Below are 144,179 nucleotides of genomic sequence, written 5' to 3'. Positions count from 1 at the left end.
AACGGAAACGTGTGTGCCGCTCTTTTAGAGAAATATACTCTTTTATTTCTGCCGAAGTGCCCAGGGGCGTTCTCTGCAGTGCACCAGTGCAGAGGGGGGAGAAGTCGCTGAAATGTGCCATCAGATCCAGCAGAGGTGAATGAACAGCCGTGGGAATTCAGCTCAGTGAGCGTCGACCGTTCGGCTCCGAAGAGAAAATCTGAATGAGTGGTTGCATACCAGCTCCTTTTATACCCGTGTGTCTGGGGGAGTGGTGTGCAAATACCACTTGCCAATTTTCATTGGCCTTTTATCAAAGACCAGAGGTCTTCCCAAGAGTGACCCCTAGTGTCACCACATCGACACAACTTTGAGTGAGTGACAGATAGGGAACGTTGTTATTCCTTTTTATCTATATTCACATTTTTGAGGTTGTTGGCATGCTTGAATTTTCATGATATTTTGCATATACATCAGAGTTGTCAGCCATTAGACCTGAGCAAAAGTTAACATATGGGCATGGCTGGGGAGATCTGTAGCACCACCTTTTGACAAAAATGGTGGGGTCAGTTTCCTCTATGGTCACCAAACTTGCTACATATATTGGACTCATCAAGCCGCACAACTTTGAAAATTACAGTCATTAGCTCCACCCCACAGGAAGTCTGCTATTTTGGATTGAATGTGCATTTTTTGAAAATCTCAGGCCCTGAATTTTGAATACTCCTCTTAGGAGATTCATGTGACTGGCACCAAACTTAGGCAATATTATGCCAAAACATTGAAGATGCTGAATTACGCATGGATTTTTTATATTTTGAACAGGGTTTCCATTGTGAGGCAATAAATTAATGGCAAAAATGTGAAACAGGAAGTTCCTTATAACTTCTGTGTGCATTGTAGGATTTTGATGAAAATTCAGCTGTATGTTTTGTAATGGGGGCTGATCACATTTATGCGGCTATTATGGGTCACGGGCATAGTGCCACCAACTGACAGCAGGAAGTAAGGCAATTTTAACAGACTTTGAAATAGCCCTCTTGTGTTTACGTGAATTGCTTCAAAATTCTTTAGAATAATGTCAAGACACTGCTGATGCAAAATTGTAAAGGGATATTTTGATATCTTAAATACTGTTTCCATTGCAATTTATTGTGCAAGTGAAAAGTTTTTAAAGTGAAATAAAAAGCTATAGAAGTCTAAATTTATTGTAATGAAAATGTACTGCACAAACTTTTTATTTTTTATATAAATAAAATATAATAGAAATGTAAATATACTAGAAAATCAATGCCATATGCCCAACCCAGTTATGAGTGGCAATTAACTTTAATCAAATGCAGTACCATAAATTTGAAATAGAGGGCAGCCAAGCTCCATTGTTGTATGATTCCCAAAATACCACATCTCAGTCCCCAAGGGATCCCTCTTTTGTACATTATCAGAATCAGAATCAGCTTTATTGCCAAGTATGCTTACACATACAAGGAATTTGTCTTTGTGACATGAGCTTCCAGTGTACAATACAAAAACAATAGATAATAATAATTAAAAAATTATACACATACATACACAGACACACACACATACATACATACACACACATACATACATACACACATACACATACGTTTTGCAAATCTAATACAAATCTGTTATCTGTTATGTACAGTGCAAATACAATCTGTTATGTACATTGCAAATGTTTTGTTTTTTCTCAGAGGAATGAAATGGCTGAAAAGGCTGAATGTGTTGGATAAATATAAATAAAACTAAACTGTGTATTGCACATAGTTATTGCTCAATGGGGCAATTTAACTGTTCATGAGATGGACAGCCTGAGGGAAAAAACTGTTCCTGTGCCTGACGGTTCTGGTGCTCAGAGCTCTGAAGCATCGGCCAGAAGGCAACAGTTCAAAAAGGTAATGGGCAGGGTGAGTGGGGTCCAGAGTGAGTGGGGTCCACTCTGGAAGTGTATAGTTCTTGAAGGGGGGGCAGGGGGCAACCAATAATCCTCTCAGCAGTCCAAACTGTCCATTGTAGTCTTCTGATATCCGATTTCATAGCTGAACCAAACCAGACAGATATTGAAGTGCAGAGGACAGACTCGATGACTGCTGAATAGAACTGTAACAGCAGCGCCTGTGGCAGGTTGAACCTCCTTAGCTGGTGAAGGAAGTACAACCTCTGCTGGGCCTTTTTCACAATGGAGTCAATGTGTGTCTCCCACTTCAGGTCCTGTGAGATGGTAGTGCCCAGGAACCTGAATGACTCCACTGCTGCCACAGCACTGTTTAGAATGGTGAGGGGGGTCAGTGTTGGGGTGTTCCTCCTAAAGTCCACAATCATCTCCACCATTTTGAGTGTGTTCAGCTCAAGGTTGTTTTGACTGCACCAGACAGCCAGCTGTTCAACCTCCCTTCTGTATGCAGACTCATCGTCATCTCGGATGAGGCCGATGACAGTGGTGTCGTCTGCAAACTTCAGGAGCTTGACAGAGGGGTCCTTGGTGATGCAGTCATTGGTGTAGAGGGAGAAGAGTAGTGGGGAGAGAACACATCCCTGGGGGGCACCAGTGCTGATTGTACAGGTGCTGGAAGTGAGTTTCACCTGTCTCACAAGCTACTGCCTGTCCATCAGAAAGCTGGTAATCCACTGACAGATAGACATGGGAAAAGAGAGTTGGTGTAATTTATTCTGGAGTATAGCTGGGATGATGGTGTTGAAAGCTGAACTGAAGTCCACAAAAATGATCCTTGCATATGTCCCTGGTCTGTCCAGATGTTGCAGGATATGATGCAATCCCATGTTGACTGCATCATCCACAGACCTGTTTGCTCGATAAGCAAATTGAAGGGGATATAGAAAGGGTCCAGTGATGTTCTTCAGGTGGGCCAACATCAGTCTCTCAAATGATTTCATGTCCACGGACATCAGGGCGACAGGTCTGTAGTCATTAAGTCCTGTGATGTTTGGTTTCTTTGGGACAGGAATAATGATTGAGTGTTTGAAGCAGCATGGGACTTCACAATGCTCCAGTGATCTATTGAAGATCTGTGTGAAGATGGTGGCCAGCTGGTTAGCACAGGATCGAAGACACACTGGTGAGACACCATCTGGGCCTGAAGCCCAGATGGCATCTCACCATCTGAGTATGTAGTTACACATACTCCATATGTATATGAAGTATGTGTAACTACGTTCTTCAGTTAACTATATTTATCATTTCATGTGTTAAACATCTCCAGTTCTTGAGTTGGAGTTTCTGTTCATCTGATCTGTGTATGTTTTGATTGCTGATCCGGCGTTGGAATGTGTTATTTAGAATTTTATGATAAATGTTTATTGTGGCTGTTATCAGTGTCGTTTAGTGTCAGCTGTTTTTTCTGTAGCTCACGCTCTTTTCTAGGTAATAGAAAAGCTAAATATGTCCCCCACTGTGATTGCCTTCAAGGCCATATTGTTTGTGTGTATGTAGAGCGTGTGTTTTGTCTTTATCTCTCTCTCTTTCTCTCTTAATCGCTCTCAGGTGTGGGGTAACCAGCTGAGCTGATTGTTAATGTGCAGCGCCGGCACACAGTGCGTTTCCTTCCTATATAAACTGAGTGTTTCATGGCTAGGTTGTGCAATGGGCATTCGTGAGCTGTGCCATCTTAGTCACTGATGCTCTTGTGCAGATTCCTGCTGCTGGAGCGGAGAGTTTGTGTTCGTTGCTGTCTGAACTTCGGAGGTCGCTGGGTTTTTTCCGCTACTCTCGTCTCCCCGCATCTTTTATTGCATTTTATTTTTAAAGTGTAACACCCATCCACTGACAAACAGATGCAATCTTGGTTTATTACAATAACACTTTATGTTTGGGTGAATTAGAAACCAGAACCTCTAAAAACTAGATGCAAAAAGTAACCACTAGACCAATCAGTCATGTTCTTGATTAAATTGCTAATATATGTGTTCATCTACTGACTAGCAAAATCCCAAAACTGATAGTGGCAGACGTAGAGAATAAATTACAATATAATGTGAATTATCTATATGAGTGATTGAATAGGTCATTAAGAATATCTGTTTATCAAAATAGGTAATTTAAAATAATCTCTTTTTGTGCATAAAATATTTAATATTCATGAGTTTTGCAGCACTGCCACCCAAAGTACAGTTTTCAGTACAGTTTATTTTTATTTAGAACTAAGTTTGTGTTAATGTTCTCTTTCAAATTGCTTATTCAAGCTGTTACAAAGTTGATAGGCCTACAGGATTTTATTAGCAGAATAACATTGGATGTGCATGCACTCCCCATCCATGTGTACACTTAAAAAAACAAAAAAACATTTGTCCTGCATAATATGAAGTTTATTCCAGATAGCCAGTTTTATGTCAAGCTAAGGAACATTTAGAATTTGTTGATGTGTTTAATAGACAATGTATTGGTACTCTGGAGATGTTTTTTATTTTTTATTTTTGTATGTTGGCAAATCAGTAGCAAAATTTTTACTATGTGGTTCCTGTGGAAATGCAGTTGTATTGGATATTTATAATTTGATTGTAACTCATAGTATATAGTACATAGTACAAATATATGAACTCTAATTGTATTTGTTTGTATATGGCCATACACCAGATTTAAATATCAGAAAATGTAAATATTGCAACAGTCATAATTATTATCTATTTTAACCTTAGATACGTTTTCTTGCATTACCTAACTGCACCATAATTTGATGACCAAACTTTCGTTGTGGCAATGTATTTGATTATGTTGTGACAACTGGAGAAGTGAATTTCCTATATTCATAGACACAACGTAACTTTGGACAGTCCATCATTACGACATTGTGGCAACATCGACGAACAATAGTTCAAAGTATGTATATGTAGGGCTTTACTGGTTGTTTAGATCAGTGTTACTATCAGAAATAATTAATAATTATTTCTTTAGTTATTAATTAATATTTAAATTAATTAATTGAATCTAACTCATTAAAACCTCATATGGGGCTCCAGTAAATGTAGTGCGCTATGTTTAGGAGCGGGTTTGGTTATTAGCAATAATTAATAATTATCAAAGATAATTATTAATTATTAAAATCAATAGAACATTGATGAGAATCAATGTTAGCTTTTTTAATCCTTTAAATCAACAATTATCAAAGATAATTGTTAATGGTTAACATCGATGAAATATTAATTAAAATCAACAATAGCTTATTGATTATTCAAATTCAACAATCATCAAAGATAATTATCAATTATCAAAAATCAAGAGAATATTAATAAGGATTAACACTGACGGGGCACCACCCTGGAATTAGGGACTAATAACCAGATAGTATAACAGTCTCAATATTAGATTGTTTTCTTAGGAAAATCGACATCCGAAGAATATCGATTTTCGGGAAAAAAAACAATGAATGAAGGCTTGAATCCGAGCACTGACATCCCGTCAGCATGACACAGGCGTATGCAAAACAAACCAAAACACATCTCTTTGTAATATAAACAAAGTTTATTTATGCAGTAATATCAATTTATAATTAATACAATGCTGTCAATAAACTTCCAACTTACAACTACAAACTAAACAGTGATATGATTAGATATGGAAATCAAAATAATCCTATAACACATGAGGATGTGTGTGTGAGAGCGTGTGTGTGTGTGTGTGTGTGTGGTTAGTACGAGAGAGAGAGAAAGAGAATAAAGTGATGGCCCTAAAGCCGATTTCGCGATCATGGGAGAGAAAGCAGCTGTTAGTTTATCGCTCAGAGACGCGGTGGACGGCTCGTAAAAGTCCCGTGTTCTTTGATTCTTTAATGGATAAACTCAGTTTGCCGGTCTCACCCGCGATGGCGAAAATGCACAACAGTCCAATGTGGTTGGACCACAATACAACAAATCTCATTCATGATAATTAATACCCTGAGTATTTATAATGAGCAGACATGGCAGTCCGTAAACTGTACAAGCAAAAAAAAACCTTGAAACACAAGAATAACACACTATAATATTCTATCTCTGCCCAGACGTGAACCTCTTACTTGAATCGTATGAGGATGCAGAATGTGTGTTCATCCGTCCTTGAACTCTGACCCGGTTCCTTGAGACTCGGGTGATGATGAGAGGCCGTTTCCTTGCTCTGTCGGCGGGCGTACGGCTGACTGCTTCTTGGTGGGCTGGCGGAGAAATCAGAAATATCGACTTGATTGAAGATGGAAGAGAAATCTTTAATCTCTTCACTTCTGCAGGCAAACGGATGAAGATGCGGATTGCTCAGCAGTCTCCTTCGGATCCGTTAGAGTGTTCGGTTGAACACAGAGTAATCTCAACTCGTCCAGCGAGATGGAGATTGTATGGCCATAGTTTCAAGTTGGATGTTACTTCCTTGTGCCACGAGGTTGCACCTGAGAGCAGCAATGAGCTGCGTCTATACACTGTGAACAAAGTTGCTGGAAGCAAATCCCGGAAGCATTTCAGAGGTATTTCTACTCCTGATGATGTCATGGTTTGAGGGACATTCTGTTGTGTGCCTCATCCAATAGGAGTTGAGAGTTTGATCCTTTAGTGAGCAAGGCTTCATGGGATTTGTAGTCTGTTTTGGACTCCCTTTGTTTGATTTTGGCACGATTTATTTCAGTAAGATTTATGACTTGGTATGTGGGGGCTTGAGTTAGGTTTTTACGACTGTGTTAGGCCTGCCTTTGTCTTCTTTCTGAATACATGAGCCCCAACATATAACTACGTTCTTCAGATAACTATGTTTTTCAAAAGAACGCCAAAGTTAAAGTTAAAGATCCTTTTAAGATGGCTAGCAAAATAACAATGTCTCTATCTTAGAAATATCAGCTTGTATTTGAAAGTAATGACGTCACTCTCCACCCCATGTGGTCCAAATCGCTCCGAAACGGTGTGCCGTTCGTTTGTGCTGATTTGTGCCGTCAAAAGAAACAATGTAACTATTTATCTTCCTTAGAAATAGCATGAAACTTTTCAGGAGCAGTGACGTCACGCCAAATCACTCCTAACCGGTGTCATTCATTTGTGCTGATTTGTGTTGTTAAAAGAAACATCATAACATATTCTTTCTTTGTATTTAACAAGATTGAAATTATTCCAAGTTTTTTCGCAAGTGAACAGCCACAGTATTCAACTCTGAATACGTTTATTAGTTTTAATTCTGCTAGAAGATTGTGCGACTTGTGTTGATGGTGTTTGTGTAATTACATAGTTTATATATTCACTAATATTTAAAAAAATTATAATTTTATAACACAGTTTTGATTTATTTTGGATTTTGTTTAGTCACAACATAATTCCCTAAGTTCCATTTATGTTATTTCATAGTTTTTTTTGTTGCAATAAAAATGGTTTTATTGATTCAACCATTAAATATAAATAGCAGAACACATATATACAGAATCAATATCCAACCCCCACTATCCCCCCCCCCCCCCACCCAATCCCCCACCCGACCCCCAACAACACCCCAGTGGTCACACAATCATAGACACAACAAAAATTTATTATTTCATTAATTAAAAAATAAAATAAATAAAACAATCACACACATAAAACCCCTACACCTCTCTCTCCACTGTCCCTCCCCGAGAGCCCTCTAAAAAACACAGATATCTGCCCCACTTCTTCACAAACATGTCTAGACTCCCAAGTCTTCTGGATACCCCCTCCTCAAGAGATGCCACTCTGGCCATCTCTGAACACCACTCCTGAATCAGGGGCGCTCCAGCCGACTTCCAACTCCTCAAAATGATCTGTCTGGCGATCATAATACTAGTTAGGACCCAGTTTTTCATGTGCTTACTCTCCAAATTAATGACTGCCCCATCTCCACAGAGTCTGGGGAAAATAAAATTTGAGAGGCCAAAACCTCGCACATAAAACTCTGAATCCTCATCCAAAATTCTTGCATCTTAACACATCCCCAAAAGACATGGGTTGTGTCTCCATCTTCTCATTGACATCGCCAGCAGGTGGGTGTGTCTTTAAGACCAAGCCTATACAATCTAGAGCGGGTCCAATAGACTCTATGTAAAATCTTAAATTGCATGAGGCGAACCCTTGCGTCTCTAGATGCAGATTTGAAGTTTTTTAGAATCCCAGCCCACTCTCCCTCCTCCAATACCAAATTTAGATCTTTCTCCCATAACCTCTTAAGAGAAGTCGAAGTTCCATCCCCCAGACTCTGAATTAGCAGGGAGTAATACACAGATGCCTCATGACCTTTTCCAAAAGCAGTAATCACCATTCCTAGAGTATCTGCTGCTTTAGGAGGGTGTAAACCACTCCCAAAAACAGTACAGAGCAGGTGGCACAGCTGTAAATACTTACAGAACTGAGATCTAGGAATACCAAAAGTTGAACCAAATTTTGAAAGGATCTCAACACTCCATTCTCATATAGATCACCGAGTGTAGTAACCCCCCTCCCAATCCACTCTGACCAGCAAAAAGGGGACTTGTTGATGCATAATTTGGGGTTCAGCCATATGCTCGAGGCAACATTTAAAAAAATGTCCAAATTAAACAGTCTGGACACTTTTGTGCATACCGAGTTCAAGTGCGAGATAACGGGATGTAACTAGCTTCTCCGATTAATTTGATAGAAAGGCTCTGCAGTGGCGAAATAGGGGCAAGAACTTCCTGTTCTATACAGAACCAGGGAGGGGCTCTCTCAGGTGGAAGCGACCAATGAGCCAAATGTCTGAGACCGAATGCATAATAATAAAATAAAATCTTGGGTAGGCCTAGCCTACCTTTGTCAATCGGCCTATGTAACTTATTGAAATGTAATTTGGGATGCTTACCATTCCAAATGAAGGACTATGCTATCAAATTGCTTGAAATATGAGAGGGGAACATCTACAGGGAGAGACTGCAGTAAGTAATTGAATTTTGGAATACAATTCATTTTAATAACATTAACCTTCCCAATCATAGATAAATGTAATGAAGCCCACCTGCACACATTGCTCGAAAACCATTTTATTAAGGGGTCAAAATTAACTCTAACTAAATCACCCAAATTTGCTGGAAATAAAATACCCAAATACTTAATGCCCTGTTTGGGCCACTGGAAAGCACCCGGCTGGAAAGCCATTTCTGGGCAGTACGCTGTTAGAGACAAATCTTCAGATTTAGACCAATTGACTCTATATCCTGAAAATTTAGAAAAGGAATTAATAATTCTGTGGAGGCAAGGCAAAGATCTACTGGGGTCAGAGACAAATAATAAAATATAATCTGTGTAAAGCAAGAGTTTTTGCACCAGACCTCCCGCCACCACCCCTGGAAAATCATCCTCCTTTCTTATCGTGGTTGCTAACGGTTCCAGGGCAAGACAGAACAATAATGGGGAAAGAGGGCAACCCTGCCGGGTGCCCCTATCCAGAGTAAAATAATCTGAAATTAATCCATTTGTTTGTACCGCTGCTACTGGGTGTCTATAAAGTAACTTAATCCATCCAATAAACGTACTCCCGAACCCATATATTTCCAAAACCTTAAAAAGATAATCCCATTCTACCATATCAAATGCATTTTCGGCGTCAAGTGAGATGGCAGCGACCGGAGATTGTTCATTCGCTATTGACCACATGATATTGATGAGATGCCTAATGTTATCAGAAGAGCTACGGCCTCTAATAAACCCCACCTGATCTATAAGTATAAGAGATGTCAGATTAGCCAGAATCTTTGACACAATTTTTACATCTAACTGGATCAGGGAAATTGGACGGTAACTTTTACACTTGCTTGGATCTTTGTCCTTTTTAAGAATCAGACTGATCCGGGCTTGTGTCATGGTTGGTGGAAGCTTTTCATTCTTTAATGACTCAGTATAAACTTCTATCAAAAGTGGAGGCAGTTCTGTAGCATAAGATTTGAAAAACTCAGCAGCAAAGCCATCAGGCCCCGGAGCCCTGCCGAAGGACTTAATTACCTCGTCAAGTTCCTCCAAGGTTATCTAAGAATCAAGATAATTTTTTTTGCTCAGTCGTCAGTTTAGGGAGATCTAATGGTTCCACAAAGTTTCTAATATCTTCATCAGTAGACGAAGACGTGGAACTATAGAGATCAAAGTAGAATTCTTTAAAAGCATTATTAATATCAATGGCCAAGGTAAATATTTCACCACCAGCAGATGTCACTGAGGGAATGGTAGAAAAAGACTCTCTCTGCTTTATATATCTAGCCAAAAGTTTTCCTGCTTTGTCCCCCAACTCAAAGTATGACTGTCTTGCCCTGAATAGCCAAAACTCCACTTTCCGCGACAAAATAGTATTATATCTGTATTTCAATCGAGTCAATTCTCTGAGGCCATTGGATGACAAACGGCGCTTCAGCTCTGCTTCGGCATTTTTAATATTTCCTTCCAACTCCACAAGTTCTCGTGCTTTGGATTTTTTGGTGAATGAGGCATCATGTATGATCCAGCCTCTAAGAACCACCTTAAGTGCCTCCCAAGCCACGCCCACAGTGAATACTGAGGACCAGTTGGTATCCATATAAACACTGATTTCAGTCTTTAAGATTTATTGGAATTTAGGATTTTGCAAAAGGGACACATTAAGGCGTCAACTATATGATTTCTTTTTCTCCGTATGTGGCACCACCTCTAAACTCACTAGGGCGTGATCTGAGACTAAAATGTTTCCAATTGAGCAATCCACAACAGATGAAATGAGGGACTTGGATATAAAAAAAAATCTATTCTACAATAAATCTTATGGACTGATGAAAAAAATGTATAGTCCCTACCAGATGGGTTCAAAAGTCTCCAAATATCTGTAAGACCAAGATATTTACACATTCTGTGAAGCGTCAGTGTTGCTCTATGGGGCTTACACACTTTTGCTTCACTATGATCAAGGACTGAATCCATCAAAAGATTAAAGTCTCCTCCCAATATTATATCATGAGGGGTACCAGCGGCTTGCAACATCCCTTCAAGATCTATAAAAAAGCCCTGATCATCAGCATTAGGTGCGTAAATATTAGCCAAAATCAACCGTTTCCCCTGAATTTCAGCTAAAACAATAATTACTCTTCCTAATTTATCTTTAATCTGTTTGAGACATTTGAATTGTAGATGTTTATTTACCAATATAATGACTCCCTTGCTCTTACTTGAGCCAGCACTAAAGAAAACATGTCCACTCCATATCTTCCCAAATTTGGGAAGGTGTGTTTCTTGAAGAAACACTATATCATATTTCTTACGTTTAAGAAAAGTAATAACCTTCCTTCTTTTTATGGGGTGCCCCAACCCATTTACATTCCATGTGGAGAGAGATAGTACCCTCATATTAACAACTGACTTATTGATATAATAAAAAATATAAACTGTGTGTCAAAAACAAAATTATACAGACCACATTCCCCATTAGTGAAACAATCAAACCCCGAACTTCCCCCCGAACAAAACAAACAGAAAAAAGAAAAACGTGTGCTGTAACCCCGCGCACGAGAGCGCCAACCGGCGACAATCCCTCTAAACTCGAAAGGTCCATGAACGCCCACGAGCCCCCACGACAACTTTGCCATCAGATTGCACAATTTTGCCTCACAAATTTGTGAAGCAAAATTACATAACAGAAAATACTTTGTAAAATAAACCCCAGCCAAAAGGAAGAATTAACACAAAGAACATGTAGATTAATTCACAGAACTGTTTTAAAGGTGTGATCCTCCACAAAACAAATTTCAGCTGATATAAAACCATTCAGTTTCACAGATAGACAAACAAATGTTCAGTGAGCCAGCCGTTATGAGTTCAGCGGATGACGTAATCATTCCAGTGTCCTGTAAACGGAACAAGCTCCAGCCGCTAGGCGGAGCCAACACAAAATGAAACAAAACCGTCATCCCAGTTCCCCGGATGGTCAAGTCAATTCACTCGGAGGCCGCATAAAAGTATATACCATGACTTACTCAATCCGTCAGCTTTATAGAAGACATCCTTTGTGTGAGCATGTAGATATTTTGCAGTCATCCATAGTGTCCACTCTCAAACTGGCCGGGAACTTCCATGCAAAAGTAATATTTCGTCAATGCAAAAGCTTCTTTAAGGAAAGTGTTATTCACAACGCAAAAAGAAACCAAAATGACGCCCAGCTTCTTCAAAAGCCAGAGTAAGTACAGTGAGTCGACCCACTCACATGAGAAACATGCAATGGTTTACTCACCCATTGATTCTATAAAAGACATTGCCTGATTGGGACATGTAAATACTTTGCAACCGTCCTTCGTTTCTATTCTCAGTTTGGCTGGGAATATCAATGCAAAAGTGATCTAACGCTGATGCAAGAGTTTCTTGCATTCCCTGAACAGATCACGTTTCTCTCGTCGAACTCGCAAAGTCCAGGAACAAGAAAATATTATGATTCCTCGAAGAAGGCTTTCCTTTGCACCTTGCCTGGTGCAACACGAGATCTTTATCGGATGACCTCAGAAATTTGGCCAGGATCGATCAGGGCCTGTCTCCCTCAGCAGATCTCCGAGTAGGGACTCTGTGAGCTCGCACGATTTCCAGCTTGTGGCCTGTTATGTCAAGCAGACTCGGGAAGAGCTCATCTTGGAATTTCACCATATCTCTGCCCTCTTCATGTTCAGGAATTCCAACAATTCTGACGTTATTCCTGCGGCTTCTATTCTGAAGATCTTCAAGCTTTTCAAGAATACGTTCCAGATCAACTTTGGTCACGGGCGGATTAGCGGTTAATTCCCTCTCTGAAGACTTCAAATAATCGATTCATTTCTCAGCATCTGACACTCTTGTAACTAACTCAGAGAATTTTATTTCCATCGCTGTAATCGATCGACGTATTACAGTGAGATCCTCCAAGTCAGCAAGAACCTTTGTCATCATCACCGATATCTCTTCTCCTGCCTCGCCTTCCAAATCGAGTCTCGAGTCTGTAGGCTTGTCCGGGGCTTTCATCCTGAACACGTAAGTGTCTTTTAATGTCTCCAGAGCCTGATGATTTTGACTTCTTTGCCATGTTTTACCTCAAAGAGCAAATGTGTAACTGGGTGTATCGAATTTCACCAGATTATAACATGAGAATAATTAAACATTTAGCAAAGTGCACAGAGCTCGTCGTTCACACGTCTGCTTCTTGCATGGCATCACATGACCTCCTCAAAATATTTCTTTGAAATTTCAGAGCAGTGTTTGAAATCATGTTCACATGCTTGAATGCATTTGTTTTTGCACTAAAATTATACGCAGCGCCACAAAAGAGCAAAACGTATGTGTCTCAACTCGAGACGTTTAATAGTTTAAATTCTTTTTAACTTGACATGGCATCTAAAAACACAAACAAGCCGTCAAAGACGTCTATCTAGCGCACGTTTACATTGAAATCATTTATAAAACAGCGCAGATGGACACATAAATGCGCTCAATGTGAACGGCCCCTCAGTGTTAAGACTAGAACTCTGTAGAAAAGTTTGATCACACTTGCCTATTCTTTATTATTTGTTACTGCATATCTTCACCCTGTGTGCTGAGAATGAGACACAAAACCCGCATTTATACAAAGAATCCCTAACATTCACTTAAAATCCCCATTAGTTGTGTAATAAAATGTGATTAGAATTTGAAATGCAATTAATATGCTGAACACTTGGATGCTGAAAGTAAGTGTTCATAAATGTTTTTACTGCTATAAAAATGTCAGTTATATACAGTAGATATATGCAATATACACAATATGACAATATGACAAAAATGACAATTTTCATATATGTAACATGTTTTTTAAACACTTGTGGAATTTAAATGTGTATATAAATACTCAAATATATTAACTCTAATTGTATTTGTTCGAAATCGCCAGTGGTGATTTCTCAGGGCCAGCAAAGCCTTCTCTACTGGCATAACATGCCTAATAAATAAAACAAATTTCATCCTTTCATTCTCATTGACCTTTTTGCCTATGTATTTTCAATCGTTTTCCACTCCAAATTAACCTACAATGAATAGCAAAAAAAAATAAATAAAAAGTTTATGCAATTCCTCGATGCTAACAAGCAAAGTGTGACAACTGTTTCACAAATCACATGCTCATTAGCCGAAGCAGCATGTGAGTTTGAGCTCCACCCCATCAAGCCTTCAGAATTTCTACAGAATCCCTCAAAACTGCAGTGAATAGTCATCTAAAGTCAGATTGTCAGATTCATCAGCCAATCAGATTGATTTATTTGTTCTTGTGGGTGTGGTCTTTAGGATATGTCCCAGTCCAGGCCTACTAGCTGGCGTTGAGTGACGCGATCACACTTTAAGTGATGTAATTTGTAACAGAGATGACGGTTCAATAGTTTTATTAACAAAGTTCTCAATGTCAAGATAAGGCGCACCTGGCACCGACTGCAGAAGGCTGAAATCCAGCGAGCCGCAATGGGCTAGTGAATAGTGTGTTCGTATAATAAGTGTGTGCTTTGTGGAAGTCAGGAACAATCTGAAGAAAGTCAGTTGAAGCCGGTGTGTTGTGAAGCAAAGCCCAGATGATACTGTCCCCGAGACGCGGGCAGAGACCAAGGAATCCTCCTCCACGTGAACTGGGCACAGAAATGGCGAGGGTGATGGCAAGCAGGAAGATGCAACCTCTACAGAGGGGCAACCAACAGACACACGAGCATGCTCCAACTACACAAGAGAGCACAGTAAGCATGACAGTGAACAATAAATGGGCAAATAATGAGGTAACACACAAAGAATAAGTAGGGAGCGCAATCAGAGTGAAGCAGATGGTAACGGGTGAGTAAATCATTGCTGTGATCAGCATCTCCCCAAGATCGTCCACCTGTGAGACACGAGGGAGAGAGAAAAACAAACAACAGTATGAGCTGGCACAAATGCCGGAACCATGACAAATAGTTGTTTGTTGGTAACCAGTTGGTAATTTATGCTTTGAATAATTATTCTATGGACAAACATGCAGTATTCGAACCTAATTTATTACATTAATTTAGAGGCTATTTAAACAGTTGTGTGTATGAATAACGTATTACAAGCCTAAATGACTTCTGTGCTTATATTAAAATCTGCTTAGAATATCTTAAAACCTAATGCCATGAATTACATTTGTTAATTTAAAGCCGGTTTATGGATAAATACAAATGGTAAATAACTTTATTACAATATAATCATTAGATCTAAAAAAAAATTCAATAAAAAATTATATTAAATTATAGCAAAAATGTCCAATTATTCAGTTAGCAAAAAATTTACAATTACAGTTAAAAATGTCTATAGATAGATAGATAGATAGATAGATAGATAGATAGATCCTCTGAATGGTGATTCATGAAACTGTCACCACATTTAGACAACATTATGCTAAGACATCGAAGATGCTAAATTGCGAATAGATTTTTAAATATCGAACGGTGTTGCCATGGCGATTCACTAAATTAATGGCAAAAATAGGCAAACAGGAAGTGTCTCGTATCTTTTGCGTGCATTGTGTGATTTAGATTAAAATTGAGTTGTATGTTTTTTCTGGGGGACTAATCACATGGATGTGGCTATTGTGGGTCACGGTCACAGCACCACCAGCTGGCAGCAGGAAGTGTGGCACTTACAACAGACTTTGAAAAAGTTCTCTTACATTTACCCAAATTGCTTAAATTGTTTACAATTTAACACTGCTGATGGAAAATTTTGTGAAGTTGTAGTCAAACTGGAATGGTGGCATATAGCTATTACTCATTGTATGATTAGGGTCCAATTTTACATTAATGCTGAGTTGCTGCTGTGTCCATCATGCATTGTTTTCCGAAAGCCACCGAGTGGAAATTGACCCATGGTGCATGGGCCCGTCATTGCTGCTCGCAGCTATATTTATTGTTATTATTACTATTCTTTTCAAGGTTTTCGATAGTTTTGGGGTACTCAACATGCGTGAAAACTCTTGAAAGTTTAAACACACATCAGAGTCATCGGCCATTAGGACTGGGCAAAGTTGCAGGGGGGCATGTAGGGGGGCACGTGTGGGGCTCTGGAGCGCCACCTAGAAGAGAGGCATGTTCGGAGGGCTCTGTAGCACATCCCTTTAGAGCTACCATCACCACACTTTGTACACCTATAGATCTCATCAAGCTGGACAACTTTAACACTGACAGTCATAAGCTTTGCCCAACAGGAAGTCAGCCATTTTGGATTATTTGAAAAATGCATGTTCTGGAATTTGAAATACTCCTCCTAGGGATTTCATGTTACAGGTACCAAATGTGGGTGACATCATGCCAAGACGTTCACAATTCTAAATTGCTGACAGATTTTTGATATATTGAACGGTGTTGCCATGGTGACGCAATAAAATAACGTCAAAAATTTTTTGGGGAAGTGTCTCATATCTTCTGCGTGCGTCTTGTGATTTACATCAAAATTTAGCTATATGTTTGGCCTTGTGGGCTGATCACATTGATGTGGCTATTGAGGGTCACGGTCGTACAGCAACCAACTGGTGGAAGGAAGTGTGGCACTTTTCACAGACTTTGAAATATCCCTCTTATGTTTACCTGAATTGCTTAAAAAAATGAATAATTTCAAGACAGTGCAGATTTAAAATTCTGAAGGGATTCTTGATATCTTAAATAGTGTTGCCATAGCAATGCATTATAATGTCATTTTACATAAAAAAACATATTCACGTTTTTGAGGAACTTGGCATGCTTGAATTTTCATGATATTTTGCACACACATCAGAGTTGTCGGCCATTAGGTCTGGGAAAAAGTTAACATATGGGCGTGGCTGGGGAGCTCTGTTGCGGCAACTTTTGACAAAAGTGCCCACCAGTTCCTGTAAGTGCCTGTCAGTTTCTTCTACGGTCACCAGTCTTGCTACATATATTGTTCTCATCAAGCTGAACAACTTTAAAATTAGTCTTTAACTCCACCCAACAGGAAGTCGGCCATATTGGATTGAATGTGCATTTTTGAAAATTGCAGGCCCTGAACTTTTGAATACTCCTCCTAGGGGAATCATGTGACTGTCACCAAATTTAGGCAACATTACGCCAGTATTGAAGATGCTAAATTGTGAACAGATTTTTTTTGCCATGGCGACATAATAAATTAAGGGCAAAAATGTGAAACAGGAAGTTCCTTATATCTGCTGTGAGCATTGTAGGATTTTGATGAAAATTCAGCTGTATGTTTGGTAATGGGGGCTTATCACATTTATGTGGCTATTACGGGTCACGGTCATAGCACCACCAACTGGCAGCAGGAAGTATGGCACTTTTAACAGAGTTTGAAATAGCCCTCTTGTGTTTACGTGAATTGCTTCAATATTCTTTAGAATAATGTCAAGACACTGCTGATGTAAAATTGTCAAGGGATATTTTATATCTTAAACAGTGTTGCCATGGCAACACATTAATTGTTATTATTCATTTCTTCCTATATTTGGGTGTTTTTGAGGCACTTGGCATGCTTAAAATTACAGTCATTGGCCATTAGTGCTGGGAAAAAGTTCACGCATGGGGCGTTTAAGTTAACAAACTCATGAATGCTGGGGAGTAAAAACCTAAGCCTGGTCTCTTTTTAAAGAAGACACTTGGCAGTTTATTGTGCAAGTGAAAGCAGGTTTTATAGTGAAATAAAAAAGTTATAGAAGTTTGTAATGAAAATGTACTGCACAAACTTTTTATTTTTTATACAAATATAATATACTAAAAATATTAACTGAAATGTAAAAATACCAGAAAATCAAAGCCATATGTCTAACCCAGTTCTGTTCCAAATGTTAGGTTGATCTATCAAACAAAATCCTTTTGTGGCATTTTGTTCAGACGCAGTACCAGAAATGTCCAATAGAGGAGAGCCAAGCTCCATTGGTGAATGATTTCCAAAAGACCTCATCTGCACAATTATCTGAGTAAACTTGGCAGGAATTGGCATAAAAACACAAAGGAACCAAAGCCACTTGTCTAACCATGTCCTGATATGAATTTGAGAACAATAATACAAAAAGATCAGTTATATGAAAGCTTTTTCTAAGGACAGGACTAGGCTTTTTTTTTTTCACAAAAATCCATAAAGGTGGGACAGTAAGATATAAAGTAGGGGTGGACGATATACAACGATATACGATATACAAATATACACGGTAGACATGATAAACCGGTAGAAATTTGCCAACCCGTGTACATTTTGGATTATTGTCTCTATCGCGGTAACACAAAATTTCCACACAAGAAATGTATACAGCACATAACATGTACACACTCTGTCGGATAAATGGACTGAGTTGGTGCGATTTCTCATTTCTCAAATTCATTTGAATGAGAAGATTTTTTGTGTGAGTGTTGCACGAATGCGCAATCTGAAACACACAAGTGTGTGTGTGAGTGTTGAAGGCATCCTAGTCCTGTCAGTTGTGCTCCAGTGACAGAAAAAGAGCAGATCACATTCTGCTACTCATTCTGGTTTCTCTCAATGTCGTGTGTTTTTAAAAAACACATCAAAACCCTTTCTAAAATTCAGTTTGAATGATGTTTGATATCAGGAAACAAACCATTTTCCTTCAGATATTTTATATTTTATATTTTCTTTATATAGATTACTAAAAACACTAAGAGCTTAATTAAGTGATTATTTATGGATAATATTTTATTTATATGTTATTTTCTTTGTTGCATTGCTTTGAGAAGATGTTAAGTTTCTTGAGGAAATGTAATAATAATAATAATAAATATAGATCCAAGCAGCAATGACGGGCCCAAGCACCATGGGTCCATTTCCACTCGGTCGCTTTCGGAAAACAATGCATGATGGATACAGCAACAACCAACATTAATGTAAACTTGGACCCTAATCATACAGTGTGCCACCATTATATGCCACCATTCCAGTTTGACTACAATTTCATATAATTTAATCCGTTGTCATGACAACACTATTAAAGCTATTAAGAATCCCTTCAAAAGTTTCCATCAGCAGTGTCTAAACAATTTTGAAGCAATTTGGATAAATGTAAAGAGGGCTATTTCAAAGTCTATTGTAAGTGCCACACTTCCTGCTGCCAGTTGGTGGTGCTATGACCATGACCCACAATAGCCACATCCATGTGATTAGCCCCAAAGAAAAAACATACAACTCAATTTTGATCTAAATCACACAATGCACACAGAAGATATGAGACACTTCCTGTTTCCCTATTTTTGCCATTAATTTAGTGAATCACCATGGCATCACCGTTCGATATTTAAAAATCTGTTCGCAATTTAGCATCTATCTATCTATCTATCTATCTATCTATCTATCTATCTATCTATCTATCTATCAATTTTTAATTGTAATGTAAAACATTTTTGCTAACTGATTAATTTTACATTTTTGCTATAATTTAATCTAATTATTTATTTAAAAAATATGTAGATCTAAAGATTATATTGTAATGAATTAATTTACCATTTTTCTTTATTCTTAAAATGGCTTTAAATTAACAAATGTAATTCAAGGCATTAGGTGTTAAGATATTCTAAGTAAATTTTAATATGAGCACAGAAGTCATTCAGGCTTGTAATTTCGTTGCAATTCTGTGGCAAGAGGTTTCATTTTCTTTTATTGTTGCATTTTTTCTCTGTTCACTGTCAAAATAAATGAAGTACATTAACTTTGAGTCTGCATTCGTTATTCATATGCACAACTGTTTAAATAGCCTCAATTAATATTGGGCAAATGAGGACATAAATTAGGTTAGTCAGTAGATGAACACATAGATCAGCAATTTAATCAACTTTAATAATTAACTGTAAATTTAATAATAAACATGACTGATTGGTCTAGTGGTTACTTTTTAGAGGTTCTGATTTCTAATTCACCAAAATATAAAGTGTTATTGTAATAAACCAAGATTGCATCTGTATGTCAGTGGATGGGTGTAACACTTTAAAAATGAAATGCAATAAAAGATGCAGGGAGACAAGAGTAGCAGAAACATAGACACATTTATTGACCATTCTATATTTGAAAAAAAAAAAAAAAAACACAAAATAAACACAAACTCTCTGCTCCAGCAGCGGGAATTTGCGCGAGAGCATCGGTGACCAAGATGGCACAGCTCACGAACACCCATCTCACAACCCAGCCGTGAAACACTCTGTTTAAATAGGAAGGAAACACACTGTGTGCTGGTGCTCCCCATTAACAGTCAGCTCACCTGGTTACCCCACACCTGAGAGCGATTAAGAGAGAGAGAGATAAAGACAAAACACACAGGTGACGCCATGCGAGGAGCAGATGTGTGAGCGACTAGCTCCACGCACTTTGCTAGATTTTTAAGTATTTTCATGTTATAATCCGGTGAGATTCGATACACCCCGTTACATATTTATTCTTTGAGGTAAACATGGCAAAGAAGTCAAAATCCTCAGACTCTGGAGACATTAAAAGACACTTACATGTTCAAACTGAGGCCTCTGATGGAACTGCGAGCTGGAGACTCGATTTGGACGGCACATCGGGAGATGAAATCCAGCGTCAACTGTCCAACATCTCGGTGATGCTGACAAAGGTTGTTGCTGACTTGGAGGATCTTGCTGTAATATGTCGATTGATTACGGCGATGGACACAAAATTCTCTGAATTGGTCACAAGAGTGACAGAAGTTGAAAAACTAATCGATTATCTGGAATCTTCAGAAAGGAAATTATATGCTAATCTGCCCGCGTCCAAAACAGTCTTGGAACACATTTTGGAAAAACGTGAATATGAACTAAAATATGAACGAAGGAATAACATACGAATTGTTGGAATTCCTGAGCATGAAGAGGGCAGAGATATGGTGAAATTCCTTGATGAGCTCTTCCCGAGTCTGCTCGACATAACAGGCCATAAACTGGAAATTGAGCGAGCTCACAGAGTCCCGGCTCGGAGATATGCTGAGGGAGACAGGCCCCGATCAATCCTGGCCAAATTCATCCGAATAGATAAATTCATCTGATAAAGATCTCATGTTGCGCCAGGCAAGGAGCAAAGGAAAGCTTTCTTGGAAGAATCACAATATTTTCTTGTTCCCGGACTTTGCGAATTCGACAAGAGAGAAACGTTGATTCAAGGAATGTAAGAAACTCTTACATCAACGGAAGATCGCTTTTGCACTGATGTTTCCGGCCAAACTGAGAATAGACACCAAGGACGGCAGCAAAGTATTTCTATGCTCCAAAAAGGCACTGGCCTTCATACAAACTATGGGTGAGTAAACCATTGGGCATTTCTTATGTGAGTGGACTGACTCGCTGTTCAGTGTCTCGACTGTCCGAGGAAGCTGGGCACCATTTTTGTTTCTTTTTGCATTGCTCCGCCTAGCGGCTGTAGTTTGTTTTTTGGCATGACACTCCAAGAAACTTTTGCATTGATGGAAGGATAATTTTACACTGAAGTTCTCTGCCAGATTGAGAATGGACACTATGGATGACCGCAAAATATCTACATGCTCACATAAAGGACGTCTTTTATAAATTTGTCAGTCTGATTATGTCATGATGTATTTTTTTTATGCGGCCTCTGAGTGAATATGACTCTTGATCATCCGAGGAACCGGGATGCCTATTTTGTTTCTTTATGTGCTGGCTCCACCTAGCGGCTGGAGTTTGTTTTGTTGAATAATACTCCTTTGGGTCAGTTGTGGATGAATCTGATTGTTCTTTGTGCTTGCGCCTCCTGTTGGTGGGCATTTGTTTTGTGGAGTATTTTTAAGGGACATTGGAATGATTACGTCATCTGCTGAATTCATAACAGCCGGCTCACTGAACACTTGTCTGTCTGTCCGAGGAAACTGAATGGCTTTATATCAGCTGGAGTTTGTTTTGTGGAGGAACACACCTTTGAGACAGTTTTGTGAATGAATCTACATGATCTTTGTGTTTATTCTGCCTATTGGCTGGAGTTTGTTTTACAAAGTATTTTCTGTTATGTAATTTTGCCTCACAAAACCTGTGCAGAAGCACCGGACTTGAGCAATCCGATGGCAAAGTTGTCACGGGGGCTCTCGCATGCGTACATGGACCTTCTGAGTGTAGAGGTGTTGATGCCGGTTGGCGCTGTCGTGTGCGGGGTTAATGCGCACGTTTTTCTTTTTTCTGTTTGTTTTGTTCGGGGGGAAGTTCGGGATTTGATTGTTGCATTAATGGGAAATGTGGTCTGTATAATCTTGCTTTTGACAAACAATTTTTTATTATATCAATATGTCAATTGTTGTGTGGATTGTCTCTCTCCACATGGAATGTCAATGGATAGGGGCACCCCATAAAAAGAAGGAAGGTTATTTCTTTTCTTAAGCGTAAGAAATATGATATAGTCTTTCTTCAAGAAACACATCTGTCCCCACAGGAAGCTGAAAAAATTGGGAAGATATGGGGTGGACATTTTTTCTTTAGTGCTGGCTTAAGTAAGAGCAGGGGGGTCATTATATTGATAAATAAACATCTACAATCCAAATTTCTCAAACAGATTAAAGATAAAATAGGAAGAGTCATTATTGTTTTAGCAGACATTCAGGGGCAAAGGTTGATTTTAGCTAATATTTACGCACCTAACGCTGATGATCAGGGCTTTTTTATAGATCTTGAAGGGATGTTGAAAACCGCTAGCACCCCTCATGATATAATATTGGGAGGAGACTTTAATTTATTGATGGACTCAATTCTTGATCATAGTGAAGCAAAAGTGTGTAAGCCCCCTAGAGCAACACACTGACGCTTCACAGGATATGTAAAAATCTTGGACTTGCAGATATCTGGTGACTTTTGAACTCATCTGGTAGGGATTATACATTTATTTTTAGATTTTTTTTATATCTAAATCCCTCATTCCATCTGTTGTTGACTGCTCAATTGGAAACATCTTAGTCTCAGATCACGGCCTGATGAGTTTAGAGATGCTGCCACATACAGAGAAAAAGAAATCATTTAGTTGGCGTTTTAATGTATCCCTTTTGCAAAATCCTGATTTCCAACAAATGTTAAAGACTGAAATCAGTGTTTATATGGAGACCAACTGGTCCTCAGTATCCTCTGTGGGCGTGGCTTGGGAGGCACTTAAGGTGGTTCTTAGGGATCGGAGGGGCCTCTGCCCAAGGAATACGCAGTTTACCGACAGGGAAATGATTTAGCGGAAGATATCACATGGGGTCACCTATGGGGAACCAGCACATGTGGAGCACCTAGCCCAGTACAGGGCCTAATTTGCACATGTACTGGGCTGGCAGCGAATTTCTTCCCAATCTTGTCATCCAGGGATCACAGCTTGTGAACACAACTGGGAGTCAAAAGCACACGTCTTCACCTCAAGGGAGGGGAAGGGCGCTATTCGCAAGTGGTACACCCGGCCAGCTGTCCCGGAACTTACCTGCTCGTACCTGACAATATACATGACAAAACAGGCTCAACACGGAGATTGTAGAACCTCGCAAAGGTGTTGGGTGTTGCCCAGCCCATTGCTCTGCAGATGTCTGCCAAAGAGGCACCACTGGTCAGGGCCCAGGAGGCCACTACACTCCTAGTAGAGTAGGCTCATAACCCCATGGGGGGAGGCACGTCCTGAGCGTGATATGCCATCACGATGGCGTCAACGACCCAGTGGGCGATCCTCTGTTTGGAGACAGCGCTTCCTTTCCGCTGTACACCAAAGCAGACAAAGAGCTGCTCGGAGCTTCTAAAGCTCTGCGTGCGATCCAAATAGATGCATAAAGCACGCACCGGACACAGAAAGAAGGTCCTTCCACAGGAGAATTCGCCGGGGGGGGGGGTGGGGGGTCTGTCGCCAGGAGCGTGAGGTCCGAGAACCATGTCTGGGTGGGTCAGTAGGGTGCTACTAGGACGACCTGCTCCTCGTCCTCCTTGACCTTGCACAGGGTCTGTGCAAATAGGCTCACTGGGGGAAATGCATATTTGCGTAATCACAGGGGCCAGCTGTGTCCCAGCACGTCTATACCGAGGGGTGCCTCGGTCAGGGCGTACCAAAGCGGGCAGTTGGAGGATTCCCGGGAAGCAAACAGGTCTACCTGTGCTCGACCAAATCAACTCCAAATCAGCTGGACCACTTGGGGGTGGAGTCTCCACTCTCCCCTGAGCATAGTCTGTCGTGACAGCTCGTCCACCGCAGTGTTGAGGTCACCCGGGATGTGAGTGGCTTGCAACAACTTGAGGCCCTGCTGACTCCAGAGGAGGAGACGGCAGGCGAGTTGTGACATGCAACGGGAGCGTATACCGCCTTGACGGTTGATGTATGCTACCGTTGCCATGTTGTTCTTCCGGACCAACACGTGCTTGCCCTGGATCAACAGCCGGAACCTCCGCAGGGTGAGCAATACTGCCAACAACTCGAGGCAGTTGATGTGCCAACGCAGCCGCGTGCCATTCCAGGAGCTGGCGGCTGTGTGCCCGTTGCATACGGTGCCCCAGCCCGTCTTGGAGGCGTCCGTCGTAATCACGACGAGCCTGGAGACCTGTTCTAGCGGAACCCCTGCCCGTAGAAATGCAAGGTCGGTCCAAGGACTGAAGAGGTGGTGACAGATCGGCATGACGACCACGCGATGTGTCCCGTGGCGCCATGCCCATCTCGGGACTCGAGTCTGAAGCCAGTGCTGAAGCGGTCTCATATGCATCAGCCCGAGCAGTGTGGCCACCGCTGAGGATGCCATATGCCCCAGGAGCCTCTGAAAATGTTTCAGGTGAGGGGGACTAAGGGAATAATCACGTCAGATGTACCGGCAGGTGGGGCCTCACAGCGGGGCGGAGCCTGAGGCACCACGTCGATGGGGCTCGAACCCCGTGGCCATGCTGAGTCCAGAGACATCAAAGCACTTACCTGGCTCCTGATGCCCACCATAAGGTTGGTCGTGGAGGGGGGAGGAGGAACATCGTCCCCGCAGTCCATCGGAACCAACCCGGTATGGGCATGTTTGTGCCACAGCTGGACGCGCAGGGGCAGGGGGTCCGCCGCTGGAGTGCCAAATCTGACAAAATCGGATGGTGAACGGCGGTCGTGACGACGGCCGTGCACACCTGACATGTGACCAGAGAAAAAGGAAACCACTCTTTTGTTGAAGTTTTGGGTACCACAGCCTCTTGGGCATGTGGCAAAAAATGAAACAAAAGATTCTCCTCCCGGCCCTCCACCGGGGGATGGAGTGGTCTGTCTACCAGCCGTAGAAGTGGGTCTCCTCATCCCTGGGTCACCCGTCTCAGGGGCGCTTCAAAGCCTTCCTAGTGTTCTTGGCGGCCGTCCGTGAGACAGGTGCCGTTTGCTTCCTGAGGTGGGCTCCACGCCGGGGCCGGGCCACGGGGGCGGGCTGTGGCGGAGCCGGTGCTGTTGCTGCAGGAGGATGCCCTTGGCAACGAGCAGACGGGGTGTGGGGTCTTGAGCCGCACCGGGGCAGGATGTGTTGAATGGCCTCCGTCTGCTGCTTCACCACCGAGAACTGCTGGGCAAAGTCCTCGACGGTGTCGCCAAACAGGCCAGCCTGGGAGATGGGGGCGTCAAGGAACTGTGCCTTGTCAGCCTCTCTCATGTCGACCAGGTTGAGCCAAAGGTGGCATTCCTGGATCACCAGGGTGGACATCGCCTGCCGAGAGACCGCGCTGTGACCTTCGTTGCCCAGAGAGCGAGGTCGGTCGCAGTTCCTGTACTTGGGTACCACGTCGGTACTGAAATAAAAGTCACGATACCAGTGTTTCTACAGTACCGGTAGTACTGAGCACGGACTCAGTCCGATACCCACAGGATGTCTGACTGGCACATGGCTGCTTTTATATGCTCACACACTTATTTGATCAATCAATGATTGATTGATCATGTGTACAAGAAAATGACATCTAAATATACTACCATTGCACAAGTTATGCCAGTGTATTTCAGTACACATGAAGCAATTAATTGTACATTTTCACAAACATAACCGTGTTTCTATAACATATAAAATTGTGTAACTGAATACAGCATCTGCCTCATAATTGCCATGTTAGTGTAATCAGGAATGGCCCATTGGTAACCATGCACAATTTGAAGCTGATCAGACCAAACATGACCAAGTTATACCCACTTCCTGGCCAACTTCCTGTTGGGCAGAGCTTAAGACTGTCAGCGTGAAGTTGTCCGGCTTGATGAGATCTATATATGTACCGAGTTTAGAGACTGTAGCTGAAAAAAGGTGTGCTACAGAGCATCCCAAAAATTCATATTTTAAAGGGGGCAAAACAAAGCCCCCCCCATGTGAACTTTTGCCCAGCCATAATGGTTAACAACTGTGATGTGTGTGCCAAATATCATGTAAATTTAAGCATTCCAAGTGCCTCAAAACACACCTAATATATAAAGAAAGGAATAAAAACATTCAATGTGTTGCAACATTATAAAAGATATCAATAAATCCTTAACAATTTCACATCAGCATTGTCCTGACATTATTTTAAACAAGTTTGAAGCAATTCAGGTAAAAATGAGAGTGCAATTCCAAAGTCTGTAAAAAGTGACACACTTCTTGCTACCAGTTGGTGGCACTATGACCGTGCCCCACAACAGTCACATCCATGTGAACAGCCCCCAGTAACAAATATAAATCTCAATTTTGATCTAAATCACACAATGCACTTCCTCTTTCTTATTTTTCACCATACATTTATCTCCTCGCCATGGCAACACCATTCGATATATCAAAAATCTATTCGCAATTTAGCATCTTCAGTGTCTTGGCATGATGTTGGCCACGTTTGGTGCCTGTCACATAAATCTCTTAGGAAGAGTATTTCAAATTCCAGAGCATACATTTTTTCAAACAAACCAAAAAGCCAATGGGAAATATGTCTGTCATGGTGAGAACAATGTCCTTACCAAAACTTGTGAATATCAGACAAACTGTTGCAACCACAGCAATAAACTCATTTGAAATGTTAGGGGGTGCTATGGAGTCCGCTGGCCACACAAAAGACAAATGACAAAAGAATTACAAAATCTTGCCAAACTTTGACGAGTGTGCCAATTTTCAAGAGTTTAGAAACATGAAATATGTATTTACAAACTAGGGGGCGCAGTGGAACCATTGAGTCACGTCTATGCTGAATTGTAATATCAAATCAAAAGATGTACTAAGACAAATGCATGTGTAAACTTTCACAAGTTTTCAGCCATCGTAACCCCTCAAAACACAGCGGGAAAATGTGAAAATCCCACATTCCAACCAACATGGCTGACTTCCTGTTAGGCCGAGTCAAATACAACCAACTGAACTCTGTCTAACATGATGAGAACAGTAACCATACCAAATATTGTGCACATCTGAGCAACTTCATCCCAAACATTGCCTGCATTTGGAGGTGCTGTAGAGCTCCTCGACCACACCCAATCCTAAACACTACATCACTTTTTGATTTTACGCAGGTCTGATGTGATGAAGTTTCTTGAGTTTTCAAGCATGATGAATGCCTTATAAACGGGTGAATACGTTAAAAATAAAAATAATAATAATAATAATTGTGAAAAAACATTCAAAAAACAATAGGGCTTTAGCACCTCTGTAGATCTATCTATCTATCAATCTATCTATGTATCTTTAATTGTAATTTTACATTTTTTGCTAACTGATTCATTTGAAATCTTTGCTATAATTTGTTATAGTTATTTATTGAAAAAAATATCTAGATCTAAAGATTATATTGTAATGATGTTAATTACCATTTTTATTTATCTTTAAAACGGCTTTAAATTAAATTAATAAATGTAATTCTTGGCATTAGGTGTAAAGATAGTCTAAGTATATTTTAATATGAGCACAGAAGTCATTTAGGCTTGTAATTTCTTTGCAGTTTTGTTGTTGGATTTTTTTCTCTGCACTGTCAAAATAAACGAAGTACATTAACTTTGATTCTGCATTCGTTATTCATACACACAACTGTTTAAATAGCCTCTAAATTAATGTTAGGTTAGAATACTGCATGTTCGCCCAAAGAATAATTATTCAAAGCATAAATTACCAATTGGTTACCAACAAACAATTATTAGTCATGGTTCCGACATTTGTGCCTGCTCATACTGTTGTTTGTTTTTCTCTCTTCCTCGTGTCTCACAGGTGGAGCTGGCACGTGATCAGCGTTTCCATGGGAACGGTCTGTTCCACACTGATTGCACTTCCTAAATATTCCTTGTGTGTCACCTCAATATTTGCCCGTTTATTGTTCACTGACATATTAACTGTGCTCTCTTGTGTAGTTGGAGCTTGCTCATGTGTCTGTTGGTTGCCTCTCTGTAGAGGTGTGGTTACCTTCCTGTTTGCCGTCGCCCTCGCCAGTTCTGTGCCCAGTTCATGTGGAGGAGGATTCCTCGGTCTCTGCCCGCGTCTTGGGGACAATATCATCTGGGTTTTTCTTCGCAACACAAAAGCTTCAACGGACTCTCTTCGGATTGTTCCTGACTTCCACAAAGTACACACTACAAACACTCCCTTCACTATTCCATTGCGGCTCGCTAGATTTCAGCCTTCTGCAGCTGGCGCCAGGTGCACCTTATCTTGACATTGAGAACTTTGTTAATAAAACCATTGAACCGTCATCTCTGCTTTTGGGTCCTTTGCCCCCCGCCCCCACCGTGACACTATTGATCCACGACCTTGCCACAATGTTGTCATGATGGACTGGCACCGTTCCAAAGTTACGTTGTGGTAACAAATACAGGAATTTCACTTTTCTGGTTATCACAACATAATCAGTTACATTGCCACAACTAAAGTTTGGTCATCAAATTACGGTGTAGTTAAGAAATGGCCACATAATTTGGCTAGCTGGAATTACAAAATGGCTGAATTTGCTGCTGCTTTTCTCAAATTTATAATAACTGAATATGCAGTTATCAACAACAACAAAAATGCACACATAAATATACATTTAGGTGAAAGCTGTGGGTATTCAAAGACCCTTAATTATTTTTGTATTATAATTTTCTGCCTCAGAGAATGCAATAAAATTTATCTAATTTTAAAATAGACATACAATAAATCTGTAAGCTAAAAACACAAAAAAGGATTCAATAATTAGGCCTGTTGCCATTATTACATTGTCTGATATTTAAATCTGGTATATGGCCTTGTACAGCGGCGGCCCGTGCATTTTAAGTCTAGGCCTTCAGTGCGATCCATGCCATTAAAAAAACACAGTTTCACAATGAATAAGACGGCGTATGCCCATCATACATTACGTGGCAGTCAACTAATAATACCAGTTGACATTTTACAAACACATCCATGCATGAAAGCCAGAACCAAGGAGGTCTAACACCAAGAAAAATCTCTCTGATAATATTTGCGATTTAAATTTTGCTTGCAATAAATTTTGTTTCGTCAGGGTACACGGTTACTTCTCAAAACTTGATCTGACACTGAATGCTCAAGCAGCCTAATTTATGCTTAGAAAACTCCTGATGTTGCTATAACAATGCAAAAAGCACTTACCAATTTGCTTGAAGTGAAAATTAGCTCTCCTTTCCTGTTTAATTAATCAATCGCATGATCATGCATAACATCTCAGGTTCGTAAATCCATAAGGATCTCTTTCTCAACGGCAATACCAGCAGTGACAGCCAACTCATCAGAAAGATCTCACGCTCTTCGCTTTCAAATTACGTAAAGCGTGATTGAGTCACTCAAGGCCTGGACTGGGACATATCCTAAAGACCACACCCACAAGAACAAATAAATCAATCTGACTTGCTGATGAATCTGACAGTCTGACTTTAGATGCCTAATTACTGCACTGTTGAGGGATTCTGTGGAAATTCTGAAGGCCTGATGGGGTGGAGCTCAAACTCACGTGCTGCTTCGGCTAGGGAGCATGGCTTCAGGAATGCGATTTGTGAAACAGTTGTCACACTTTGCTTGTAAGAATCAAGGAATAAATTCTGATTGGATAAATGTTTTTGTTTTTTGCTCTTCGTTTGTAGATTAATTAGGAGTGGAAAGCAATTGAAAATACATAGGCAAAAAGGTAAATGAGAATGAAATGATGAACAAATATTTATTTATTAGGCATGTTATGCCAGCAGAGAAGGCTTTGCTGGCCTTGAGAAATTGCCACTGGCCATATACGAACAAATGCAATTAGAGTTCATATATCTGAGCATTTATGTACACATTTAAATTCCACAAGTGTTTAAAAAACATGTTACATGTATGAAAATTGTCATTTTTGTCATATTCTGTATATTGCATTTATCTACTGTATATAATTTACATTTTTATATCAGTAAAAACATTTATGAACACTTATTTTCAGCATCCAAGTGTTCAGCATATATTGCCATTTTCAGATTCATAGCCTACTGTATTAATAGCACTTCAAATTCTAATCACATTTTATTACACAAATATAGGGATTTTAAGTGAATGTTAGGGATTTTTTGGATAAATGCGGGTTTTGTGTCTCATTCTCAGCACACAGGGTGAAGATTAACTGCTAGCTGTGATGTATGTGTGCTGTCTGCGGCCCCGCGAATGTTTAGAAGGATTTTGATAGTGAACACACAACGTGGAAGAGATGCTAAACTGTTACTATGGAGATGATACAAACATCATAACATATTCCTTTCTTTGTATTTAGCAAGTATTTAAATCCCATGTAAATCACTCTCACCTGTCTTCATCATTTGTGCTTGCTTCTGGTTTGTGCCGTGTTTGGTATCGTTGAAGCATTAATTTTTGGCAAAATTTTTCATCTTTCACCACATCAAACTCAAACACATCTCTACCTGAAGTTGACTGAGAAAATGAACTGTGTGCAGAGCAAGAATAGACAAAAGGCTACACTGAAGCAGTTCAAATAGAAGATGGTTCATATTTAATTTGTTTTGGTCACTGCATAAATTCCATGCTTTTGTGTTACTTCTTAGTTTTGATGATGTTATACTCTAAAATCTAAAATGTGCAGTCAAGTGTGAACAAACTTTTCTACAGAGTTCTAGTCTTACACTGAGGGGCCGTTCACATTGAGTGCGTTTTATTTTTGTCTGTCCACGCTGTTTTATAAATGATTTCAATGTAAACTTGTGCTAGATAGACATCTTGAAGTCTTGTTTGTGTTTTTAGATGCCATATCAAGGTAAAAAGCACTTAAACTGTTAAACGTCTCGAGTCGAGACACATAAGTTTTGCTCTTTTGTGGTGCTGTGTAGAATTTTAGTGCAAAAACAAACACATTCAAGCATGTGAATGGCACGTAACATGATTTCAGACATTGCGCTGAAATTTCAAAGAAACATTTTGAAAATTAGCTAACATATAGGACTATGCAATTACACAAACACCGTCAACACAAGTCGCGCCAGCTTCTAGCAGAATTAAAACTAATAAACGTATTCAAAGCTGAATACTGTGGCTGTTAACTTGCGAAAAAACGTGGAATAATTTCACGGCTCCCAAAAGCTATCTTGTTAAATACAAAGAAAGGAATATGTTATGATGATTCTTTTAACAGCACAAATCAGCACAAACGAACAACACCAGTTCGGAGTGATTTGGAGTGATGTCACTGCTCCCGAAAAGTTTCATGCAATTTCTAAGGAAGATAAATAGTTACAGTGTTTCTTTTAACTTCACAAATCAGCACAAATGAACGACACACCAGTTCGGAGCGATTTGGACCACATGGGGTGGAGAGTGACCTCATTGCTCCCGAATACAAGCTGTTATTTCTAAGATACAGACGTTGTTATTTTCCTAGCCATCTTAAACAGATATTTAAATGTATCTTTTTGTTCTTTTGATAAACATAGTTATCTGAAGAATGTAGTTACACATACTTAGACATACATACCAGACTGCAAATGTGCGAGAAGTTGAGGGAGCCCTTCTAGAGAGCCAAAAGGGACTTTGAGTTGGGAATCATTCAACAATGGAGGTTGGCTGCCCTCTATTGGACATTTCTTGTAATTACCACTCAGAACTGGGTTAGACATATGGCATGATTTTCTGTATTTTTACATTTCAGTTGATATTTTTATTATATTTTTATATAAAAATAATAAATATGTTTATTAACAATAAACTTGAAAATTCAAGCATGCCAAATACCTCAAAACATGTGAATATACACAAAAAGGAATGATGACATTTAATGCATTGCCATGGCAACAGTATTTAAGATATCAAGAATCCCCTCAGAATTTTAAATCTGCACTGTCTTGACATTATTCTAAAATTTTATAAACTAATTCAGGTGAGCATAATAGGGATATTTCAAAGTCTGTTAAAAGTGACACACTTCCTTCCGCCAGTTGGTGGCGCTACGGCCGTTACCCAAAATAGCCACATCAATGTGATCAGCCTGCAAGGACAAACATTTGGCTCAATATTGATGTAAATCTCACCATGCATGCAGAAGATATGAGACATTTCCTTATTCCAATTTTTTTGCGTCGCCATGGCAACACCATTCGATATATCAAAAATCCTTTGCAATTTAGCATCGTCAATGTCTTGGCATGATGTCGCCACATTTGGTACCTGTAACATGAAATCCCTGGGAGGAGTATTTTAAATTCCAGAGCATGCATTTTTCAAACAGTCCAAAACTTCCTTTTGGGCAGAGCTTATGACTGTCAGTGCGAAAGTTGTCCGGCTTGATGAGATCTATATGTGTACAAAGTTTGGTGACTGTAGCTCAAAAGGGATGTGCTACAGAGCCCCCTGAACATGCCCATGTTCTAGCCTGTGCTATGGAACCCTCCCTGCATGCCCAAACCACCCCCTCCCCCACCCCACAACTTTGCCAAGCCCTAATGGTCAACAACTGATGTGTGTGCAAACTTTTTTCTTGTGTGTGAAAAAGAGTTTTCACGCATGTTATGTACACCAAAAGTAACGAAAACCTTGAAAAGAAGAATAATAAGAAAAATAATAATAACTAGATTGAAAAGTTTGTGGACAAACTTTGATGTTGGCTTGAAAAAGCCTAGTCTGAAAGTTTGAAGTAGTTACAAGTTTAAGTAGTAGTTTTAAAAGTTAAAAGTTTAATGATTATAAGACCATTGTAAAAACAGTCATTCAAATAAAGTTTGATTGAATTTGATCGAAATAAAGATTCGACAGAGTCGCCCTAAGCATATTAAGAGGCAGACAGAAATAGAGTTTTGATAGAAGAGCAGCCTAAAGCATGTTAATGCCTTCTGTTGGTGGCTCATCTGAACATTCCTTCAATGTAAGTGAATGGTATTTCCCCAATTTTTGATCATGCACTGCGGGAAAACCATAAGTCCAATCAGTTAGAAAAGATATAACACACTATTCGAGATCAGTCTGAAAGTTTGGTGCATGTAGCTTAAAAGCTCTTGGAGGAGTTAGAGTCAGAAATTTAGTCTCGGAATAATAATAATAAATAATAATAATAATAATAATAATAATACATTTAAATTGTATATCAGTATGTTGAATAATCTTTAGAAGAACAATAGGGCCTTCACACTTTCAGTGTTTGGGCCCTAATAATATAATAAGCCTTAGAAGAACAATAGGGTCTTCGTACTTTCAGTGCTTGGGCCCTAATAATAATCCTTAGAAGAACAATAGGGCCTTCACACTTCAGTGCTTGGGCCCTAATATTAAAAATAAAATGAAGATTAGTGCACATCATCAGACTAAAACGTGCCATTTTTTTTTTTTAACTATGTGTGTCAACTTGAAAATAAACAGAAAATTATATAATATGAAGTAGTTTTCATTTATAAAGTATTAAATTTACTGACTGGAATACTTAAAATTACACATTGCAACATAATATCTAATTACGGCTTAATATCTAATACAATTTTATTGATTTTTCAGAAAACAAATGGAGACGTTATGCCTCTGGGCAGCTTGGATGTCAGAGCCCCTCCTCTGGATCGCTCCAAATGGTCACGTGGTTGATGCCTCCTTCTAAACTGAGAAAGGCTATAGTATATTTTTATATGTTATAGTATATTTTTATATTTCAAACACATATATATATAAAAAGTACTCACATAGAATAGTTTGGGCATTATATAATCCAGGAAAAAGGTTATAAAGATGTAAGGCCTATGTGATTATGCTGTGAGGAGTACAAGTGCACTGTGTGAGGAGTACAGGTGCACTCAGCCATAACAAGCACAATGGTACTAGGTGGAGAAGACATTCCTCAGACACTGGATGGCACAGCCAATACCCATGTTATTTTATTATGCTTAGACTGCTATATTCTATTTACTTAAAATGAATGCATTCGTAATAAATGAATTTAAACTTGTTTTTTTTTTTTTTTTTAAGAAGCTAATTGTTAAGATTCCACCATTAAAGAGAAGCCAAAGAAATTGAGAAATAATTCTGGAAAGTGAGAAAATAAAAGCAATACAGCCATTGGCTAAAATAGCAAGAGAGGTGTGCTTATGAGGTCATGTGTGATAACAGAAGTGTATAAAGATGTAAGCTTTGAATGTGAGAATCAGATGAACAGCTGGCATCTCAGGTTTTGTTGTTTTGCTCAATAAAGCCTAACCTTTGACATCTGGAGCTCCTGACTTCGAGAGTTTTCTTGCTGAGAGGGAAAGAGACTTCAATATTCCACAACATAAATCATTGGCGACCACGAAGGGACTGGAAAGGGACCAAGAGAGCAAGAGGGCCACGGCAGGCTTGCTGGCACAGACTACACAAAATCACTTGCGCCAAAAACTGAGGTAAGCAATTTTACTTAATGGTGTTTTGTGTAGTTTGCTTTAAGTTTGGCCTGGGTAGTGGTAACTCTAAGATCCTCACCAGTCCCGAACTCAATTGAATGATTAATTGAATAAAATAGAAAACTGGGTTCCAGATCTCAAAACTGTGCATGCAAATGTAAATAAGTGTTGTAAATAAGTTGAAGCGTGCAAAATCCTGTGGATACCGCACTTCTAGGAAGAAGTGGGCTGAATTGGCAGGTCACGCAAGAAGTGTGTTCACCCATGAGGGAAGCATTGAAATCCTGCGGATACCGCTTTCTGTAGTGACACCAGTAGCGGTAAGGAGTCCGTTTTGAGTGGTGGCCTTTGAACTGGCTGAGAGCAATGAGCCCACAATTTGATGGTTGCAGTTGTTTCTCAAAATAGCACTGATTAAGGGCTGAATTGGCAGGTTTTGCCCAAGAGGGGTATTGAGATAGTTAAAGTATTTCATATTATTTATAAGCCTGGGCTGAATAGTGTAAATATCTGTTGAATAGTTTGTATATATATATATTGGATGTGTTGAGTTGTATAAAAAATTGACTGCATTATTTTTGTATATTGGCTGAGTTGGCTGTGCTGTGTTTATTTTGGCTCTGTTGTGTTCATATTAACCATGCTGTGCTTATGCTGACTGCACTGTGCTATGCTGTATGTGTGTGAAAATGTGAGGTAGTGGAAGACTGGCCTGCAGAAGTTCCAAATCCACATACGCTGTTGACTAATGTTCCACCTGCTGCCAATTATTTTACTGTTATTGACCTGTGCTCTGCTTTTTTCAGCATCCATTTAGCAGAGGAAAGCAGACACTTTTTTTCATTCACCTATCAAGGTAAACAGTATACATACGCCAGAATGCCCCAGGGATTCAAACATTCACCACATGTGTTCAATCAAGTTTTGAAAACTGATTTGGAAGATCTTAGATTGGATAGCATGTTGATACAATATGTAGATGATCTGTTGATTTGTTCAACAACATTAGAACAATGTCACCTAGATTCTATCAAAGTACCTTCTAAATTGGCTGAAGGAGGCCACAAGGGCTCTAAAGAAAAACTGCAATACTGCCTACCACAGGTAGAATATTTAGGACGAATCATTGCACATAAAACTAAAGCTATATCACCCAGTCAATTGAAAGACATAAGTACCTCAACCACAAACAGTGGGACAAATTATGACCTTTTTAGGTATGACAGGTTTTGGTGCTGATTGGATAGAAGATTATGCTATCAAAACAGCCCCCTTGAGGGCACTGATGAAACAGACAGAGCATCAGAATCTCCGAGCTCAACTAACATGGGATACTGATGCATTGATAGCCTTTGAATCATTGAAAAAAAAGCTTCAGACAGCTCCAGCTCTAGCAAACCCAGACTATGCCAAACCATTTCATTTGTATGTAGCAGATAGAAGAGATGGATATGCATCAGCAGTCTTAATGCAGGAAACTTGTAGTGGAAGTAAAAAGCAATCAATAGCTTATTATAGCACCAAATTGGTTAATGTAGCACAGGGCTACCCACCATGTTATCAAGGACTTGCAGCAGTGTATTTTGCTTATGACAAAGCTTCCACTGTGACAATGGGTTACCCAGTAATAATTTACACTGTAAGTGGCCACCCATTGGCCCAAGGACGGTATCCAATGGCATGGCTGAAGGTCTCCTGTGCGTTCTGTCTTATTGTGCACATTCAGTTTAAGTTATTTTTTTCCAATTAAATAACTATATTATTTGTTTTTCTGATCCCCATTTCTTTTATCTGACTCCAATTATAAAAGTTTCCAAGGATATATTAATGTTCCAATCTTAATTATTATTATTAAATTTGGTTTAACATTTGATCATCGTATTTAACTCTATTTTATATTGTACTTGTTCATTCGGATTCCTGTCACTTAAAGAGTCTTGTGCCGGCCGTGTACGTGGATCTCGCGGTCACAAGTATGCCAGTATTGGTCATTAAAACAGTAATTTACTAAATACTAATTAGATGGCTGCTCATGCTTGCCCTTTTATCTAAAAGTATTTTGTTTAGTCCCCTTAGATAGTAAACACTTAATTAGAGGAACATTATCTCTACCCAGAGGTCATGACCACTAAATTTAGAAAGGTAGACCAACAATAACAAAGTTAAAATAGCTTTATATGATCATGCCATAGTTTCCTATGTACACTTAGCTAGAAAATATTACAATAACCAGAGGTTTAGACTTCACCCTATTTAGGCTTGGCCGACAACTTCATGTTGTCCTAAACGGAAATTCCATAACGAGCCTGTACACTCTAAGTACACTAGAAGTAATGCAAATTTGTTAGTCGGAGCTCTAAAGTCTCAGTCTGAGTGCCCCATGCTCCACTCAGAACTGAGCTTTAGTCCGCTACTAACCTGGTCATAGATTTGTGGAAACATGGACTTAACATAATCTACTAAAGACAATAGTTTCAGAGTAAATCAGAATAAACTCAAATGTAACAATTTATTTACCAGGTAAAATAATACATTAATCAATTCCAATTAGACAATAATAAGTCAAATTCAGACATTTTATCAGTGAACCAAGCATAATAATATAATTAAAGTTGCATTCCATTCAAACATTTATCAAACATAAGAAATTCAAATTGCAATTACCTGGTAGAGAAAAACTACACACAATGTTTTCTGTGTTGGTCATCTGGCTACAGAGGCCCTGATTCCTTTGTCATCTCTCCTTAAATACCAAACAATTCTATTGTTATTTCAGATGTGTACGTTTGATGTTATTCAGGATTTGATTTACAATTTAGGGGTTTGAAGGTAGACCTTTGAAACTTGTGATCAAGTAGGTTGTTTGATGTTTACAAAGAATGCACCTATTCTACAAACAGCATCTGGTCCCTGTGAGAGACTTGGGAGGGGCTTGTCCCGGATAGAATACAGTATTTTACTAAGTTCTTAAATCTTACTTGTGATTGACTTTGCTGAAAAGGAATGAGACCGTTTTACCAGTTGCACTGAGACCTCTTGAATGATACCAAACCTTGATGTATGATCAGAAAACCTTTTTACATTACAGAACAGGATAAGTCATAACTTAGTTTTTGGTGACTCTAAAATGACCTGAGGTGATATATGTAAGAGAGGGGGGCTTATGTGAGTGAGATTTGCATTTTATGGTCCTTAATCGGTAGAGTGTGTTGTCTCAGGTGGAGATGCTCTTCTGTGTGAGAGTTTTATGACGTTGGTTCTCGCAGAGTTCTATGACTTTTACCAGAAATAGCGCCTTTTGGGCATAGACATTCTGGTGCCAGCCTTACAATACTCATCACAAAGTAACAGAGCTATTAGAGCAAGGTAGATTTGTTTTAACCCAAGCCAGGTGTTTGACATATTCAACAATGCTAACTTACCCAGACATCACCATAAAGCAATGCACAACAATAAACCCAGCCAATTTAATTCCTCTAGAAGGGAACACCTCATGAATGTATAATAGACTCCCTAGCTTTCACTCGTTTAAGACCAGATCTAGAGTCAACACCAATCATTGATTAAAAGGCAGATTATTTTGTAGTGTCATGCTTCAGAGACCATCTGTGAAATCATGCTGGGTATGCTGTTGTCAAGAGAGAAGACAAAAATTCTGAACCAAATGTGTTGCAGCATTGTGAGCAGCCATGCACAGCACAATTGGCTGAATTAAAGACACTGACTGAAGCTTGTTTATTGGCTAAAAATCAAACTGTTAATATTTATACAGATTCTGCATATGCACATGGAGTGTGCCATCTGTTTGGAGCAGTTTGGAAGCAAAGAGGGTTCAACACGTGTGATAGGACACCAATTCAGCACGGTGACCAAGTAATCAAGCTTATTTCAGCCATGATGCATCCAAAGAGATTGGCTATCATCAAATGTCAAGCACATAAGAAAGGCAATGATTTTGTCATTCAAGGTAATAATGCTGCAGACTTATATGCCAAAAGGGCCTCAGGATGCCAATTAGCAGTAATGGCACCTTTAATTTAGCTTCAACCTCAACACCAATTGGATGATATAGCACGTATGCAGCAACAAGCTGGCATTTACGAACACAGGGTATGGCAACAGAGAGGTGCAAGCAGGGATGTAAATGGTATATGGTGATCACATGAAGGACACATGATTGCTCCAACAACACTCCTTACTATTCAAATCTCAGATTGGTCCCCATACCTACAAGCAATGGTAGATGGATTTTTGGCAGAATGTGAAATCTGTGCCCAAAATAATGTCAGAAAGGGTATATCTGCACCAATAGGTCACATATCAGTTCCAGAAGGACCATTTAAACATCTGGTACTAGATTATGTGGACATGATAAAATCAGTAAGAGGAAAAAGATACATGTTGGTAATAATAGACAGATTCAGCAGATGGGTAGAAGCAGTACCATCAGCAGATCTGGGAGCTCAAACTGTGACCAAATATTTAACCAGAGGGGTCATTCCAAGATTTGGCATACCATCTCAAATCAGTTCTGATAATGGCTCAGCAAATATTAGGGTGTGTCTATCATCCACAGTCACAGGGAATGGTAGAAAGAGTAAATGGAACTCTCAAAGCTAAGCTCAACAAAATTTGTGCTGATACTAAACTCAATTGGGTTGATGCTCTACCTCTTGCACTGATGAGTTACCATATGAAGACCAATAGAATCACAAATATAACACTGCATGAAATGCTAACAGGCAGACCCATGCCAGTACCGTACTTAAGAGGTCCTTATGAGGGACCACCTTTAGAACAATTGCAGATGGAAGTAAGGGCTTACATGAGACAATTAACTGCTATAAAAAGGCCATTTATTCACAGGAACAGAACAGGGGACCCAGACAAGAAGAAGTGCCATGTCCCATAGTTCCTGGAGACCAAGTGTACCAGAGGTTTTGGGAGGAGATGGAATGAACCCAGAAGGGAAGGACCTTATAAGGTAGTAAGGGCAACCCCAACAGCAGTGCAGGTGGAAGGTAGCACAACATGGTATCATTTAAATCACTGCAGTAGAGTGCCTAGATTGAGAACAAGGATACAAGAAGACCAAATAGATAGGACAGAAGACGATCAGGAAGAGGTTGAAAGAGAACTTGAAGCCCATGACCAAGAAAGGGCAGAGCAAAGAGAAGGAAGTGCAGAGCAGGAAGGAGAGAATAGTAATGCTGTTACACCTCATTATAGGACAACTGAACATGCTGAGATGAAATGAGATGAAATACAACTGCAGGAGGTGCTGCAGTCAGCAGAGACAGAACAGGAAGATGAGAGAGGTTCTGACATTAATATTGATGCTGATACACCTGGTGCAGCAGTTATCCCAGACCCAAGGCTTTCCAGAGACCAATCTCCAGATCCATGGCATGAAGAGTTTCCCACGATTAACATTGCAGACCTCGAATGGTCCCCTTCAGAATTTCAATGGTCTCCATAATGTCACTGACTCAGCACAAGGTACCCAAGTAAATGAATCTATTAAAAAGAGGTTTGTAGGGGCCTCTTATGATGACTATGAAGATTATCAGGATCCGTATGGTGGTATTGATAAAGCAGACCCATTATTGGAAAAAGAAAGTGTGGCAGTGGGGGCATGGTCGAGCGTTCACCTGGAGAGAGAGAAAGCGGTAAGGGTGCATACACCTGAGCCAGATAATGATTAACATCTGTCTCTAATTCTAGTGAGCTTGGGGAAAACACTGCTAATTCTGGGAACTTTTTGGCCGGAATTCGAAAATGTGTTAAAGGGAATGTGTACGGATGGGTCCTGCATGAAAGCGGCGAGATGTGAAATGTGTGATGCTTTGGCAGGGGAGGTGGAGCCGGGGCCATCTTTGTTGGCTCCACGTCAGGGTGACGTGAGGGGGGAAGAGGCTGTGGCCCCTCCCATCCTCAGGGGATTTCCGAAGGGTCTTTCCCTCTGGAGCAGTCGAGGGATGAAACCCTCAGGCATGCCTTTGACCAAGTGAAAGTCATTGATGGTCAACGTCTCCAGCCGAACATCGCGCTTTCATATCCGTATTTTGCAATAATAAAAGGGCAGTTGTATAGAGTGATGCAGGACGCTCAAACAAAGGAAGAAATGTTGTTCCAGGCGGCTCATTATAATCCGATGGTGGGTCACTAAGGGGAGAGGAAAACACTGAACCGACTAATAGCCCGTTTTTATTGGCCAGGCATTGGCGGCGATGTTCGCAGTTGGTCATACAAACCTCATCCAGCACCACATCGAGACTGAGCCAGGGGTAGTGGTACGTAGCCGTCCCTACCGACTGCCCAAACACACAAAAAAAAATAGTTCGGGAAGAATTGGATGCAATGCTCGATATGGGGGTAATAGAGGAATCCCACATTGATTGGTCCAGCCCGGTTGTTCTGGTTCCTAAGATCGACAGCTCTGTATGGTTCTGTGTGGATTATAGCAAAGTCAATGTAATGTCTAAATTTGATGCTTATCCAATGCCTCATGTCGATGAGTTGCTCGATCGTTGGGCACTGCTTGGTTTTATTCGACACTGGATTTGACAAAGGGTTATTGGAAGGTCCCCTTGACACCAATTTCCCGTGAAAAAACTGCCTTCTCCACACCGTTCGGATTACACCAATTTGTGACACTTCCGTTCGGTTTGTTTGGGCCCCCGGCTACGTTTCATTACCTTATGGACCGAATCCTCAGACCGCATTCGGCTTATGCCACATGGCACATGCAGCATCTGAGGGTGGTTCCGTTGAAAAGGAATGTCTCGCCATCAAGTGGGCAGTCCTCACTCTCCAGTACTACCTGTTGGGGCGGGCCTTCACTCTCTGCTCAGATCACACCCCACTGCAATGGCTCCACTGCATGAAAGATAACAACGTGTGGATCACTCGTTGGTAACTGGCCCTTCAGCCGTTCAAGTTCAAGGTGGTCCACAGGCCGGGAGCGCAGATGGCTGTCGCCGACTTCCTGTCCAGAAATGGGGGGGGGAGTGGTAGACAGGCTGGATGTCTCCCCAGCCTGAGTCGGGTGGTGGGGATATGTGGCAGAGGGGTCATGGTCGAGCGTTCATTCGGAGAGAGAGAAAGCGGTAAGGGTGCATACACCTGAGCCAGATAACGATTAACACCTGTCTCTAATTCTAGTGAGCTTGGGGAGAGCGGTATACAGAAAGAATGTTAGAGAATGCAGATCAAAATGACTGATTCAAATGGGCAGAGTACACAGTAAAACAATCAGGAATGTCTAGTTGCGTTTTATGTTCACCATCACCCCTGAAAAAGCTTACAGTAGTGCCCAACCGATATGATTATATACATTGTGCCCAATATTACTAACAAAATTGTGTTAAAAGGGAAAAGGCACCATTTTGTCCAGCCAAGTGTCTGGCATTTCTAGGACATCCAAAATTTCAAAAATATTACAACAAGGAAGGATGGGAAGATGACTGTAAACATTTAGATATTCGAATTTATGCAAGAAAAAGAGAAAACCCCTTAGCATATGTAATAAACCGCACTCTTGAATATGAATGTTTTAATAATTCCAAATGAGAGGTAGATATGGGAAAATTTCAAGGCAACTGTGCAATAATTTGGCATCTTTATGAAAAAAATGCATGATCAGGAAGGAGATTATAAGTTTAGCAGAGTGATATTTACAACAGCCACAATGAAGGAAAATTTTACAGTAATAGAAGCCACAAGATGTGTGTGTAAATCTGGGGAAGGTTGTGAAAACCAAACTTTAGTTTCCCCTGTGATAAAAATATACGAGGAACAAACAGTAGCCATAGCAGACTACTTTTGGATTTGTGGAGGAAAACGATTGAGAGCTATATTACCCACAGAGTGGAAAGGAATATGTACCAGAGTAAGACTGGTGCAAGAAAAAATGATGTTAACATGGAACCCAAATTAAGTTGAAACCCCAAATGAGTCTAGAGAGACTGTACAGACAAATTATAGAGTAAAAAGGGCATACCAGCCAGACCCTAATGTATACTTAGATACTATTGGTCAACCAAGAGGAATACCACAGGAATTTAAAGCTAGGGATGACATAAAATCAGGCTTTGAGTCTATACTTGTATGGATAACACTCAATAAGAATACAGAATGGATTAATTACATTTACTGCAATCAGCAAAGATTCATTAATTACACTGATGATGCATTGAAGGCCTTAGGAGAACAACTAGGACCTACAAGTAAAATGGCATGGCAAAATAGACAGGCACTAAATTGGCTGCTGGCGGAAAATGCTGGCCAGTGCTGCAGCCAAACAGATGATCAATGTGTCTGTGAAGCCATCTGGAATTGACATTGGGACCACCGTATGTACTGTAGGTCCTAGACTGGATGAGCTGGATGAAATAATATAAAACCCTGGAATAACACAAGAGTGTTAGGGAAGGGGAGCCTTTTATTTTTTACTCTTTATTTTCAATTTTCTATTGTTTTTGGATAGCAAAGGAGTCAGCATACTCATTGTATATTCGTTTATGCAAAAATTAGGTAGTACTTTAGATTGGATAGGGTAGGCAGGAAGATAGTGGGTGTTATGTTTATTATTTTGGCATATGCCCTTCCTTACTGAAGTTATTACTCTTTTCCTTTTTGAATTTTTCTGAAGTAATTTATCCTTTTCTTTTAAACATTCAATTTATGATGTTTGTTGTTTAATCAAGACAATGTTGGTTGATTATTTGTGCTCTTTGAATATTCCAAAAAATATCATTCATTGAATGTATCACTATCGAAGTTATCAGGTAGATTAGGTTTAAATGAAATATAGTATGCATGTTTAAACTTTAAAAATACTGGAAGTACCACTGGAGGGCCAGAAGATAAGACATCACAAAATGAGGAAAGGATCGACGAGCACCTCAGTGCTTAGCAAGAGCAAGACTCTACTGGTGATTTAAAAACCCGCTGTCTGCTCCAACACCACCAGGCTACCAGAAATGTCTGTGAGTTCCTCTGGTACCGTGGGACATATCATATGCTGAGTAATCTGCTGATATTGTTTAATCACTGAAGTATGTTAACCTACTGAAATAAGTCTAATCACTGATGTACTCTACATAACACAAGGCCAACTCTGCATGCATATGCTTTTATACAAGAAGTTGATTTGTTCTTGATTGATTTGAGGGAGATGAGATCTTTTACTCCCTCCTAGCCAAATGTGGGGGGGAGATGTTTGGTCTTATTTCTCCTCTGGAGTGCAGTTCCATAAGAGCAGTCATTGTTAGAGGAATGTGTATTGGTCACTTGGTAGAAATGAAGGAGACTGACTTGTGAGGTTGCACTCTGGGTGAGGGCAATAGAGGTGAGACTTTGGGAAGTCTCAAAGGAGGGAATATGTAGTATATTTTTATATATTATAGTATATTTTTATATATCAAACATAGAAAAAGTACTTACATAGAATAGTTTGGGCATTATATAATCCAGGAAAAAGGTTAGAAAGATGTAAGGCCTACGGGATTATGCTGTGAGGAGTACAAGTGCACTCAGCCATGACAAGCATAATGGTTATAGGTGGAGAAGACATTCCTCAGACACTGGATGGCCAGCCAATATCCATGTTATCTTATTATGCTTAGACTGCTGTGTTCTATTTATTTAAAATGTATAGCTTCATAATAATTGAATTTAAAAGTTTTTTTTTTTTTTTAAATAAGCTAATTGTTAAGATCCCACCATTAAAGAGCAGCCAAAGAAATTGAGAAATAATTGTGGAAAGTGAGAAAGTAAAAGCAACACAGCCATTGGCTAAAATAGAAAGAGAGGTGTGCTTATGAGGTAATATGTGATAGCAGAAATGTATAAAGATGTAAGCTTTGAATGAGGGGATCAGATGAACAGCTGGCATCTCAGGTTTTGTTGTTTTGCTCAATTAAGCCTAACCTTTGACATCTGGAACTCCTGACTTCGAGAGTTTTCTCTTGGGAAAGAGGGAAAGAGACTTCAGTATTCCTCAACAAGGCCAGCCCATGTAACCATGGAAACCTCACACTATTGCCTACATGACCTGCCAGTCAAACCATTATTAGAGATCTATTGGCCGGATTGATCCAGGCAAATAGCCAATGCGCATCTGGTAATAGCATGGTGTGTCTGATCTGTGTTGAATAAGAACTCTGGCTGTGAATCATAGATCAATGTGTGGGTTAGGGCTGCTTGATTATGGCAAAAATCATAATCACAATTATTTTGGCCAATATTGAGATCACCATTATTTAACATGATTAATCATTGACTTTGAAAACATCATGCATTCATTGAACTTTAAAAAAGCTTGTCTTTTTAACAGTGGATTTCCTTGAACTTGAATTGTAAACTGCACTGTGTAGTGGAGGAGGCTATTGTCATAGGATAATTATTTTATGTTACGTATTGTAGTCAAATAAAGGAAAGCCTCCATCGCCATTATTTACAGCAGGGGTGCTCACACTTCAATGGAATTAGATTTACTTTTTCATCATGTTATTGCAGCAAGATCTACCATTTCCAATAAAGGCTATACATTATCACAATACCAAAATTTCAATAGTCTGTAGTGAAATTTGACGATTCTCAATAACAGCATCAAAACCACAACAAATAATAACACTAAATAATATGTTAATTATGAAAGAATGGTTTAAAGTTCTTAAGTAATTATTCAAGACTAGTAAACAGTCAGTAATAAAATAACAAAAAAACAGCAATGAATAGAAAGATTAAAAATAATAGAACAAAAACTACAAATTAAGAAAATTCAGTGCTTTTTATAACAGCTTTAAAAGTTCAGCACACACACTTATGCCGCCTGTCAATCAAACAGGGCGCAGCTGTTACTAGATCGCTAGTGAATTATAAAATTAAGTGCTCTAGATCAGTGGTCCCCAACCCTGTTCCTGGAGGCCCCCCAACACTACACATTTTGGATATTTCCCTAATCAAACACACCTGATTCAACTCATCAGCTGTTAGAGGAGACTCCAAGACCTGAACTGGGTGTCAGAAAAGGGAGATATACAAAATGTTCAGTGTTGGGAGGCCTCCAGGGACAGGGTTGGGAACCACTGCTCTAGATTACTTTCAAAAGCAGAATAAGAATATGAACTTCCTTATAAGTGACACAGGGCTAGTCTATCACAAATATAGCTGGTTATTTTTTTTCCATTATAAACGTTTTAATCAGTCTGCTTGTGCAGTCGGGCAAGTAAAATTCTCTTTCACTTGCCCCTTCAACAATCCACTTGTCCCGGAAAAGCGTTAATGTCGAGCCCCGATTAGATATTGTATTCAACATTCTCCGATAACAATATTTTCTTCTGCAGTATAACTTCTTAAGTAAATGTACATTGTTTTAAAGGAGTTTTAGATATTATTTTGGAAAACAAGCCAAAAAAGACTAATCAAAAACATATATTGTTCCAATGTATAATGAGCTAAGACTACACTCTCTCACCTTTATGTTCACTTCGATCCATATTTAACTCACAAAAAACAAACTTTCTCTTCTTAATAGAGCTGCGTATCACCGATTTTCTTCATGATAAGATACACACAGTGATCGTGACATATATTATTATTCACTACTTCGCAAGCCATCACGTCATTATCTAACTGCAAAAAATGCACACAAGTGATGAGCGTCCCCACGCCAGAGTGTGCATCAGCCGGGAGAAGATTCAATCTCTTCCCAGGTCACTTCACACAACTCATAGATGCGGCTCTGACCGCACAGAGAAATGCCAGTTTCGGAATTTATTTTCATAACCTGCTTCCTTGTTATTTTAACTTAATGAAGGATGCTTTAAAGATATAACGCTGAGGTGTTTCATTGCGAAATGGAATGCGGCACAATAATCGTTTTATTTAAATTATCATATAAATTATTTTCTAATAATGAATTTTATTATACATTATAAAATTTTATTAATCGCCCAGCCGTAGTGTGGGTGGTCTCAAAATACATGGAAGAGTCCACAGAATAGGGGAGACATCGATTTTGATTGCATAAAAATGAATTAGTATCAATATTTTATTTTTTTAATTAGTCATTTTTTATTACATGATACAATAAAAATAGAGGATCAGTTGGGTTTTTTCTCCATTTTACCCCCTATTTTCGATGTTTTGGATGAAATGATTGAGTCCATCTTCATCAGTGGACACACAATAAAATGCATGCTGTTTTTTTCTTCAATCATTGGATCGGATCATAAGCAGAAACATGAAACATAAGTACTGTCGCTCACGTCACATGTTTTAAAAATGCACTCTTTTAACATTTTAAAATATGTTTTTCAATGTAATGTTCTAATTGCAAAATAGAAGGTTTAATTTGATACCAAGTTTGTGAACATTGCTGGAGTTTTTGATATAAAACAAAGCATTTGTTTTATAGCCACACTCAAACAGCCCACCTGTTGGCCAGTGACAGTTAACAAGTTTAAAATGGGGCAGTAAGACGGCCTCTGTAGCACCTTCATTTTCACCTACAGTCACCAAAATTGGTAAATTTATAGTTCTCATAAAGCTGGAAAACATTTTTCTTCCTAGGAGATTCATGAGACTGTCACCATATTTAGACAACATTGTGCCAAGACATTGAAGATGCTAAATTGTGAACAGATTTTTGATATATCGAACGGTGTTGCCATGGCGAGGCATTAAATGAATGGCAAAAAATGGGAAACAGGAAGTGTCTCATTTCTTCTGTGATTTAGATCAAAATTGAGATGTATGTTTAGTCTTGGGGGCTAATCACATGGATGTGACTATTTTGGGTCACAGTCAAAGTGCCACCACCTGGCAGCAGGAAGTGTACTCTTACGATAGACTAAAAAATAGTCCTAATATCCAAATGCATGTGTCCACCTTGTATTGTCCACCTTGGAATGCTAAAATGCACATAAATTGTCCTTTTTATTTGGCTGATGAAGGTTTTAGTTGGCATTTATGTATTGTCTATGTATTGAATTTTTTAGAGAATGTAGTCAAGCCTATGACCAAGATGATGCTGGCATAGGTGAGCGAGGTGTGCCTCGCAGCCTGGCTGGAAGTAGAGGTCTGCAGGGGACTGGTTTTTCCATCCTGCTCCTGCAAGTTTCCATCCCGCAACCGAACCCTCCCACTGAATTTTACTCCATATTCATCTGCTCTCTGCCCATATTGATTTTCTTCCAGACCACTCCCGTTCCCGCAAACCCACATTTGTTTTCTACATAAGGCAAAAGCTATTAAAAATGGACAACAAGTGTACACAAAGAACATTTTATTTTTCTGTAATTGCAATTATCAGATGACATGTGAAAATGACGCCAGTTTGACGCCAACTTGTTTTACAATCGGAATTGGCAGAAAATGGGGCTGATATTATCATGTTTCTTGCTTCTAGTAAGCACTCTAGCTGCTACATTTTGAAAATATGCTGCATTACAATAATCTAGCCTTGAGGTCATGAATGTATGAATAAATTTTTGGCATCAGAATCATTGTCATAACAATTCTAAGGTGGAAAAATGCTATTCTACAAACATTGGAAATGTGATTTTTAAAGGACAAATTGCTACCAAACATAAGACACAAGTTCTTAACTGTAGAAGACAACGTGACAGTACATTAATAGAGACCGATTGTTTAGAGGTTTTTGGTCCAATAATCAATACCTCTGTTTTGTCAGAATTGAGTAGAAGGAAATTTCTAGCCATACAGTCTTTTAATTATTACACTCCATTATTATGCCAACTAGGTCACGTGAAGATCTAATAGCACTAGAAGAGAGATGCAGCAATGATAATAGAAAAATGATAAAAGCAGGTAATTTGTATCTCTGATAAGTGAAGTCTCTGTACTATGATGGGGCCTGAGTCCTGACTAAATTTCTTTACAGATCCCAGTTTTCTGCAAAAATGAGCATAGTTGGGAAGACACCACTTTTTCTAGAAATTTAGATATAAATGGAGGATTTGAGATCAGTCTTTAATTAACCAACTCTCCAGGACCAAGCTTTCTTAATAAGGGGTATGATAACTGCCACCTTAAACTTTCTTAGGACATGTCTTAAAGAAAGCTAGATAGATAGTTAGATAGAGTTAATAATATTAAGATGTTCTGAGTTTACAGAAAACACCTCTTTCAGTAGCTTAGTGGAAATAGGGTCTAAGGTTCATCACTGTTAGTCTTATTACTGTAATAGTTTCATGCTGTTAGTATTATCATATTTACTTTATTACTGTACAAAACTTTAGAGCAATACAGATGCAGAGTTAGACATACAGATCTGGAACTTCTTATTTACAGGTTCTGTTGTTTTTTTAACCACTGTATAAAGTTTCTTTCAAAATTTCCAAATGGAACAAATTAAAACCAGAAATTATGTAAGCGTCAAAGTGAAGCAGTATAACAGATTAAGCAAAGGAATGGTGTTGAATCCCGTTTCCTCATATGTGTTCTCCTATATAAGCAAACCTGTGTCACCACACTTTAAAACCATGACCCTGTCAGTCTGATCCAATTTTGTACAACTGGACTATGGCATGCCACACTTTTGCCATGGTTACATAAACTGTGGTTCAAGAATCAGCACATGCTACACATGGAAGTAATTTACTGATGAAATTCGGGTGATTTAGCTTGTTTAATTATGGTTAGAATTAAACAAGTTTTGAGAATAACACAATCCCTGATATGGCAACTCCCTGTCCATGACCGATGTCTCTGATGGTTTGCATTGAAATGACCACCTTAAAGCCCAACTCAAACAAATAACTTGAGGGTTAATAGTCAGTCTCTCTTTACCCAAATAAAACTGAATGAATGTGTGGACATTAACTTCTCACTTTGGCAGAGCACAAACCTTTCCATGCTCAACATAGTCATAACATTTGGAATGACTTCCACAATATCCTCCTGGGGTTTGGCATTAAACAACATTTGCTAAAATTCCCTGCCTTGTCAGGACATCCCTGTGCCATGTGCTAAATATCAGATATATTGTGGTTTTAGTTATAGCATGTTGTCAGTGTACAGGTACAAACACAGGTAAGAAACGACTGTTTCTTTAAACAAACTGCATAGTAAATGAAAAAGCATCTAAATATTTTTCAATAAAAGATTTATGAGGGATCACAGTAAAGCATGTTTAAAGGGAAAAGTTCAATCAAAAATAAAAATTGTCATAAAAAAATAAATAAACAAAATAATAATAATAATCCTGAAAATCTGAAGAACGTTCATGCTGCTCTTTTTCATACAATTAAAGCATATTGTGATGATGGGCTATTCTGCACTAAAAAATGGTAAAAGGCAATAATAATAATAATATCAATAATGATAAATAATAATAATCTCTGAAAAGTACAAAACAAACAACTTAAGTGCTAACAGAAATAACACCGTAACACCATGAACAGCAAAATAATCTATCAAAAGTAAAACTTTGGATAAAAGCATCTGCCAAATGCATAAAATGTAAATATGTAAATGTATTTCAGCTAATATGTAAATAATAAATATAAAGTGCTGAACTGCAATGCTGACTCACTAATCATTGTGAATCTACAGCACAAGTATTCATTTCATTGTAATAACTGGTAGAATTACTTATAGAAAAAAACGATGGCGAAAGTATGACAACTAGTAGCCAGGAATATAATTAAACAATATCACACAAGTGCTATTGAGTCCGTATATCAGCTTGGCCGTAATTTGGCCATAGGTAATCACAGCCATGCTGATATACAAAGCAACAGCACAACCGTGGGTGTGATATTGCTTTTATACAACAGTTAATCAGACAATTAAATAAATAAGGAAAACCAAAGTGTCCCAAAAACCTTCATGTGTGGAAATACTTTCTTATGCCACAGATTAAGGATTTTGCATAGAAACAGCCAAAACTGCCATTGTTAGTTCTAAAGATTAGACTTATGTAAGTGTTAAGTGTTACAATAAATTGAGCTCAGGCTCAACTAACCTCGGGCCATCGCTTCATGTCATCTACAGCTCTGGTGAGGCGCTGTTAAAAGACTGTCTTCGCAACTCACTATGGAGCCACGTATATATTTAGCAGTTTATTTTTACAAATTGAGTACGCTAAACATCACATTATCTGCTAAAATACGCCAATGCGAGAGAAAACAGTGGAGACAAATTGTTGTACTCTTCAGGAAAAAGGTGGATAATGTAAACACACACACACTTTACAGTGCAGTGCACAAGGCGTTTTTTTGGGGCATTTGTTGGAGCTTGACAACCCCAGTCCACATTTGTTTTAGTTTTATGGAAAAGAGAAGCTTGGATATTCGGTGAAACATATATTTTCTTCTACAAAAAAAAAAAGAAAAAAAAAAGAAAATAAAGTCAGGATAGGAACAACATGAGGATAAGTAAATGATGATAGAGTTTTCATTTTGGGGTAACTATTCAGTTTTTCCATTAACTCCTCCGAGAAGGAGGACTATGAGTTTTTGTCCCCTGAAGCAGCTCGTATTAACATCTTCCAGGAAATGCATCATCTCTTGTGACTCACTATGCTCAATTTAAAACCACAAGACGATGGTCCCCGCTTCACTCCTGGACTTTATTCCCAACAGTGTATTTCTTCTTTATACAGATCAAATCACTGGAGCTCTGTACAGACTGTAGTTATGGCTCAATGGATGAAATATACAATACTTTTATTGACTGCTGTTCTGCGTGTATGTTTATCTACTGTAACGGGCATGAGACGGGAGTTCACAGAGGCACAGGTAACAAACAAACATTTTATTTTCAGAATTAAAGCAATTAATTTAACAGTTGATCAACACCAACACCAACTGCAATGCACTACTGTTGTACAATAAAAAAATATATATTAAGACGTTGTACAAAACAAGTATCCCAGACACATACATCTCCGAGATGTCTGTTTTAAGTCTTTTCATCTGAGAAGAATCACAGTCTAATTAACAACTGCTAAACATCTTAAAAAGAGAAAGTTTAAAAACTTTCTAAATCATAAGCTTCTCAAAGAGATCTGCTGAATGTCTTACTGACATGCGAGACATATGTTTTGCCTTACTACTTATAGCTGTATTGCAGATGAACACACACATCAAAAAGACGTCTGGGTGATGTACATGTGCTATCAGGGATTAAAAATAACGAAACATCTATACATGTAAATAGACCTATGTATTTGTGCAGCTAAATAACAATTAAGGAGCAAAGCAGAGTGGGATGATAACTGTACTAAATGTGTCTTTAGATGACATTTATAAACAGACAAGGTATCAACACATTTTCATAGCCTGAGCTGAGATGGGGGTGTAGATTCTGTAGATTTGCACTTGATTAATACTATAGAAGTTTGCTCATGATTGCTTGAGTTGATATGGACAGTGTTTGAGTAAATAAATAAGATCCATATTATTTACATTATCAATTAATTTAGAATTTTGATTATTGTTTGATTATATTAATGCTCCGCATGTCTGAATGTAATAATTAATAATGTTAAGCTTGTGTTGATATGTGTTTGTGAATCAGAGCGTGCTGTGATATGTTTTTTGTTATTCAAAAAGAAAAGGTTATAGGATAAATTTCCGTAATATTTATGTCATGTGATTTACGATTATTACGTGATACAATAGAGATACTTTAGTAATTCAGTTGCTTATTATTTTTATTATGTTTACTATTTCAGAAACCTTGCATATGTCAACTACTTGATAAGCGATCATTAAAAGCCAAACAACACCTGCATTCCTCTGAGTTATCTAAAAGGAGCACTGTAGACAGTGTTTAATTCACCAGATTTTTAAAGCTTCCAGTGAACAGTTTTACAGAAAATCATGTCTAGATATCTTTAAGCTGGCAGTGAGTAAGCCAGAGTCGACTGTGGCAAAAAAAAAAAAAAAAAATCCATAAAACGTAGGTAGTGGAGAGAATAACCTTGAGAGGGCCCTCTACAGCCTCCTGCTTGGGTGCCACATTGTCTCCTTTCTTCTTGCTCCTGAAACAAAGCAATAATAAAGAACACACTTCTTCCTAGCACAAGGTTGCAAGCTGAAAGCTTCGTCAGATTTGGCTTTTTCCCAAAACATAGAGATAAGATGTACTTTCATCTAGTGGGACTTAACAATATCTTCCCTAAGCTTGGAGTGTCACATATATAGAGTCATGAATAGGGAATGCCTGGTAAACGATATAGGAGATACAGGGTGAGATCCTGGATGACCCCATGGGTGACCTGGGCAGGAATAGTATGCTGATGATCTGTGTTAGGCCTAAGCAGAGTTGTTGAACAGACAAACAGAGAGAGAGAGAGAGAGAGAGAGAGAGAGAGAGAGAGAGAGAGAGAGAGAGAGAGAGAGAGAGAGAGAGAGAGAGAGAAAATATATATATATAGGCATCAATCATCCAGATAACTTTTTCATGCAACTTTATTGTAATGAAACAATTTCAGAAAGGATAAATACTTATTAATAGTTGAGTAATACTTAGTCAAAAGGATATCAGGAAGAATCAAAGGTGAAGGTAAATATACACCCCTTTAAAACACATCCGAACACTCCCGCACACTAGTACATAAATTCCTGTGCATTACTAATAGAAATGTCTGCAAATATCCACACATCTGTCCCACAAGCACGCTCATATGCTGTAATATGGCATTTTAAAATGACATATTCAAATAAAGTGTAACAGGAAGTTAAGTAGCCAATGTATGTTTGCATCACACCAATAACAACAGTAATTCAGTGATATTATTAAGCATATTAAAAGCATATAAAGAATCAAATTTAGCATAAACCGAACTAAACCTTTAGAAATAAATTTAATCAAAAAGGCAAATCAAGGATAAATCCCACCCAGATAGCAAAATACAGTGGGCCAATTCTGATTAGAATTTCACCGGCGTGTGGTAAGTTGTGAAATATTATTAGAGAGCTTTTTCTTGGTATTAGACCTCCTTGGTTACGGCTTTAGTGCGTGGACGTGTTTTTAAAATGTCAGTTGGTATTATTAGTTGACTGCCACGTAATGTTTGATAGGCATATGGTGTCTTATTCATTGTGAAACTGTGTTTTCTTGATGGCATGAATCGCACTGAAGGCCTAGCCTTAAAATGTACGGGCCACGCCTGGTGGTTAGTGATGAAAATAATGAGCTGTTTTCTTATGTCAGTTAGCATAAGAGTGGTGTTATAAGCAGCTTGCCATACAGAAATAAGTTGACAATCTATGTGCAGCTTGCATCCATTCAATGGAAAGGCAGCTAAGGCATTGAATATAAATGGAGGACTTAAATAGAACCGCTCCGATGAGCATCTGAATTGTATTGGTAGACGTCATAATCAACTGAGCGTCATTGCCTGAACTAACACTACGCTTCAATTTAAATCAATTCACCGAATGGAGTAATCTTTAAATAAAGCACATTTTATGAATTCAGAATATCTATTAAGTATTTAGTTAAAATTATTGAGGACTATGAACTTTAAAAATGTAGTAGTCTTAAACAAAATGTTTTCAATAATACAGTTTGGTAAAAGCAACTATATTTTATTTGGCATTAATTGAACTCATGTTATACTTAGCAAACTTAAACATATTTAAGTAATTTTAACTCTTTATTTAAATCATACTTATAAGGAATATTTTGAGTAAAACAGCATACTTTACATTGTGTAGTTGCTCATTTTCTCCTTCCACCATCTCTATCAGCAGCTTGTTGTGGTCATTGTGCAATATGTCTTTCCCTGTGTTTGGCAAGCTACTCAAAAATGTAGCTAGCTAAACTACCAACTACTCAACAAAAAAATAGTTAAGCTAAGCTAAAAGCTACACTTCAGAGAAAGTAGCAAGTTACACTACAAGCTACACACCAAAAGTACCTTGCTACATTTTTTTTTTCAACCAGATGCACAGAGCATTCTGTCATAGACAAAGTATCTAAAACACTATGATGTTTATCTAAGCCATGGTACAGTATGCAATATGAAATGTATGTGCATGTAAAAATACAACTGATATTTATACATGCTACCTATACAAACCCATGTGGTCAAAATGAAAAATCACTTCTTTTCTTATATTTATTGCACTACCTCTGCAAACCCTTGTCCATTTTAACATAATTTGCTATGCATATTTCTGTAAAAAAAAAAAAAAAAATCATATATATATATATACACTTGTCAGGTCCTATACCGCGCTCATGTACTGGTACTCAAAATGCTCCGATACCAAAAACCGATACTAACTGACGTACAAATGTCATTACGTAAACATTCGGCCCACAAATTAAAATCACGATATGTCCTTGTGAGATTATTTAACTGCAAAATCTGTAATTTAATAAAATAAATATATCGTTTGCATGTAATTCACATCTTTTAAGGCTTCTCCAAGGCTCATACAGGGGAAACATCGTCATTAGCACTGCGCGCTCTGTTTGTAGCAGATGACAGTAAACAGAGTGCAAATTCACGTTGTAGTGCGAGGCACATACAGAGCACATACTTGTTTAATTAAATAGCTTGCTGTTTAATAATCACTTTGAGTCACGGAGTGACCGGCTTTTCCAAAGTGGGAATCTGCCATCTTAATGTTAGAGCTCCTCGGTCAAAACAACACAGAAACAATCAAAATAAAAAGCTCAGTTAAAATAAAAGCTAAATTGCTAGGGAAAAAAGTATGACAGAAATATATCACTACTATAAAGTTATGTAATATTTACTGTAATTCTACTACTATTACTACTACTAATAATAATAAATCAGAGGTAATTGTATTATACTTAAGCAGTATCTAACATCTTTGATGCTCTGTTATGCAGCACTTTATTTGACAAAATATAACTCCAATGTTGTATTTTGTATTGTGCTATGAGGTTCTGTATATAAGCAGTTCATTTGATTAAAAAAATAAGACAATATTATGTTGAAAATTAATTGTTATATTTTCATTTGATTCATTTTAATTAATTCGTTTATTTAAACACCATTTTGATGATAAAATGTAAATAAACTGTTGATATGGAGTTCATAAAAAATAAATAAATAAATAAATAAATAAAGAGGTATCGGACTCGGTAACGGCGAGTACCAAAAATTAAGTATCAGTACTCCTACTCATTCTCAAAAATCGGGACAGCCCTACATATACTATTCATCTTATCCTGTAATTCTGTGTCTAGCTGTTGTATGTCTGTTTGTACTAGATGCTTCTGATCAGAGGCAAATTCACAAACATTGTGTGTGTGAGAGCACATCTGGGCAATAACAATGTGATATCTGATGGTATCAGATGGTAATACCATGGTAATTTGATATATGATTACCAAATTCATATACTATAGAAATGAATTTAAATGGTGCTTCAAGGTAATTCATAGAGTACCATGGCACTACTATGGTACATTACTATATGAATAACTTATTAATATACCATTTTCTTAATATGGTGCCCCCCGTACATGTCAATAATAATAATAATAATAATAATAATAATAATAATAATAATAATAATAATAATAAAAACATGGTAATGCCAAGGTACTTTTTATGTGTTTTCGTGTAGGCTACTAAATGTTTTGATACTCTTTTGGTGGTAAAATGTCTTTACCTGCAGTCCCGTTCACAAGCTGCACACGTGTTGAACTTAATAAAGACCTACTTCATCACTAGCAAACGACAGGACGCATTTGCAGGTTTCGTTTCCATTGATTGTAGATCTATTGCAACCAGCGTTCTCTTTATTTTCCGTATTTTAAAATATTCCGTGAGCGTTTTAGTAATGAGAGCACTGAGCTTTCTGAGTCATTCAGATTGAATCGCGAATCGAATCAGACCGCTATCCTATCACGTGTGACCAATTCATTTTAAAGAACCGACTCAGATGAACGATTCATTTGTGAGTCTGACATTTTTAGTTCTGATTCAAAACTGGGGATGGCATACACCGGTGTGATTTATGATGTAGCGGTGTAGCTTTTGTCAAAGCTACGCCGCTACCTAATCAAAAATATAGCTTCGCTACTGAAAAGCTACTTGATTTAAAAACTAGCGAAGCCACCTCGTTACTCAGAAATCTAGTTAAGCTTATAGCTTCGCTGTTTGTAGTGAAGCTACTGCCCATCACTGGTCTTTCCATATCTTCTGGTGAATTCTTTGTTTGGGAGTTTTTAATTACTGCACCTATAAAGAGTAATATAGTACAAAACGTTATTAATAAAAGCAACATGGTCTAAATGAGTGCAAAGTAGGGGTGGGCGAGATGACCAAAATCCTATATCAGGACATGAGTAATTTTATATCACGATAACGATATACACTACTGTTCAAAAGTTTGGGGTCACTTACTCATTCATTTATTTATTTTTTCTTCTTCACATTTTAGAATAATAGTAAAGTCATCACAACTGTGGAATAATAGCAATGGAAATATGGGAATTATGTTGTGACTAAAAAAATAAAAAAATAAAATAAAAACTATGTTATATTTTTGCATCTTCAATGTGGACACACTTTGCCTAGATTTAGCAGAAATGTGCTCTTGTCATTTTCTCAACCAACTTCTTGAGGTATCGCCCTGGGATGCTTTTTAAACAGTATTGAAGGAGTTCCCATCTATATGCTGGGCACTTAGTGGCTGCTTTTCTTAATTATTCGGTCCAAGTCATCCATTTCAAAAACTTTTTTTTTTTTAAATTTATACAATTTTTGTTTTGTAATTAAATAAATTAATATGTTGGCACAATTATATTTTTGTCTACAAAACTAATTTCAAACATTTAAGCATACACCTTCAGATCAAAAGGTTTTTAAGATCATGAGAAACATTTCAGGCAAGTGACCCCAAACTTTTGAACGGTAGTGTATATAACGATATAGTTACATTTTTCTGAAAATTCAATTTAATATATAGAATATTTTGTCCTTGTAAAGACTCCATACTTGCCCGATGATGCAATCTCTTCGTTATCTGGAAGCAGGGTCAGGGAGTAACGGAATACATGTAACAGGATTATGTATTTAAAATACAAAATTTAAGTAACTGTGTTCCACTACAGTTACAATTTAAATCATTGGTAATTAGAATACAGTTACATTCTAAAAGTATTTTGATTACTGAAGCGATTACTTTGCATTTTATTGTCATTTGTTTCATTTAATATTTAGTCCTTTCAGATGGAAAACATTTATACATATAAATGATGTGATCCAAAGTGCATTTGAACAGCAGTGAAACACTTTCTTATGATTCATACGAGCAGACAGAGGGGTAAATTTGAAGTAAGTTTGGAGCAGAAGAAACAGAAATAACCCTTGTGTATACTGTCAGCTTTACGCTAAGCTAAAATGCTATTTCTAGCCAGTTTACATGCATATGTTACCAGGCACAATCATATTTTTTTATCAAGAAAATTCACGTTGGATCATAATTTCTTTTTTTCTAGTAAGACTTTTGATATTAGAGCAAAAATCGTATTCTTGATAATTTTTGTATTGTTTTCCTGTAAAAATATCTAAAAATTCTTAAAACAAGATTAATTTGATTTATCTTCTTTTAGAAACAACATTGCATAAGATATTTAGGTTTTTCAGAGAATGTATTTTTAACATGTGTATTTTGACTTACTGTACTGGCAGAGTTTTTAATAGTCAGAACAAGTGAAAAAAAATCTACCAGTGCTGAAGTAGTAATCCAAAGTATTTAGAATACGTTACTGACCATGAGTAATCTAACGGAGTACGTTACAAATTACATTTTACAGCATGTATTCTGTAATCTGTAGTGGAATATATTTCAAAAGTAACCCTCCCAACCCTGTCTGGAAGGTATAATGTGGCTATTCTAAAGACTGTTTGCAAGGAAACAGCGTTCGCTACAAAGAAAAAAATTAGATTTTCTTTACAAACGCGGACATTAATAGCAACTCCCTCTTTGTTTATAACAACTGTCTTCCCCTTGGATTATGTTTGTTCAGTGGATTAACGCTCATGTTGAGATCCAACATAACATTGTAACTCACGAAGATCCAGAGGAATATTGCTCTCAGACTTTCACTCACTGGTGAGATCATTCCAGATATATTTATATAAGTGGACCCCTGTAGTGAACGCTTTATTAACATACAGAGAGAAGACTTTGAACTGGGTGGTTAGTTTTGTGTTTATTTGTTGTGTATATAAATAAAACCCTTATCGATTCAATAAACCAAAGGTTGTGGGTTTTACCTTTCTGTGTCTGTCATCCATTACTATCATTGCACTTTCATATCAAGATTTCTGAACTGTACAGTGTTACCAGGTGTCGTAGGATGTAAGCGTTATAATATTATTTGTCTCTATGAATAGAATATATAAAATAATGTTTCTATAAAGACACTTATTTAGTGTCGTGATAGGAATAATAAAATAAACACTTGTGCCTAATTACGCACAGAACCCCCCCCCCCCCAATATTAACACTCCAAAAATGTATATGACTCCCTCCATTTTAGAGTTGAAATCACACTTTTGAAAGTGTTAAATATGTACATCACTCATAGAGTAAATTTAACACTGTAAATGTTTTTGTATATTTGACAGCAGTGTATATTTAACTGTCAAAGTGTTCTCTTCCTTGGTGTTAAATATGTACTTTACTCAAGAGTGTACATTTTAAAACTGTGAAATTAGTGATACTAAATTGGAGTTAATAAGAGCTATTAGTTAAATACTGAACCACAGTTAATGTAACACTGAATTATAGCAGTTCACATTCAATATTAACTTTAAAATCTTCACTACGTGTTAACTACACACTACAGTATGGTAGGTATTCCATTTAAGAGTTTAAATTTGCCATTCACCCTCATTCTCACCCCCACCCCACAAACCACCCAATAATAAAAATAAATAAATAAATTAATAAAAAATAAATAAAAAAACATTTGTTTCCTCTGCACACTTCACAATTTTTTACAGGGCACTCAAAACCTTATGTAACAAGGTTCTTAAAATGGGGCGAGGAGGCAGCAGGAACCAGCTGAACAGTCAGCTTAAAACTTTAATAACAAACTAAACTCAAACATAACATAAACTGCAAAACAAACAAAGATGCACACACACACACACAGCTTCGTATGTCTCTCTCTCTCGAACTGGCGTCTCCGGCCCCCCCTTATCACTCTCCCACTGATTAGTCAACTCAGCACCAGGCGTGCATCATCACGGCCTGGCCACACCCCCCTGCTCATCACACCCCTGTATGTGACTGCATGAGGTAACACGTCAAGTACAAATGTTTCACATTTCCAAAAGTATTGTAATCACCTTGTGAAAAACAGCTAGATGACCCATGGCCTGAACCGCACTGATCTTTTCTTTCTGACAGGCAGAGGTGGCAGAATGTGCAAAGTATCAGGAAAGATGTGTCATAGTCCCATTCTGTCAGAAGCAAGAGAGTTTGCCATCAATATGCATTTTCAGACAAAATTACTTTGCTTGATTGAAATGCCCTACTTCCAGGTTATAATCCATTTTTTTTAAATGTTTTTAAAAAGTAACATGTTAAGTATTCAGTATCGAGATTCAACTTTAGCTAAACTATAAATAAAAATTTGGCCATTAGCACTTTACCTGGATGCTCATTCAAGTATTCAGTGTATTGGTTCCTTGCGGACTTCAGCAAATGTTCAAGCTCTCATGAGGAAGTCGGGATCTCTGCTTCACTGATGATCTTTATTTGATAGAGAGTCGGCCACTTTTCAAACAGTTTGGTAGCTGTTTCTGGTGCAAACAGGAGGCTTAAGTCCTGAAATATCTGTATAATCAGAAAAATAAAAACACTTTACTGCAGTTTACCTTTAAATGGATTCTAACTCATTACTTGCTCTTAAAAAATGTATGCCATGTTTTCAAATAAAATGACTATTTAAGAAACATTAATAAGATAACAGGATTATCCATCTACACCATATTACATATATGACAGATGAATAGCTTACATATCCTCTCTTGGAAAGTGGATCGTCAAGGTGCTACTACCCAATGCGTATTTCTCTTTAGTAAGTCGACGAGGGATTATCCTGCAAAACAAAAAAGATAAAACTAGTTAGTTTATGGACCTTTACAAATGTAATTGCTATCTAATCTGCTCATGTGTATAGTGATTTGGCAGGCATCCCTAAAATGTGATAACATCATTCAAATTAGTTTGGACCTTATGAACATCTGTGCTTCAAAAATGTACATTTGCAGGGTCTCACCGGGGCCAACACTGGAACTATGAAATATGCATGACTTCAGTGATAACAGAGACAATGCAAACCCACATGAAAGATTAAGACAAGAGGGATTTGACCAGTTGCACATTTAGTGTAAAAACTGAAATTGTACATTTGTTAGCGCTTGGTTGGAGAGACACTGATCTTTCACACGAATCTGATCTTCAGATAAAAAAATGTTGTCTGAACAGGTAAACAATTTTACACTAAAGTCCAAATACTTTTTGTTAACAAAACTATAGAGACCTGGATGTTTGGATAAAAACATCTATATGTACTATAGCTCGTTGAATATAAGCTTAACCCTCAGTTTCAACCATAAGTGAGGCAAGGATGTTAACAATCTGCCTTCTAGTACAGTCAGTAAGTGTCCCACCTTCCTTATATTCATCAAGCACATTATAATCTGTTTAATTAGCTGAACAGATTAAAACCATATTGTGTTAGAGCCATTAAATCATTTTTTAAATATGATAACATTTGCTCAGAACATTATGAAGTCTGTACACTAATAGTAGAGAGGATACACTTACTGCTCATGGACCCAGAGCTTGAGCTCGGCCCACTACATGAGGAGACAAAAATAGGGGTGTGCTGGGGTCTGAAGACAAAAAGGAATCACACAACAGAGACTTTTAGAGTGAAATTAAAAACAGGCTGAGATTAATTAATTACGCTCTTTTACACTCAAAGTTGAATCAAAGATTTATGTGTTATAAATGGGTATAAAAAATACACTATAAAACTATTCATTCTCTTTCATCACCATAAAGTACAAATAATTAAAGAGTAAATTGTATTTATTCTTTAATAATCTGGCATTTTTCAGTGGAGTTAATTTAACAGAAAAACGTACTAGATTAACATTCTAACTATATTTTCTGGATCAACACCTAATCTGTAAACTTTTAGTATGCTCCGGACATGACACACAACAAATTCTTAGTTTATCTTATTTTGTTACTTGTCTTCATGAACTCATATTAAATAAACATTCAAACATGTTAACTTATTTTGGTTTTCACCTTACTTTCCAATGGGATTGTAACAGTCTAAGGAGGAGGCGGGAACCGGCTGAACAGTAAACATAAAGTTTAATGATATAAATGAACTTAAAACAAACATAAACAGACACACATGCAACGCGACCGCGTGTGTCTCTCTCTGGAACCGGCGCCTCGAGCTCCCCCTTATCTCGCTCTCCCTCTGATCAGCTGTTCCAGTTCCAGTTTTATATGATCTCATATTCGGGACTGTTGGCAATATTAAATAATAAATAGCACTGTTGTCCTGAGACTAGGGACGTATGGCTGCTTACAGGGCACTCAAATTTGTCTAAAATGAGACAGAAATGCATTGCAAACTTGGTGAAATTGATGCTTTTCAGGCACCTGCAGAAATAATGTTGACATGACATGCCTGGACATACACCATAATTAATAACTTAACGACTGAAAAAAATGCAAATAACAGCTTTTTAATACATCCACAGACATTAAAGATCTCTTTAATATGCATTTCTATAACTGAAAGTAATGCATAGTGGTCAAGGGAAAGCTTCAGATCAGAGCACACAGGCGCCTTCTAGCTAGCGAATGACTAAGAATAATTCCTTTTAAACATAAATTTGTCACCGTATCTGAAATATTAAGTTAACATGCAGATATAAGCACATCTGGATATAAAATATCTATTAAACGCAAAGTTTTAAGTACATTTACTCACCAGTTGCAGCTTCTCATCCTCTCAGTGAAGCGAGGGAAGAAATAGCCACAGCACTGCCCAAATGTCCGGATGTTGACAGTAACACTGGCAGTTTGGATACCTGTAACTCTGTGATTTTACACCCACACTATACCCTATAGTGTTCATTTCACTAGATCTAACACTAAAACTAAACACTTTACTCTGAAATGCCTTAACACTGGTATTTTAACAACAGTGAATTTGCTGTGCAAGCATATAAGTGTAACGCCAGACTCACACATCCTCCGTCAGAGGTGGTCGTTTGTCCATTCACATTGGCCGCGTCTCTTCTGTGAGACACAGCTGTGCCTCTGTGCAGGAAAAAAGTTATCTCTGGGTCCCTAAACCAATTTTTTCTTTAATAAGTTCATAAATTATATACAAATATGTTTTTGAGGGGGGGTAATTGTAAATAAATGTGTTCTTCATGAAATTGTATGTACTTGATGAGTAGGAAGAGCACATTTGCTAAATAAAGTACATACAGGTGCATCTCAATAAATTAGAATGTCGTGGAAAAGTTCATTTATTTCAGTAATTCAACTCAAATTGTGAAACTCGTGTATTAAATAAATTCAATGCACACAGACTGAAGTAGTTTAAGTCTTTGGTTCTTTTAATTGTGATGATTTTGGCTCACATTTAACAAAAACCCACCAATTCACTATCTCAAAAAATTAGAATACATCATAAGACCAATAAAAAATACATTTTTAGTGAATTGCTGGCCTTCTGGAAAGTATGTTCATTTACTGTATATGTACTCAATACTTGGTAGGGGCTCCTTTTGCTTTAATTACTGCCTCAATTCGGCATGGCATGGAGGTGATCAGTTTGTGGCACTGCTGAGGTGGTATGGAAGCCCAGGTTTCTTTGACAGTGGTCTTCAGCTCATCTGCATTGTTTGGTCTCTTGTTTCTCATTTTCCTCTTGACAATACCCCATAGATTCTCTATGGGGTTCAGGTCTGGTGAGTTTGCTGGCCAGTCAAGCACACCAACACCATGGTCATTTAACCAACTTTTGGTGCTTTTGGCAGTGTGGGCAGGTGCCAAATCCTGCTGGAAAATGAAATCAGCATCTTTAAAAAGCTGGTCAGCAGAAGGAAGCCTGAAGTGCTCCAAAATTTCTTAGTAAACGGGTGCAGTGACTTTGGTTTTCAAAAAACACAATGGACCAACACCAGCAGATGACATTGCACCCCAAATCATCACAGACTGTGGAAACTTAACACTGGACTTCAAGCAACTTGGGCTATGAGCTTCTCCACCCTTCCTCCAGACTCTAGGACCTTGGTTTCCAAATGAAATACAAAACTTGCTCTCATCTGAAAAGAGGACTTTGGACCACTGGGCAACAGTCCAGTTCTTCTTCTCCTTAGCCCAGGTAAGACGCCTCTGACGTTGTCTGTGGTTCAGGAGTGGCTTAACAAGAGGAATACGACAACTGTAGCCAAATTCCTTGACATGTCTGTGTCTTGATGCCTTGACCCCAGCCTCAGTCCATTCCTTGTGAAGTTCACCCAAATTCTTGAATCGATTTTGCTTGACAATCATAAGGCTGCGGTTCTCTCTGTTGGTTGTGCATCTTTTTCTTCCACACTTTTCCCTTCCACTCAACTTTCTGTTAACATGCTTGGATACAGCACTCTGTGAACAGCCAACTTCTTTGGCAATGAATGTTTGTGGCTTACCCTCCTTGTGAAGGGTGTCAATGATTGTCTTCTGGACAACTGTCAGATCAGCAGTCTTCCCCATGATTGTGTAGCCTAGTGAACCAAACTGAGAGACCATTTTGAAGGCTCAGGAAACCTTTGCAGGTGTTTTGAGCTGATTAGCTGATTGGCATGTCACCATATTCTAATTTTTTGAGATAGTGAATTGGTGGGTTTTTGTTAAATGTGAGCCAAAATCATCACAATTAAAAGAACCAAAGACTTAAACTACTTCGGTCTGTGTGCATTGAATTTATTTAATACACGAGTTTCACAATTTGAGTTGAATTACTGAAATAAATGAACTTTTCCACGACATTCTAATTTATTGAGATGCACCTGTAGACCCACAACACACACAGGGTGATTCTGCATTTGTCTGCATTCCAAGAACAGAAACTGTTGTGTCCCTGCGTCTACAGTTTGCATCCAGCCTACCTTTCTCAAACAATGGGTGAGTAGTGCCAAGTTATTATTTATGGTTTAGCAACATATTTAAAAGGTTGTGAAAAATATTGTAGGAGCAATACAAATGAACACGGGCAAGTAATGACAGAGACCTTGTTTATTTTTAGTTTGTATTTATGCTGAGGGTTGTAAAGCACTTTATATTTCTCCACTTCCACAATCAGTCTGGCATCGTCCATCGCTATAGCCTTGCAAAGTTGAGGTTATTGCTGCTTCAAGGAAAACAGAGGGCAGGTACGTGCACTTCATCTTTATCAGCACACTTGGTCCTGATTGGTTAATGTTTTGTCTATACTTTACATCTACAAAATGGAAAAGGGTCCGGCAGTTTATTAATTCTTTCCTTTATTATGTTATATTTTATTGAGTTTACTTGCATGCAGACATATAAATTGTAGTGTACTATAGGTTCGGTTTGAATAATTTTGATTTGATTTTGTGTCGCTGAGCTCAGTGTGAGCCGTGCAGCAAAAATCTGCTCACTGCCGGGTCTGGGATGCTTCCGGGACGCTTCACCGCATGACTCACGCTTGTAGTGTAAATGGTGTCATCTGTTAATATGGGTGCCAAAACGGAGGGCCTGGGTAGCTCAGCGAGTAAAGACTGACTACCACCCCTGGAGTTCGCGAGTTCAAATCCCAGGGTGTGCTGAGTAACTCCAGCCAGGTCTCCTAAGCAACCAAATTGGCCAGGTTGCTAGGGAGGGTAGAGTCACATGTGGAAACCTCCTCGTGGTCGCTATAATGTGGTTCGCTCTTGGTGGGGCGCGTGGTGAGTTGTGCGTGGATGGTGTGAAGCCTCCACATGTGCTATGTCTCCGCGGTAACGCGCTCAACAAGCCACGTGATAAGATCAGGGCACCAGACTAAAAAAATTACTACGGAGCCATTGGCTCCTAACTGAAACATTAAGGAGCCAAATGGCTGTTTTTAGTTGCCAAATCACAGAATTGCTTGATTTAGATTGCTGTTCAGAAACAAGATAGAAAGCCGAAGAAAAGGAAGACAGCTGATAACCCATTAATCTGAGGTTTAACAAACAGTATACATAGTTGAGAAGATAAGTTTACATTCCCTTTTGTCTCATAAATGTTCACACCCCTTTCATAATTTATAAAATTATAAGAGATAAAATATTTTTTTATTTAATACTGCTCTTCACAATCTACATTACAGATAATTACATAAAGTATAGTATGCATATAGTAGTGTGTTGTCTTCTTGAGAATCAATGAATGCTTTCACCTTGTGTAATATTTGTGAACAAGTCCCTCAATTGTCCTAAGTGTCAAAAGCTTGATCTTATATATATATATGTGTGTGTGTGTGTGTGTGTGTGTGGGTAGGTTTAAGTGGTTTACGAGGACTTTTTTTTGGGTTACAAACTGGTAATTACAAGGGTATTATGCTATAAATGTGGTTTATGAGGACATTTCTAGTGTCCCCGTAATTCAAATCGCTTAAAAAAAACATGCTAAACGATGTTTTATAGAAAATGTAAAAATGCAAAAAGGTTTCTGTGAGGGTTAGGTTTAGAGGTAGGGTTAGGGGATAGAATCTATAGTTTGTACAGTATAAAAATAATTATGTCTATGGAGAGTCCTCATAATGATAGCTGCACCAACATGTGTGTGTGTGTGTGTGTGTGTGTGTGTGTGTGTGTAAATATATATATATATATATATATATATATTGTAATTGTATATAATATAATATATATAAATTGTTTTACAATATTGCCTTAGTATTTTACTGTTACCAGATGGCCCAGACACAGAGACTACAAGAGTGCAAATTGAATGAAATCCCAGATGCAGTTTATTATGTTACTCCAATCCCAATCAATAATTACCAGGATAAATAAAATGGTACACAGTACGGGACTTTTAATTGTAAAGAAGCCTGAAATACACATGGGCCTCTTATTTTGAAATGTCTGCACTCCCAGTTGTGAGCTCACTGACGGATGATTCGCTGAGAAAGTGAATCTGATTCAAACTGCTAACCTAAGCTCCTGAGTTCAAACCCTCGGTTCTTTTCGAATGATTCATGAAAAAGATCCGGTTCAAGGGAATCATTTGGTCACGACTCTCTCGCGCTGGGTTTGTTGTTGGTGCGGTGCAGCGAGCTCATCAGAAACAGAATAGGTGAAAAGCGGGTCGAGACACATTGGTGCTCTAAAGATGTATTCAATAACTCACAAGATGATATCTGATGAAACCGAATGTGAACGCACACAACCCGACTGTCGCCAATGGCGACTAGATTTTAAATTATAGTCGCAATAAATTGTTTTTGGTCGCATTTGCGACCATTTTAATCACAATCTGGAGCCCTAAAGATGCGCGGATTGACGGTCTCAGACACTGAGGCAACTGCATTCCAAATTGGGGAGAAAAAAGGGGAGAAAAATAATAATAAATTATGGGCGCCGAAATGAAAACTCGCCACTTACGGAGGATGTGTGAACCCCACGTAAGCAGTGGCAGCCCAAGAGTCACTTGCTTTATTATAGCTGCACTGATCTCTTAGTAGGCTAATCCTAGTTTACTGTATTTTTTCATGTCTGCAGTAATATGACAATTTGTTCTTTGTTGAACGAATGATAGATTTGTAAGATTTCTACAAATATTATATGAGTAAAATCATTTTTGCAGGCTCACATAACATATAAGCATATTGCAACATTCAACATTTCCTTATGTTGTCCTTAATTTGATATGTTTCCTTTTGTTTCTTAGTTTTCCAACATTTGCAGTATTTTAAGATAACATCTAGAAGGGAGCTATATACAGTCATACAGTCAATATCATAATGTCTGCTATATGTAAAATGCATTCCATAAAACAAGGCTGATGGTGCTAAATTATGTTGCTCTTTTGCTGATGCTTAAATTTAATTTTAAAAGATTGTCTCTTAAACGATGTACTTGGTGTTTTATGCACAGCAGTAAGCAATTTCATGAGTTATCAATGTAGAAAAACACAAAAGCTGTGTACCCAATTGAGCTGATAATATAGTTTTAAAGTGTTTTCTTTGTTGTAGTTCTAGTTCTATAAAAGCGTTACACAGAGTTTAAACACAAAAGTTCATAAAATACATAGTTTTAAAAGTTAGAGGTCTACATATGTTTATTATAGAAATATACACTACCGGTCAAAAGTGTATAATCACTTACTCATTCTTTATTATTATTTTTTCCACATTTTAGAATAATAGTCATGTCATCAAAACTATGGAATAACACAAATGGAGCTATGGGAATTATGTTGTGACAAAAAACAAAAACAAAAAAATCCAACATACATCAGAACAATTTTATATTTTGGCATCTTCAAAGTAGACACCCTTTGCCTAGAATTTTCAGAAATGTACTCTTGGCATTTTAATCAACCAATTTCCTGAGGTATCATCCAGGTATGCTTTTTAAACAGTATTAAAGGAGTTCCCATATACACACAACAAAAACTGTTGTGTTTAACTAGTAGTTACTATTACATTTGAAAATATTTGAAACATTTTGACAAACAATTTGAAATTCAAAGGAGTAGTGAAATTATCCATATGTTAGAGGGTCACACACATGTTTTATGGAAGTATATACTATATGGCCAAATGTTTGTGGACAGCTGAACACCAACATTCATACAGTATGTGATTTTTGAACATTTAATTTCAGAATTGTTTTTTGAAGTTGTTGTAGGTTGTTTGTCCGATTCCCCATAAATTTGGTATACATCATGCACACACCCTCTTGACAAACGTGATGAAAAATGTTTAACTCTAAGTTGTTCAAAAGACATAAGTTACCATGCATTTGCATGTGGCCCATTACGATTAATTACATAATTTCTGTGTGGATCTCACTTTGTGCAAGGGGCATTGTCATACTGGAACAGAAAAGGACTATTTCCAAACTGTTACCACATAGTTGGAAGCAAATAATTTTTTGAATTATTTGTATGTTTTGGCATTAAGATTTGTCTTCACAGGAATTAATGGAATAGCGTAACATGTTAAGTGAAAGGAGATGTCCACAAACCTTTAGCTATATAGATATCTAATGTTACCAATGCACAAAACTGTAATTATGTTATATAACATATATGCAAAGCCTAAATAAATGTACCCTAAATTTATGCTTGAGCAAACTATCCATTTTCATACCTACAATGATGACCATATATATAATGGTTGGACAAGATGGGGTTGAGGCAAGCAACAGGGAATCCAAATTAGTGGGACAGTCCCTTTCCAGAGTTCTTTTTTTTTTTTTTTTTTTTTGCTGGTCTGTGTAATGTCGTTCCAAGTTCATTTACATATCTGTAGTCCAATTGCCAGCAATTACCTGGTGACACAGAAAATAGTAATATAAGTTCAAGGTTAGTGCAAAATAATGTGTAATGCAAGAAAAACATACAGGGACTCCTAGTAATACTATAATCTGGTAGGACAAGACACTAACCACACAGTGGCCATTCTCATTCTCAGTGACATTTTAAATGAATTTGAAAAATGTATCAATTGGTACAAAATATTACTTACAGTATAGCAATATCATGAAGTGATATAACCAGACACCTACCCAGTTATGACTAGTGGCAAGAACAAAGGTGACATTGACAGGTCTTTTGATTATAGATGTTGCTCCCAGTTGAACTATGTCTGGTGAGAGGAGATGTTGGGTTTGTAGAAGAGATATACAATTGATGTATGGCCATTGACAAGAGTCTGGGTGACAAATGCAGATATACAGGCAGTAATTACCTGATGACAGTAAATATTAATAAGGTAGTATAAAATTGTGTTGTAAAAAGATAAAATAAGATAACATTATCATGATCTTTATTAGACAAGGCACTTACCAAACTATGGCCATTTAAGAGTCTAGGTTTCATTGGCAGATCTTTTGAATATAGAAGTTCCTTTCAGAAAAGCTGTGTGGCTGGTCAAAGTAGATGCTGGATTTCCAGAAGAGACATATGGCTCCCTATCTGTCACTCACTTGACGTTGTGTCGATGTAGTGACACTAGGGGTCACTCTTGGGAGCCCGAGACACCTCTGGTCTTTGATAAAAGGCCAATGAAAATTGGCGAGTGGTATTTTCGTACCACTCCTCCGGACATACGGGTATAAAAGGAGCTTGTATGCAACCACTCATTCAGATTTTCTCTTCGGAGCTGAACGGTCGATGCTCACTGAGCTGAATTCCCACGGCTGTTCATTCACCTCTGCTGGATCTGACGGCGCATTTCAGTGGCTTCTCCCCCCTTTGCACTGGTGCACTGCAGAGAACGCCCCTGGGTGCTTCGGCAGAAATAAAAGAGTATATTTCTCTAAAAGAGTATATTTCTCTAAAAGAGCGGCACACACGGAACGTCTTTTTAAAGATGCCTTTCCGTTTGTGTGTTATTCCTGGTTGCGCTCATTATCTCTCGCCCTCTGACTGCCACGATCACTGTCTTTCGTGTCTGGGTGCTGCTCACACGGAGACAGCGTTCGTGCATGGGTCATGTACTCATTGCGAGAACATGTCCATGGCAACGATGCGGTCGCGGCTTACCTTCGTAAGAAAGCAAGCCACCCCAGAGGCTCCCCGCCTCGGTACTTCTACCCATGGGTATGAGGCCAGCGTGGCTAGCACTGGGGGCGATTTGTGGACCCCAATGTGACCACCTCCACCGGGTATCCCCCCACGGACCTCCCATTCCCCAGCATGCTCATCTGCCCCGATCGGGCTTCCGGATGAGTCCGCCGGCTCGTCTCATGGCGAGTTCGACCTTTTATTCGGAGCCCGCAAAGGTGATGAGCTCTCGAGCACAGCATCGGAGAGCGGGCTCGTCCAGTCGGACGCGGAAGCCTCAGCTGGGCTCCTCCCTTCGGGTGCGGTCGCCCAGTCACAGGCTGACGCGAAGATGATGACATGCTTTCCCGGGCAGCCGCGAGCGTCGGGCTAGAGTGGAATCCTCCACTGTCCCCTGAACCCTCGTGGCTCGGTGATTGGTTCCTGGGCTTGCAACGCCGCTCACAGCCATGCCCCACCCCCGTTCCTTTCTTCCCGGAAGTGCATGAAGAGCTGACAAGGTCGTGGGAGGCACCTTTTACTGCCCGGTCCCAATCTTTCAGCTTCCCCGCTTTCACTACCCTCGATGGTGGAGCGGCCAAGGGCTATTCGGCAATCCCCCAGTGGATAAGGCGCTCGCGGTGCACCTATGCCCGCAGAGCGCCGCCACCTGGCGTGGGCGCCCAAAGCTCCCATCCAAGGCCTGTAGGTTTATGTCGTCCCTGACGGCCAAAGCCTACAGTGCCGCTGGACAAGCCGCCTCCGCCCTGCACGCCATGGCTCTCCTGCAAGTCCACCAAGCCAAGGCGCTAAAAGAACTGCACAAGGGTAGTTCCGCCCCGGGATTGATGCAGGAGCTGCGCTCGGTGACCGACCTCACTCTCCGGGTGACGAAGGTCACGGCGCGGTCTCTCGGGCGGGTGATGTCCACCTTGGTGGTCCAGGAGTGGCACCTTTGGCTCAACCTGGTCAAGATGGGAGAGGCCGACAAGGCACGGTTCCTTGCTGCCCCCATTTCCCAGGTTGGCCAGTGTCAAGGACTTTGTCCAGCAGTTCTCAGTTGTGAAGCAGCAGACGGAGGTTATCCAGCACATCCTGCCACGGTGCAGCTCAAGATCCTGCACCCCGTCTGCTCGTCGCCAAGGGCGTCCCCCTGCGGTGATTGCACCGGCTCTGCTGCAGCCCGCCCCTGCGGCCCGGCCCCAGCGTGGAGCCCACCGCAGAGCCCACCACAGGAAGCAGACGCCACCCGTCTTGTGGCCACCAAGAACCCACGAAAGGCTTTGAAGCGCCCTGAGATGGGCAACCCAGGGATGATGAAACCCGCTGCTCTGGAGCTGGTAAGCAGACCACTCCATCCCCCGGTGGAGGGCCGGGAGGAGAATCTTTTGTTACCTTTGCATTTAATTGCACCGCATGTCTAAGTAGCTGCGGTACCCAAGAGTTCAGTAAGAGCGGTTCCCTTGTTCCCTGGGTCAGATGCCCGGTGTGCACGGCCGTCATCATGACCACCGTCCACCACTCCATTTTGGCAGGTTTGGTGCTCCAGTGGTGGTCTTCCCGCACCTGAGCACCCAGCTGTGGCACAAATCCACCCCTGATGTGACAGTTTCCACGGGACACGAGGACAGGCCTCTTCCTCCCCTGTCCCAGGCTGTTCCGGGGGTGGTCACAAGGAGCCAGGTAAGTACTTCGATGGCCCTGAACTCAGCATGGCCATGACATGGTGTGGCACCCCAGGCTCCGCCTCGCCACGAGGCCCCACCCACCGGTACGTCCGATGAGATTGTCCCTCCGGCCAAGATGAAGAAGGGTTTTTACAGCCCCTACTTCGTTGTACCGAAAAAGGTGGTCGGTTGCGGCCAATCTTGGACCTGCGAGTACTGAACCGGGCTTTACACAGACTCCCGTTAAAGATGCTGATGCAAAGACGCACTCTAGCGAGCGTCCGGCATCAAGATTGGTTTGCAGCGGTAGACCTGAAGGACGCGTACTTCCACGTCTCGATTCTACCTCGACACAGACCCTTCCTGTGGTTTGCATTCGAGGGTCGGGCGTATCAGTACAAGGTCCTCCCTTTCGGTCTGTCCTTGTCCCCTCACGTCTTCACGAAGGTCTCAGAGGCAGCCCTTGCCCCGCTAAGGGAAGTGGGCATTCGCATCCTCAACTATCTCAATGATTGGCTAATCCTAGCTCACTCTCGGGATGTGTTGTGTGCACACAGGGACCTGGTGCTCTGGCACCTCAGCCGACTAGGGCTTCGGGTCAGCTGGGAAAAGAGCAAGCTTCTCCTGGTTCAGAGCATCTCTTTTCTCAGATTGGAGTTGGACTCAGTCTCGTTGACGGTGCGCCTCACGAACGAGCGTGCACAGTCGGTGCTGACCTGTTTGAAGGCATTCAGACAGAAAACAGCAGTTCCAATGAAACTCTTTCAGAGGCTCCTGGGGCATATGGCATCCTCAGCGGTGGCCACTCCACTCGGGTTGATGCATATGAGACCGCTTCAGCACTGGCTTCAGACTCAAGTCCCAAGATGGGCATGGCACCGCAGGACACATCGCGTGGCCATCATGCCGATCTGTCACCACCTCTTCAGCCCTTGGACCGACCTCACATTCCTATGGGCAGGCGTTCCCCTAGAGCAGGTCTCCAGGCAGTGGTTACGCCTCTCTAACAGACATTTGCAGAGCAGCGGGCTGGGCAGCTCCCAACACCTTGCGAGGTTCTGCAATCTCCGGGTGGAACCAGTTTCATCCCGTGTAGTGGCATGCACAAGCAGGTAAGTCCGGGACAGCCGGCCGGGTGTATTACTTGCGCATAGCGCCTTTCACCTCCCCTGAGCTGAAGACGTGCGCCGTTGACTCCCAGTAGTGTTCACAAACCGTGTTCCCTGGTTGATTTCCTCCGAGCCCTGTGGCAGACGAGTTTGCGGAGAAACTCGCTGCAGGCTCAGTACACGTGCTAACTAAGCCCTGTACTGGGGTAGGTGCTCCGCATGTGGTGGTTCGCCGTAGGTAACCCCATGCGACGTATATCTTCCGCTAATTCGTTTCCTTGTTGGTAAACTGCATCTTCCTTGAGCAGAGGCCCCAGTCACCATGCTTGAAGTAACTCCTCCCCCGTAGGGTAGGACCTACCATGGGACTTCTCCACATGGCATACTTCCGACAAAGCTCGGCAAGACCATGTGATGTATTTCCATTTAAATACCCCACTTTCTCTCTGGGCGGGGTGTGGTCTCCGCGGTGTCTTCCCCTTGGGAGGGACACCCCCGACTAGACCTGGTGGCCCCAGTCGGTTAATTCCCTTTTTTTTGGGAGAGGGAAAAAAAGGGGGATAAGAGGCCACGACTGGGCTAGCCCATCTCTATCTTTTGGGTAGTCGACTTGTCCCCAAAGAGCCGTTTGACACTCATAACATTGTTGGGGGAGGTTACGTGTCGGCCTGGTACGCTGGCTACGAGGCACACAGTGGTCTGCCCGTCACACACCGTCAGTTCACGTAACACAGTTCAGCCAGTTGTGGCGTTTCGTATAGGGACCCCTAGTGTCACTACATCGACACAACGTTGAGTGAGTGACAGATAGGGAACGTCCTGGTTACTTGCGTAACCTCTGTTTCCTGATGGAGGGAACGAGACGTTGTGTCCCTCCTGCCACAATGCTGAACTACCCGCTGAAATGGCCGGGACCTTGTCTCAGCTCCTCAGCACAAAATCTGAATGAGTGGTTGCATACCAGCTCCTTTTATACCCGTATGTCCGGGGGAATGGTATGCAAATACCACTCGCCAATTTTCATTGGCATTATAACAGTCAGGAATGTAAAAAATACCAAATCTGTGTGATACCTCACTTGATGCTTCTGAAAATTAAGGCACTTTAACATTGTTTTAGTTGTTTTCAGATTGGCTTGACTCGTCCCACACCGTTGGGCATAGACCCACGAATTAGGTGTCAAATCAACCGGACTATTTACGACACCTGTGCTATAACTTTTCTAAGGGATGGGGGGTACAGTGCTCCCCCTGGGGGGCAAAAAAATGAAACATTGATGCCGGTGTCTCGGGCTCCAAAGAGTGACCCCTAGTGTCATTATGTTGACACAACATCTCATTCCCTCCATCAGGGAATGGAGGGTACACAAGTAACCATGACGTTTTCATTGTGGGTATGAAAAAGTATAGCAGTATAACACAGCAGAGTCGTATTGTTGATACTTCAAGTTTATAATTCCAAGTAACATTTTTAAAACATTGCACTGAAAAATAGTGGATAAACTTGACAGTTTTTTGAAAGATGTTTAAATGGTCTAAAATGGGGAAAACAAATTAAATGTAAACATAAAAAAATAATCATAAAGCAAATACATATTTACATTATTTAATAAAATGGACATGACCCCATAACATATGACACCAAGTATGTTACTCAATACCCAATATACCCACAGGGCTGTCCATGTATAGTTTGCTACCTGTGAAATGTTTGCTCCGCCCCTTCGTTTTCCGGCTATTTTGAATTGTTTGAAAAAAAATTCAAAAAGAACTCGTTCTAGGCCGTTCGGAAACAAACCAGTGCAGATAGATTCAGCAGCATCCCAATATGAAAAGTTATCAAAGAAATTTTGAATATTGATTCGTCAAACAGTATGCCAAAATGTACGTTGTGGGCAGGGCCACTTTTACTAAAATGGTTATAACTCTTGAATGGAATGAAATATTACCACAAAATGTGGTACACTTATGTATGAGGTCATTCTGAGGACACACACAAAAAGATGCACACCTCTGCCTCTTGTTGCCGCTATAATAATATAAAAATGTCTCTATCTATGGAACCATTGGCCCCATTGACTTTTGCATGCAGTTTCTTTGTCAAAGGTGACATCAAGGTCTATGAGGAGAGTTGTACTGTATATCTTAAAAACATGGCCGCCATTGACGAATGAACTTTTAGCAGCTATTTGAAATAGTCCTAGTCCATTTGCCTGATTGGAACCAAACCAGTGCAGAAAGATCCCAATATGTAAAGTTATCAAAGGAATTTTGAAATTCTGATTTATCTTCAAACGCCAAAACGTTCATAATGGGCATGTCCATTTTACTAAAACGGATATAACTTTTGAACAGATTGAGATATTGAGATATTATCACCAAATTTGGTACACGTACAGTGCATCTGGAAAGTATTCACAGCTCTTCACTTTTTCCACATTTTGTTATGTTACAGCCTTATTCCAAAATGGATTAAATTCATTATTTCCTCAAAATTCTACAAACAATACCCCATAATGACAACGTGAAAGAAGTTTGTTTGAAATCTTTGCAAATTTATTAAAAAAAAAAAAAATCACGTACATAAGTATTCACAGCCTTTGCTCAAGTCTTTTTGAGTATGATGCTACAAGCTTGGCACACATATTTTTGGGTAGTTTCACCCATTCTTCTTTGCAGGACCTCTCAAGCTCCATCAGGTTGGATGGGGAGCGTCGGTGCACAGCCATTTTCAGATCTCTCCAGAGATGTTCAATTGGGTTCAAGTCTGGACTCTGGCTGGGGCACTCAAGGACATTCACAGAGTTGTCCCATAGCCACTCCTTTGTTATCTTGGCTGTGTGCTTAGGGTCATTGTCCTGTTGGAAGATGAACCTTTGCCCCAGTCTGAGGTCCAGAGCGCTCTGGAGCAGGTTTTCATCAAGGATGTCTCTGTATATTGCTGCATTCATCTTTCCCTCGATCCTGACTAGTCTCCCAGTTCCTGCCACTGAAAAACATCCCCACAGCATGATGCTGCCACCACCATTCTTCACTGTAGGGATGATATTGGCCAGGTGATGAGCGATGCCTGGTTTCTTCCAGGCATGACGCTTGCCATTCCGGTCAAAGAGTTCAATCTTTGTTTCTCATGGTCTGAGAGTCCTTCAGGTGCCTTTTGGCAAACTCCAGGCGGGCTGTCATGTGCCTTTTACTGAGGAGTGGCTTCTGTCTGGCCACTCTACCATACAGGCCTGATTGGTGGAGTGCTGCAGAGATGGTTGTTCTTCTGGAAGGTTCTCCTCTCTCCACAGAGACGCTGTGCTATAACTTTTCTAAGGGATGGGGGGTACAGTGCTCCCCCTGGGGGGCAAAAAAACATATAGAAAATCCCATAGATTTGCATTGTGACAAACTTTGACGGATCATATCTCCGGATCAGAGTTTCGTAGAGAAATGTGGGTGGACTCATTTCATACGGCCTAGCAAGCAGTTTTGGAGCATTACATGAGATTGGGCCCAAACCAGCCCAAAAATGCCCCATAGGCATACTATGGCAAGGGTATTGCCCATGAAATCAATTGTTTTTTCCTACTTTGACAAGACAATGAATTTTGTGGGATTATATCTCCCAATCAGAATGTCGTAGAGACATGGGGCAGGCTCATTTCGCTCGGGCTACCAATCAGTCTTTAAGTATCATCTTGGAAATGGCATAGCCACGGCCTTGAAACCATTTACAGAACATAATGTCATAGACACTTGGGGATTGGATCTTTTGAGTCAGGTTAGTAATCAACCAATAAGAATCTCTCTGGTCTCTGGCTAGCCACACCCTAGTAACCATTTAGAGCACCTTAGCACCAACACTGACTTCCATTCAAAAAGGCTGAGTATGAAATCTTTGGATCAGAATGTCCTAGAGACATGAGGGTTGGCTTGTTTTAATTGGGTGAACAATCAGACTTTAGGTATCATCATGTAAACTATTTAGCCACGCCCTAGCAACCATTTAGAGCACCCTAGCAACCAAACCCTATTGACTTCCATTCAAAAAGGCTGAGAGTGATATCTTTGATTTGGTAATTTCCGGTTTCGATCATTTGACTCACGATAGCAAGAAGCCTTTTGAGTATCACCTTGGTAACTGCCTAGCAACCAGATGGGGTTACCCTAGCATCCATGTAACAAATCACATATCTTTGCACCAGAACATCATAGACACTTCTGGTTCCTTTAATTTGACTCAAGGTAGCAAGGTGTCTTTTGAGTATCACTTTGGTAACTGCCTAGCAACTAGATGGGGTTATCCTAGCAACCATGTAACAAATTTCATAGCTCCATACGAGAACATCATAAAGACTTCCGGTTTAATTCATTTGACTCAGGGTAGGAAAGAGCCTATTGAATATCACATTGGTATCTGCCTAGCAACCAGATGGGGTTACCTTTGCATCCATGTAACAAATCACATATCTCTGCACCAGAACATCGTAGACACTTCTGGTTTCTTTAATTTGACTCAAGGTTGAAAGGTGTCTTTTCAGTATCACCTTGGTAACTGCCTATCAACCAGATGGGGTTACCTTAGCAGCCATGTAACAAATTACATAGCTCCGCACGAGAACATTGTAGCGACTTCCGGTTTCATTCATTTGTCTCAGGGTAGCAAGGAGCCTATTGAATATCACCTTGGTATCTGCCTAGCAACCAGATGGGGTTACCCTAGCAACCATGTAACAAATAACATATCTCTGCACCAGAACATCATAAAGACTTCCGGTTTCATTCATTTGACTCAGGGTAGCAAGAAGCCTATTGAGTATCACCTTGGTAACTGCCAAGCAACCAGATGGGGTTACCATAGCAACCATATAACAAATCACATATCTCTGCACCAGAACATTGTTTAGACATCAGGTTTAGTTCATCTGACTCAGGGTAGCAAGGAGCCTTTTTATTATCACCTGCATTAGGCAATATTTACACTGATTTTGCCGTGACGCCATCTGACCAGCTTAAAATACGGGACAAATCAACTTTTCATCTTTAAAGACGGGACGATCCCATATTTTACTGGATGGGTGGCAACCCTATTCTCAGTCCAGCCTGCAGTGCAGTGTGTCTGTCTGTGATTCTGTGGTTATTGGTCAAGAGCTCTTTTTATTAATGTGACCAAACTTTATCCCAAAATATTTTGAAACTAAAATTACACACATACTGGGCAATGGCTCAGAATAAACTCTTGAGATTTTAGATGACCAAATAGTGCCACAGACTCGGAGACAAGTGTTAAGACAGTATATTTAGCACAAGATTGTCCTGGCTCCAGAAAACTAAATGTCAACATTCAAACTTAACGTTTAATGGTTTACGTTGTCACTATGGGATAGGCTTTTCATAAAACACTAAAATATTCATGAAACAGCAAAAACATTAATTGTAACATACAAAAATATCAAGTCATTGTTTTGGCCAGCAAAAATATTATGAAATTACAACATGAAAAACAAATGACACTTTACCCCAATAAAAATGTGACAAGAATAAAAACAACCAGATATTCAGTTTATCTTTCAGTCTTAACGCTGCTTCAACACCTGGATTTTACATTGGACATCAAGTGCCAAATGAAACCAAAATGGTTTATTATACAAGAGAAAATAGAAATGTTATGCTCTTGACAGATAGGAATTCACTGCACGAAACACAATGTGGTTAGCACAAACCATGTTTATCCTTGTTGCAACTGAACCTGTATTTAATGTAGTCTGGGTTATATTTGTTTTACCGTGCATAATTTTGTTCATGCTTTTTGAGAATGAGTGCATGTAATGCTAGATGTTTATATTTTCATCTGCATAATTTGGCTACTGTAACTTCTACTATCTACAAAAGAGTTTAATTGGACGTCCTTACTGTGAACAACAAAAGATATGGGAAGTGTTTTCTACTCCATTTCAAAAGTTGAAAAGCATGTGTATTTGGCTATCTTAGTATACATGCACTATTGGTTTGTATTGGTTTCCCCTGCTTTCTGCTACCCAATCAGAACAGACCAGCAACCCATTTTTGGGTCACAACCCACAAGTTTGAGAACCACTGTATTAATGTATGCCTGAGTGGATTCTTGTGTACCCAAGAGCTGTTATGGTGGGTGATCAAACAATATTATTTACTGAAACATTTATATGATATTGTAAATATATTTTGAAGAATAAATTATTCTTATTTAAGAGGGGTTACTTAACTAGGTGTTTGAAGCCAACATACAAAACCACTGCCAGAGAAAACAAGCATTTAAAAGCATTACTATACTTTTTTACTGAGATATCCATAGCTCTTGAGACAACTAGCCCTGGTCCCCTATTGCCAAACCTTGTCTTCACAATAACTTCGTCTTCACAATCTATCATAACATAGCGGAGTTTACTTATGTCTTTTTAAAATAACATTTATTTTATCGCATTTAATATTCAAATTGCATGTATTTTCATGTTTTAATCATCAATATTATTTGGAGTAATTGAAGAGAGTGCATGTATATCCCTCATAGGCCTACCTGAGGCGGTTTGGATATCTTGATACTCCACTGAACCCAGAAGCTCACAATGATTCCAGTGAGTCCTCTGTGATTGAGGCTCTCAGGTAAAATCATTTTCATAATTTGCATGTATCCTTAATTGAAGAGATCTTTATCAATAACCAAAGCTCAATTGCTCTGCAGTTTCTAAAGTTAGTATGTATATGTCCTAACATAATTGTTTAGGAGCACAGTCCATTCGATTTCATTATAATCTCTATAGCATCTACTGTTAAATGTTGCTTTTGTAAAAGTCTCTTTCAGAGGGTGTCAGGGCTTTCAGTCACTGGAAAACTCGACAGGGCTACACTTCTGAAAATGAGGCAGCCGCGGTGCGGTGTTGAGGACCCATTCAACCAAAAGTCTTTCAAATACCGGCGGTTTGGTGGTGGGTGATCAAACAATATTATTTACTGAAAATCTTTTAAACTATAGCCTGACCATCTTTGTATAAGCTCTTAGAAACAACATAAAAAATTAGCAAATTTGGCAAAACGTATTGATAAACAATTGATTAACAATTTGCTGCATTTACGCCTATTCCAGAAAATGCTTTGTGTTGCCATATAACTTACAGGCAAGTGATTCATTTTAAATTATGTTTTGTCTTTCATGTGGATTAGCTTCCACATGTTGTATAGTTCCTTCTTCATCTTATTAGCAAGCCCAGACGGAATCTGCGGGAGCAGAACCCTGCATAAAGCTCCGCAGACTTCCGACAATTGCAACATCTGTCATTCACAAAAGTTCTGCAAATCCCCCACAACTTGCATTTTTGGTTATTAAATAGTTTGGCTAATTTGATGATGCTTTCATCTACGAATAAGAATAAAGTACTCTCAGCTCCATTAATACATTTTATTCATTGTGTAAATCCCTTCCACAGATTTCCCCTCAAAATCAGCACAGAAAAAAAAAAAAAAAAAATTCAGCAGATACCATCTTGGCCTGCTTTTAGTACCTCTCAGCTGATAAATTAACAATGCATAATTTAAACATGAAGTTATTCAAAAACAAACCCACAGCATAGCAGTATATTTCTATTAAGTCAATCCACACCTGAAGATTCAGAATATGTCAATTTGATAAGATGTTGACATTACCAAGTCATGCTTCAACTCTGACGTTCATTTAGAGAAAATAGCTACATTGGCTTTTTTATTGTTTCTTTCTTTTTTGTAGGTTTTTGGCATAAGGAAAACTTAACATATCGCATTAACAACTACACGCCAGATATGGGGAAAACCGCGACACAGATAGCCATACGCTTTGCATTTAAGTACTGGAGTGATGTCACTCCACTCAACTTTAAAGAGGTTGACTATGGGCATGCTGATATTAGGATCTCATTTCACAAAAGAGATGGCTGTCCCTCACCGTTTGATGGCCCTGGTAAGTGATTCTCACCAAGTTAATGTGAAATACTGAAATTCTCACACAGTTGTTATTTTGTTTTTTGTGACAAGGCTTGTCAAAAGAAGTGCAAGGACAGGACGAGTGTTGTCAATTTTGTAATAAGCAGGGTACGCGAGCACTGTACCCACTGCAACCCATTTTTCTAACTGCGTGAACTCTGTATGGATAGTCTGCGCATGTGCCTGGAATGTTTGCACTAATTAATTGGTCCACAAGATGGCAACACTCATAGTTGGACCGTTAATTACGAAGTAGCAGCCTGATCTCATTAATATACATAGCTATTTGTACGTTAATATTTGTAACATTTAAACGTACAAGTTTGTACATTTGGGTAGACACTAACACGTACAAAATAAACATTTGAAAGCATCTAAAACGTAAACATTTTTACGTATTTACAGCTTTAGAAACAAAACATATTGACTTATCCATTACAACTATATTTGAATACACGAATCGATTATAAATATATTTGTAAATTTTTACTCTTTTATAGATATTTTAGATCCCTTTACCCTACCCAGCCTCTAAACATAACCACATTTCAACAATATAAAAACATGTAACAAGTAGATTAATGTACAGTAGCAATTATATTTGTTACAATATATTAATTTATATATATATATATTACAGCCGCTAATCCCACACCTACTCCTAAACCTAACCATAAACATTTATTAAGCATATAAAACACGTAAAAGGCAGATACATTTAATCACAATAATTTATTCAGAAAAATTGCAAAATTCAGTGCAAAAGTAAGGGTGATGCGCTGCATCCAGTGTGCTCCCTGATGGCATACAATAGCTTTGTGTAAGGTGGAGAGTAGAATTTAAATTATTAATCGCTGTAAATCTTCTCCTGATGCACTCCATAACGGCGCTGTCATATCTTATTAAAACATACACATCTTGGAATACAGCATGTCGCAAACTGTCATGAGCATTCGACATCACTGTCGTAAAACCGTTGGTTGAAATGCTTGAGGCAGCAGTTTTTTAATTTAGAAAACGAAACCAACGCGGGTTGACGGTTACAGCGTAGTGATGGGAAGATCGGATTATTTTACTGACTTGATCTTTAAGTCTCGTTCAACAAAATGAACGAATCTTTTTTCAAATCATTTCATTCATCATGTGACAGTCACATAGGCTCTACAGGAAACAGAATTGATTAGTTCACCTCCAGAGACGGTCTTCGGGTACGGGGGAGGGGCAAGATGGCGCTCTTTTGCAGCTCATAGAAATGTATGTGCAATTCTTGATCAAATTTATCCTCATGTGATTATACATATTCTTAAAAGTTCCTAATTTGAGAACGGGAAGATCCCTTACATTTTAAGTGATTTGTCTTGAGGATGTCTTTTTATTTTACACTTTTTTGAAAATTAGCATGCTAATTGCTAAGTGGAGTTCTCTTCTCAAATGGAAGACGTAGCAGTAAAACGTGAGCATGACTAAGCAAAGACTTCTGGTGAAGAGGATACAATTACATATTTAGCGGCATTCCCAGAGACTCCGACCAAGAGTTCCCACTCGAAAATGCGACATAAAGTCATGAAGCCATCAAACGCAGTTCTCTTGGAGGCAGTTGAGAGGTTGGTGAAAAAACAGGACGATTTTTTGGAGAAGTTATTGGCGATCGAAAAATCTGTGTCCTGTTACTCTGGCCGTATTGATGAACACGGAGTTAAAATTGATTTGGTCTCTGACAAGGCTGACTGTGCCATCACCAATTCTAACAAGATGAAGGATCGAATTGTATCCTTAATGACTGAAAACAAGCAACTCTGGGAAAAGTTGGACGAACTGGAGACATACAAGAGACGTTGGAATGTACGGATTGCTGGTATCCAAGAAGTGGAGGGTGAAAATGTAAAAATGGTCGTGATGGAAATATTGGCTCTTGTTTCACCTGGCCTCGCTGATGTTCTCAAAACCTCGATTGACGTTGCCCATAGGCTTGGAAATAAAGGGTTCGCTCAACCTCATCGAGTACAGTTCATCTCCCTCACGCACCGTGACCGCATCTTGACTGACGCAAAGCACCCGGAAATTCTCAAGCAAAAGAACATTAGGACAGTTCTTAAGGGGGGGGGGGGTGTAATGAGGCTCCTGATTTATGTTTGGATCGTTTTCCACCTAAAAGTGACGCTAACATTAATAAAATAATTAGTAATATTTGCTCTAATCTCTCTTTGGTAGATATTTACAGATTCATTCATATGGACATTTCCTCTTCCTTGGTTTAAATCTGACATGTCACAAAAATCCCACATTGATCTTTGGTTGGTATCTGATAGCCTAGTCCCTTTTGCTAAATCCTGAAATATTTCTCATGCACCGTTAACTGACCATGCTGGTATTGATCTAGACATTTCTGAATTTACCCTTGGTTCCCTAAGGAAGCCACGGTATTGGATATCAAATACTTCCCTGTTACAAAACCATAATTACTGTTCGGGCATAAAAAGCATAATTGAAACTTTTAAAACAAATACTAATATCTCTCAGACTTTAAATTGGGAATTGTATAAATATGAATGTCGTAAATTTTCTATACAATTTAGCAAAAATCTTTCAAAATCAAAGGAATCACAATACACAACATTATTAAAAGAAATTAAATATATTGCATGTCTGACTTCTAGTGCAGTAGACAAATTATATTTGTTAAGAGAAAAATTAAACTCTTTTTACACGGAAAAGGCTAAAGGGGCCTTTATTAGATCCAGGGCCAAATGGTTAGAATCAGGTGAAAAAAAACTCTGCATACTTATTTAAATTAGGAAAAAAAGAGGTGAACAGAAAAAAATTTCCTCCCTGTATATTGATAATACTCTCATTTCAGAGGAGAATAGAATCTCAAAGTATGTCTCAGATTTCTATCAACGATTATACATGTCTTCTTTTAACCCTGATATTAGTGATATTTTCTTAACAAGATACAACCCTTTATTCCCTCTATAGGTATAAATAGCACAAACCTTTGCGAAAAGGAGATGTCACTGAAAGAACGAGATGACATTGTTAAAAAAAACTCCTTTTAATAAAAGCCCAGGGCCTGATGGTTTATGATGGATATATTTTTTTGGGAAGATATCAGAGTGTTTATTTTGGATATGTTTAAGGAATGTCCGGAAAATGGTGAGCTTTCAGAGTCAATGAAGCAGGGCCTAATTACATTGATTCCAAAACCTAATAAAGATATTTTGCATTTAGATAATTGGCACCCTATTACACTGCTTAATTCAGATTACAAATTATTAGCATCTATATATGCCAGTAGATTAAAACCATGCTTGGAGGAAATTATATCAGTCACCCAATCAGGTTTCATGAGAGGAAGAAACATTTCAAATAATATTCGATTGGTTTTAGACCTTTTAGATTATCCAGAACTAGTTAATGATGAGGCTCTTATTTTATTTCTAGATTTTTATAAGGCATCTGATATGGTAGAACACAACTTTGTTTCAGGCTTTAAAGTGTTTTGATTTTGGCCCAGGATTTATAAATATGGTACAAACATTTTATAATAAAATTTCTAGTAATGTATCCTTGTCTAATGGTACTTCTCCTCGGTTTATTCTTCGAAGAGGTATTAGACAAGGTTGCCCTATATCCCCCTTTTTATTTTTATTAGTAGCTGAAACATTAAATCTCTACACTATACATTGCTCTAAAATTAAAGGCATTGAGATAGGAGATCACAATTTAATTATTACTCAACTTGCAGATGATACCTGTTTATTTTTAAAGAACAAAAACCAAGTCCCCATTATTCTGGAGGCAATAAAATTGTTCTCTGATGCCTCAGAGGTCAAACAGGCGGTTCGATATTTAGGAATTTTGATTAGCAAATCGACCTCTGAAAGAGTCAAAGATAATTTTTTGCAAAAAAAAAAAAAAAAACTAGAAATATTTTTAACTGTTGGCTCCAAAAAGACGTACCTATTCAGGGTCGTGTATTGGTTTCCAAGGCTAAAGGGATTTCAAGACTGGTATATCCTGCATTGTCCCTCTTTGTAGATTCTAAGATGTGTGCGGCAATTGACACTATTTTATATAGATTTATCTGGAGAAATAAGACAGAGTATGTTAAAAGGAAAACAATTATTAGAAGTTTCTCAGAGGGAGGGTTGAGTGTGTTAGACTTTAGTACTACTAACAGTAACTTTAAAATGAATTGGATCAAACATTGTCTCAATGGGAATAATAGTGCATGATTTTTTTGTCCCCTGATTAATCTTTAATAGATGTGGTGGACTTAAGTTTCTATTTTCTTGTAATTTCAAATGTACCAAACTCCCCTTTAAACTGGCCAACTTCCATAAACAAGCTTTGGATGCATGGAAATTACTCTAAGCACAATTTTTCTCCACACTCATGCATAATTTGGAACAATCAACATATATTACTCAAAAACAAGACTATTTTCAAGATAGACTGGTTTAACAAAGGATAAATATTTGTTTCAGATTTATTAAATCATTCTGGTAAAATCTATAGTTACAATGAATTAATTAATACTTTTGGAATAAATGTACCTCAAAAAGAATACTTAAAATTTGTTTGTTGTATTTCCCCAAAACTACTTCATCTCATAAAAAATTCAAAGATGTATATTTCTATAACTGGTTCACTTCCAGGTCTCATGGTTGGGGGCATTGACATCAGGGAATTTTTTTTTTAATAATGTATTTATTAGAAAGATATTAACCAAAGATAAAAGTCTCCCTCCTAGCGGTGTTATAAAATGGAAATGTGATTGTCCATCTGTTTTTGTGGTTAGATGTTAATAAATATGTAATTCCTAGCTAAATTAAATAAATCCAATTTAAAATAATACATCGATATTACCCCTGCAATGCCTTCATTAGCAAATTTAAGGATGATCTTTCACCATTATGTTGTTTCTGCAAAGAGGAAGCAATCTTACACTTATTTTTTTTTTAATTGTAGGCATACAAAATCATTTTGGTCTCAAATCTCTTTAAATGTTTTTGAGATTTTTCACAAAATTATTCAAATAACTGTTTCAATGGTCTTGTTTTTGGAATGTGATAGCGATTTATTGGACATTAACAACACAAAGTTTTTTCTTTGTTTGGGAAATATCACATCCACATAGCAAAGTGTATGTCAAATGTGCCAAATATTAGACTTTTCTACAATGACCTTAAGATTTTTTTACATGCTTTAAAGAACAATAGAAAAGCTGATGATACATCTTTTCTGTTGAAAATGATTATTGATAGAGATTCATAATTGTACTTTGGTGCTATAAGTCAGAAGTATATTGTATGATGTATATGTATATTAAGCTGTACATTATTTATGTATTTGTATTCCCCTGTTATATGTTCCAATAAAAATAAATAAATAAACGGTCTTCGTGTACGAGTCTTTCGTTCATTTAGCACGTGACAGCCTTATATATGATTAGAATTGATTAGTTCACCCGAGTCGGTCTTCGGAGTTCGGATCTGAGTCGTCGTTCATTTGACACGTGACTTCCAGGCTCAGCACTCATACACGAGTGACAAATACTGGTCTTTTTTCATTATTTTTTCTTTACAGCTCACAGTCAGTGTGTTGCAGTTGTTTGTATCATGATCAGTACAAGTCAGTATGTCAATAAATGACTTCTTAAAATCATAAGAACTGTCATGATGAATTATTTTCATGTATTTAATGCAGGAAGTGTTGACATGATATTTTATCCCAAGTGTAAAAATAATTAATTAATAATTAATGCTATTCCCAACAAGAACATAAGAATAAATAAATAATACAATGAGGGGATGCATCATGAATTAAAAATAAATTACAGTTTATTTAAAATCAACTCAATAAACAAGTAAATAATATGGGATTTCCTTGTAGCTCTTGTAGTCTATATTTTCTGACGAGAAGATAAAAGTCATACAAAGTTTAAAACATTAATCTTTATTACCAGATTCAATGGGATGGGGAAAATGACAGAATCATGACAGAAATAATCACAAAGTTATGAATTGCAAGAAATAAAGAAGCTAAAATTAGTGACTAGAAACACTTCGTGTGACTGTAAGTGCAAAAATAAAGCACCTCAATCTGCTTGTTGGGAGCATTAAGAAGTATTAAGTAACTTCTGTTTGCAATACAGAGACTTTGTGGCTGTCAATGAACGAGTTGTACCCTTAGACCAACTCATAAGGTGAACTAATCATTTCTGTTTCCTGTACAGAGCTGTCCCCACGCCAAATGAATGAAACACGAGCACGGATTTTGCACATGCACGGCTGAGACAAAGTTAATCACTCTCTGAGACTACTCGTTCTTCCGAGTCATATAAAAGATTCGTTCAAAATGATGGAGATGGAGATCATTGGACAAAAGGCTTGAATTTGGGTCTGTTCTTCACAGAAAGTAGTCTGAAGATTTGGATTATAGCTAACAAATGTATGGATAAAATTTGATATTGTTTTATGGTGCTTTTTGTGGTTTATTTTGTTTTTTGGCATATTCTGAAAACTCCTTTTGTGTCCCATGGCAAACAAAATTAAAACTAAATGCTTAATAATTTATTACAGAGTTTTTATTCATTTAAATATTTTAAAATTTAGTCTTGGTTAAAGTGATGTAATCCTTTAAAACTTTGTGTAGAGCAGCAGAAATCACACAGAACTGAAACCATTAAAATATCATATTATAATGTCAACTGCATTAAATAAATGTGGTGGCATTTAAATAATCTCATTGATTATAAATTCAATGTAATTAATTGATTAAATCTATGAATTATTCAATATTAATTCATTCAAACAGTACACGTAAACATTTGTACGTTTCTATAGGTGTTAATATGTACAATGATGACGTTTAGATGCTGTCAATACATCAGTATTGTACATTTCAGTGTCTATGCAAACGTAAGAGAATGTATGTTTGCTAGAACCAAACTTTATTGAAGAATACATACGAATTCTCATGAGATCACGTTGGAAGTAGTGGTAGAAGATGACATACTGTGGTGCTTTTCATTTCTTAAACTGTGCATCCTAGGTTTCTTTCCTTGCTTCCTTTCCTCGCTTCTTAGCTCCACCCTCTTAGGAAATGAAGAAAGGTTGCAAGGAAAGGAAACAGGGAGGAGGAATCAAAGCAAGACGGATTTGTTAAATGAAATGTCCTACTTACGCAAGTGTCACTTCAGAGCGCTGTCTCTGTGCAGCTGCATTACCTCAGGGCGCTTGAAATTATGTTGTTGAAACTTTATTAATTGATGTTTTCATAATAAATAAAAATATTTCAAGATGCACTGTTGGAGAATGTGACAATTATGGTTTATTTAAACCGCAAAGGTGAAACATGCATTAAAACTGTTGTCAGATTTGAAGGGGGAGGAGAATTTATGCGTGCGTCAGGTGCTTCGACCAAAAAGTTCAGGCCAGTGGCATTCACGCATTAACCCAATCATTGGGTGCGTCTCATTTCTGAAATTCTGCATCCTTTTTTCCTTGCTCCACCCACGTAGGAAACAAGTAAAGGATGGAAGGAAAGGAAACGATGACAGAGGAATCGAAGGAAGATATTTTTGTAAAATGGAATGTCCTGCTCACTCACGCGTCACTTCAGAGCACTGTCTCTGCGCAGCTGCATTACATCTGAGCTTTTTCCATTATTCTGTTGAAATTTGATAAATTGATATTTTCATTATAAAACCTAATAATTCAAGATCACAGTTAAAGTATGTGAAAATTATGGTTTATTTAAACCGCAAAGGTGAAGCATGAATTAAAACTGTTGTGTGAGATGTGAAAGGGGAAGGAGAATTTGTGCGTGTGTCAGGTGCTTCTACCAAAAAGTCTTCCAGATAGGAAGGTCCTGTGTTTCATCACTCAAGCGTCTTCAGTAAGCTTCCTCAATCCTCGCATCCTCGTGAATTGATATATCCTTCATGATGGCGGACTTTGATCGGTTTCCGGGTCACGTGCTCGAGGTCAGAGGAGCAAGGAAACGAGGAAGCAAAATTTAGGAAATGAGAAGCACCCATTGTCTTATACCCTTATTGCACCAACAGCCAAAAATTTGCTGGCCTCGAACCACGAATCGCTAACGTCAGAGGCTGTTGAGCTGGATAATGTCAGCATCAAAGCTTTCAAAACACTAGCAGCTCAGAAAACAAAATTAGATCACTCTCATTCCAATGAGGCTATTTACACTGTAAACACCCGATGCGGCGATGAGACGTGAGTTCAGTTGACGGGCATCCTGTATCGTGCAGCAACCATTATATTTACCTTGTTTAATAAAATATTTGTAACAAATGTCATAAGTATGAATTGATTTTGAATTTTATTCGTTATAACTTATATTTGTTGCATCAAAAGCAGATTGTGACAGCATAAATAAACTACTCTGAAATAAACTATTTTGGATGATAAAATATGCTCTCAAAACTCCTAAGACTTTTAAACCCCATTCTCTTTTTTTCCATATGTCTAAAATAAATTAATGTTATTTCCAAATATCATATGTCATTATTTATGTCTTAACTGAGGGAAGCAGTGTAGATTGCTTGGAATATTTTTTGGTTCCCAGGTCAACTTTAGGACTGCACATTGATGATATCAGAGGAATCCAAGCCATATATGGTGAGATATTCAGTTGAAATTCTTGAAGAAATGAAGATTTGCCAATGCATAAAACTAGCTTAATGTTATTTCCAGATATCATGTGCATGAATTTATTGCTATGAATTGATATGTCATATCGTAGGGAAACTGTCAGTTTTTTCTACTTTTTCTACCTCGGAACCCGATTCTTTTATGCTTTTTCTCTCTTACCTTGCTATCGCAGCAGCGTCATCTTTCACCCATTTTAACAAGAGTAAAATTGCTACGCAGTGACACGATCAGAGAAAAAAGTAATTTTATTGATAGTAAACCATAGCAGAGACATAGCAACAATACCCATTTCCATCATTTTAATTCGTCATTTTCAAAAATACCAAAATTGGTCCACTCTATGATTAAAATGTCCATTCTGTTTGTCAAAAAATTTCCATGGAAAATCCCCGAATCCCCATATAATAATTACTATCTGTTCTCAGCCACAAGGTTCCATAGGTTATGCATGTAAAATAAAATAAAAAAAAAATGTCCTCAAACATGACTATTGTTGACTGATATTTTAATATTCTTAAATATTTCCTCCCGACTGCATTTTTTCATCAAACCCCCTGTTCAACTGCACATCCAGGGGGCTCGGACATGTCATTCAAGTTGAGATGAGCCTCCCTCCCCGGCTTCGCTCACCGTGAGTTAGACCCTGGAGCACACGCGCTCCCAGTGCTTTTTGTTCAGATTGCATTGGGAGCAGGTGTGCTTCAGGCTTCACTGATGGTGATCGAAGCCGGGGAGAGCGAGGCTCCCCGGCTTGAAGCAGTGGCTAAAGACCCTGGGTGAACAGCAGAGCAAAAGTCAATTTACATTTGTATGGGGAAAAATGAACAGAAGCATCTTTGCAATGTTCTTTTCACATTGTTTATAAAATGCATAAATATATATGGAATGCATTATAATATATTCACAAATTATAAAAAAAAAAAAAAAATGATATCTTCATGTATATTTGGTTTGTGTGGTATTTTATTTACATTGAAATATAAACAAATTGTGTGTTTTGAACCACTTTGATAATTATACTATAATTATCATACGATTATACTACAATGTGGCCTTTTTTTTGGAAGTACACACATAAATCATTATGGAACAAAGAGTTTTGGTCATATCGACTTCAAAATTGTGTCAGAACTTCATCAGACTTGTGGCATTGTATCAGATGTGTTTTTGGGGCACTGCGCATAGTCTTGCATTTAAAAAAAAAAGTATTTTATAAATAATAACTGCGGTCACTATTCAAAATATTTAAATAGCTCTAACAAATTTTTTTTATACTACAATGATACATTTTTACTACTTTTGTCTACTTTCAAACGAGCCCAAGATTGTGTTTGTAGACCAAAGGGTTCAAGAACTGGAAGAGTTTTACTTTGGGTATGTCGTTTTCCAGCTCATGCACAAAAAGAGGCCGGATGTTAAGAGGTTAAACTTTGGCCACAACAGCACGCCAAGCTTCGCATGGTGATCGATCAGAAGGCTTTTGGCTCTGCATTTCAGAATCTCCAGTGCTTTTGCTCGAGCAGTGTAGATTTCAATAAAGCCAGCAGGTGGATACTGGGATAGTTTCAGCTTATCGCTTTCCCTTTTGAATTGGGTCAAAAACTGAACTAGTGTTTGAAGAATCTCTTTTGAGATGAGGCTTATTTTGTGTGTTTTTCCGCTTGTCATAAGAATTCTTTGCACATTGTCAAAAGCACCGAGTATTAATTCCACCATTATGAGCTTAGTGTTCCAACGAGTCTCACAATCATGTTTGAGGGTGCGTGTCAGTTGGAGCTGCAAACCAGAATACTTAAAAAATGTCATTGACTTGCACTGATTAATACATGCATTCACAGACTGTAATTAATCTTACTCCTCCTCCTCCTCCTCCTCCTCCTCCTCACCTCCCTACTTGAAAGTGTGTTTCAGCACAGTGTTGAGAATGTGCGCATTGCAGCATCTGTGTGTCCAACTGTTGAGAGCAGCCTGCACATTAGCACCTTGACCGCTAACAAACACAAGTTTGTGTACTTCAGCCTGTGACATTCTGAAATCATCCAACTGTTTCAACAGTTCTGTTTTTATGTTTGCAACTGTCTTTGAGTCAAATGGTATGCACAGGTGCATATTACCCGGCTCTGACACGTCCAGTGTTCATCTATGAAGTGGAGAGTTATGCATGTGTAGCTGACCTTTCGAAAATCGACAGTCCACATGTCAGTAGATGCTCCACAAGCAAATGGCTTAGCAATAGCCTGCTTGACTTTGGGTAAAAGCTCTCCTCTCAAGCTTACGCACCTCTCCAGAGTGACCCGAGAAACAGTGAATCACGAGAGAAGAATATCTTTCACATCACAATGGCTGTGTAGCTCCAATCTCGACCAAACTCTGTGCTAGCTGGCGTAATGCACTCGTTTCAAACATTCGATATGGTCTCAGATCTTTTGCACAGACTCGAATACAGTTTCTTTTTATACAGGGTAGATACCCCACTTGTCCTCACAAACAAACTTATGGAGCTTTGCATCGATTTCTTGTGTCGACACGATCTCTGGTGCTTCAGCAAATGAGATGTGCCAGTTTTAGACGAATCAAATCTTAAAACGCTATTGTAGTCTACGCGTTAACACTTTCTATGAAGCATATATTTATAATGCAAAATAAGGGTGTTTTTAACACATTATAATGCATGCATAATGCCATATAATAAACCTTATAATATGTTGTATTGTCTCATAAATTATTGTAACAGCCGTTATACTATGATATAATACTTACCTATTTGTGGTTATAACTTTTAAGATTACGATGCATTATAACACGCAATGAAACCTGTATTTATTCTTAATGCATTATAATGTATGCCTAATGCCTTATAATAAATGTTATTGTGACTTCGTACATTCTCAGAATGCAAATGAGTAAAAATCCATAATTTATAGTGCCAGTGCCTAGCCTTTAGTGGAGCTGTTACTTTATTCATTTTTGAGGGTTTCTTCTGAGGCCAATGTTCATTTAATGTAAGCAAGTTTAAGCTAATAACTCTTTTACATCTGAAAAAAATGTTCTGTGATTTTGTTGATTTTATTACATATTTTATATTTTCTAAGTATTACAATAAAAATGTTCAAAGCAAACGTGTTTTATAACCACTTCATAATATCTTATGGCTGTTTAAAAGAAGACCTACTGTAGCTTTTATTACTTAATTTAAAGCAGACTAAGACCACTTATAAATGATTATGACCACATTATAAAGCCTTTTGGATGTTTACAAGACATTGCATTTGTCATTTGACATAAAGTGGTAATAGACCACCATAAGTTGTAGGAAGATATTGTGCAGGTTTTTATCTTAAATAAACAATGTTACAATATGAAACTTCTAATACATTATAACTTTGAGTCCTATAAAACATTATAACTTAAAATAAATGTGGTGTTGATCGTGTATTATAATGCTCTGTAATCTTAAAAGTTATAACCATAAAAAGTAAGTATTATATCATATTATAACTGTTGTTACAATTATTTACAACAGTAAGATGTTAAGAATACCCTTATAATGCATTATAAATACAGGCTTCAGAAGTGTTACCGAATTATTTAATATGCATTTGTTTTAAACAATACAATATTGTTATACACCCGAAACTAATAACGGAAAGTTGGCACATTTTAAAATAATTAGGGTCTTCTCAGGTCCATTCAGTAAAAGCACATTTATTTAAAATTACCCGAGACCCGTGGCTCCTTATGTCAGTCCTGACCCGTGTCCGAGGCACTAGTCAAAGTTTTGGACTTAGGGTTTTCGGATCCAAGTGGACCCGTGAAGACCTCTACTGCGCACTGCTGGAAAAATCTTCAGTTAAAGTACTGGAATGGGTGATGGGCGAGAACGCAGTTAGTGGGTCCAAATACGCCACTAAATACACTACACTGGTCGTGCTGTATGTTTTTAATTCATCAGAAAGAACTAAATCGGTAACCTGTTGAAATCTGTGACTAGAGGCCATTAGAGTATAGGTTTGTGCTTGTGCCCATAATTATATATACTTAGATACCTTATTAGCAGCTGTTCCTATGGACATCGATACGTCGGCGCGTCCGCCGTACTGGAAAGGTCAAGAACCGTCCGTCAACACATGAAAGTAAATTGACAGGTTTGGTCTGCAACAGTCTTAAGTCTTTTCCAGCCAACTTTCAGAATATCTGATTTTCCATAAACATTGAGCAATATTTTAGATGAAATAAAAATTCCTGACTGAAAATTCCTGGTTTCCATGGCTACCCAGAGTTTGAGTTTAGTTTGAGCAAACTGTGTTTATTCAGGCCCAATAAGGTGGGTCGGTTTTTACCAGTGTTCATCAACTTAAGCTACACGGCTAACCTGATCCGGAGCAGGTTTCATTCTGGGTTACAGATCGCTGAACAGATACTGAACCAATCAGCTGTGAGTAAAGTGACATCTCTGACGCACTCCCCCTGTATCTCTCGCTCCAAATTGACCTTCACAGAGATATTTATATATTTAATGAGTTCATATTTATATATTAAGATTTTTTGCATTATTAGACCTGTAAATTAAGATTATAAGATGGTCTATTTTAGAGATCGGGGAACCTTTTATATTTTGAGCAACACATTAAAATGCATTATTGAGTTTCTTTACATTTCTTTACATACTGTGCCTGTATGCAGTGAGTGATGCTGAGAACCTCGAAAAATATGTAGCCTTCTGCTTGCAGAGGTGTTCTTAATGTGTTTCTCACACTTTAAAGACAAATTTATGGTTTGAGTTTTTGCACATGAACAAATAAAGCTTCTGGTTAAAATTATATTGTAGACTTTCACACAAAGTAACATTGCTTGCACATTAAATTATATCAGACTTTTAATTTAAATTAATATAAAATATTTTACATTTTATAGATATTTATGCTCTTATTGTGAACCTTTATAAATTAAATTACACATTATATTCAGTTTTTTTTTTTCTTTCGCGGCAGCAGCGGTGTTTCTCCATGCTGTGTAAATTCTTCATATTTTAATTTAATGTTCGCTTGATCTTCAGCGGAGACATAAATCATGCTGAATTTCTTGCAAAAAGTAAATCACACCGACTCTCTTCAAGCTTCACTCATTGGCTGTTCGTGACAAACATCACTTATTCATGTGCACAAGCTTCAGGGTTAACCAATAACTCAGATTCAAACTCTTGAGTTGACAGAGAACGTATGTACCGAGCATCTTGAGATCGCTGAACCCGATTTAAACCGGTTTGGCTGTATCTGGTTTTGTCAACCTGAAACTTACTCTGAAACTCTGAGTTTATTCAACTATCTTTGTGCAACAGAACAAGGTTTTTTTATTTTATTTATTTTTTTTTATTTTTTTTTTTTTTAAGCAAACTGCAAATAAAGTCCTCTACAAATGAATATATCATGGTAAACATACTGAAAATTAGCACCCAGTCAGTCAATTCAATACCTGATGAACTTTTCACACAAAAGCAGATTATGCAATGGTCTGAGGCTTCTTCTCCATTCACTTGCATTCAAACAGCTCTCATTGTTGACCGATCCAAGATGGTGCCGCAGTTGATGTATCCGAACCAGCCGAATGAGGCATTTATGTATGTATATTTATGCTTGTGCCCATGTGCTGTAAAGAACCACTGAATAACTTTTCAGAGTGGGTTAGTTAAGTGTACTTTGAAAGGATAGAGCGTTTGAATGTATGCACACACTAGCATACACGTAAAAACCCATGTTTTTGGCCATAACCCTGCATATGACTTTTGAAAAGGGCTGTTGAGATGTGTTAACGCTTATGAATTATAATGTTTTGGTAGGTCATGTTCTGGCCCACGCGGAGGCCCCCCCATCAGGAATAGTTCACTTTGATGAAGATGAATTCTGGACGGAGGGGAAGTATTATGGCTCTAATCTGCGCATTGTCGCCGCTCATGAGATCGGTCATGCTCTTGGACTGGGCCACTCTCAGTACAGCAATGCCCTTATGGCAGCACACTACACTGGTTACCAGGTCAACTTTAGACTGCACATTGATGATATCAGAGGAATCCAAGCCATATATGGTGAGATGTTCAGTTGACATTCTTGAAGAAATCAAGTTTTGCCAATACATAAAAACTATCTTAACTCATTAATCTTTCACTCAGGTAAAAGGGCCTTGAGTACAAAGACTGCTGATGATATCAATGATGTAGCAAATCACACTACCATGGCTCCCTTTCCCAGGGTTGACAAGTCAGATCCATGCAATGCTAAACTCGATGCAATTATTCTGGGTGAGAAAGCCAATGTTATGCTGTGTAGAATTACATATGACCTCAGTTCATTCAGATTCAACAAATGCAATGAATTTGCTTGTTCATTGACTTACCATGTGATGTCAATTCTTTGTGTTAGGTCCCTGGCGTAAAACATATGCCTTCAGTGGAGATTATGTGTGGACAGTAACAGATATAGGCCATTACCCTCCAGTTAAGATAAGTCTACTGTGGAATGGGCTACTAGGAAACCTAAATGCAGCTGTATATTCCCCAAAAACCAACAAGACGTACTTCTTTAAAGGTAAACTATTATTCTCAGGAGCGGATCTAAAAAATTGTTTATGGGGTGGCGTGAGGGGTGGCAACACCAAAGTAAGTGCCCATGTATAGTTCTTCTGGATAAAGATATAAAGCATTATTGCAACAAGCACTAGTTTATTTCATTCGTCATTTTCATTTGTATAGCACTTTTCACAACCCAGAACATTTTAAAGCAGCTTTACAGGAAACACAACATAGAAAACACACATTTGTTTAATTACACTTTTAACTCAAAACTTTATAGTTGCTTAAATGTAGCCCTTGTGACAACTTTCCTGTGTGACAATTAGCTCTGGTCTCCCTATGTCAAAATAATCTTGCTTCAGTAATTACACTATGTAACACAATTTTTGTTCCTGGGTAATAAGTGTTATTTCCTAATTGCTTATGCCTCAAAAGGATAGAAAATGGCTATTTTTCCCCACAAACTTTGCTTTTGTGACCAGGACAGTGATATTTTGAAATGTACCTATTTCCAATGAGAAAACTGCAGAATTTGTGTCTTTTCGTTCACATAAAGTCAGAAAAAAACAACATATGAATCCAAATTAACATTATACTGTGAATATTTTGAATTACTGCATAATTTACTGTAAAGCATAATTTTCTGTAAAGCTGCTTTAAAACAATATGTGTTGTGAAAAGCGTTATACAAATCAAAATGACTTGTCTAAGACACGCACCCAGTAGCTAAAACATGTGATTGTCTGCTGCTGTAATCAATCATGGAATCGGCCACAATTGTCAAGGACAGCTGTAGTCATTTACTGTATGCATTCGGTTAGAGTTGAGGCAGTTCATCATAAATAAACTCTTACATAACATCAGCATCAGCTATAATATACTTATATTTATATTTTACACATTGGGATAAAAAATGCTGGGGTGGCAATGCTTTTATTTAGGGTAGCAGTTGCCACCCAGTGCCAACCCGGAAGATCCGCCCCTGATTATTCTCTACACACACAAATGAGGAGATATTTTGTATTGAAAACTTTTGGCACTGCATTGCAGCCACTAGGGTTTTCCATTAGTGTGATTTATCTCAGTGTAACAGAAGAGAAGTAGTTCACTCACAGATCTTTAAATATTCTTCACCTCAGACTGACTGACATCTCCCAAAGAACAGCTTTTAGACTATTCTCAAAATCTATTATATAAATACAGAACATATGAATATACAGTGCATCCGGAAAGTATTCACAGTGCTTTTTCCACATTTTGTTATGTTACAGCCTTATTCCAAAATTGATTAAATTAATTATTTTCCTCAATTCTACAAACAATACCCCATAATGACAATGTGAAAGAAGTTTGTTTGAAATCTTTGCAAATTGATTCAAAATAAAAAACGGAAAAAAAAAATCACATGTACATAAGTATTTACAGCCTTTGCTCAAAACTTTGTTGAAGCACCTTTGGCACCAATTACAGCCTCAAGTCTTTTTGAGTATGATGCTACAAGCTTGGCACACATATTTTTGGGCAGTTTTTCCCATTCTTCTTTGCAGGACCTCTCAAGCTCCATCAGGTTGGATGGGGAGCATCGGTGCACAGCCATTTTCAGATCTCTCCAGAGATCTTCAATCGGGTTCAAATCTGGGCTCTGGCTGGGCCACTCAAGGACATTCACAGAGTTGTCCCGGAGCCACTCCTTTGTTATCTTGGCTGTGTGCTTAGGGTCGTTGTCCTGTTGGAAGATGAACGTTCGCCCCAGTCTGAGGTCCAGAGCGCTCTGGAGCAGGTTTTCATCAAGGATGTCTCTGTACATTGCTGCATTCATCTTTCCCTCGATCCTGACTTGTTTCCCAGTTCCTGCCGCTGTAAAACGTCCCCACAGCATGATGCTTCCACCACCATGCTTCACTGTAGGGATGGTATTGGCCAGGTGATGAGCAGTGCCTGGTTTCCTCCAGACATGATGCTTGCCATTCAGGCCAAAGAGTTCAATCTTTGTTTCTCATGGTCTGAGAGTCCTTCAGGTGCCTTTTGGCAAACTCCAGGCAGGCTGTCATGTGCCTTTTACTGAGGAGTGGCTTCCGTCTGGCCACTCTACCATACAGGCCTGATTGGTGGAGTGCTGAAGAGATGGTTCCTCTGGAAGGTTGTCCTCTCTCCACAGAGAAACGCTGGAGCTCTGTCAGAGTGACCATTGGGTTCTTGGTCACCTCCCTGACTAAGGCCCTTCTCCCCCGATCGCTCAGTTTGGCCGGGCGGCCAGCTCTAGGAAGAGTCCTGGTGGTTCCAAACTTCTTCCATTTACGGATGATGGAGACCACTGTGCTCATTGGGACCTTCAATGCTGCAGAAATTTTTCTGTACCCTTCCCCAGATCTGTGCCTCGACACAATCTTGTCTCGGAGGTCTACAGACAATTCCTTGGACTTCATGGCTTGGTTTGTGCTCTGACATGCACTGTTAACTGTGGGACCTTATATAGACAGGTGTGTGCCTTTCCAAATCATGTCCAATCAACTGAATTTACCACAGGTGGACTCCAATCAAGTTGTAGAAACATCTCAAGGATGATCAGTGGAAACAGGTTGCACCTGAGCTCAATTTTGAGTGTCATGGCTAAGGCTGTGAATACTTAAGTACATGTGATTTTATTTCGTTTTTATTTTTAATACATTTGCAAAGATTTCAAATAAACTTCTTTCACATTGTCATTATGGGGTATTGTTTGTAGAATTTTGAGGAAAATAATGAATTTAATCCATTTGGAATAAGGCTGTAACATAACAAAATGTTGAAAAAGTGAAGCTCTGTGAATACTTTCCAGATGCACTGTACATATAAATATGTGAGTGTATTGCTCCTCCAAGTTAAACATGTTTAATTAAAAATAGGAGACAAAGGAGTTGGGACTGTGGCCTGGCAAGTAGTGCTCCAGACAAGTAGAGCAGAGACTGGTAGAGGCAAGTTTGACTCTTGCTTATGTCATACAGCAACTTTCTGTTTCCCTCAACCCATCCTTTCCTGTTACTGAAACTCTTTCAGTCTCTATTAGTAAAAATGGCAAAAATTAAGTATAAAAAGAGTCTTCAAAATATCCCCTATTGCCCCAAAATAAGTGGTGTGCAACAGATGTAACCTGATGTGGGCAGGGCTTAACCAGAAGTTCTTAAAAGAAATAAATGCAAAGCCCATTTTAAATGTGACTCTATTCAATTTAAAGTTTTAATTTAACAAATCTGCCATGTATAATTAAAAAAAAAAAATCGTCTTCTTCTTCTTATTATTATTAATTATATTATTTATATTATTTTTTTCTTACAAGATAATGCTGATTATGTGTTGTTAACCTTGGATTGCTCTCCCTCATCATCCATATTGTCAAACAAATAGACAAACAAAAACACTAAAAAATATACACCGATCAGCCACAGCATTACAATCTGCCTAATATTGTGTGGGTCCCCCTTGTGCCGCCAAAACAGCACCAACCCGCATCTCAGAATAGCATTCTGAGATGTTATTCTTCTCACCACAATTGTATAGAGCAGTTATCTGAGTTACCATAGACTTTGTCCAGTCTGGCCATTCTCTGTTGCCCTCTCTTGCCAACAAGGCATTTCCATCCACAGAACTGCCACTCACTGGATGTTTTTAGTTTTTGGCACCATTCTGATTAAATTCTAGAGACTGATGTGCGTTAAAATCCCAGGATATCAGCAGTTAAAGAAATACTCAAACCAGCCCATCTGGCACCAACAATCATGCCATGGTCCAAATAACTGAGATCAAATTTTTTTCCTCATTCTGATGGTTGATGTGAACATTAACTGAAGCTCCTGACCCGTATCTGCGTTATTTTATGCACTGCACTGCTGCCATACGATTGGCTGGCAAAAATCCATTCTGATTGGCTAGCTACTAAAGGCAACTCTTATGAGACAGGGATGAATATCAGTAAAGTTATGTTCAGAAATTACCAGGCTGCTACAGTGAGCACAACTGAGAAAGAACAAGTTGGAAAAAAAAAAGAGAGATTTTTGTATTAGATTTGCCAAAGCTTGCCAAGCTTTTGGCACTGAAACTTTGAAAGAAATTAAAGAGTACTGTTTGAAGCAGATTGTGTGATTAAGTGATTATTTAAAAGAGTTACCACCTTGTTGCATGTCATGCCACACTAAATAATAAAAATAAGAAGTAAATACTTTAGCATACTTAATATAATGCTTTAACGTTCTGGAAAACATGTCCAAGAAAGGAATCCTTCCTTTTTCTGTAAGATCTCTTACGTTCATAACACTCAAAGAAAAAAAAAAAAAAAGAAAGAAAGCCTATTTTTAAGATTTATGCATTTCAAATGCAAAATGTTTTGTTTGTTTGTTTGTTTGTTTTTACATAAAATAAAAACAGTTTTATTAGTTTAGTAAAAAATTACACAATTCATTTTGATGGAATTTTGTTATGAAATTGAAATGTGTGTCTTAAAAATAGGCAAAAATGCTTTTTGAATATTAATGTTATTGTTTTATTGAACTATGAAACAAGGAGTAAACGTTTATAAATAATATGTTTTATTTCTTGTAAGAGCCAGCAAAACGTTTTTCGGTCGTTGATAAATTGTCCAGGAATTTTACAGGACCAAGTTGTCAACCCTAGTGAGGAGGTCAAGACATAACAGCAATTGTATATCTATAAAGACATCTTTTTGGGTCTAAACTCCTGAAGAGAAATAGTATGGTGTCTCATAGCAGTCGTAGCGCGGATGCGCCAACCACCTGTGTATGCACGCAAAGTCATATGGAGTATACTTTGACAGTCTCGTGCTTGACTCTATGCAAATGGTGAGCGTTCGCGTCAAAATCTAAATATATTTTAGGCACACATGCATGTGCACATAACCACTACCTATTGCGCAGTACCAGAAATAATGTGCAGTTGTGCACACTTGCTTTTTTATATGAAATATCACAAGTAACCTAAAGAGACCACCAAAATGTTGGGCTGTGCAATATGAACAAAAATATAATTTTAGAGATTTTTTTGACAGAGATTGTGATTGCAAGTTTAATGGCAATTTTGGCAAATATTGTTCCTTATTCATAAATTTTACATTAATGCATTTTAGTGTAAAAAAAATAAATAAAATAAAAATAAAATGTCACTGTATAAATTATTGACTAGATACATTTGCATAAATTCCCAATTTCTGTTCTGTTCTCTCACTGTTACCTACTATGTGCGCTGCATTTTGATTGGCGATATCTTGTCAGTGTACCAAAGATGTGCACCCATCCCAAAGGCGAATTGAACATCACATAATTCTGAGTAAAAAATAAAATAAAATGGCAGATTCCACAATTTAGAAATTGCACATGCTTATATCAAATTTTTTTGCAAATAATTTTGCGGCCCTACCAAAGGACCCTTATGCATAATATCAACAAGAATACATTTATATTGGAACTGTCAAAGTATTAGTTTACTTCACGGCCAAAAATTGTTGTCAATCAGAAGCTCCTAACTTGCGCAACCAATAAATACACAATGGGCTATGATACAAGCATCAGCGAAGAGTCAAGTAAAATACTTAAAGTATTAAAGTTTAAAGTTTTTAGAACTATGAAGTGGAGGATTCAGACTGAAATAACAGGAAAAAAAATATCATTTTGATATAAATAGAACAAAACCATGATTTTTAAAATGTAAAAAGTCTTTAAAATGTATTTCAATAAAATTCAAAATTGCATTAATTTCTGCATGGAATTGTTTTTTTTTTTATTTATTTTTTATTTTTTGTGAGTATAAATTGTTAATGGTTCTTTGTTATTTCCACGCACTCTTTGCACTAAAGAATACATTAATTTTGAAATCGCTGTGTGTGACTTCTAACCTGAAGCTTTAGAGACAGATGACATGTTGTTAAGACTGCGATGTGATGAATGCAAGATTTTTGCTGCAAGTGAGTTTAAAAGAAGTGTATTATCCCAAGTCAGAGTTAATTTAACTCTGCATTTTTGAAAATGTAAAGAAAAGAGAGAGAAAATCCTGTCAAACGGATGCATTTCAAGACCACTGAAGATGAACAGCAAAGGATCAAACAGAAAGGGTCACATAAACTCGATATGTACAGGTGCATCTCAATAAATTAGAATGTCGTGGAAAAGTTCATTTATTTCAGTAATTCAACTCAAATTGTGAAACTCGTGTATTAAATAAATTCAATGCACACAGACTGAAGTAGTTTAAGTCTTTGGTTCTTTTAATTGTGATGATTTTGGCTCACATTTAACAAAAACCCACCAATTCACTATCTCAAAAAATTAGAATACATCATAAGACCAATAAAAAAAACATTTTTAGTGAATTGTTGGCCTTCGGGAAAGTATGTTCATTTACTGTATATGTACTCAATACTTGGTAGGGGCTCCTTTTGCTTTAATTACTGCCTCAATTCGGCATGGCATGGAGGTGATCAGTTTGTGGCACTGCTGAGGTGGTATGGAAGCCCAGGTTTCCTTGACAGTGGCCTTCAGCTCATCTGCATTTTTTGGTCTCTTGTTTCTCATTTTCCTCTTGACAATACCCCATAGATTCTCTATGGGGTTCAGGTCTGGTGAGTTTGCTGGCCAGTCAAGCACACCAACACCATGGTCATTTAACCAACTTTTGGTGCTTTTGGCAGTGTGGGCAGGTGCCAAATCCTGCTGGAAAATGAAATCAGCATCTTTAAAAAGCTGGTCAGCAGAAGGAAGCATGAAGTGCTCCAAAATTTCTTGGTAAACGGGTGCAGTGACTTTGGTTTTCAAAAAACACAATGGACCAACACCAGCAGATGACATTGCACCCCAAATCATCACAGACTGTGGAAACTTAACACTGGACTTCAAGCAACTTGGGCTATGATCTTCTCCACCCTTCCTCCAGACTCTAGGACCTTGGTTTCCAAATGAAATACAAAACTTGCTCTCATCTGAAAAGAGGACTTTGGAACACTGGGCAACAGTCCAGTTCTTCTTCTCCTTAGCCCAGGTAAGACGCCTCTGACGTTGTCTGTGGTTCAGGAGTGGCTTAACAAGAGGAATACGACAACTGTAGCCAAATTCCTTGACACGTCTGTGTGTGGTGGCTCTTGATGCCTTGACCCCAGCCTCAGTCCATTCCTTGTGAAGTTCACCCAAATTCTTGAATCGATTTTGCTTGACAATCCTCATAAGGCTGCGGTTCTCTCGGTTGGTTGTGCATCTTTTTCTTCCACACTTTTTCCTTCCACTCAACTTTCTGTTAACATGCTTGGATACAGCACTCTGTGAACAGCCAGCTTCTTTGGCAATGAATGTTTGTGGCTTACCCTCCTTGTGAAGGGTGTCAATGATTGTCTTCTGGACAACTGTCAGATCAGCAGTCTTCCCCATGATTGTGTAGCCTAGTGAACCAAACCGAGAGACCATTTTGAAGGCTCAGGAAACCTTTGCAGGTGTTTTGAGTTGATTAGCTGATTGGCATGTCAAAATACTCTAATTTTTTGAGATAGTGAATTGGTGGGTTTTTGTTAAATGTGAGCCAAAATCATCACAATTAAAAGACCCAAAGACTTAAACTACTTCAGTCTGTGTGCATTGAATTTATTTAATACACAAGTTTCACAATTTGAGTTGAATTACTGAAATAAATGAACTTTTCCACGACATTCTAATTTATTGAGATGCACCTGTATGTGACAAAATTGATAAACTGTCCTACTGATATCAGAAACAGTTGGCAAATGTTAACGGCACATAAATTATTTTGCTTTTAATATTGTAATATTGTGCCTTTGCATGGGTCGACGTGGACACCTCAAAACTGCACTGTGGCTTGTCAAATTTGAAAGCAAACTCTACTGACCTGGAGCATTTATGGTTAGTTGATGGGGAAATTACAGAGTTAGGCAATGGCTGTGTATTTTCTTTTATAGCACAACTGTTAAGTCCAGGAGCAGCTGTTTTCTGGTTGGTTGTTCTCCCCGGGCCGATGACTGTGTAGTTCAGCAACCACTAAAGGCCCTCTAAACACTGTGGGCCCACTGATATATATATATATATATATATATATATATATATATATATATAAAACTGGATCATTAACACAACCTTAAACTGCCAGCAGGAGGTGAAACCACCGGAAGTGTTTGAGCGGCCATCTTGGTATGCCTAAACTGTCATAGAGAAGCAATGACTGACAGCCGAAAAACACCCCCGTTTCACCATCTCCAACCTCCGGATACGACAGTTGCATTTCGCCCACTAGTGAAAATCATGTTTAATGTTTAATTAGCTCATACGCGGATCACGATGTCAGAGCATTCATCTGCCTCAGTGTTCAGCCTATCAGTACAACACAACGATCACCAAAGGAAGTGGCAAAACTGTCCACAAGTATGAAAAGCTGTAATGTTTACTTGTTTTGGGGTGACAACATGTCCGTCTGTCTCGGAGGGTCCTTAAAAAAAGTCATACTGGGATTTTTAATTCGCCTGAAATGCCCGGGATTTGCATGTTTTCATATTGAAGTGCTCGCTGTTGTCATACATGGATACATGTCATAAATTACGTGTTCGTTTGCCATTTAAACTTAACGTATCAGTTTAATTTTAACCAGCTTTGCTTGTCTCCCTCTCTGCTTATGTGATAGAGGGAGGGAAAGAGTGTGCTCTTATTCAAGTGGCCGTGTGAACAAGGCACTTTTTTATTTTTATTTTATTTTTTTCTCCTCTTTTCTCCCCAATTTGTCATGCCCAATTCCCAATATGCTCTAGGTCCTCATGGTGGCGTAGTGACTCGCCTCAATCTGGCGGAGGACGAATCTCAGTTGACTCTGCGTCTGAGACAGTCAATCCGCGCATCTTATCATGTGGCTTGTTGAGCGTGTTACCGCGGAGACCTAGAGCATGTGGAGGCTCACGCTATTCTCCGCGGCATCCACGCACAACTCACCACATGCCCCACCAAGAGTGAGAACCACATTATAGTGACCACGAGGAGGTTCACCCAATGTGACTCCTCCCACCCTAGCAACCGGGCCAATTGGTTGCTTAGGAAGCCTGACTGGAGACACGCCCTGGATTCGAACTTGCAACTCCAGGTGTGGTAGTCAGCATCTTTACTTGCTGAGCTACCCAGGCCCCAACAAGGCACTTTTTGATGAAAACATAAAACAAGTAACTCTGAACAAACACTTCGATGTTCACAATAAATAATTCTGAAAATGTCTGTTTGTATCTTACCTCAGTTTCAGTGAACTTGTTTACATTCAGCTGATCTGTTCGCTGATGAAGTTTGTTAGTGGTGGATAATGTTTTATATACAGTAGATATACATTACTCACTTGGGCTTTCAAGAAACAGGAAAAATTCCAGACTTTAAATAAATAAATAATTACATGTGTATGACGTTTGCATTGTAGGGATGTACATGCAGATTTCAGATATAAAATTGGTGATTGAGTAATTAATGTTTACTCGCTGAAATGAGATGGTTTCCTATTAAGTCAACAGGGACATTGGAACGTTTGGGCATAGCAATATGGCGGCGCAGTGGCTTCATGATATGACATCATGAGCAATCCAGTTCTATATTTATCAGTGTGTGGGCCCCTAGACAGCCTAGGTTAGCCTTTGTATTACTCCGCCTTTGAGCGTATCCATGAATCCCATGCACAAACATGAACAGCACATAACCGGTTTACTCTGAAGCACACACAAACCATAGGCTGTTAATTTCAGCATTTTTGTGGTTTAATATGACCATATCATGAGTTTGATGTTATATTGATTAATTGTGCAGCCCTCAAGGATTGTGAAATTAGTCTTATGATGTGCTCTTTAAGAAATCAAGTGGTTAAAAAAGTGTATTCAAATCATTGTAATATTCACAATATTGCTATATGTTATATGTTAAATGTTATATCTCCAGCAAAATCATTATGATGATCCTGTCATTTTAGATGTTTATTTAAAATATTGTTCTATCCCTGTGCTCATGGATAATTAGTTTAATGAATTATTTTTTCTAATATTCGGTAGAATTTGTTATTTGTTTTGAAGTAATTATTTGTGCCTTTCCGAATAAGGTCTTCAGCTTCGTGCATATCCCTACTAAAAATGTTTATATTTAGTGTAAGTTCACTCATGACAACCAGGTCCTTACCCATACAATATGACATAATAGTAGTACAACCATTTAAATTATATTCTGTATTCTATTATGTTTGGATGTTTTTGGCCAAGCACTGAATTGAAGGAAATAGCTGGACATCAGCATGACATTAATAGCTAATTCCATGTTTTCTGATAGGATCTCCTAAGGGAAGCAAGTAGGTGTCCGATGCAATGGCGTAGATTTCGTTTGAACATTGAGAGGGACCAAATGTGGTTTGGGGTGGGAGATTTGGTTGGGAAGTGTTATGTTTCATTACAACATATCACACAATGCATAATAACAGTTCAAATTAATGCACAGATAAATAAAAAAGTATATCCAATGTAGGGATGCCGTGGTGTGAGTTTTTGACACTTAGATTACCGTCTGAGAAAAAAATTGCAGTTAACCGGTTTTACAATTATTTGCACATTTTCTTATTATGCATCAGCATTGATGCCAAAAAATGCATATCATTTAACAATTGTCTAAACGTCTAAGTGGATGTGTTTCTGGGGGATATGTGGACGCTAAGGGAAGCCCTATAATAAGAAAACTGATAAATACACACAAAAAAATAGGAGGTAGAGACGCTCCAATTAAGGGCACAACAACGCTTATGCACATCCCAAGCTCATTGACGTGCTTAAGTGTAAACAGAGTGCTTCAAAAGTGCATAAATGTAAGATTATTGTGGGTGCGCAACATGAAGTTCATGGCATTAAACACTCTTTACTTCTGCATCAGTTTATTAAAGCAATCCATTGTTCTGTCAGACACCCCAACATAAAGAATCAGCAACAGACTCTAAATACTATCCACAACACCTTACAAATAAACCTTTAAACTATGCATTATAAAGGGAACATTGCTAACAGCAGGCAATTTAAAGTCCGATCATGATTAAAATTGACATTTATTGTTGAATGCAGTGAATTTGTATAGAATCAATGCTTTAAGTAATGAGGATGATTTAAGACGCAACTTTTCAAAGTTTACCTGCTGATAGTAACTACACGCAATGCACTGTGCACTGTCAGCACACTTAAACAATACAAGTGGCATCTTTAATTCATCACTTTAAAATCACCACAGCTAAAAATACTGAACTTACTAGCTTGTTGTTGGACGTTTAGTGGAGTATCCTGTCCAATTTGTTGGATGTCTATCTTTCTACAGTATGACTTCTGTCTGCTTGTTTTACATCCATTGTCTTGGCCAGCGCTGAGAAAAATAACAGGTACCACGTGACACCGCCGTCTAGTTGGCCGATACCAATTTGTACAACAGAGGGGGAACTTCTGTTTTTTTGTCTCAATATGTCAGACTCACAGCCACGCAATTGCAAGGTATCTCATATGAAATTATTTTCAGCCTTGATAAAAATATATAAACAAGGACAGATGCATGATTGGGGGGGGGGGGTGAGTCACCACCTTTACAGCATTGGGGGGGACGTGTGCTCCCCGTCTCCCCCAGTTCTACGCCAATGGTCCAATGTAACATAAACCTAACCCTGGCTATGTGCAGTACAGTGCAGGGGTGCAGTTTAGGGGAGTGTATGCAATTTGCAATTGTATGCAGTTGGCCCCTAGGGGGTGTCTGAGTGCTCCCTTTTGTATGACACCCCTATGCGCTGCATATGTTGCATACCATGATTTGCTCCACTGGTTCTGAGACCAAAACTGTGTTCTTTCACATACTTTTTTGAAGGGATGTGTAATTCATTAGTAATATAATTAATAGTAAGTACTAGTGACTAGTAATTACATGAATATTCTCCTAACCTAACCTAACCATAACAGTACTGAGACGAAAACATTCTTTGCAAATGTAATATCTGGGATCTGACATCAAAGGCACAGTGTGGGAGATTTTCGGAGCATGATCTGCATATTGGTGCTTGCCCGGAATAGCTTTCGGAGATATTTAAAGAGATTCAGCTCATTTGAGAATAATGAATGGAACAATAAAGATACAAAGACACCATTGTTCTAATAGCATTTATCTGATGCGTCTACTTCTAGTGAATCTGAAACCTCACATGTTTGTAGATACTCTAACATTCTAATTGCTTTACTAAACTGAAACACTTAACGCTCCTTCCCTGATCTAACAGATGCACAACTACAACTTTTGAATGCAAATGGTAATTGAGGCATCTTTTTTTTCAGCACTATAACAAAATCTTCTTTCTAAATAAAGGTTCTCTTCTTCTCCTCACCTGTTCGTCTTCCTCAGGGGAGAAAGTCTGGAGATACACAAATTTCCGTCTGGATTATGGATACCCCAAACTACTGAAGAGAATCCCTGCCAACATTGATGCTGCTTTATATTATGAAAAGAACAAGAAAATATTCTTCTTTAAGGTAGATACTGTTTGTTTCAGAATTTATTCAAACACACAAGCTATGCTTAAGAGAATAAATCAATCTTTGTAAGGAAAAAATAATCATTATAAATTCTGATACGCTCCATGTCTCTACAAAATAAAGCACTGTACATACATGAACATGGACTTTTCCATTAGTAAACTAGTAACAAATCTCACTATCAGGTATTGTTTAATTTATTGAAAGTGTTCTGTTTTCAGGGCTCAGGTTATTGGCAGTGGGATGAAATGGTTTATAATGACCTCAGTATTTATCCCAAACCCATTTCTCAACTGTTCACTGGTGTTCCATCTAGTCTTGATGCAGCACTTACATGGACCAATGGCAAGATCTATTTTTTCAAGGGAGACTGGTACTGGCGTGTGAACGAGCAACTAAGTGTTGATTCAGGGTACCCACTGAGCAAACGTTTGCGTTGGATGAAGTGCAACTGATCTGGACCAGAGAGTACTTTCACCTCACAGACATAATTATCATCATGTTTCTTATACAACAGCTGATGCGTATGTTCCTTGATTAAGACAGGAGGAGACTGAAGCTAATTTTTGTCAGTTTATGTTAAATCTGTGAAGATGGCGTAAAGACAGCAGCAGATTTTCAGCTACATTGTGAATACATAAGAAAGCTGAATTCATTTGAGTATCTGCATCATGCCTGTCATAAATTCAGTTTGGATGTCTCATGTACAGTAATATGATTTTTTTTTTTTTTAAACAATATGTAGAAATTTGCAGGTGTTGGGATTAAAAAGTCAATACAATGAGTCTACAATTATATGCTCTTGTGGAACTGTTAATGCATTACTTTAGTATACAGATGGATATTGAAACTTTAATAAGTTACGAATTGAATTCGAACATTTGAATTTAAACATTGTACCGCATTATTTAAATGTTACACAGGAGACTGATAAAGTTTCATTTTCACAAACGACAGCAGGGTTACATTTAGTTGTTCCTCAAACACTTGGGAACCATGCTTTTGTAACAGCCATATTTTGGCTCTGATCATTGACTACTTTTGTTCCTTTTTTTTTTTTTTTTTTTGCTAATATGTTTAATATAATTTGTATATTTGTGGATTTGTTTTATGATCTGATATATAACAACAATTTGTTTTTTGTCAGTTGCTTTAACAAATGCTCTCCAAACTCTTTTACCATTTTTACAAGACAAAATTCCACTATTTTATATCCAGTAATGCTTCTTGGATGTATTGTTTTAAACATTTTTAAAGATCTCACAATTGACTTTTTTCACTTGTCTGGTTTTACAAACTTTTAACCTATGAAACGGTCAAAGCAAAACAAGGGAACAATTTTACAGGTTTCATTTGTTCATTTTCCACAGGGCTCAGGTCACTGCTGTTTTCTGTCATCCTCTCTGACATCTCAAATTGGATGGCCCCTTATTTCTTACAAGTATTATTAACGTTAACAAAAACTGAAATTACAACTATATGGAAACATTTTTGTTTACTGAAATAAAAAGTAAAAACTTAAAACATAGTTGGAAAAAAACGAAATATATATAGATATTATATATTTTGTGGGTGGCACGGTGGCCTCATAGCAAGAAGGCCCCTGGTTTGAGTCCTGGCTCAACTGGACTTTTCTGTGTGGAGTTTGCATGTTCTCCCTGTGTTTGTGTGGGTTTCCTCCAGGTGCTCCAGTCCCCCACAAGTCCAAAAAAACATGCAGGCTAAGTGAATTTGAGTGTGTGTGTGAGAGTCCCCCAGCCACTGGGGATTGCGTCAGGAAGGGCATCCAGCATAAAACCTGTGCCAAGTCAAATATGCAGATCACAGATGGTCTGCTGTGGCAACCCCTAATGGGAGCAGCCAATGTATATTTTGCGTATAATATAATTTGAAACTTTTACAACCCGCCTTCATTAAGCATGAAAATGCCACTGAATAGTGCTAACACTTGACAGCCCTGAGAAACTTGATGCCATTAAAAATATTTTGATAATATCAGTTTCAAAATATTCATTAACTTTGGCAGCCCTAAATTCTAAAACTAACTAAAACTGAAACTAGGAAACACTAAAAACAAAAGTGTCAGTCTAATAACAGTTCAATACATTTAATTGCTGGTTATAATACACTGTTAAAATAAAGTAACCTCAAACAAATTGCTTCATAGTAACATCTAAATTAACTGGTTTTATTGGTCAGAAATGTAAATCTGACTAGATCAATCTGACAAATTTGGTTACACCAACAAAAGTAATTTTATGGGTTAGATCAAGTAGAAATACTGTAGATCCTTAAAGTAACAATTGCAGGTTATCACTTTTTTCTTTGTAGGGGTGTTGAAAACAAAAGAATGTGATGTGCAGAAAAGACAGCAAACCATTAATGTTGTATTGTTTTATATTTTAAGATACTAATAAACATTATAAACATTTCTGTTTGTAACATTATAAATTTAATGCCAGAAATCAATTATTGTCTTAAACCATATTCTTCTATTTAAACAGATTCACTGTAGTTATCCAGCAATAACATATTTCAATCTAACACATGTACTTAGTACATGCATCAAAATTTTGTCAACATAATGAACAATTTTTTTTTTAACAAAAGCAAAAACTAAGTCAATAATGGTTGTCCTCATTCAAGTACTGCTAGTGTACTTACAGTTTTTACAGACGTGCTCTGCATCCCAGCTGACAGCTTAAAGATTAAGGTTTCAGTGGTTTTCTTCCCCTTAAGTCACATGTTTAGCAATGTTTTATTAAAATTTCTCCCCAGAAAACGGAACTATGGGGATAAAATATCCAATTGAAACACATTTGAAATTTAGTCCTTTCTATAATAATTTCCATAAGAACATTTATTTTGGATGCACACAGAAACCCAGTTGCATAGATTTGTGGGTGGTTTTTCACACCGAGTTGTCAGTGTCTGAAACAGACCAAGTGCTCTTGGAAAAAATATTTTACAAACCTGGAATTTGACTTCAAGAGCTAATCTATTCAGTCTGAACATTCTGAGTTGAATGCAGTGTAAACCAGATACTCAAAAGTTTTGATGCAGAGACACACTGTGGCTGAGGACACCATTGATATGAATTAAAGTCTTCAAAGATCTCCATACAGAAGAGAACAGAGTTGTAGTCGAGTCCAGCTCATCTGAGTCCAATTCCAGTCCAAGACCAGAGTAGGTTGAGTTTGAGTCAAGACTGAGACCAGAAGAGGGTCGAGTTTGAGTCAAGACCAAGACCGGAGAGGGTCGAGACCGAGACCAGAAAAGCAAAGTCTGAGACAAGACTGTTTATAAATGTATTAAATGTGTAGTTTAAACAACTATTGACTCCAGGCTCATATATCAAATATACCTCATTTATTTGAGCTTATGTTGTGTTATACAGTTTTACCAGTGAGAATAAAAATGAAATAAATGCCACATCCTAGGTTTAGTAAACACAATTGAATAACAGTTACGATCAGGGACGTGCACAGATATTTTGAGGGGCATTCACTTAAAATATGACCTGTTATTACTAAATACTATTATGCTTAAAAAAAAATATTTCATTTGGGTATGCAAGCTTTCATATTGTATGATATTTAAGGGGCACCTCAGCAAAGGGGCAGGGGCTCGAACCCTTAGAGCCACCCCCTCTACACATGCTTGATTATGACATGTCAGTGTTAACAACATGCAGGGTTGGGGAGTAACGGAATACATGTAACGGGATTACATATTTAAAGTAACTGTATTCCACTACAGATACTATATAAATCATTGGTAATTAGAATACAATTACATTCAAAATGTATTTTGATTACTGTAGAGATTACTTTGCATTTTATTGTCATTTGTTTCATTTAATATTTAGTCCTTTCAGATGGAAAATATTTATACATATAAAGATGCGATTCAAAGTGCATCTGAACAGTGGTGAAACAATTTCTTATGATGTGTTACATTCATACGAGCAGACAGAGAAGTAAGTTTGGAGCAGAAGAAATAGAAATATACCTTGTGTAAATTGTCAGCTTTATTCTAAGTTAAAATGCTATTTCTAGAGATTTTACATGCACATGTTACCCGGCAAGATCATATTTTTTTTATCAAGAAAATTCACGTTGGATCATAATTTCTTTTTTTCTAGTAAGACATTTAATATTAGGGCAAAAATCGTATTCTTGATGTTAACTTTTGTATTGTTTCCCTGTAAAAAAATATCTAAAAATCCTTAAAACAAGATCAGTTTGATTTATCTTGTTTTAGAAACAACTTTGCATAAGATATTTAGGTTTTTCAGAGAATGTATTTTTAACATGTGTATTTTGTCTTACTGTACTGGCAGAGTTTTTAATAGTCAAAACAAGTGAAAAAAATCTACCAGTGCTGAAGAAGTAATCCAAAGTATTTAGAATATGTTACTGGCCTTGAGTAATCTAACGGAATATGTTACAAATTACATTTTACAGCATGTATTCTGTAATCTGTAGTGGAATACATTTCAAAAGTAACCCTCCTAACCCTGACAACATGTTAGTGAAAACCTAAATTAAAGGTGCAAAGTGCCTATGTGCAGTGTTGTTTTTAGCTTTAAGCAGTATAAGTGGCTGCTTGGGGCCACCGAGCCATGAGGGGGCCCCGCAAAGCAAGGTATTTTTTATTTTATTTTTAAATATACTAAAAGGTGGATGTACTGTAAGACTCATCATGAAGCGCACCTACAAATATGCAGTGGGAAAAAGAAAAAGGAAGAGAAGCAGAAACACAGCCTGGTAAGAAATGGATGTCAGGCAGCTACCTGGCTAGATGTTGTTCGTTCATTGTAATGCATTAAAATGCAACAATTAATTAGCTAACATTTTGCAGTTGCATCCCGTTGTATATAGTTATATACTGTTATTTATAGTAATTTATTTTTAATTTGTATAGTTATTTATTGTTATTTTTTATTTTACTGTAAAAAAAATGTTTTTATGTAGTCAGTATATTCAAATTTTAGGTTAATATATTCAAATATGTTGAAGACTGTATTGTGGTGTGGGAGCAGGGTGCAGGTTGGGTTGGGGCTCCATGTAGGATTTAACTTAGGGTCCCCATATGTTTAGAAACGACCCTGTCTATGTGGCTTTGCATGACAATAAAAATAACAGCTTCTGTATACTATTATACTCCATTTAAGTCAAGTAAATATTTCTGCTATACAAAATACAACATTACTGTGCTATAACTAAAATGGGCCTAAAAACTGTATTAAATATGACTATGTTTACACAGAAATTGGATCTAAACCTTTACATTCAATTTATTTACAATTTCCTCAATTGCACAACCATATTCCATTAATTATATGTCAAGTAAGCATTTCTGCTTACCTCCTGCATGATTTCATCTCAGTGTACGCATAGCAACCTCTTTTTTCTTTCTTTCTTTTTTGTTGCAAAAACAACACCAAATTATTTAATCCTGATGACATTGAGAGAAGTATTTTTAAATTTTCTTCAGTATGTGTAGCATTAATGTAACTGATTTTCAAAAGACTTAGAGGTTGTTTAGATGAACGCAGTGCAACGAATAGAATAGAACAGAACAGAACGCAATCTCAAGACATGTTTATTAACAGTTTAAGTTCTTTTTAACTTGACAAAAGACCTTTAAAAATTGTGGCACTCCTGTAAGAGATGCCGAAAACACAGTGATACATGGTACAATGATCAAAGACTTCCAGTTGGCACATTTACAGAGAAAAGCAACTGAAAAACAGCATGGATGGACACAATAATATGTTTGGGTGTGACACAGCGCCAATGGAAGATTCTCAAAGTTACCTCTCAAAAAAGTAGTCTTTTGTATCAAATGATTGTAGGTAAATGATCACTTTATCCAATTATTAGTTTGTTCTCCATTTTATAAAATATCCTGATGCTGTTTTACAGAGGTACTGCTGCAAATTATTCTGTTAGCTGTCTGAATTAATCAGACTGAATATTGAATTGATTCAGATCTTTTTATCCATTTGTCCAATTTGCTAAAAAGAACTGACTCAGTAGATTAATTTATTCATGAATTGGGTATCACTAGTTCTGATTCTACGCAGCCAACTGAAATACGGGACACACATTATAAAAATGCTGATATTGTCAGTCAAAGAAATTTATATTTTTTCGGTATATTTTTTTAACTCGGGCCCCCAAGTCCACACTTGTTTAAGTCTGAGTCAAGACTGAGCCCAAATGCTCATGAGTCCATGACAAGACCAAGACCATGAAAATATGGTCTTGGACTCATACTCGAGACCATTACTCAAGGGTTATTTAACTGTTACCATCAGGTAGCAGGTTCAGATGCCGGCATTCTGTAAAACAGAGCAAAACAGTCCTTGCACAAGTATTTAAGGTACTGAATAAACATGTTTAAACAAGGAAATGGCTGGGGAGTAGGGGTGTAAATCAGACGTATCATCACGATATGATCTTGTATCGATTCTCTTGGCCTGCAATCTGATATTTGCTGATACTTCAAAGTCTGCTGCGATACAATTCGATTCAGGGGCCTGCAACTGATGTTCTGATATTATGTGCCTATTTTACACAATCAATTAAACAAAAATTTGGCCTCAAATGCAAACAAAATAAAATTTGATTATTTTATTCAGCTCTCTGTATCCACATTGGGACATCCACAACAAATAAGGTACTTCAGATGTTTAAAAAAATTCAACAGATAAATAATATAAAAAATAAAGTCACACACAAGTGATCATCACATATTTGATGACAGCTCATTTTTCAGTTTAGTCCAATTAAAAATACTTACATACCCATGACTTATTTCCAACTATCTGTGCTATCCATGGTTTTCTTGGCTACAACTTCCACAGCTGTAATGAAATATTCTGTTATAGTTAACTGGGATAAATGTTAGTAAGAGTGTTGATGTGTAATGTGTAAAGTCTTATAACTGATGCTGGAGCTGAGCAGGTGTTTCTCTTTCCCTCGTTAGTGCAGTTCAGAATGTCAGCATTGTCAAGATGTTTCACATGGTTGAACTTCTCCATGGTACTTTAAAATAGCAAATTCTCATGTAAAATTAAAATGGGTCACATGCACAACGATGTCGATGGAAGCCCGAATTAATTGCACGTGTGAGCCTCACGAGAGCTCACATTTTAAGGAGTGCCCGGTTGACACACTCGCACGGATAGCAGAGCACAATTTGGCTTCAAAGAGCAGGATTCGAACCGGCATCTCCAGCATGGGAAGAAGGCACGCTAATGAGGAGGCTAAAGGCTACAGCCTCTTGTGTGCCTCTTGAGACCAGGGGAGTGAGGTTTTACACACTGCACAGCTACCTACCAGCTGGCTACTGTTACACTCATCCCCCTAAACCTCACTCCCATCCAGGTCACGGCACCACTGTAACCGGTCCTGCTCAACCCAATCTTAGCAGGATTTGAACTGGGGTCTCTGGCATGGGAGGTGGGTGCGCTAATGAGGAGGCTAAAGGCTGCAGCCCCTAGCCTCAGTTGCTAGTGTGCCTCTTGAGGCCAGGGGAGTGACGTTTTACACACTGCACAGCTACCTACCAGCTAGCTACCATTACATATATAAGCATATGTATACATAATTGTATTTTTTGTATTGTATCTTGGTATTATGTACTTTTTTTATAGATTTGTTTGGTCATATATATATATATATATATATATATATAGCAAGAGACAGACACAGTGGGTGTGGCATCAAGCCTTGGAGAGGCATTTATTGGAAACAATAATAAACGTAAACATGTCCAAAAGGGGTAATAAAGTGTCCAAGGGGGAATAGTGTTCATAATAAAGGGGGAATCTGGCATCCTCGCGGTGAACGGGGCTCTGTGAAAGGGGCAGGGTAGTGTTCATAGAAAAAGCCCAGGCACGGGCTGGGTCAGTCGGCGTCCGGGGGTCCGAAGAACAGGTTAGGCAGAGCGTCCAATTGTCCGATCCCTCCCAGCTCTGGTCCTGGGCGTGCGAGGATGCCTGTGTGTGCACTGTGTTTTAAAGACAACGGTGATGAAGCATTATTCACATCAGGTGTGCTTTATTCACCGCTGCCCAAACGAGGCTTATTAATTATGCACCTCTTCTCGCTCTCCCGCCCAACTCCCGTCGTGAGCTTGGCTGAAGGGTGGCCCTAAGATGTGGGGTGAAGATGACGAGCCAGAGGGTCAGAGCATTCCGCCACAGTGTCTTATAACAAATCATATATCTCTGCAACAGAACGTTGTAGAGACTTCTGGTTTCTTTCATTTGACTCAGGATAGCAAGGAGCATTGTTAGTATCACCTCGTTAACTGCCTAGCAACCAGATGGGGTTACCCTAGCAACCAAGTAACAAATCACATATCTCTGCACCAGAACATCGTAGAGACTTCCGGGTTGACTTATTTCACTCAGGATGGCAAGGAGCCATGTTAAGTATCACCTTGGTAACTGCCTAGCAACCATATGGGGTTACCCTAGCAACCAAGTAACACATCACATATCTCTGCACCAGAACATCGTAGAGATTTCCGAGTTGACTTATTTCACTCAGGATGGAAAGGAGGCTTGATAAGTATCACCCTGGTAGCTGCATAACAACCAGATGGGGTTACTCTAGCAACCAAGTAACAAATCACATATCTCTGCACCAGAACATCGTAGAGACTTCTGGGTTGACTTATTTCACTCAGGATGGCAAGGAGCTATGTTAAGTATCACCTTGGTAACTGCCTAGCAACCAGATGGGGTTACCCTAGAAACCAAGTAACAAATGACATATCTCTGCACCAGAATATCGTAGAGATTTCCGGGTTGACTTATTTCGCTCACGGTTTCGTTCATTTGACTCAGGGTAGCAAGAAGCCTTGTGAGTAGCACCGTGGTAACTGCATAGCAACCAGATGGGGTTACCCTAGCAAGCAAGTAACAAATCACATATCTCTGCACCAGAACAAAATAAAGACTTCTGGTTTCGTTCATTGGACTCAGGGTAGCAAGGAACCTTTTGAGTATCACCTTGGTAACTGCCTAGCAACCAAACAAGCTATCTATCTGATAGACTGAATGGTCTTATAATCTTTAAACTTTGAACTTTTAAAACTACTACTTAAACTTGTAACTACTTAAAACTCAAATTTCGAGCTTTTACAACTACTTCAAACTTTAAGGCTAAGCTTTCTCAAGCCAACATCAAAGTTTGTCTTGACAAACTTTTTATCTAGTTATGTTGGCTTGAGAAAGCCAACATATTGTTATACTATTTAAACTTATTATTATTATTATTATTATTATTTTATTATTATTCTTCTGAGACTAAAAATTTCAATGCTGTTACTCCTAGAGCTTTAATGCTACAAGCACCAAATTTGCCACAGACCTTGGGACTGTTCTGAAGTTTGTTGCTCTATCTTTTCTACCTGATCCGACTTACAGTTTTTATATAAATGATGATCAAAAATTAACAATGCGTGAGTCCCGAAAGAGAGATCACTTTCGCTTGCATCCTCACAGAAGTTTGTCAGTTGTATGTGTTTAAAGAGCTGAGTTTAGGCTTGAATCTTGTAATATGTGTAGGATGAGCTGGACATTGTTAAAGTCAGCTTTTGGCATGTTCTCTAAGGAGGCATTTATTTCTGGATCACAGAAAATTTTCTTTTCATCAAACTCAATGATGTGCAGTCCGCTGAGTGATGTTGTTCTGCTGAGTGCAACGTATGCCATGCCTGGTTCGACTATACACTTCAGAGATACTACAGCACAATCAGTTGTCATTCTTTGCACTTTATGGATGGTACATGTTAAAGCAAGCTTCATGGGAAATTGTCTGCGAACTGTTGCCTTTCTTTTTAGCGGTTCTTCTGACCTTTCAATATAGACAATGTTGTCATCTCCATCAGGTGCTTTGTTGCGATGTTTCTGTCCAGCATTTACATTATCCAAATGCAGACCAATGAAGTGCACATATGAAACATTGTCTCGGTTCTGAATTGTTATTTTCTTTAAATTGTCTCGCAAAATACAATTTATAAAAAATATAAAATATATTTATTTGATCATAATATGCATAACTATATACTATTTATTAAAAACAGGCTTACATAAATAAATGTAATCTTACTGTGCTAAGCTGTGCACAAGGCGACCCGAGTTCCAGTCCCAGTTCAAGGTTCAGGCTTTATCAAGCCAACATCAAAGTTTGTTCACAAACTTTAGCTTCTAGTTCTTCTTCTTCTTCTCAGCCAAAATTTCAACTTTGTCTCCTCCTAGAGCTTTAAAGCTACAACCACCAAACTCGGGTCAGACCTTCAGACTGTTCTCCGGTTGCTTTATCTTTTCTAACTGATCGGACTTCCGGTATTCCCGTATCAGACATCCGAACAGGACTGATTTTAAATTCATTCAAGGTGTGAAAACTTTTCCCTGTAATAACTCCTTTAGAGGATTCAATCTACTTACTATTACTCCACCATTCATACTTTCTATCTATCACTCCATCACTTTCTTTTTCTATCTTTACATCACTCTTTTTACGCTTTCTTTCATTCTGTCACTTTAACACCCTAACAGCTGCATACAACCTAGCAACTATTTAGTGCACCCTAGCAACCAAAACCCATTGACTGCCATTCAAAATGGCTTAAATTGATATCTCCTGATCAGACTGGATCCTGACTGGTCTTGATAGATTCCGTGGTTCATGCATTCCGATTCGATTGCACCCTATGACGTAATTTTCCGTCATGAAAATGTTTCCGGCATTTTTAATTTTCTGAAAAACATACTTTTTCGAACTCGTCCTAGGCCATTTGTCCGATTTGCATGAAAATTGGCCTGCATCATCTAGAGGCACTCACAGAATTTTGATTAACCATACCGTTTTCGAATGGCACTTCGACGAAGATCGCGCAAAATTGAACTTGAGGCTGTATCTCCGCAACGCTTTGAGGGATTGGGACGAAACTTGGTACGTGATATTACCATTAGGCCCTGAGGTTACCAGCAGCGTTTTGGCGCACTGCCCCCTACTGGTCACGAGATATGAAAAAAGCACATTTTGGCTTATAACTTCTGAACAGTTTGTCATAAAATCATAAAATTTTCATTAGATTCAGTGGGGTATAGCGAGTCCAACGATATGAAAAATCCCTATGTCGGCCATTTTGGATGTCGGCCATTTTGAATTTTCTGAAAAACCTACTTTTTCGAACTCGTCTTAGGCCGTTTGTCCGATTTGCACGAAAATTGGCCTGCATCATCTAGAGACACTCACAACAAAAAGTAATTCACAGAATTTTGATAAACCATACCGTTTTCGAATGGCGCTTCAACAAATTAGAAGAGCACGCCAAAATGGACGTGAGGGTATATCTCCGTAACGCTTTAGCGTATTCATATCAAGCTTATTATTTGTCATAGACACCATGACTCGAGGGTGCCTGCTCAGTTTCGGAACAGCGCCACCTAGTGGTCACGAGATATGAAAAAAGCAAATTTTTGCTTATAACTTCTGAACAGTTGTCATAAAATCATCAAATTGGTCTCATTAGATTCAGTGGGGTATAGCGAGTCCAACGATATGAAAAATTCTTATGTCAGCCATTTTGTACGTTGGCCATTTTGAATTCTCTGAAAAACCTACTTTTTCGAACTCGTCCTAGGCCGTTTGTCCGATTTGCATGAAATTTGGCCTCCATCATCTAGAGGCACTAATGACAAAAAAATTTCACAGAATTGTGGTAAACCATACCGTTTCCGAATGGCGCTTCAACGAATTTGAAGACAAGCACACCAAAATGGACTTGAGGGTATATCTCTGTAAAGCTTTAGCGTATTCATACCAAACTTATTATTTGTCATAGACACCATGACTCGAGGGTGCCTGCTTAGCTTCTGAACAGTGCCACCTAGTGGTCACAAGATATGAAAAAAGCAAATTTTTGCTTATAACTTCTGAAAAGTTTGTCATAAAATCATCAAATTGGTCTCATTAGATTCAGTGGTGTATTGCGAGTCCAACGATAGGAAAAATTCCGATGTTGGCCATTTTGGACATCGGCCATTTTGAATTTAGTCATAAAATGCTGTATTTTACGAACGACTTGGCGTATCATTACGAAACTCGGTATGTGTCTTTGGCACCATGATCTGAAGGGACTCAAAAAGTTTCAGGACAGCGCCACCTTGTGATCAAAAATTATAATGCTATTTCTAAAAATGCTAATAGCTTTTGACTCCTTTTGCCTACTGTCATGAGACTGGTCTTGATAGATTCCATGGTTCATGCCGAGAACAATGATACCAATGTCATGATCGAGCAAACTTCCTGTCCCGCCATTTTTAAATGTTTTGAAAACCTACTTTTTCTAACTCCTCAGACTGTTTTTCTGGTTTACACGAAAATTGGCCTGTACCATCTAGAGGCGCTTCAACAAATTAGATGAAGAACGCGCAAAACTGAACTTGAGGCTGTATCTCCGCAACACTTTGAGGGATTGGGATGAAACTTGGTACGTGTCATCACCATTAGGCCCTGAGGTTACCTGCAGCGTTTTGGCACACTGCCCCCTACAGGTCAGGAGATTGAAAAATTGCTATTTTGGCTTATGGCTCTTGAACGCTTTCTTGCATGATAACCATCATGCCCAGATATTACCTGAGCAGTTTCAGAACAGCGCCACATACTGGACAAAAATTCTAAGAAGTAGCTAGTTTTAGTTAATTTTAAAATAAATCTGGGTTTTTAGTGATTGAAAGTTTACTTTTTCTAACTCATACACTGTTCATCTTTCTCTAACCAACAACATGTCACAAAGCTTCTTTTGCTGCTCATTGTGCCGATAATAGAATTGGTATCGCTGCTTGCAGCTATATTTATTGTTATTATTTTTCTGCCTTAAAACTGATTGTGGAGTCCAAACCATAAGGCGTAGAGACATGAAACTTGGTCAGAAGGTAGTACTCACCGTCATTACTCAGGCACAAAGTCTTGTTCCGATCAGCCAGACGGTGGTGCTATAGTGAGCAAAACAATAACTTATAGAAAAATGGCCATAACTTTTTAACTTTATGTCACAGACTCAAGTGTCTTATATCAATGGAATCTGTGGCTCAAGATGAACAAAATGTATGTCTCCGAATTCATTTCCGCCATGAAACATCTTGGATTTTTTGCAAAACCTATTTTTGCAAACTAGTCCTAGGCCGTTCGTCCGATCGGGACCTAACCAATGCCAAACGATTCTATGGAGTGTCAATATCAATAATTATTAAAAAAGTTTTAACTTTCAATTAATGTTAGCTACGATACGTGAAAACACAGGAAGTAGCTGTGGCCGCTTTTACATAAATGGCTATAACTCTTGAAGGAAATAAGATATCTTCACTAAACTCTACATACTTATGTATGGACTGTATCTGAGGACGCACAAAAAAGGACACACTTGTTGGTGCTATAACAGAGAAAAGCATGAAAATGGCTGTAACTATGAAACCGTTGATCCGATTGACTTCAAACTTTGCATGCAGTGTCTTTGTCTCAGGTGCCATCAATGTTCATAAGGACATTTGTGTATGTTTAAAAACATGGCCAATCAGCTTTCAGCAGCTATTAGACAAGGTTAACAAAAGTCGATTGGAATGAAACTCAGTGGACCTATTTGACTCTTGGCCTCAGAGATTATAGATCTTCTCATTCTGAACAACTTTTCAACTTTTCCTCAAGAACCATTGGTGTCAGTAAAATTGTGCATTAAATATTTCAGTTAAAAACAGTAATTTTGCAAACTAGTTCTAGGTTTTAGGAGTAACAAATAAAGTGCAGGAATATTCGTTGGAGTCTGTAAGCTGAACATTCAATTTAGCATGGTCATATCATAGTATATGAAATGCAAAATTTGGTGGAGATTAAAGAATAGGTGGTGTTATAAACATCAGATTTTTATCAAATTTAGCACATATATGCTAGGATGTGATGCTGAAGAAGCCTGTAATTATGTGGTGGACTATAAAAAATGGCTATATCTCAAAGGTTCTTTGCTTAATTGCCTTGAAGTTTTTGATGCACTTTCTCTGTTTTAGGTGCCTCTTTTGAAATCCTTTTAAACTCATTCTGAATAACTTTACCTCAAGAACCAAACCGTCTGTCAAACCGTTCGTTAAATATTTGAGATTACGTTAAAAACCTACTTTTGCGAACTAGTCCTAGGTTTTTCGCTCAATCCCAAAGAAACAAGTGCCACAAGATTTTCTGGAGTCTATTTATGAATAATTTTTTTTTTTACATTTACTTTCGATTTTACGTGTCGAAGGCATGCAAAATGTAGGTAGTTGACTTAGCCACTGCTACCTAAATAGCTATAACTCTTAAATGGAATGAGATATTGTCATGAAATTTGCCACACTTATGTAAGGACATCTACATGGTTTTTGGACAAAGGCCCATTCAAATACATTGCCATTGGGCACATACATGGTGCAATGGATCGTATCATGATTTTGATCCCATTTGCCTAGTAGCTATATGAGGAATTGGACATTTTCATCTTACCAGAGGTAAGATCGAGTCAGGGTGCAAACTCTCTGTAAGGACACCTGTAGGGTCTTCGTGCTCTACCCCGGGCACTCCGGTGCCATCCCACTTACCATGTATTGTCCACGGGGACATAGTTGCCATATTAAGTGTCCACAGTGCTAGTTTATTCCCCCTTACCCTATAGACTCCCCAAACTCTTCCTCATGTCCATGAATCCTATATAGTTTCTACTTAACCAGTATTCATCCTCCATAGTCTTCCTCATGGCCACAGACACAGTATTGTGTCCACTTACCTAGTAGTCTTCCTCGGTGGTCTTCCTCTTGTCCACAGACCCAGTATTTGGGCCCTAACCAGTAAAAAGTGCTTTTACATGCCTTTGGCCCCAGAGTGCCCCCAGGTGCCATACATCACCACAATTGGTACCGGGCAGCACCCGGGCATCCCACAAGGTCATCCTGAGTGCTTTTACGGACCTTCATGGCACTTGGAATTTTTTTTGCTCTTTTTAACTCTAATTTGCCTCGGAGTACAAGCCGAGTGCCCTTTAAATGCATTTTTTGACCATCGACCAAAAAGTCACCGGAATCATTTGCCCTCCTAGTATCTTATCGAGGGCCCCTCTGGGTGCCACCCTGTCAAATTTGGGGTCTCTGGGACCTCTGGGTGCGATACGGGGGCACATCCCACGTGCAATATATTCCATTCATTTTTATACAGTGCTCAGTGGACAGTGGACAGTGCTCAGAAAGCTCCAAATGTCCTGAAATTGACATATGCATCTCGTCGGGGTGTCCTCAGATAGTGTTAAGAGAACCGCGACTCTTTGACCTCTTTTGATACAAAATTTGACTCTTTAGGCAAGGTGTCCTAAAACCTAGTATGAAAATTACATTGGTATACATGGCAAGTGGGACGTCTAGAAAAGAGAGGTAAGAAGGTCATAGGACCTTGAAAATTGAGATCCTCGACCATAAGGGGCCCCCAAATCACGTCCTAGAATTTTGAGGCCCTGGGTGCTTGCTCAGTATTAAAGCCTCTGATGAATGTACTGCTGCACACAGGCCTACAGGACAGGCTGTCTCATTGATTCCTAAAGCAGGCAGGGAGATCTATTGAAAATAATGAAAAATACTTTTCTGCATCCTAGGCCTTAGTCCTTTGTATGTTGTTAAGGGGCACTCTACATGTCACCGTGTGAAATTTGGGGTCTGTCAGTCCTACAGACGCGATGTCAGGCCCACGTCCACGTGCAATATATAACATTCTTTTCTATACTTTGTTTATGGACACCACTCCAAAACCTCCAAATGACTCCAATTTGAAATCTATATCTTCTCAGGGGTCCCCTAGACAGTGTGCAAAGTTTGAAATGTGAATGAGTTGGTTAAGTGCTAAATTGTCCGACTTTTGAGTGAAAAGTGACAGTTATTCTTCTTAAATATTTGTCCTGATTTTTCTTTCAAGTACTTGCCCAGCACCAACTGAAATAAAATTCCAATATGTTGTTCATGAGGGCTCAATGAATAAGCATTTGAAGACCCTAGGAGTTTGCACCACATTTAAGGGTATTTTCACTCTGTCATGCAGGAAGTCCCAGCTGAAATGTATGTAATGGCTGCCAATTACATGGTCTGTCTACATATCTCAACACTGGGACCACTTAGAGAGCTGAAACATGCACTCCTGTGCTTGTTTTGACCTCCCCTGTTCATGCTTTGAATATCAAGAAGATTGGAGAAAGTCAAAAATTTCATCTAAAAACAAAATTTTGACTTTCTCTGAACTACTTCAAGTTTGCACCATTGAAAGAAGATGCTAGGGCAAGTACAGGAGTGCAGGTTTCAAGTTTCTAAGTGGTCCCAACTCTGAGATATGGAGATCCCACCTGCAATGTATACAATGCAAAAATATACAGTGCATCCGGAAAGTATTCACAGCGCTTCACTTTTTCCACATTTTGTTATGTTACAGCCTTATTCCAAAATGGATTAAATCCATTATTTTCCTCAAAATTCTACAAACAATACCCCATAATGACAACGTGAAAGAAGTTTTGAAATCTTTGCAAGTTTATTAAAAATAAAAACCGAAAAAAAAAAAACTAAAAAACTAAAAAAAATAAAAAAAATAAAAATCGCATGTACATAAGTATTCACAGCCTTTGCGCAATACTTTGTTGAAGCACCTTTGGCTCCAACTACAGCCTCAAGTCTTTTTGAGTATGATGCTACAAGCTTGGCACACCTATTTTTGGGCAGTTTCTCCCATTCTTCTTTGCAGGAACTCTCAAGCTCCATCAGGTTGGATGGGGAGCATCGGTGCACACCCATTTTCAGATCTCTCCAGAGATGTTCAATCGGGTTCAAGTCTGGGCTCTGGCTGGGCCACTCAAGGACATTCACAGAGTTGTCCCGTAGCCACTCCTTTGTTATCTTGGCTGTGTGCTTAGGGTCATTGTCCTGTTGGAAGATGAATCTTCACCCCAATCTGAGGTCCAGAGCACTCTGGAGCAGGTTTTCATCAAGGATGTCTCTGTACATTGCTGCGTTCATCTTTCCCTCGACTAGTCTCCCAGTTCCTGCCACTGAAAAACATCCCAACAGCATGATGCTGCCACCACCATGCTGCACTCTAGGGATGGTATTGGCCAGGTGATGAGCGGTGCCTGGTTTCCTCCAGACATGATGCTTGCCATTCAGGCCAAAGAGCTCAATCTTTGTTTCATCAGACCAGAGAATTTTGTTTCTCATGGTCTGAGAATCCTTCAGGTGCCTTTTGGCAAACTCCAGGCGGGCGGTCATGTGCCTTTTACTGAGGGGTGACTTCTGTCTGGCCACTCTACCATACAGGCCTGATTGGTGGAGTGCTGCAGAGATGGTTGTTCTTCTGGAAGGTTCTCCTCTCTCCACAGAGTAACGCTGGAGCTCTGTCAGAGTGACCATTGGGTTCTTGATCACCTCCCTGACTAAGGCCCATCTCCCCCGATCGCTCAGTTTGGCCGGGTGGCCAGCTCTAGGAAGAGTCCTGGTGGTTCCAAACTTCTTCCATTTACGGATGATGGAGGCCACTGTGCTCATTGGGACCTTCAATGCTACAGAAATGTTTCTGTACCCTTCCCCAGATCTGTGCCTCGATACAATCCTGTCTTGGAGGTCTACAGACAATTCCTTGGACTTCATGGCTTGTTTTGTGCTCTGACATGCACTGTTAACTGTGGGACCTTATATAGACAGGTGTGTACCTTTCCAAATCATGTCCAATCAACTGAATTTACCACAGGTGGACTCCAATCAAGTTGTAGAAACATCTCAAGGATGATCAGTGGAAACAGGATGCACCTGAGCTCAATTTTGAGGGTCCATATGATTTATTTTTCAATTTTGAGTGTACATGTGATTTTTTTTTTCCAGTTTTTTTATTTTTAATACATTTGCAAAGCTTTCAAATAAATTCTTTCACGTTGTCATTATGGGATATTGTTTGCAGAATTTTCAGGAAAATAATTAATTTAATCCATTTTGGAATAAGGCTGTAACATAACAAAATGTGGAAAAAGTGAAGCACTGTGAATACTTTCCGGATGCACTGTACATAGTTCAGTTGATTTTGGAGGGTTTGAAGGGTGCATACTGTTCAGGAGGAGTCATATAGTCACCTTAATATGTTTTTTTAGTCAATATTTGTATCATGCACCTTATAAAAATGTATGTCCATGAACCAGGTATTCAGAACCCATTATATACTTTGCACAAGGGACCATCTCACTTACAGTTAATTTAATTGGTGTCAAAGACATGTTTGGTGGACATCAAGTCCTCAGGACATCAAGTCAAACAGGAAGGTCCCAGCTGCAATGTTTTCAATTGCCTCCAAACACATTCTTTGTGGACAGTCCTGTTTTATGCATGTTATACATAATTTCAAATGAAAAATTATGTATATTTTTCATTTGTATGCCCTGAGTGCAAAACAGGTGTTTCAAACAATAATAGTTTTTGTAAATAATAATTAAATTCATTTAAATTAAATGAAGTAGAAATAAAGTCCATAAACTTAGTATTTGGCAGCAATTAAATACATTGCACATGGGATCTTATTGTGTTTTGGGATGAAGTAGCATAATATACTTGGTAAGTGGACAAATACTCTGTTTATGGACAGCCCCGCCCACTCCTGTACACACCCCCGGGGTCCGAGGCCCCTCAGGGATGAAGTGGCATGATATATACTTGGTAAGTGGACAAATACTCTGTTTATGGACTGCCCCGCCCCCTCCCGGACACACCCCTGGTGTCCGGGGCCCCACAGGGATGAAGTGGCATAATATACTTGGTAAGTGGACAAATACTCTGTTTATGGACTGCCCCGCCCCCTCCCGGACACACCCCTGGTGTCCGGGGCCCCACAGGGATGAAGTGGCATAATATACTTGGTAAGTAGACAAATACTCAGTTTATGGACACACCCCTGGGGTCTGGGCCCCACAGGGATGAAGAGGCACAATATACTTGGTAAGTGGACAAATACTCTGTTTATGGACAGCCCCGTCCCCTCCTGGACACACCCCTGGGGTCCGGGCCCACAGGGATGAAGTGGCACAATATACTTGGTAAGTGGACAAATACTCTGTTTATGGACAGCCCCATCCCCTCCCGGACACACCCCTGGGGTCCAGAGCCCCACAGGGATGAAGTGGCATAATATACTTGGTAAATGGACATATACTCTGTTTATGGACAACCCCGCCCCCTCCTAGACACACCCCCAGCATCAGCCAATTGAAGCCTGATACTGGGGGGCTCTTCCCCCAAATAGCAGGTAAGCGGACAAATACATGGTCTGTGGAACATTGGGGGGTTTTCCCTAACCCACCTGGGTGTCCACCTGCAATGTATATGAATGGAGAATGCACCCATTGCTACACATCTGCCGTGGGATGTGGTGTCGCCACCCTATGGGTGATGGCTGTAAAATGGGCCGTTTTGGATGGCTCCTAGCGCAGCCACCGTGGGCGTAGTGGCTCGGGGATGCCTCCCATCGCCTCTGGCGGACCCCCAGGCCGGCACGGAATCTTGGAAGGTGTCGGCAAAAATCGCCTAGGTGGCGCTGCACAGTGTCCACGAACCATGTACCACAGAGATATAAAGTAGATTGCCCATTACGTTAGGGTCTTACCCACTTCCCTAAAAGAGGGGGGGTTCTGTCACATACACACAGGATTCCCTCTCTCACTCCACACTCCACTCCCTCTCCCTGAACCACTAATTGCTCACACCTGATCCCAATCCAGCACTCAATCACATTCACTCCATTAATACTCACCCCACCACTCCATCGATGTCTAGTCTCCGCAAGGGACACTCAGACTCACCTGCTTGTCGGAATCCTTATGTGAAGCTGTATTCGTTCCCTCGAATCCCTTATCCTCCATTTCCCAAAGTTTCATCTTCTTCCTTCGTCATCCTGGAGTGGCGATCCTTCAGCATTCTCTCTGGGAACACAAACTCTGTCATTCTAAGCTATGTTACCAATCACCTATATCACTGCTGATTTACCTGAAAAGTATCATTTTCAATAAAGCTCCCGCGATTGGGTTCAACCTGTCATCTGTGTCTGTGTGTGTCATGACACAATGAGAATAAAAGGATGAAAAAATATTTATTAGGCATGTTACGCCAGCAGAGAAGGCTTTGCTGACCCTGAGAAATCACCATTGGCCATATCTGAACAAATACAATTAGAGTTCATATATTTAAGCATTTATGTACACATTTAAATTCCACAAGTGTTTTAAAAAACATTTTACATATATGAAAATGCTCATTTTTGTCATATTGTCACATTCTGTATACTGCATATATCTACTGTATATAATTTACATTTTAATATCAGTAAAAACATTTATGAACACTTACTGTCAGCATACAAGTGTTCAGCATATATTGCCATTTTCAGATTCATGGCCTACTGTATTAATAGCACTTCAAATTCTAATCAAATTTTATTACACAACTAATAGGGATTTTAAGTGAATGTTAGGGATTATTTGTATAAATGTGGGGTTTTGTGTCTCATTTTCAGCACGCAGGGTGAAGATTAAACGCGAGCTATGATGTATGTGTGCTGTCTGCGGTCCCGTGAAAGTTTAGAAGAATTTTGATAGTGAACACACAACGTGGAGGAGACGCTACACTGTTACTGTGGTGATGATACAAACGGCAGCTGTGTATTTGCATATGTTGCGACTGCTTCAGGCTTTTCAAGCATTTGTTTGGCCGCTGTCAGACATGATGGAAAGTGACGTTGTGTCGATGTAGTGACACTAGGGGTCCCTATACGAAATGCCACAACTAGCTGAACTGTGTTACGTGGACTGGCAGTGCGAGACAGGCAGGCCTTTGCGTGCCTCGTAGCCAGTGCACCTGGCCATCACGTAACCTCCCCCAACGATCCTACGGGTGTTGTACGGTCCCCTGCACCTCGGGGACAAGTCGACTGCCCAAAAATGGGGACAGGCTGCCCCAGCCACGGCCTCTTCTCTTTCTTCTCCCCAAAAGGAAACATCGTTCAGCTGGGGGCCATATAGCATCCACGTCGGGAGGGGGGGTGTCACTCCCAAGGGGAAGACTCCGCAGAGACCACACCCTGCCCAAGGAGGAGGAAATTGTGTGGAAATACATCACATGGTCTTACTGAGTCTTGTCGGCAGTATCTCATATGGAGAAGTCCCCGTGGTAGGTCCTACCTGGGGGGGAGGAGCTCTAGAAACACAGCGACCTCTGCCCAAGGAAGATGCGGGTTCACCAAAGGGGGAACCATCTCGCAGAAAATACATCACATAGCCACAGGGCTATGGAGGAAGGATATCCAGGGTCCACGACTTCTTGAACACGACTGGGGGTGAAAATCAAACGTCTTCACCTCCAGGAGGGGAAGGTGCTATACGCAAGCGGTACACCCGGCCAGTTGTCCCGCCAACTTTGTTCAACTCTGTTCATACCTGACAACACATGGGACAAACCTGCTCAACCCAGAGATGAGGAACCTCACGAAGGTATTGGGTGTTGCCCAGCCCACCGCTCTACCGATGTCTGCCAAAGAGGCGCCATGGGTCGGGGCCCAGGAGGCTGGTGGATTGTGCCCGAAGTCCCAAGGGGGGCGGCACGTCCTGGGCGTGGTATGCCAAAGTGATGGCGTCAACGACCCAGTGGGCAAGAGACAGCGCTCCCATTCCGTTGTCCTCCGAAGCAGATAAAGAGCTGCTCAGAGCCTCTAAAGCTCTGTGTGTGATCCAAATAGATGCACAAAGCACGCACCGAACACAGCAACGAAAAGGCTGGGTCTGCTTCCTCCTGGGGCAGCTTCGCTTGCAGGTTCACCACCTGATCCCTAAACGGGGTCCTGGGAAACTTGGGCATATAGCTCAGTCAGGGCCTCAGGACCACGTGAGAGTATTCAGGACCGAACTCCAGGCACGTGTTGCTGACAGAGAACACATGCAGGTCCGCTACCCTCTTGATGGAAGTGAGCGCAGTCAGGAGGGCAGTCTTTAAGGAGAGTGCCTTCAGCTCAACTGACTCCAAGAGCTCAAATGGAGAGGAGAGGTCCCACGAGGGGACGAGATGTGGTCTGGGAGGATTCAGCCTCCTCGCCCCTCTAAGGAACCTGGTGACCATATCGTGCTTCCCTAAATACTTACCATCAACGTAAGTATTTACATCTGCCCTGGCGATGGGCAGATGGGGTGCGGGATCTTGATCCGCGCCGGGGCAGGATATGCTGAATAGCCTCCATCTCCTTCTTAACTGCTGAGAACTGCTGGGCAAAGTCCTCAACGGTGTCGCCGAATAGGCCAACCTGGGAGACGGGGGCGTCAAGGAACCGTACCTTGTCAGCCTCCCTCATCTTGACCAAGTTGAGCCATAGGTGGCACTCCTGGACCACCAGGGTGGACATCGCATGCCAGAGTGTCCTCGCCATGACCTTCGTCGCCCGGAGGGCGAGATCGGTCACCGAGCGCAGCTCCTGCATCAATCCCAGATCAGAACTACCCTCGTGCAGTTCTCTTAGCACCTTGGCTTGGTGCACCTGCAGGAGAGCCATGGTGTGCAGGGCGGAGGCTGCCTGTCCAGCGGCACCGTAGGCTTTAGTCACCAGAGATGACGTAATCCTACAGGCACTGGTTGGGAGTCTCGGGTGGTTCCGCCAAGTGGCGGCGTTTTGCGGGCACATGTGCACCGCAACCACCTTATCCACCTGGGGAATCGCCGAGTACCCCCTGGCAGCCCCACCGTCGAGGGTAGTGAGAGCGGAGGAGCTCAGAGACCGGGTCCGGGCAGTGAAAGATGCCCGCCATGACCTCGTGAGCTCCTCATGCACCTCCGGGAAGAAAGGGACCGGGGAGGGGCGTGGCCATGAGCAGCGCTCCGGGCCAAGGAACCAATCATCAAGCCGCGAGGGTTCAGGGGTGAGTGGAGGGTTCCGCGTCGGCCTGTGACTGGGCGACCGCACCCATAAACAGCTTTTGTAGAGGTGAATGGATTGGCTGAGGAATTCAGCTCGCTAAAATACAACCGCTCGGCTCCGAAGAGAAAATCTGAATGAGTGGTTGTGAGGCAGCTTCTTTTATACCCGTCTGTCCAGGGGAGTGGCATGCAAATTTCTCAAAGATCAGAGGTATTTGGGGCTCCCAAAAGTGACCCCTAGTGTCACTACATTGACACAACGTCGAGTGAGTGACAGATAGGGAACCACTGTATTTGCAAAATGCTCCACTGGATTTGTGGAACAGCACATTTGCACTGTCAGAATTAACAATCATTGTTAGACAAAAAGATTCAGCTTTTGCGGAAATACTGAATAGATTGCGCACACGTAGCAAGAGTTCTCCACTATCACTTAATGACTTAAGTTCCAGGGAGGAGCGGCGAGAGTATTTAAGGAGAGAAGACAGCAGCAGACGGGGAGAGACAGACGCACGGGGCTGTGTGAGACTGTGCCACAGTGACTGCTGAAAAGCAAGGCTGTTGAGTGTTGTTGAATATATATATATATATATATATATATATATATATATATATATATACATATACATACACACACACACACACACACACACACACAGTATTTGTTTGTTTTATTGCTAACTGATTCATTTGACATTTTTGCTATAATTTCATATAATTATTTATTGAAAGAATATGTAGATCTGAAGATTATATTGTAATGAAGTCATTTACCATTTTTATATATCCCTAAATTTGCTTTAAATTAAATTAACAAATGTAATTCAATGCATTAGGTGTTAAGTTGGTCTAGGTAGAGTTTAATATGAGCAGAAGTCATTTAGCCTTGTAATTTTGTTGCAATTATGTGGCAATAGGTCTCAGTTTCTTTTATTGTTGCATTTTTTTCCTCTGTTCTCTTTCGAAATAAATGGAGTACATTAACTTTTAGTCTGCATTCGTTATTCATACGCAACTGTTTAAATAGCCTTTTGTGGTGAGCAGGGCGGAGTCGAGCGGCGTCTGGGCAGAGCGAGGCCGGGAACATAAGTGGCGAATGACTTCCACCTGCGCGCCACATCTGCCTCGCGTTACAGCGAGGGGAGGCGGGAGTATTTAAGGAGAAGAGACAGCGGCAGACGGGAGAGAGGTGTACGAAACTTGTCCGCGTGTCTTTAGAATTTGACGCAGCTGGCTGAAAAGCAGTGTGTGCGTTTTTGTTTTTTTGGACGCTGAAAAGTGTTATTAAATGTCTATTTGTTTGTCAAGCCGGTCTCAGCTTCCTCCTTTCCCATCTTTAAGTGTTACACCTTTAAATTATGTTGGGAAAATAAGGACATAAATTAGGTTACCCTGCTGCATGTCCACCCATAGAATAATCATTAAAAGCAAAAATTACCAACTGGTAAGCAACAAACAACTATCGTTCCTCGATTATTGCCACAATGTCGTAATGACGGACTGACAAAGGTCCGGAATATAGGAAATTCATTTTTCCGGTTGTCACAACGTATTCAAATACATTACCACAACAAAAGTTTGATCATCAAATTATGGTGCAGTTAGGTAATGCAAGAAAATGTATCTAAGGTTAAAATAGATGTACAATAAATGTGTAAACTAAAAAGACAAATGAGAATTAAATAATTAGGACTGTTGCAATATTTACATTTTCTGGTATTTAAATCTGGTATATGGCCATATCCAAAAAAAAAAAAAACAATAAAATAAATAAATAAATAAATACACTTAGAGTTTGTACTATATACTATGAGGGGTGGCAACACCAAAGCAAGCGCCCATGCGTAGATTTTATGGATTAACGTACCAAGCTTCAATGCAACAAGTACTAGTTCATTAATTGGAGTCACAATCAAATTATAAATATCCATGAAATACAACTGCATTTCCACAGGAATCACATAGTAACAAATTTGCTACTGATTTGCCAACATTAAAAAAAAATTTTTTTTTTTTTAAATCTCCAGAGTACCAATACATTGTCTATTAAACACATCAACAAATTCTAAATGTTCCTTAGCTTGACATAAAACTGGCAAACTGGAATAACCTTCACATTATGCAGGACAATTTCTTTAAGTGTACCCATGGATGGAGAGTGCATGCATATCCAATGTTATTCTGCTAATAAAATCCTGTAGGCCTATCAACTTTTTGACAGCTGGAATAAGCCATTTGAAAGGGAACATAAACTCTAGGAAAACTGTACCTTGGGTGGCAGTGCTGCAAAAGTCATGAATATTAATTATTTTATGCACAATAAGAGATTATTTTAAAACACCTATTTCGGTAAACAGTCGTTCTTAATGACCTATTCAATCAATCAAATAGATATTTCACATTCTATCTCTATATCTGCCACTTTCAGCCTTGGGATTTTGTTAGTCAGTAGATGAACACATAGATCAGCAATTTAATCAAGAACATGACAGACTGGTCTAGTGCAGTGTTTCTCAACAAGTGGGTCATATGTCTATTCGGACTGGGTCGCGAACAGCAGGGAAAGAACAATGCCATGGCTCTCCCATTGAAGATTTTTAGGGCGACTGTCCATGTGATAGCCCATTTAGGACTACCGAGGCAAATATAATGAATATCTCGCATTCAGCTAAAGGCTTTTCATCCACATTGCAATATTTTTCGCGGTCCGATTAAAGCTTTCGCGCGAGTGTAATGGAACCAGCTCGCGCTCATGATTAGCTCTGCTGTCTGGCGCACGCGCTCAACAACCTGTCTTCCCTTGATACTGTGGTGCACACTGCGCAGACCTCAAAACTGATGAGACCCATTTCAATTCTAGTGAGATTTTTCTAGTTTAAAGCGTTACGGAGGAAGTCAAGTCAAACCTTTCAAACAGTAGGCAGCTCAGTTATGCCAAAATGCACTGAGGAGGAAAGAGCAACACTGTGCTATATGCAATGTATTGGTACTTTTACCTGAGTAAAAGTAACTGTTATATTTCGACAAAATGTTATAGTTTCATATGAAATAATCTATAGGTAGAACCTATTAGACGTCATTTTTATTTCAGCAGTGGCAGTTGTAGTTAAAGTTTCAAAATGTGTTTTGGCTAGTACTTCATAAATACTATAATTTATTATTATTATTACGATTAGACTAGCTACATTGACCTAACCATGGTAATGAGGATCATTTTCTCCTGTGTAATATGTATGTTCTGTTTGAATGGTGTTTGAAATTAGGAAACAAACTGGATAATAATAGGCGCATATAAATAAATATGCGCCGTCTGCGCTGTTTTATAAATGATTTCAACGTAAACGTGCACTAGATAGACGTCTTTGACGGCTTGTTTGTGTTTTTAGATGCCATGTCAAGTTTAAAAGAGCTTGAACTGTTACAGTACGTTTTGCTCTTTTGTGGCGCTGCGTGTAATTTTAGTGCAATAACAAACGCATTCAAGCATGTGAACGGCACGTAACATGAGATGAGAGATATAACAGGTGTAACTCTGCTGCTGAGTAGTTCTGTTAGCTTTACAATTCTTGTCAAAGGTAATGTGAAATAAGGAAGGATTTGAAAGGCGTCAAAAGACGCTCCTACCTTGAGCGCTTGCAAATTGCAATGTTGACAGCTTTGTCGATTATAAGCAAGCGATGCGCTGTAGCTCCTGCTTACAGAGATACATAATAACGCCATTTGCATTTCTGACTAATGAGTTTCTGAAGGTTTATACATGTGTAACATCGTAAATGCAGTAAAAATGCGCTTACCTGTGCGCGCTCACACTAAACTCAAGCGTCATCTGCTAAATGCACGAGAGAGAGAGAGAGAGAGAGAGAGAGAGAGATGATTATGACTAGCGCAGATTCTGCTGTTTTTTGCGTGTCCTCTATTCACGCCTCAAAATGTAAGACCTCAGAAAACGAAATGTAAGACTTCTTGTAATTTATTTAAGATATTTAAGACTTTTTATGGCCTTAAATTTTAAAAAGTAAATTTAAGACTTTATAAGACATTTTAAGGACCCACGGGTACCCTGTTGTTTGGCATCCCATTGAGCACACAACTGAATAAAACAGACTGCATGATACTGATAAATGATTACTGCCAGAGTAACATTCGCATACAGGTGTGAGGGACTTCAGAATTTCACAAATAACACAAAGAAAAAAGTATTCCACTCACTTGGTTTTGCTCGCGTGTCCCATGATGCAAAGATCTATTGGGATTTTACTAAAGTTCATCACTGAAAACGTTTGCTCACAGACTTCACACTAAACAGCACATGCAGCCTCACGAATGGACACGGATTTGCTGCATCACACTTTTCTTGAGCATAATATTGCACTATTGAGGGCTAAGTATTTAATGTATTTATTTTTCGAAGATGAGAGAGAGACCGCACTCGCGTGCAAGGTTGCCAGATTGCATAAATTAAGTATGACAAAAGGCAAAATATTTCCTATTTGTGCAAGAATAAATCTCTGCTTGGGGTGTTTCATCTATCATCTGGCAACCCTAAGCATATTACAAGCTTGTGGATGCACAATAGGTCCCAAAGCCAGATAAATGAAAGATCTAATAAAAAACGTTCATGATAATTCGACCTGCGGGCAGTAGTTTGCCCTGGTCTGCTATTGAGGGTGCTGTAAGTTTCATTTGAGGATGCTTAGCAACCTCAAGCACCATGTAGAACCAGGCCTGAAAGGAGAGTAAGTCACTGAGTGGTTTGGGAATCATTCAACAATGGTGCTTGGCTGACCTCTATTGGACATTTCTTGTAATTGCCACTCAGAGCTGGGTTTGACAAATGGCAGTATATTCTAGTATTTTTACATTTCAGTTGATATTTTTATTATATTTTATTTATATAAAAAATAAGAAATATGTTTATAAACAATAAACTTGAAAATTAAAGCATGCCAAATACCTCAAAACATGTGAAAATACACAAAAATGAATGACGACGTTTAATGCGTTGCCATGGCAACCGTATTTAAGATATCAAGAATCCCTTCAGAATATTAAATCTGCACTGTCTTGACATTATTGTAAAAAAAATTGAAGCAATTCAGGTAAAAAATAAGAGGGATATTTCAAAGTCTGTTAAAAGTGACACACTTCCTTCCGTGGTGCTACGACCGTGACCCACAATAGCCACATCAATGTGATCAGCCTGCAAGAACAAACATTTGGCTCAAGTTTGATGTAAATCAAACAAATGCACGCAGAAGATATGAGACATTTCCTTACTTCAAATTTTTGACGTTATTTTATCGTGTTGCCATGGCAACACCGTTCGATATATCAAAAATCCTTTGCAATTTAGCATCATCAATGTCTTGGCATGATGTCACCCACATTTGGTACCTGTAACATGAAATCCCTAGGAGGACTGTTTCGAATTCCAGAGCATGCATTTTTCAAACAAACCAAAATGGCCGACTTCCTGTTGGACGGAGCTTATACCAGCCAATGGGAAATATGTCTGTCATGGTGAGAACAATGTCCTCACCAAAACTTGTGAATATCAGACAAACTCTGTGGCAACCAAAGTGATAAACTCATTTGAAATGTTAGGGGGCGCTATGGAGTCCACTGGCCACACCCAAGACAAATTAATTCTAAAATCTTGCCAAACTTTGAAGCGTGTGCAAAGTTTCAAGAGTTTTGAAAAAAGTAATAAGCATTTACGAACTAGGAGGCTCTGTGGAACCGATGAGGCAAGTCTATACTGAATTGCAATATCAAATCAAAAGATGTCCTAAGACAAATGTATGTGTAAACTTTCATAAGTTTTCAGCCATCATAAGCCCCTCAAAACACCACGGGAAAATGTGAAAATCCCACATTCCATCCAACATGGCTGACTTCCTGTTGGGCGGAGTCAAATATAGCCAAGTGAACTTTGTCTAACATTATGAGAGCAGTAACCACACCAAATCGTGTGCACATCTGAGCAACTTCATCCCAACCATTGCCTGCGTTTGGAGGCGCTGTTGAGCTCCTCGGCCACACCCAAACCTAAACACTACATAACTTTATGATTTTACGCAGGTCTGGTGTGTGTGCCAAGTTTCTTGAGTTTTCAAGCATGATGAATGCCTTATAAATGGGTGAAAGCATTAAAAATAAAAAACATTCCAAAAACAATAGTGCTTTAGCACCTCCGGTGCAGGCCTCTTGTTAGGTGCTTGGGGCCTAACGAGGGGCCCCCCTGTCACAGGGGGATGAAGTGCTCTCGCAAAATGTAGCCAGGGCAAACTGGCAAATGTGTGAGGTGTCCTGAGCAGGAGTCAGAGCGCTTGGAATGTCAACAAGAAATTAGAGATTCATCAAAAGAACTTGATGAGAATGTTGGTATAATTCCTGATCTATCCATTCGAAATGAAAGAAGCAATCGATTTGAATCTAGTTTGAATGTCTTGTGTAGATCAGATGCTCTCAATCTACTTGGGTCTCTGAACTCCAAACAAAAATATATTTTCTATCAAGTAAGACAGTGGTGCTTAGAGAAAGTTAGATGTAAAAAGCCAGAGACTTTCCATGTATTTGTTTCTGGAGGTGCAGGAACAGGAAAGTCACATTTAATCAAAGCTATTCATTATGAAGTGACCAGATTATTATCCCAAATTTCTGTTCTATTGAGAGCACCTACTGGAATTACTGCTTTCAACTTGGGTGCCAAGACCATCCATAGTACATTTTCAATCGGGACAGATGTAAAATTGCCTTACACACCTTTAGGAGAATAAAAAGTAAATACAATGTGTGTGGTATTTAGTGACTTGCATATACTGATTATAGATTACATTTATATGGTAAACCACAGCCTACTAGCCTATGTCCATGTTAGCCTTGGACAAATAAAGCAGACAGGTGACTACTCTCCATTTGGTAAATTAGCATAATTGCTGTGGGAGATTTTTCCAGTTGCCACCTGTGAGAGGAAAACCATTGTATTTGCAAAATGCTCCATTGGATTTTTGAAACAGCAAATTTGCACTGTCAGAATTAACAATCATTGTTAGACAAAAAGACTCAGCTTTTGCAGATATATTGAATCGACTGCGTACACGTAGCAAGATTTCCCCACTATCACTTAATGGCTTAAAAATGCTCAAAATTAGGGAAACTGGGAAACGTTTTCCACTTTACACATTTTCCCAACAAATACGCAACTGGAAGAGCATAACATCAAACAGATTATTGCATATTGCCCAGACCACATTTGTGTAGAGGCTCAGGATTTTGAGAAAAATCAACAAACTGGACAAATGCAACTTAAAAAGAGACACGTTTCAAACGTTTTTAATTCCTGTTCACCGTAAAAGTTGCTATTAGGTAAAGGTGCGTGAGGCATGCTAATTAAAGAATACTGGTGTCGCTGATGGGCTTGTAAATGGTGTCTGTGGTACTGTAACAGACATGGCCCTTAATACAAACATCACAATTGTGAATGTAGTATTTGTTCAGTTTGATGATGATAAAGTTGGGAATACCACTAGAAAGCATACACAACCACATAGAAACATCATGAATTCCACTCCAATTACTTTAGAGGAAGAGCGAGTTAACAGCAAGGGTGGGTTGCATAAGCAGATCCCATTAAAGTTGGCAGGGGCTTGCACTGTACACAAAGTGCAAGGATTAACTGTCAATGAAGCAGTCATATCACTAAAAAAGATTTTTGCAGCTGGACAGGCTTTAAGTCGAGTCAAGACTTTAAGATAATTCAAGATTTTGCTGATAAAGAAATGTATTGCAAAAACATCCAAGAATGTATCAACATAATGCCACAGTTTGAACTTTATAATATTTCACCAGATAACACCAAGGGTTTACACTGCCATTTGCTAGATTTAATGGCTTCAATCCAACTCTAACAGAGACATGGCTGTCTGCAAACATATCAAGTGAATCCACTTGCATTGAAGGCTACCACTTTCACAGTTCTCGACGTTGTTTTGCTTACAGTACAGACAACCCTCTGTTAAACTCAATTCGACACCAAAAACATGGTGGTGTTGACATATATTGTAGAATTAATATTGATTACAATATTTTGGACATTCCCAATGTTAACATAGAGTGCATAATATGTCAAATCAACAAACATGATATAATCATAATTGTTATTTACAGGCCGCCACAATATCTGAAAAACATATTTTTCAAAAAATATATTACCAAACACTGCAATACATTAAACAATATGTCAGATAATATCTTTTTAATTGGTGATTGGAACCATGATGAATTGAAAACACTACCACTGAAATTGGAACATTGATTGATCATGTGTACAAGAAAATGACATCTAAATATACTACCATTGCACAAGTTATGCCAGTATTTCAGTACACATGAAGCAATTCATTGTACATTTTCACAAACATAACTGTGTTTCTATAACATATAAAATTGTGTAACTGAATACAGCATCTGCCTCGTAATTGCCATGTTGGTGTAATCAGGAATGGCCCATTGGTAACCATGCACAATTTGAAGCTGATCAGACCAAGCATGACCAAGTTATACCCACTTCCTGGCCAACTTCCTGTTGGGCGGAGCTTAAGACTGTCAGCGTGAAGTTGTCCAGCTTGATGAGATCTATATATGTAATGAGTTTAGAGACTGTAGCTGAAAAAGTGTTACACAGCATCCCAAAAATGCATATTTTAAGCCCTCATGACCCCCCATTTGAACTTTTGCCCAGACCCTAATGGTTAACAGCTCTGATGTGTGTGCCAAATGTCTTGTAAATTTAAGCATTCCAAGTGCCTCAAAACACACCTAATATACAGGTGCATTTCAATAAATTAGAATGTCGTGGAAAAGTTCATTTATTTCAGTAATTCAACTCAAATTGTGAAACTCGTGTATTAAATAAATTCAATGCACACAGACTGAAGTAGTTTAAGTCTTTGGTTCTTTTAATTGTGATGATTTTGGCTCACATTTAACAAAAACCCACCAATTCACTATCTCAAAAAATTAGAATATGGTGACATGCCAATCAACTAATCAACTCAAAACACCTGCAAAGGTTTCCTGAGCCTTCAAAATGGTCTCTCAGTTTGGTTCACTAGGCTACACAATCATGGGGAAGACTGCTGATCTGACAGTTGTCCAGAAGACAATCATTGACACCCTTCACAAGGAGGGTAAGCCACAAACTTTCATTGCCAAAGAAGCTGGCTGTTCACAGAGTGCTGTATCCAAGCATGTTAACAGAAAGTTGAGTGGAAGGAAAAAGTGTGGAAGAAAAAGATGCACAACCAACCGAGAGAACTGCAGCCTTATGATTGTCAAGCAAAATCGATTCAAGAATTTGGGTGAACTTCATAAGGAATGGACTGAGGCTGGGGTCAAGGCATCAAGTGTCACCACACACAGACGTGTCAAGGAATTTGGCTACAGTTGTCGTGTTCCTCTTGTTAAGCCACTCCTGAACCACAGACAATGTCAGAGGCATCTTACCTGAGCTAAGGAGAAGAACTGGACTGTTGCCCAGTGTTCCAAAGTCCTCTTCAGATGAGAGCAAGTTTTGTATTTCATTTGGAAACCAAGGTCCTAGAGTCTGGAGGAAGGGTGGAGAAGCTCATAGCCCAAGTTGCTTGAAGTCCAGTGTTAAGTTTCCACAGTCTGTGATGATTTGGGGTGCAATGTCATCTGCTGGTGTTGGTCCATTGTGTTTTTTGAAAACCAAAGTCACTGCACCCATTTACCAAGACATTTTGGAGCACTTCATGCTTCCTTCTGCTGACCAGCTTTTTAAAGATGCTGATTTCATTTTCCAGCAGGATTTGGCACCTGCCCACACTGCCAAAAGCACCAAAAGTTGGTTAAATGACCATGGTGTTGGTGTGCTTGACTGGCCAGCAAACACACCAGACCTGAACCCCATAGAGAATCTATGGGGTATTGTCAAGAGGAAAATGAGAAACAAGAGACCAAAAAATGCAGATGAGCTGAAGGCCACTGTCAAAGAAACCTGGGCTTCCATATCACCTCAGCAGTGCCACAAACTGATCACCTCCATGCCACGCCGAACTGTGGCAGTAATTAAAGCAAAAGGAGCCCCTACCAAGTATTGAGTACATATACAGTAAATGAACATACTTTCCAGAAGGCCAACAATTCACTAAAAATGTTTTTTTTTTTATTGGTCTTGTGATGTATTCTAATTTTTTGAGATTGTGAATTGGTGGGTTTTTGTTAAATGTGAGCCAAAATCATCACAAATAAAAGAACCAAAGACTTGAACTACTTCAGTCTGTGTGCATTGAATTTATTTAATACACGAGTTTCACAATTTGAGTTGAATTACTGAAATAAATGAATTTTTCCACGACATTCTAATTTATTGAGATGCACCTGTATAAAGAAAGGAATAATAACATTCAATGGTTTGCCATGGCAACATTATAAAAGATATCAAATCCTTAACAATTTAATATCAGCATTGTCCTGACATTATTCTAAACAAGTTTTAAGCAATTCAGGTAAAAATGAGAACGCAAATGCCACATACGTCACAATACCACAATTACAGCAGAGTATGGTCTCTGAGTAACGCGAGACTTCACACAGAGAGGATGAGATTCAACATGGCGGCGCCCTGTCACTAAGAGAATTGCATTACTTGTACCAACTGTACAAACAACATTTTTGACTATTACCAAATAATACTTACGAAAACCACGGGAACATACACTTTGTATATTGGAGGAATTAACGGACCTAGAAGCATACATCGATTACTACTACAACCGCTACGAAATGGATACAACTAACATCACAACTCCGCAAAATACTCCGAAACCAAACAAACGGGAAAAGACATCATCTACCGACACAAACGATCTATAGTCTACAGAAATCGAGGTCAGTGTACTTACTTCCATTAACAACAAACTAGAGTTATTGGTCACACTACACAACGAAATAAAAGAGCTTCGGTCAAGCCTGGAATTCGCCTACAATCACATTGAAAAACTAGAACAGTCCAACAACTCCCTTCAAGCAACTGTTAAAACATTCAGCGAAAAATGGACTTGGTCATAAAAGAAAACAAAACAATGAAAGAAACCATATTGGACATTCAAACTAGAAGCATGCGCGATAACCTGATTTTTTTCCGGCATTCCCCAAAATTCGGCCAATAACCCCAAAGAAATGATCAGAGATTTTATGGAAACTCAACTCAAACTCCCACCGTAAACCAAATCACCTTTCACAGAGTCCATCGTCTCGGATTACGTTCAAATAAAACACCTCGTCCCATAATTGTTAAACGGGAACATTACAAACACAAAGAGCTTATCAAGAGTAAAGGCAAAGAATTAAAAGGCACGAACTACGGACTGAATGACCAATTTCCACACGACCGGCGCAAAGTCCTTTACCCCATCATGAAACGACACAGACAAAACAATAAACGTGCAAATATAATTGTGGATAAGACATATACGAAGGACAGCTCTACTGCGATGCCAACATCACTCCATGGCTCTATTAATTCACGGTCCAACATCAAACAATCAGTGACTGGCATATTATACATGAAAACAAAACACCCTCACCCCTCTTTAAACAAATTCCTGTTATGGATCTTATCCCATATGGTGATCCTCAACCAATCCCTAAGCATATATCTGTTTTGCCTTTCTGCATTGTATCTCTTTGTTTGTATACATATGTGTCTAACTTTATACCCCACACATGGTCACACATTGATACATGGGCTACACACACCATCTCTATCCAGACGACTCGTATTTATCTAAACATGTATGTAAGACAATTAATAAATACTAATACAGAAGCTTAAATTGGTATCGTGGAACGTGCATGGCTTCTGGACCCAGGAAAAAAGGACTACAATAATTAACCACCTGATGAAATTGGGGGCAGATATATGCTTCTTACAGGAAACAAACATCTCAAACTCAGAAATTGAAAATGTTAAATTTAAACAATTCCACCATATATTCTCATAAATATATAATAGCAAACAAAGAGGAGTTTCAATATTAATAAATAAAAATATTCCACTGATCCTTAACACAACCATCACTAATCCAGATGGAAGATTCATTATTATCAATGTATCCATTAATCACACAATATACACACTAGCTAGTATTTA

General features: G+C 38.9%; 1 protein-coding gene across 1 annotated transcript; it reads left to right on the top strand.

Moving 5' to 3' along the window:
- Positions 1–51,326: 51,326 nt before the first annotated feature.
- mmp19 (matrix metallopeptidase 19) lies at positions 51,327–110,048 on the top strand. Its single transcript, XM_051676645.1, has 9 exons — positions 51,327–51,452; positions 79,765–79,856; positions 80,046–80,179; positions 80,974–81,183; positions 95,721–95,966; positions 96,051–96,179; positions 96,301–96,465; positions 108,857–108,984; positions 109,209–110,048. The coding sequence occupies exons 1-9, from the start codon at positions 51,351–51,353 to the stop codon at positions 109,440–109,442; spliced, it is 1,440 nt and encodes a 479-aa protein (XP_051532605.1). The 5' UTR covers positions 51,327–51,350; the 3' UTR covers positions 109,443–110,048.
- The last annotated feature ends 34,131 nt before the right edge of the window (positions 110,049–144,179 follow it).

Source organism: Myxocyprinus asiaticus, chromosome 37, assembly GCF_019703515.2.
Source record: "Myxocyprinus asiaticus isolate MX2 ecotype Aquarium Trade chromosome 37, UBuf_Myxa_2, whole genome shotgun sequence".
NCBI classification, from domain to species: domain Eukaryota; kingdom Metazoa; phylum Chordata; class Actinopteri; order Cypriniformes; family Catostomidae; genus Myxocyprinus; species Myxocyprinus asiaticus.
This window is presented reverse-complemented; position numbering and strand designations above follow the sequence as displayed.

What these genes read in the sequence shown, in the direction of transcription:
- mmp19 (XM_051676645.1), top strand. Translation starts at nt 51,351, where the DNA reads ATGGCTCAATGGATGAAATATACAATACTTTTATTGACTGCTGTTCTG. An exon ending in CAAATACCGGCGGTTTGGTG is followed by an intron (nt 80,180 to 80,973) that starts GTGGGTGATCAA and finishes TCTTTTTTGTAG; the next exon opens with GTTTTTGGCATAAGGAAAAC. An exon ending in ACTCGATGCAATTATTCTGG is followed by an intron (nt 96,180 to 96,300) that starts GTGAGAAAGCCA and finishes TCTTTGTGTTAG; the next exon opens with GTCCCTGGCGTAAAACATAT.